We start from the raw sequence: 144,179 nt of genomic DNA, 5'->3' as shown, positions 1-144,179 counted from the left end.
AGGAGCAGAGGAAGGGGGTGCGGTAGAGCCGGGTTGCCCTGGGTGTCACCCCTGAGGGGGTGACAAAATGCCAGGTGGCACTCACCGCAAGGCCTGCATCATGCCTGAGCCACGCATCTCTCCTGGGAGTGACGCGATGGCTTGGGCACCTGTTGCCTCCCTCCCAGCTGTAGGGCGGCTGAGTGAAAGGACGCAGGCAGACTTCTCGGAGGCCCCACGGATTGTCCTGCCCCGGCTCGCCCCGGCCTGCAGGTGGCTGGCCCCGCCCCCACATGTGGCTGGCCCCGCCCCCACATGTGGCTGGCCCTGCCCCCACATGTGGCTGGCCCCGCCCCCACAGGTGGCTGGCCCCGCCCCCACAGGTGGCTGGCACCACCCCTGGGTGCAGGGCAAGCACACCACCCCAGACACCCAATCAGCTTGCTCCACTGCTGAATGTACAGTGGCACCTTTAGTTACGAGCTTAATTCATTCAGGAGATGTGTTCTTAACAAGAGGCGTGCTTTCACTAATGGGGCCTCTTGCTGCCGCTGTGTCGCCCACACATGATTTCCATTCTCATCCTGAGGCAAAGTTCTCAACTCGAGATAACACTTCCAGGTTAGTGGAGTTTGTAACCTGAAGCGTTTGTAACCTGAGGCATTTGTAACTTGAGGTACCACTGTACATGGTCAGCCCCCTACCCCCATACACATCTACACACTTTTCTCATGACAACCCTGTGACATATGCTAGGCTGAGAGGAAGTGAGTGACTCACCTAAGCTCACACATAGGTGGGAAGATATTTGAACCCTGGGCCTCATTAATCCTGGTCTAACTTTCTAACTGCTACACTGGCTCCAAAATTACATGCTGACCTCATACGTCTTACATTTTTGGTAAGCGTTGCCTTTAGTTGAAATTCTAACATTACTATGATGTATAATCTTGATTTAGGTGTTCAGCTACACTCATGAGGCAGGAGTGCAGGATTGTGCTTGCTGACCTTGCCCTCCCCATTGCACTAACACTTTTTGCACATTTGGGAGAATGCAGACCCTCCAAGTGTCCCTATTTTCCAGGGACGTCCCTGATTTAGAGAAGCCATCTTGGTTTCTGATTTGATCCTGGAATGCCTCACTTCTCCTTAAGATGTCCCTATTTTCATTGGAGAAATGTTGGAGGATATGAGTTATCCAACCCCTGAGCCATCTGAAGGCAAGTGTATAGGGAAGTTTTTTTTTTAATGTTTTATTATGTTTTTATATATGTTAGAAGCTGTCCAGAGTGGCTGGGGCAACCCAGTAAGATGTGTGGAGTATAAATAGTAAAATTATCATTATGGAATGGTCCAAAAGCTGAGCCCCATAGCACTCCCAGAGACAGCTTAATGCAGGACTCACAGTCAGTAGGATGTCATGCTGCATACATCCAAAGGCAGAAGCAACACTGGGGAGGGACATACAACGGGCGCCACAATGGGTGGGGCAAACATGCAAGGCCCTGCTCTGCTGGTTCACATGATGTTAATTCCATAAAACTGATTAGCTCAAATCAGGCTATGGTTAGTGGGATGACCTTCCAATCCTTTAGTACCGAGTAGGAGGTGGTAGTTTCATTTATCAGCAGCACCCTACTTTTTCCTCTTAAATTCTGAAAGATGCATATCCTATTATGCAAACAGCTTCGTCCAAGTGTCACTTGCTGTCTATATGAGATCACAGAAGGATGTCCAAGGAAATAGTAAAGCACACAAACTGGCGTGAAGTATCGAGATTTCATTAGGATGAAGGAAGTGGGAGAGAAAACAACTGCCAATAACATGTACCAAATCGCCTACCGTATTTGAGCAAGCTACTGAGAAACCAATGGAGGAGCTATTTAACTAACTCTGCATCACGAATTATAACCACGGAGTACCAGGAACACTAAACCACATTCCACACCACAATTGCAAAGGTTTGAAGTACCCCAAGTTCTTGAGAGGACAAAACACACATAAAAATAAAAATGCAATGTTTTGCTTAGAATATATGGCAACTTCATAACAAAAGTGCTGTCTGGGTCCGCAGGCTATGAGCTGTAAATCTAAATTGCCAGCTCCCCCCACTTAAAAAAAAAAAATGTGTGAAAAAGTTGACAGAAACGTTTGTAATACATTAATATGTAAAGCAGTTATTGCTATGACTAAATCCACTCATTCCATTGGTATTGCTTATGCAAGTAATTACATTCCGGTATCATGAAGGGAATAAAAAATGGCCATTAATGATTAGGCTGAAAGCATCTTAGGTTTAATACCAGCTGTGTCACATTCCCAGTATGTGACCTTAAGTCACCTGGTGTCCTTATGTCTCAATCAGTTTGCCCCCAAAGAAAGCAAAAACTGGGAACACACTGAAAACCAGATGTTCTATGTGAGTCTTGCTTCCTTGGGTAAATGATTCGTAAGCCATACAAATCATATGATTTGAAACCGTCTGTGAAAATGTATATTGTGAAGCATACACAAAATTCAATCCTTATTCTTCAGCGATTGGTTTATACTCTTTAAACACACAAATACATGCATGGGCTTGCTTGCACGCACACACAAACACACATACTGCACCAGCTGACAGGAATTATAAATGCATTACAGAAATGGAACAGCATTGTTTTCCATTTAAGGAACCAATTGGATATAAATAACCTCTTGCTGAAATCCTTTGACTGAAAGGAGAATCCTTCAGAACTGGGAAAATTAATGTTGCTTTCAACAAAAGAGCAAATAAAAAGTCACCATCAAAGGCAAATCTTAAGATTTAGTCATAAACTCTGTTGCATACAGTAATTAGTAACGAAGCTGATAGGCTAGGGTAGCATATGCAATAGATCGGAGCTTAAATCAAACACTACAAGTGAATAGCCCAAATGTCTGTTTTAAATCAGAGCTATGCTGCTTGGATTCATCTCTGTTCTTAAAACTGGAAGGACTGTTTTCTTCTAATAGTCCTGGCTTCTGCACATGTGCAATTTAAACACATGTGCTAGATAAGCATAGTTTAGGTTGCTGCATGTGGGACAAAAATACTTTCCAAATCATCATCGTATCCATTAAGTTACTATGGTAATTGAGAAGGCATAATTTTAAAAAGATTGATGGCTTGTGGAGAAATGCTGTATATGTGTCTGTTTATGCTGGTGTTTTGAAGGGGGGGGGGGAATAATCTGACTTCCGAGGCCTTGTGCTATTGCTTTGTTGCTGACTTGTTTCGTGCAACTGCTTGGTGTCAAGTTCTCAATAGCTTTGAAAATTTATTCGTTGGGGCCTGAATCAGGTAAATCCATCCTCATTGGTCTGGGTGAAAGTAGACTGTGTCTGGAGGTTCCCATCAGTTGGGAGTTAACTGTCACTGAGGGAGACAGTTGAGATTTGAACAGCTTAGGAGTTGGAGAGGGAGGGAAGGGTTCTGATGAAGGAAGGAGTCATGAGGAAAAGACCAGAGAGAAAAGATGAGGATAGAAAAGGAAGCCTGAATATTAATACCCATTGTGTTATTAGGAGCATCCCAAACTCTGAGGGCAGCCAGTGATGCCACAGAAGTGGGCCCCAGTGATGTCATGGGAAGAACCTCTTTCACCTCAGCTACCATGCCCTTTTGTGAAATTACAGGTGTTCCACAGACAACTGGCATCAGCAAAGCCTCCCCAGGCCTGGCAATTGTGGGCACCTCAGCACTGATTTGTTCATTGTTTATTTCTCAATGTACTGCTACAAAGCTGAGGTGTTTGTTCTTCCATTATCTGTCTTTGGGGGGAAAAGATAGAATGGACGCCACAGCTAAATGTATTTAGAAAGAAGTTGGTTTGTCTAAGTGCTGCAGTTCTCTTCACTACTTTCAGGGTTGGTCTTAAGAAAACCTCACTGACTTCAGACATGTCTTTGGGGGGGTCAGTACGCCTTAGAGCCGATGCCAATGACTGGGCTCAATAACTGGTACTGCCCCGACTGGGCTAGGTGACTGGAGCACTTCCAGAGACCTTCCACTCCTGGAAAGTAGGTCTAAGTGCACTGGACCCACAACTGTCCATTGTGAGCACCAAGCTCAGCAGAGTATGAACAACACGGAAGAAAGCTGTGAAGCATAACTTCTTTATTTTCTAATAGCTACTGCAAACTAGAACTAAAGAGCTACTGGCTTGCATGAGTGTTACAGCTCTCACTCAGCCATCTAATCTCTACATAGATCACACTCAGAGTCAGGCAGGAGTGGAAGAAGTGAAGAGCAGTTTCCGCACCCCCTCCTTTCTGAAAACATTATATCAGGAGATTCTCGCAATGGGAGGGGGTGAAAATATCCACAGGAGAGGAACCCAGAGACCCTAAGGGGGATAGCTAGCATCTGACAGCATCACCCAGGCAACTCCACCAGCTTCAGTTTCGTGACTTCATCCACTAATTTCAGCCTGCCAGCTTCCATGGGTTTCATCTATTCATGAATATCCGCCAGTTACCTTTTACACATCACATAGGCACACATAGGCACACCTTTTGACTTGACCACATTCAACGTCTCCCCTTCACACAGGCATACACCAGTCAACATCCATGAAGCATGCCAACGGACACATCCTCTCACTATTCATTCACATTCATGCCCCAGCTTCATCCCACAAATATCCACCGGCTTCTGTTGACCAGTTTCTGAAGAGGAATTTCAACTGACTTACCAGTACATCTGCAAACATCAGCCTGCTTCAGCCTTGAGGTATTCACCAATTTCTGAATGCGACCTCCGCCAGCTTCCATCCACCAGCATGAGCCAGCTTCTGCTACATCTGTTAGTAGACATCAGCCAGCTCCCATCCAGCTTACCTGCCTTCAAGCCACAATCCTACTCAGCAAGTGAACTTACTTTATTAGTTCTCCATAGCACCTGCAGCTGGATATTCGCCTCCTGCAGGTGGAAGAAGACTGGGAAATGCTGGATGTCATAGCTGCTGCCTGCTGTATCCACTCAGCTGCCATCTGCTTTTGTGACATCACAGGTAGTCTGTAGCCAATGGTAACAGCTTGGAAAGTTGTGGGTGCACTTCAACAGTGATTTATCTGTATGCTTGCTTATTATTAGAAATATTTATTATAGCAACCTTCCAGGGGCCACGTCAATGTTGGGTCAGAGGCAAAGGGAAGTAGAGCAACAAACGCAACTCTTATCTTTGTACAGTAGGCTCCTTTCCAGCTGTGCAAAATTCAGAGGTTTCTAAGCCCACCCCCACATCTCTCAATCCATTTAAGCAAGAAGCATCACCACAGTTCAAGGAAACATTCCAACAAGGAGAAAACCTTGAGGTGGGTGTAGAGCAATGCTGTTTAGGGGCATGGTACAAAGAATGTCCCAAAGACTAGTGGCCTGGAGCGCTGCATTTGGCCAACAGGCTAAGGTTCCCTAGAGTCGTCCAAGCAGCCAACAGTATGGCCAGAGGAGTTGGGGGAGGGGGCAGGGAAAGATTGTCCCCAGTAGCTGGACTGGATTATGAAAGTATTTGGCAGAGGTGGAGGTTTAGGGAATTTGGCTTGAGGTAAATGTCACATAGAGGCTGATGCCAGCAGCATCTCTAGAGTCTAGTGTTAGTGTCTAACAACTAAGTCTACAATACCAGCAGCTGGGTTTTTTTAAAAAAGCATTCTGAGCAATGGCGGATTTATGGTCTGTGGTTCCCTGTGTGCAACCCTTTTGAGGAGCCCTATTCCTTCACCAAAATAAACATGGCTACATCAAAATCAAGGGTTTATGAGGAGATGAGGATAATAATGCCACACGTCACCTCTGAGCAGTGTGAGATTCCAGGGGTTCCAGGCACTTACTCAGGGTTCAGTTTCCTTAGAATAAGGGACAGCAGAGACTGTGGTGTCTTTAGGCTATATGGTTTATTTACACATTTGTACAACCTGAGTCAAAGATGGAGCAGCTCACAGCATTAACACCCCAAAAGGTTGTGCTCTCCCATAGTCACAGCATTGGATCTTAGCAGAAATCAAGCATGGCTTTCTCCCAGCTTCTGCCTGCCTCCAGCTCTCACACACTTGCACTCACTATTATCCTTCTAACAGTCAGGGGACCCACCCATTTCCCCCTCTGGCACAGTGCAACCTCCTTTGTTATACTAAGAACAGTACATTGGGTCATTAACTCACCAATAAAATGCCTGGCAGCAAGAATTCTAATAGCTAGAAACTGGAAAGGAGATGTGATACTGATGAAATTGGAGTGGCAATCAAAACTATTAGAATTTGCAAAAATGGCAAAATAAAGGAATGGGACCTGTATAGAAAGTATTTCAGGGAGCATTGTAAGATTTTGAACTCGTTGGCAGGCCTGGAGTAACTTCTGTAGAAAACTAGGAAATTATAGTAACTTAAGAGAATAAAGATGTACAGTGGTACTTCGGGTTACATACGCTTCAGGTTACATATGCTTCAGGTTACACACTCCACTAACCCAGAAATAGTACCTCGGGTTAAGAACTTTGCTGCAGGATGAGAACAGAAATTGTGCTCCGGCAGCGCGGCAGCAGTGGGAGGCCCCATTAGCTAATGTAGTGCTTCAGGTTAAGAACAGTTTCAGGTTAAGAACGAACCTTCGGAACGAATTAAGAACTTAACCCGAGGTACCACTGTATTAGTATTGATAAAGAGAAGTGTGACAGCTCAAAAAATAATAAGGTATCTTGATGGGGTGATGGGAAGTTATTATAGAAGATATTTATTAGGAAATTATTATATTTACCGTAGATGTATTGTGTTAATGTGCTTTTATTTGTTCGTTGTTTGTTTGGTTTTTTGTTAGAAGTAATAAAGCAAAATTAATTAAAAAGAAAAAAGAAAATGCCTGGCTAGTTCAACAGTGGAATTGTTCCTTATATGTTAGCCCTTGCTGCATCCAGGACCCCAGGAATTAGAAGGGACTCAGGAATCATACAGATACCCCCAAACTCACAACAACATAGGAGAACTCCTGGGGCTGAGGTCCCTTCGTCCCCCCCCCCATAAAATATTTGAGGGGGTCCCCCAAAGTTGGTGGGCATTGCCATTCAAGTGGTGTGTGTGTGTGCTGCATCTTGTGATCGATTATGTGGGGTGGGGCTTACGTGCCCCCTTATTTTATTCAAGTAAAACAATAATGCTTCTGCCTTTGCACTGTGCTTCCCCACTCCACAATTCCCCACTCTACTATTCTGTAATTCTTCTGTGTCTCTTTGTGTGTGTTTCTGGCTATCCAGCTTCCTGGCAGGGTTTGCTGCAAAGCAAAGCACTCCACTGGCCCTCTCAAAGGCTCTAGCTGCTTGCCATTTTAATTTAAATCATGTCAACAAGGCAAGAGTGACAGCAATCACAGCCAGTCAGAAGCCACCTTTGGAACCAGTGAGGATGCTGGAATGGTGTGGGAGCCAGCTGAGGGAGCGCAGATGGTATTTGATAGGCTGGCTTTACTGCCACTCTTTCCTTGGGTAATGATTTACATTAAAATAGCCATCAGTTGGAGCACCGGAAGTCAGCATGGTCCTTCTGACATGCTGTTGCTTACTACCACCACTGCCACTGTCTCTCTGTTGTATTTGGCAGTCCTCTTAGCCGTGGGACCCCAAACCTGGTACTGACGTTCCTGTGCCACTCATAGCAGCAACTAGTAGGCATTTGAGGGACCACCAGAAATTGATCAATCCACTCCTGCCCATCTCTGGCTAAAATATTCCAGCCATGTGGGTTGCTGAACACCCATGGAGAAAGGAAACATGCCTCCCATTGGACAGCTACTACATAACTTGATACCACTTTGGTGTTATTTTAATGACAGGCAGTATGTAAATATTTAAGATAATAATAAAATAAAAAATCATGTGAAATGAAATAGCATGTGTGAAATCTAACATGAAAAACTTGGGCAATCTCATGTAAACAGGCATGCAAGTTTCTCCTTTTCCTACAGCTGGACGTTTCAAAAGGAATGTTCCATCAAAAATGTACATCATCTGGTGGAAAACAGAAACAGGCTTTTAGCAGCAGATATATAAACTTTGGCTAGTTGTGTAATAACTATCAAGTTAATTTTAACAAGTTAAATATGTGTACTTGTCCTTACTAGGACTTCTATTAAGTGTATTATTACTTTGTCTGTTTTTATTGGCAGGATTTTTTCTAGAAATGCACTGTGCATAAATATCTGAATGGTACTTCAGGCCAGCACTCCTGTTAAGTGTTCTTATATGTGACCATTAAGGCATTCACACATGTACACACCAAAGGTCTCACAAACATCCGCCATTGTGGTATAAAACCCTGCTTGTAGATTTTCAGTGCAATGCCAAGTATGTTGTTAGGAAATAGCTCTTTAGTCTGTGTGTGTGGACTGAGGTAGCAGACAGGGCCCAACCCCAGATGTTGTTGGGCCTCAACTATCATCAAGTCCAGCCGGCATGGCTGATAGTCAGTGCTGATGAGAGTTGAAGTCCAGCAAGTTCTGGAGGGCACTATGTTGGCTACTTCTGGTGTAGACCATAGTTTGAGGTTCTGAGTGGGAGGGCAGTGAGTAAATATACCTGAAAACTTCAAGCAGATTGCCCTCAGTCAAAAAGAGGAGCTTGGAAGTTTGAGCAGGTACAGTCTTTAGTGTTAGAAATGGATGTATCGTATATGAGAAATATATATTTGAGAAATCTAAGTTCATTGGATGTTAAGTTCTAAGAACTACAGTACTTGCTGAACTGGATGTGTGTGTGTGTGTGTGCGTGCGTGCGTGCATGCAACTATTTTAATTCAGCCTCTAAAGGGATGCCTATATATATAGGCATCCCCTTAGAGGCTGAATTAAAATAGTTATTGTTTGAAATAATACTGTGAAATAAGCAAAGGTCTGGATCTCCATTTTGAGAGTTTCGTGTTCCAAACGATTGAGATTAAGCATAATGGCCCCTGAAGAAACACAGCAGACCTGAAACCTGTTCAGCAATAACTGTGAGGGGTTGAGTCAATGTCTGCTGTTAGCTGATTACAGACATCTTGAAAGAATTGCTGGAGCAGCCCTTCTCGCAAGTCTGGAGTTAGCCTTCTGTCATTTGGGTGCTCCTTCACAATTGAGTTCAAGCGTACGAGAAAGCAGTTGATTGGAAGCTTCAAGGACCCGTGTGTAATCAAAAGCTTTGAACTCTTTGTAGTTTGTGGAGTTCCTTTACTCCTGGCTACAGAGACTATCATAATATATTACAATGACCTAAACCAGCATCTCGAGCAACAGCCGTGAGTGTAATCCATAAATTAGTTCATTAATTCACAGTAAAATGTTTTCAGGTTGTCTTTTAGGACAGAAAAAGAAAATGTTTCTGGAGGTTGGCAAAGGATAGGATTCCAGTGACATGCTATGTATGAATGCCTTAAACTTTTAACAAGTTTATATACCGGTATTTGTTCTTCTAGCAGTTCTATCAAGCTTTCTATTTGGTCTGTATTATGGGCAGAGATTATTCAAGAAATAAATTAAGCAAAAATATCTGAATCATACTTCAGGCCAAAAGCCTATTTCTTCTGTTCATTAGTTAATTTCAATTGACAGGCAGTAAGCCTTAGTTTCTTAAGCAAGGCACCAGTCGACCGAACTGGAGGAACTGGACCCAGGACCAAGGCACCTTCCTCTCAGTTATGTAATAAGTCAGGGGTTCATTCTCATGAAGGTCATGCCAAAGGAGTTCATATATTACCCAGGGCCTCTAAATGGTTCACTACATCCACCATCAGGAAAGCTAAGAGGTAAAGGTGCTGTGTGGCCTGAACCCCACTGCTGTTGAGGACTTCCCTGATTGTAGCAGGAAGGGAAAATGCATGTAGGAAGGCTGGCAGAAATCAAGTGACCTGGAAAGGCAAAACGGGCCTTATCTATAACAACTCCCTTGGGTTTAACTACATGGGATATTAAATGTGTAGCTTTGGTAGTATGTGTATCTCCCCCCCCCCCTTGTGTAAAGAACAGCTGCTGGGCTCCCCAGTCAGGACCTGGAGCTGGACCATGGGGAAGAGAGATTTAAGCTTTTCCTGTTGCTGTACAAAAAGATGAAACGAGAAGATCAAGAAAAAATTACAATAGTTTCAAACATTCACATCATTAAAATTCACTTAATGTGAACATTAAGATTCACAACAACCTTCTACACATCTGGGTCAGCTTGTCTAAGCAAGCCTGTTTGGAGAAGTCACTGAAAAGAATACAGCAAAGTCTTGATCTCAATAGGCAAGGAATTCCAAAGTGTAGGCACTGCCACACTAAACAATCAAGTTCTTACAAATGCCGAAGAGATATGTGGCACCTGTAGTACTGCCAATTCCCTGGGTCAGAGCTTATCATGATGCAAGATGAAGAGGTGAATGAACTATTGCTATTAGATGCCATAATAGTGTTAAGTTCACTGGATGGATAGGGGGACAGAGTTAACACTGTTTGCTGTAGGTCATAACTTTATTTCATGGTCAGTTTGTTCCTAGTAGCCGTTTTTAGACAGATAACAGTCAGTTAGAATAGATCTGTTGTGCAAGGCATGTGTGACAGAAATATCACTTGTCTAGCAAAGTTATGAATACTGTGTTTTAAATCATAATAATACATTTATTGCTATTGCTCTTAGGAACTGTGCTTAGTGGTAGGCTGCCCCTCGTACGTTTCAGTGGGAATATGCAGTGGTACCTCGGGTTACAAACACTTCGGGTTACAGTCTCCGCTAACCCAGAAATAGTACTGTATTTTTCGCCCTATAGGATGCACTTTTCCCCCTCCAAAAATGAAGGGGAAATGTGTGTGCGTCCTATGGGGCGAATGCAGGCTTTCGCTGAAGCCTGGAGAGCGAGGGGGGTCAGTGCGCACCGACCCCTCTCGCACTCCAGGCTTCAGGAAGCTATCCGCTAGCCGTGGGAGACACGGCTCTCCCACGGCTAGCGGAGAGCTTGCCGGCACCCAGAAGCTTGGGGCGCGCTGAGCTCAGCACGCCCCAAGCTTCGGGCTTTGCGCAGCGCTCTGCTAGCCGTGGGAGAGCCGCGCAAAGTCGCACGGCTCTCCCACGGCTAGCGGAGAGCTTGCCGGCACCCAGAAGCTTGGGGCCCGCTGAGCTCAGCACGCCCCAAGCTTCGGGCTTTGCGCAGCGCTCCACTAGCTGTGGGGTGCTTCCCCCGCCCCAGCCCTGCAGCTGGGGGGGGGGAAATAATTTTTTTTTCTTTATTCCCCCCCCCCAAAAAACTAGGTGCGTCCTATGGGTCGGTGCGTCCTATGGGGCGAAAAATACGGTACCTTGGGTTAAGAACTTTACCTCAGGATGAGAACAGAAATCGCGCACCAGCAGCAGCGTGAGGCCCCATTAGTAAAGTGGTACCTCGGGTTAAGAACGGTTTCAGGTTAAGAATGGACCTCCAGAACGAATTAAGTTCGTAACCAGAGGTACCACTGTATAGAGGTCTCTCTTTCTCTCTCTGAGGGGCTGGCTGAGGCACCACTTCTGGATAATTTATTGGCTTGCAGCTGTATTCCATTCACATGTGCAATGCGAGTTGGGAGGTCACAGAGAGTGCAGCCATAGCAACTTCCATGATCCTAAAGGTACATCAAGTGAGGAATCGTGGGATTAAGGAAAATTGCCACAGATGAGCTCCAGGCATTTGTAGCTCACCCAGATGTGTTGTCGTGATTGTTAAAAGGTTACTCTGAATTACAAAACTCAAGTCAACAATTTAAGAACACAAGTCTCCTCCGGGCCACTCTAATTCACTTGGAGTGAGTTTGTCTGGGATGGCAGGTATATTATTTACAAACTGAGGTTGCAACAAAATGTTCCAGAGATTAGTGTGTTTTTTCAGGTTATAGACAGCCAGCCAGCCAGCTATGTCCTCTTCTAGAAATATTCCTTTTGTTTCTCCTCCCTAGTTTTCTGTCCCTCACCAACAGATGTTCAGTGTTCAATGGCCACTAAACATGCACAGGCCTTATTGGGCTGTTTTGGGGTTGTATCCCCAAAGTGTACTGATACCTCTCCTCCTTGTTTTGACTACAGTCCTGTTGGCATTTGGCCTTTGAGCTTGCTGTTGAGGGGAGTGATGTCTTTCTTGCACATTTCATTCAGAAAAGAGCAGCTTAAATTGGGGTGACCAATATTACTCTATCCAGCGAATTCATCCAGAAAGCAGTAGGTGCTTTCAAACCATTCTCCTTGGAAACTATTTGGTCCACATACAGCCAGATCTGTCAGTTTCGGACCAGCGGAGTGAAACTGTATGAAACAAGTGCAGCATTCCATGTGAATGGCTTATCATGCACAGCAGCGCACACTTTGCATTTCAAGCAGTCATCATATGGGCTGCTTGCTTATCTATATCAATTTGGTTTACCACAGGGAAGGTTAGGCAATTTAAGGAATCTAACCTGGCTTCAGACTTGATTATGCTATTGATATCTCCTTCTAAGGAATAAAGTGCTGGTTTTCACTTTGGTACGATCCAGCAAAATTTAACGGAACTTTCCAATCCCATTAGTTTCTATGAAAGAGGTACACATGCTTAATTCTTCTACTGAGTAAACTCCATCAATGGGATTTTAAAATCTTTATGACACCCTGGACCATGCCTCATATTTAGTTTTCGTTGCCAGGAAAAATAATGTTGCTGCAATAGATTTGCCCAAGGAGATAAGCCCTCAGCTAGGGGGACTAGAATACGGTAAGTTTCCAACATTTGCATTGGGTTGATTGCGATCCTGTGGTGCTTGCTTTTTGTGTCTGCGTCTATGCAAGGTAATTAAAAATCTTTGGTGGCCGCTTCATTTAAAACGAAAGCAAATAAAAGCACAGCAAATAAAAGATAACAAAAAATTTGCGAGAGGGGGGTTCCCCTCCCTCCCTCCAGCACATGTGGCAGAAAAAGTCCATGCTGTCATAGTTTGACAGGTGTGTGCTCGGGCGCTGCTGAAAGGGCTCTTGCCCAGAGTTACTCATGAAATCTGAGAGTGTTTGTAAACAGTCTGTACTTTCTCAAAGGTGCCCTGGAGATTTGTTACAGGAAGTCAAATTGCTCAAATCTACCTAATTTGGCACGATACGTTGAAAGCACGCTTGAGTGGTCATAATTGCAGTGGGACTGACTTCATTTAGCAATCTCGGGCCGTACCTTTCCAATAACAACTGCAGGCGATATAAATTCAATCTCTTGTTTGTTTCTGAAAGTGATTAGCCTGAAAAATTTGGAATTTAAACACTCATAATTGCAAAGTGTTATTTACATTCAATTTTGATTAAGTTCAACAACAAGCAAAAATACCTTTCTTTTTTGAGGGGAGAACTCAAAGTTGAGGGGGTACTGAAGACAGTGAATATTTGATCAATGGAAGTTGTGATAATAATGAAATGAGAATTTACAAAGGCAGGGACCATTCTCCTCATGAATGTGTGAGCTTCCGAAAGACGGGATCCTACAATTTTTTTCAAAGCAACCTGCAAACATAGTGCAACACCAAGTAATGCTGTAGAAAGGATCACATTTTAGATATGAGGTCTGACTGAAATAACATGAAAGGCTGCTTCAAATGGCCCAGAAATAACTATTTGGTTTGAGGTAATCTCCAGCCTTAATCCATGTTTTGGGAAAGATGATCTAATTGAATGTTGCTTTTAACTCTGAACATGATTAACGTTGGTGGCGGTTTTGAATGAATGGCATTATGGAAGTATCTAAATATTTGTTTTAATTATATATTTAGTGACTGTTTATCTCTAGCCCCACCTTCCATCTCCATTTTTGATTTGTTTTTAATAGCAACAGTAGCAAATTGTTATGAATGGGGTTTCCGGAAGATATCTCTAGAAAAGGGATTTTGAAAACTATGAGTTAAGCATCATCAGTTTTTCTGTGTCCATATGATACTGAGAATTATTTGAGGGTCAGAGACTATGTCATGTGTGTGTATTTGTTGTTGTTTTTTGTTGTTGGGGAAAGTATTATATATATTCCAGTTATTTCTGTCTCCTCCTTCATCATTGGCAGATAAGTTTCTGTTCAAAAATAGACACTGTTCTATTCACTTCTATCCTATCCTTCAATACAGAAGCTGGAGTTGACACATTTGGTTTCCCCACTCCCCATTTGTCCTGACAACAGTCCTGTGAGGAATGTGAGGCTGCCTCTATGTTACTCAGTGAGCTTTACAGCTGATCAGGGATTTTAACCTGGATCTTCCTGCATTCTAACCACAACCCTTATCCTGGCTCTCATTCCAGTGCAAAAGTCTTCATGTTCCTCTTCAGCCTGCAATTCCCAGTGGGCAGACCCTACCATTAGAGAGAGTGAGGGGTTTGCCTCAGGTGGTGGATGCTGAGAGTGGGGTATCAATGAGCTGTTGGAGGGCAGAGGTGCATGTTAAGTGTAGTCTGTCCTGTGGTGTCCTCTAAGCTAGCTTGCTAGGTGTGGTGGAAGATATTGTCCCATCACCAGTGTTTGGGTAAGATTCAACTGCCCATTCAATCAGTTTCTGTATGTGGGATGGAGGAGGAGTTACAAAATAGATGATCCCAGAATCCACAGCTTGTTGCAAAAGTCCTTGAAGGAACTGGAGAGCAAAGCTGGTGTTCCACAGCTTAGAAACCAAAAACTGCATTGGCCTTGTTCCATGTCTCTCAGGTTGTTGTTGTTTAGTTGTTTAGTCGTGTCCGATTCTTTGTGACCCCATGGACCAGAGCACGCCAGGCACTCCTGTCTTCCACTGCCTCCCGCAGTTTGGTCAAACTCATGATGGTAGCTTCGAGAACACTGTCCACCAATCTCATCCTCTGTCGTCCCCTTCTCCTTGTGCCCTCCATCTTTCCCAACATCAGGGTCTTTTCCAGGGAGTCTTCTCTTCTCATGAGGTGGCCAAAGTATTGGAGCCTCAGCTTCACGATCTGTCCTTCCAGTGAGCACTCAGGGCTGATTTCCTTAAGAATGGATAGGTTTGATCTTCTTGCAGTCCATGGGACTCTCAAGAGTCTCCTCCAGCACCATAATTCAAAAGCATCAATTCTTCAGCGATCAGCCTTCTTTATGGTCCAGCTCTCACTTCCATACTTCACTACTGGAAAAACCATAGCTTTAACTATACAGACCTTTGTCAGCAAGGTGATGTCTCTGCTTTTTAAGATGCTGTCTAGGTTTGTCATTGCTGTTCTCCCAAGAAGCAGGTGTCTTTTAATTTCGTGACTGCTGTCGCCATCTGCAGTGATCATGGAGCCCAAGAAAGTAAAATCTCTCACTGCCTCCATTTCTTCCCCTTCTATTTGCTAGGAGTTTCTATTTGCCAGGAGTTATTTCCCCTTCTATTTGCCATGGAGTTTTCTTGGCAGGGATACTGCAGTGGCTTGCCAGTTGCTACTCCAGGTGGATCACGTTTAGTCAAAACTCTCCACTATGACCTGTCTGTCTTGGGTGGCCCTGCACAGCATAGCTCATAGCTTCTCTGAGTTATTCAAGCCCCTTCGCCACGGCAAGGCAGTGATCCATGAAAGAGGTCTCTCAGGTAGGCTAAGAATATATAGGCAAGGTTATCAATTGTCTATAGAAAGCTGCAGTAATTTCCTCTTTCCCCCTCCTCCACCCCTTGTGTGCTGTTATGGATGACAGAAGCAACTTTCCTACAGGACACTTACAAGCTGGATGAGTATGTAAAGCTAGAAACAGATGATTTAGTCAGCCAAAAATGTGCAGATGGAGGAGTCCCATTGTTCCTTCCATGATTGTAAGTGCACGACTGTCAGCAGTTACATTTTAGAATGGCTGAGCCCATTAAGGTGATGGCTTCTGTCATCATGCTTAGTTAGAAGCCTTATTTGACCACAGCTCACTTTCATATTCTGTCTGCAGCTCATTGTCAGCCTAGCACATTAATGGAAAGCATGCTGGGGACCAGGCTGAGATGGACTGTGAAGCTGAGATGGACTGTGATCACTGAAAAAGGTATGGTTGGAGGGCTGTTTTATTTTTAAGGGAAGTCCTTCAGTGCAGTGGTATGTGTGAAATCATTTAAAATGTATGAAAATGCAATTATGCACATGTTCATTCATTATTTAGACAACAATGCCTTTGGGAGGGGAATAGGACAGATACGCAGTTCTCAGATTACCAAAATAGTGATGATCCCACAGTTTAATCACATTAGATTCAAATACGAAGCCCAAATCTGAGATAATCTTAAAATCTGAGTTATTCCTGCAGATACCATAACACACACACACCAATTACAATAAAAACACCCAGTAACCAAATGCAAAGACTCGTAGTATGATAGGAAAATATAATAGATCAGCAGTATATGGATGAACACACCGTTATATCTCTATTTGTCGTCTGATATCAAGTAATGCATGGCTGAATTATATCAAGACTGGATAACTGCAATGCACTCTACATGGGACTAGATTTCAAGAGTCTTCATAAGCTGCAGTTGACCGAGAGTGCAGTGGCAAATTTATTAAGAAGTGATTGCCCATATCTATGGGAACATGTTGCATCTATTCTGCAATGTCAGCGGCACTGGTGGCCAATTTGCTTCTATGTCCCATAGTCTCCATATCAGGCATTGGGTCTTTTGACCCAAAATGCCCTCAATGGAAAATTCTGTAAAATTATCATTTTTTAAACAAAAAAAAAAACAAAAAAAAAAAAACTAAGCAGAGGACAGAAATTGTAGTCCTAATGAACAACCATTTTCGACTCACAAGAACACAAGCACAGATATCCTTTTCTCAGAATGTTTCCCCTGAGGATGATTTTATATAATCATTTATGACAGGAAAAGGTCACCCCCCTGGTAACTTTCTTGCCGTCACTCTTCCATTCCCTGTCATTCTCCCTTGATTTGTTTATTAAATTGTTCTTCCATGCATGATTAAATATAAATCTTGCCATGTGAGGTCATATTCGAATGGCCAGAGGTTATATTAACCACTATAAAAAGACAGGGGGAAGTCAGCATGTGTGATACAATTCTAAGAACCATGAGAGTAGTCCATATGCACATCAGATCTTTGAATGTGTCTTTTTCTCCTCCTTTAACCCACCCCAAAGTCACATAAAACCCTGTCGACATAGTAGAATAAACTTACAAATAGCATTCAATAAGATCATACGTCAGCTGGACAACTAGCCAACTCACCCAACCACAAAATCATTATAATTGTAGGCAGTGGCCGACCTACATTTTGAGTTAACCACTGTTATCTTCTTCAGTGGGGTTCTTCCATGACAGACCACCACAATATATATATATTTTAAAAACTAGCTACTACATTTCAGATTTTGATTAAAATTGCTCTACTGGATTATCTCATATGTCAAAGTCGCTGGTGTGAATAAATATTTCCTATGCCTTATGGTTTTCAAGTTATGTGGGGGAAGAAAATTAGGGAAATGTTATATACATGCATGAATAAGGTTGTTTCTGGGGCCCCTCTAGGATGATTAGGGACCCTGAAGCTTCCTAACTTTCACAGCAGATCCGCCCCTGATTGTAGGGCCTGTATCCAATACTGTTCCTCCGCTGATGAAAGGCTTCTGTGACCCAGCAGAGATTTCTGAGAGTGAAAGAGGGTGTGAGTTGCTTTTCACAAATTCCCCCCTTTCCCTCGAGCCCTGTACTCTACTTCCCATGTATTCCAAGGTTCCCCCAAACTACAGCAGATTTTGTGGGGGCTGCAACAGCGGGCTGCAGAGTGGAATCAGTAAAACCCCTCTCCCCTGTCTGTCCTGCTTAACAGAGTCTCCTCTCAATCAAAGGTCATTCCATGAGTGAAATTAATATAATCTGCTGTTTTTAAAGTTAGCTTTCATTTACTTTTGTATCAAATTACTCAGATAAGAGGTTGTTTGCATGTGGAGGAGACTGAACGACAATGCTCAGTGACTGTGGGATTCTGTGCAGTTGTTTACAGTGGTACCTCGGGTTACATACGCTTCAGGTTACAGACTCCGCTAACCCAGAAATATTACCTCGGGTTAAGAACTTTGCTTCAGGATGAGAACAGAAATCGTGCTCTGGCGGCGTGGCAGCAGCGGGAGGCCCCATTAGCTAAAGTGGTGCTTCAGGTTAAGAATAGTTTCAGGTTAAGAACAGACCTCCAGAACGAATTAAGTACTTAACCCGAGGTACCACTGTACCTTGTTTCTAAAATGTTGCATGCGTACCTTCGACTTCGTATTCGTATTCGCCAGAAATTTGATTATTCGTCTCAGAACTGATTCACTGCTGTCACACATTGGTTTTCGAACAGCTTAGTTCTTGAACTCTTTGGCTCCCGAATGCCGCAAACCCGGAAGTGAGTGTTCCGCTTTGCGAACTATTTTTTGGAAGCCAATCAGAAGCCGCACTTTGGTTTCCGAACGTTTTGGAAGTTGAACGGACTTCTGGAATGGATTCCATTCGACTTTCGGCGTAAGACTGTATATAATTTGGGGAAGGGCAGTAGGTCAGTGGTAGAGCACTTGTTTTGGGCATAGAAGATCCCAGGTTTGATCCCCAGCACCTCCAGGTTTAAATCTTGGCCAGCCAATGCTAGTCAGTATAGACAGTACTTAGCTGGACTGATTTTGTATACCTCTGAACACCAGTTTCTGGGAATTTTAAGTGGGGAAAATGCTCAAGTCCTGCTTGCAAGCTTCCCATAAGTTTCTGGCTGGCCACTGTGAGAGCAGGATGCTGGACTAGATGGGCCTAGATGCAACAGGAGTCTCCTTATGTTCTTATTATCCTTACTGCACAGGAATATTCATGGAATGCTACAACTTTAAACACAATGGGGTGATTGAGGGTTGCACTCAAGGTAATTTTGGGGGAATGTGTAATGACACCCATGACTTGTTCATTCTCATTCTGATTGCCATCTTTTGAACCAAGAAGAAACTTTTGTCTTGGTCAAACTGACCACTCAGATCTGAGTTTTAAGGTTTAAGTCACCTACACTACAGGTGTCCCTTTGGCAGTGCACCTGTTCTCTGCTTAAAGTGCTTAAGTCTGGATTATCTCCAGTGGTGGCCTTTGCACAGGAAGTTGATTAGATTGCCTCACAGTCCCTGCCTAATCTATGATTCTATGTTTGTTTGTTTGATTGACTGAAATATAATTCATTAATAGGATGTTCTCCCCCCATACAGGGGCTTCCTAACATCTTTGTTATCTTATCCCAGCTATATTTCACAAACATAGGTTTTGTTTCTCCTGTATTTTGTTGTTATAGTTTGGGAATGAGGAATCAGGGATATTATTCCAATTCCTATTCTGAGCCATTAGAAAGGTATGTATCAGCTACGACATTCTGAATCAGTCCAACCTCTTGTAAAGCCTGAGAATTAATAATGTGTGAAAGAGGAAAGAAAGTGCTGGATTTGGTCACCCCTTAAGCAGCTGAGGCATTTTTACTGAAATGGGGGGAGAAAATGAGTGTTTATGTTGTAGTCAGGTGTTTTTCGGTTCTCAACAAACCAGTCATTTTGGCCTGGAAAGTCCCTAAACCTGAATAAAAAAAATATGTTAGCAACCTATCAAGTAGCACTATAAACAATAAAGTGATTTTATGTTATCAAATACAAAGCAATAAAATGACAACATTCTACGTTCACCCCAACTTTTGAATTCACTATCCCCACCAAAAATCATTATCCCCAAGAAGTATGAACACATTTAAACCTAAATTAACAAGTGCCTGCCAACCACAGCGAAGGAGATTATGTTGCCTGACATTAATAGGGTGTGCTAGGCCCAAAACACCATAAAGGGAGAACATTAATTAGGTGTCAGAACAAGGGGATATGAAGTGGCAAGTTTGGAAGCTCCTAATAATGCCTATGCATGTTTTTGTACACTAATATATCCGGGTGTTACATCATTATTAGGGACATAAAATTATTCTGTAATTTACACCCCCATGGAAATGTATTTATTTAAGAAATTTATACGCTACCCTTTGTCAAAGGGCCACAAAGTGGTTTACAACATAGTAAATTAAAAAACATTTTAACATTCATGCATAACATAATATTAAAAAAATACAAATTTAACAGTTATACAGATACAATTCATAACAAGCAATTCATAATAAATAGCAGCATCAAATTATTCAATTCATTCATTCAGCCACTGATGCCTTCATCCAAAAGCCTGCTGAAAGGTTTTTCTTTGCTTATTTCCAAAAAGAAAACATTTTATTTTATTTTATTTGGATTTGTTTTCAGAATTTTTATACTTCATTGATTGTAAATAAAGCCTCTAAGTGCTTTAGAAAAACAAAGATGTGGCTGGACACACCTCAGTGGGGAGGTCATTCAGAGCCATCACTGAAAAGGCCAATTTGTGGTGTACGTGGTCTACTTTCAGCAGCCAGAAACATCATAGCCAGACACTGGAGAGACCTGTCAGCAGTAAGCATGGAGCAATGGTACCAAATAGTATGGGAAACAGCCTTACTAGCAAAATTAACCGATAAACTGAAACTGACACAGGGACAAATAGAAGAAGACGCTTTCACCCTGGTATGGCTCCCCTTTATCACATACACAGCCCAACAAGACAACAACAAGAATCCACCAACAGCATACAAATCAATATGGCTAACTGGATACAAAAACACCCACCTACTCCACTCACACATGAAAACAAAGACGACCACAGCCAACCACAACTGAATAACCACACTCTAGGCCAACCCCAACCTCTCTCATCACCAAAGGAGCACAAGTGAACAGCAGAGAACCTGCACAAGCAATGCTGACACAAAACCCCACATATATTAAGTAAAATAGAAACATCACCACCCGACCTCACCACCACTCTTTCTTTCCCCCTTTTCTTCCTATTGCATGTTCAGACCCAGAGATCTCTCCCCTAAATAAATTCACACATAACTCAAATTTTAGTTTTGGTTTTTGGCAGAATTTAGGCCACAACTTTATTGATTACAGAAGGTGAGTGGTTGCATAGGCTCTGATTTGACTAGCTCCCTGCACCCTTGCAGGCAGCGCTAACCCAGGGCACTAGCATAGGTCAGCCAAGGGTGAACACCTAGGTAGGCAAAAAGCCAGGAAAAGACTCTCTTCACCACCCAGATGCCCCACTGGACTCAGGCACAACCCCGTCTTGGGGCTTGACCAAACCACGTTAAGTCCCTGGATTCCTTTAATGGCTCTCCACATGGCTCCTCAGGATTTTTGCATTGGGTCACCAAATTCACCATCAGATCATATGTCTGTGACCACAGCATGAACCACAAAAATCATATATCCACTGTTTCGTTCAGAATATTTTTTTTCTTGTTTTCCTCCTCTAAAAACTAGGTGCGTCTTATGGAGCGAAAAATACGGTAAAACCCCAAAGCTGCAGCCGCAGCCAGGACACCAGCCGCTACAAGGAGAGCCGAGTAGGCAGAGATCAACAGGCAGCGACAAGCTCCGTAACTGGGAGCGCTCAGGGACTGGAGCCCCTGTGGGGCAAAGCCCTGCTAGAAAGAAGGGAAGGAAAAGGAAGGGGGGAAGAGGACAACCCAAAAAAGGGGAACAATAAAGAAAGCAGTAACAAAAAAGGGAATAAATAAACGAAAGAAATCACCAAGACGATCCGTCGAAGGTAAGTCTCTCGACTGTACAGAGGACACGCTGTTAGCTTGTTCTGATTGCATGAGCCGAAAGAGGAAGCTCTGGGTCACGTGCATGGGTATATATAGGTCCCTCAATCCATTTGGACTGTGCCCCATTGGCCAAATTGAACCCAACATCGAGGGACCTACCAATCGGGTATTGTGGCTAACCAATTCAACCCACCCACAACACAGGAGTCTCCAGGTCTTATCGCAACACGTGCCCTCTTTTAGGGAGGACACGATATGTCTCAACAAATGAAACCAATTTGTAAAAAATGTTATGGGGGGGGGGAATAAGAGAGAGAGACATTGCACATACTTTTGTAAATAAAGAAAATCTGTAATAAAAATACAATTTTAAAAAATAAAAAAAAATTACTCACACAAAAAAGGGCCCTTCAGAAGGAGGAGATTGGGAGAATGGAAAGAGGGATGAGATGGAAGTGAGCTGACAAGGGAGGTTGTGGTAAAAAAAAAAAAATATGCTTGCATACCACACTCTTCCAGACCTGTTCATTGAGCATTCATCCTGATTCGTCTGCAGGGAAATTGGACATTGACTTTACCTTACCTTTATCCTAAAGTAAGAAAAATGTCTCAAAGCATCTTATGAAGTTATTATCTTTCAGCTTCACACATCCTGGCCTTCAGTCCACAAAAGCTTTTCAGCATGTGATAGTACAAGGATCCTATAAGCTAGTGAGATTGCTGATGGCAGTGTTTAAGTGCTCTGCTCATTTAAGGATAGACATGGCACCTGTTGAACGCAGTGAGATTTTCAGTTTAGAGCAAACAAATCTGTATCTGAAAGTCTGGCTGCAAGCCTACGCACAGTTTGCTCTTTGGTTTGTGTTTTTCTGGAAACCAGGGTTGCCTCCAGACTGTCACTATTTTGCAAGAAGGATTCAATCTCTTACTGGAAATGTATGCAATTACTTTTTAACAACAAATCCACTTAAAAAGAAAACACTGAATGTTTTAGTTAGGAAAATGACTGGGAGTTGCACCGAGAAGTGTGTGATAATGATTGATTGACAGGAAGACATGTAAACAATTCAGGATCAATGTTTAAATGAAGATCAGACATTTCAAACCTCCCATGTGAGCTTTGAGTAAGCAGATCAGGGTGGTTGCTCAATAAACTGGTTTGTCTGGAGGAGCCTCAGCAGATAATTTACCCCACCTCTGCTGAGCAAAACAAGGTCTCTCCTCCCCACGTGAAGAGTGATGTGATTCCTTTAAACAGTCACCATGCTTCTTTATCTTGGAAAATGTTCAGATAGAGCCGCTCTGTCAGACAGAGTCGAGTAAGTGTATTAAGAGAAGTCGAGTGGAAGGTGAACATGTGAGAGCAATCCTGAGGCATGACAGAATGCAGACACACCGCCGTCCACTCAGGCACTTGTTACAAGCACATAAACACTTGCTGTTTCAAGATAGGAGGGAGAGGGTGCCACTGCAAACCGACTAAATCAGAGGTCCTCTGTGACTGTTATTTATCAACTCCTAATTAACTGTTAATTTGCTGGTCTTTGGGTTCAAGCACAGCTCTAATTTATTACAGGCTACAATGACAATGTCAAACCCAAGGGATACTCTATGGAGCACTTTAGCCAGGCACTCTTTTCATTACTTACTTGAAGAAATTCACATTCCTTGTTCAAGGAGAGAGACGACAAGCTTTATGTAAGCAAAGAAGACACATCACTCTTTGAACATGAATGGGGGGGGGGGAGGGACTCATGACTGAACTTCCTCCTGTTGTGACAGAATTCATATTGCTTTGCTGGAAACTAGGTCATCTGTAAATTTTGCAGATTCAAAGTTGAGGAATCTTTGGGAGGTACTTTTATTCAAAAAGCCATAAAACACCATTAGTAATTGTGCAAGAATCTGAAGGGCTGTAATCACCAGAAATGATGGAGATAATACATAAAGTCACATTTCTATAAGACAATTAAGCATGAGCACTAACCACCATAATCAGTTTGCAGTATAAGAGGAACATAAAAGCACAAGCGATATAGTCAGGAAAATTAATGCACTATTCCCCACAACTAAATGTACCCTAGTGCTTCTGTTCTTATTTCTAAAGTCCTTTTTGCACTTCAGTACCTGTTGCATTAAATGGGACGCGGGTGGCGCTGTGGGTAAAAACCTCAGCGCCTAGGGCTTGCCGATTGCATGGTCGGCGGTTCGAATCCCCGCGGCGGGGTGAGCTCCCGTCGTTCGGTCCCAGCTCCTGCCCACCTAGCAGTTCGAAAGCACCCCCGGGTGCAAGTAGATAAATAGGGACCGCTAACTGGCGGGAAGGTAAACGGCATTTCCGTGTGCTGCGCTGGTGCTGGCTCACCAGAGCAGCTTCGTCACACTGGCCACGTGACCCGGAAGTGTCTCCGGACAGCGCTGGCCCCCGGCCTCTTAAGTGAGATGGGCGCACAACCCTAGAGTCGGACATGACTGGCCCATACGGGCAGGGGTACCTTTACCTTTACCTTACCTGTTGCATTATGGAACTGCGGCTTTTTGACCAATATACCTCCATATTGGGTGGCGCTGTTGGTGAAACTACAGAGCCTAGGGCTTGCCAATCAAAAGGTCGGTGGTTCGAATCCCTGCGACGGGGTGAGCTCCCGTTGCTTGGTCCCTGCTCCTGCCAACCTAGCAGTTCGAAAGCATGTCAAAGTGCAAGTAGATAAATATGTACCACTCCAGCGAAAAGGTAAACGGCGTTTCCGTGCGCTGCTCTGGTTTGCCAGAAAGCGGCTTAGTCATGCTGGCCACGTGACCTGGAAGCTGTACGCCAGCTCCCTCGGCCAGTAAAGCGAGATGAGCGCCACAACCCCAGAGTCGTCCGTGACTGGACCTAACGGTCAGGGCTCCCTTTACCTTTACCTCCATGCTACACTAAATTTCAAATAGTAGAAAAGAACTGTATGCTGTTATATACATACCCCAAATTTCATCATACAAAATTGTAACACAAAACACTCATTATGTTCTGATTTAATGGGGTTGCAAAAGTTTTTTCCCCTGAAAACAATTAGCATGCAAATGAGCACTAGATTTTCAGGAGAAGAGCGAACTTTGAAGGATACCTGTGTTTCAGTTTGCATTTTGTTTTGAAAAGTGTGAATTAAGTAGGCTCACATTAAAATCTGAATCAATCTGAATTTATCTTCTATCTCTAGCTGCAGGCCTTAATGTGACAAATAAAGTGCTCCACAAATAAAACCCTAATGTTTAATAATTGCATTTCCTTTACCTAAAATAATGTTCCTTCCATTCTCCTGCCCTCCTTTCAATGTGTTTTAAAGAAAGCACTCCCAAGCTTCAAGCTGCTTATTTAGATTTACAGCCAAACTGGCACAACATTTTCTGGCAGGGCAGATGCAAGACAATGTATTCTTTTAGCTATCAAGAGGTCCTTCAGTAGCAGATTTAACCTAGTCAATTAAGTGTATAAAGAAATCACTGCTGCTGGATAAGGTAACTAAGTGTGTGGGGAGCAACTTGTGGTTACATTTAAAACATGCAATTTTTACTCTCTGTTTAAGTAAAGGAAACAATAATGGGGACCTTAATTGCAAAAAATTACCACTGTTCCTTTGAGTTTGACATGTGCTTAATGACAAGGCGGATGGAAACATTAAGGGTAATGCTGCTTGGCAGACAATTGGAGCTGATAATCACCCTCATAAAGCTATTGATAGTAATCTATGGACGTATTCTGCTAATTCCAAGCAGAAGTGGCTCATTGTGCAGAGTTAAGATGCTGCCTGCTGCAGCAAAACAATAAAGGATACAGCGTTCACATAGTTCTAAAGACTCCTTGAGGGATGATTACTTAAAGATGCAAAATGCTAGTTCAGTCATTACCACCACCACCAGAGGTGAACGCTTTTTTTGCAACATGCTGAGTTTCCATATGATAGCATAGTATTTGCTAGGGGCGCTTGTGCATGTCCACAACTTTGGTTAAAGATTTGAAAGCCAAGATTGCTCTGGTTGTCTGTGGCATGATCCCCACTTTCAAAGGGCTTTCCCTGCTGTGGCAAAGCGGGTTCTGCTCTTCTTCATTCCAGCAAGGGAAGCCTTTAAAAACGATGATCATGCTTGTGTTAACACTGCATGCACACTCCAGTCATGCCCACTGTCTTGTAGTATGCACTCAGCCACTGCTGCAGGTTGACCTCACTGGGGGAAAGGTTGCCCATCTCTGCAATAAGAACTTTTTCAGAGGGCCCAGCCAGGCAAGTGTCCTTGGTGAGTCCTGCCAGGACACTGGAACTCTGACTTTGAGGAACATTATGAGGACAGCACCCCATGTGCAACACAGATTGGCATGGACCCCACCATTTGTTCTCATTTTGCTTTTTTACTTCAAGACTCTTGTTGTTGGTTCTTAATATCTTGAGAGGTTGCCTATATATATACTTGTGGGTGGCCTGAACATCTGATCTGCTCTATTAATGGTCAAAGATCGCCATGAAATACTCAATATCTTATTACTTTGTGCTCAACTATCCTTCCTGAAAAGTCAATAGCTTTCATAGTTTTAATACTTTCGCACGCAGCATGGAGAATTGAAACTGAACAGAAAACAGCACTTTCCACTTAATTTGGTAATCTGTAACCTCCTAAGTGCTACATTACAGGAAAGGGGGAAACAATAATTTCACTAGTAAAACGTGACTTCTTTTCTAGGACAAACTAGGCTAAGGGGAACAGCAACACGGTGAAATTTCAATGGCCCAGAACCATGCTTGCTATATAAGGGAAGGCAAACTGGATTCCATCTAAGAAGGTATAGATTTCCATTCTGATCCAAATTAATCACATCATAGGTGACAACTCCCTGGGGCTCTGGGTGCCTGAGCACCCACAAAATCCCCCATGAAGGGGCCAGGCACCCACAAATTTTGGTGCCAGGGCCATGCATGGTGCATGGCACCCACAGCCCCGGGCACCCACAGTCACAAGGCCAAGTTGACACTCCTGAATCACACACAGCACTGTTTCCATGCCACTACAGTTTCACTTCCGGCAAAAATGAAGTTATTGGGCTCACTGCTCGCCACAGTGGAATTTTATGTAATCAGTTACATTATCACAACGTTATTCCACATCATGCATTTCAGTGCCAAGGAAATGTAATGCAAATGTGCGCGGGGGGGGGGGGGGGTGTCTCAACATTTGCAACTGAAAACAACAGCAGTTAAATACCAGTTGTATTGGCTGGATGTGGGAAGAACAAATGAATAGCAGAAGTTTCCACTCCAGTTTCCATCAGAATTCTCTGACATCCATGCCACACACGTGCACAAATGTGTTCACTTAGTATGAATCTATTCTGACTTTATTTATTTAGCAGAATTTATACACTGCTTAATCATCATAACATTTAAGCAGTTTAAATAAAACAATTTAAATTAAAATACTAGGGGGAAATCAGATGTTGAAAACAAAATTGACCCCAAATATTCAAAATTTGAATAAAATCAGGTTTTTTTAAAAAAGAAAATGTGTAATAAAATAAATGTACATGTCTGGACAGGCTTACCTAAACAAAACAATTTTTTAGCAGGTGCCAAAAATAACACATTGAAGGTTCCTGCCTAATATCAATAGTAAGGGAGCTCCAGTGTGTGGGTGACGCCACAATGAAGGACTTATTCCTTGCAAGCATGGAGCGAACATTATGTGGCATTTCCGATAGTGCTGGAGTTATGTGGGTCTTTGGGTCACTCCTTGGGGTGAGCAGGCCCTGCAAAATCTCTTCCAAATGTAAGTCATAAGTAATGGTTTAATGATCTCAAGGAAAACAATCTAGGCTTCTCATTTTAGTTTGGATTGGGTCCTAGACCTAGCATGCAGTGATGACACCACTACCTCACACCATGACTACAACTCAGGGTCTTCTGCCACTGTGCATTACTTACTGCCATGCCACCATCTGTTTTGTAAGCTTTTTCATAAACAAATAAGGTCCCCCAGCGAAAGACAGTTCCTGCTCCACTCCCCATTTTTAGCCCACTTGCTTTCAGGTAAGCACCTGAAGGCTCTGATTTTGTCTTAAAATGGGATTAAGTCCAAGGCTTCCCAGAAGTGTTGGCGTTGAGGAGGGATTTTGAAGGAATCGAGGTGGACCATCTAGGTATTTTGCAAAGGCACACAATGCACAGAGACCAGAAGAGAGGCAACGGGGAAGGTCATTAAGCAAGCAGGTGAATTTCAGGTGACTATGTGTAGTGCAATTGGAAGAATGTCACACGGGCAAGGTAATCTGGGTATTAACTTGTTTACTCCACCTGTTTGCTGAGATTTGTCCATAAAGAACTGCTTGAATCAGCATCTTGATCAAGAAACATCTATAAAATACCAAGGCAGAAGAGTTTCTGTTCCTACTTTTCCCTTTATGGGAAAAATCTCTGCTGATACTGCCAATTTCGCAAAGCCCCGAAGCACTCTATAGTTGTAATCTAGGTTGCAGGTTTGATCCCCGTATGGTACAGCTGCATATTCCTGCAATACAGAGGGTTGGACTAGATGATCCTTAGGGTCCCTTCCAATTCTACGATTCCATGATTCTAGGAATGCTTCCTATAAACATGAAAAATGAATACTTCCCTCAACACAGTTGTGTTAGAACAACACTTATGTGTTTGGTAGAAGTGTGAATTTCAAGGGTTTCATAATAAGGATAGATAACAAACAAGAATGTGAGATGTGGGTGGGTGTAATGTAAAAGCATTAAAAATCTTCCTCCAGTGATTACATTCTTTGCTTTTTTATTATACACAAAGGGTTGTATCTATAATGTTTTAAAGTAGTTATATGCACCATAGCCAAATATGATTCATTTGGCCATTGCATTAACATTTTAGTGCCGTTTTATCTAAGAGTTCATGGTATGTTTTTAAAACCCCAGCTTAATGGAAGCCAATCAATCATCACATTTTTCAAAGCACAAATTATTTTAAATTTTTGTACTACACGGAGATAATCACTGCAGAAAGATATGCATATCCTATTGTTTTGACTGATGTCATTCATTTTTCTTGAGGCTGACCCGTCTGATGGTTTAAGTGCTGAAGTTAAGCAGGCAAATGGATGTGTTTTTCTGGGGTGTTTCAACTACAGCTGCCTTTTTAGCTCTAAAAATGCCAAATGTCTGATAGCAATGTGCAGCTGCTGCTCCTCATAGGAACAAAATTAACTGGAGTGAGTACTGATAGCCTATGCTTGCTCCTTTTCATCATTTCTCCCATAAATGAAGACCCAACACATTTCCCCCAGAAATGTGAGTATGGGGTACAGTCCCAGACAGGAACGTAATAAGTTACCTTCTACCATGGCGGACTCTTGGACCATCTACATCTGTACAGACCACACTGACTGACAGTGGCTCTCCAGGGTTCAGACAGGGGAGATATCTAGGGCTACCTAGACAATTCAGGGTTTGAACCTGGAAGCTTCTACAAGCAAAGCAGATGCTCTACCAGAGTTGCATCCCTTCCCTGAAAAACTCATAGCTGTCAAGTGTCCCTTATTTGAAGGGACAGTCCCTTATTCCAGCGCCATGTCTCGCTGCTGTCCCTTATTGATGGATGTCCCTTAAATGTCCCTTAAATGATGTCCCTTAAATTTCAAAGGAAGCAGCTCCTTTCCCTCCCTCCCTGCCGGCCAGGGAGGAGGGAGGCTCCAATTGTGTTGCTTGGCTGCATTGCTGACCCAATAAGAAGTCTAAGAACGACTGGGGGGTGGAGCTTGCATGCCTTGTGTGTGGCTAGTTAATGCAAGCTGAGGGGTTTTTTTGAATGCTGGACACCATTTTGTTGCATGTGCTGCTGCAAACTTTGCAGTGCAAAGCCAGGCCGGGGAGCCATCTTAAGTTGAGGCTGCATAGGCCTTGTGGTGCATGGAATTCAGATTCTATTCAGTTGAACCTCTGGTTACAAAGTTGGTTGGACAGTGTTCTTGAAGCTACCAGCATGAGTTTGACCAGACTGCAGGAGGACAGGAAGACTGGAGTGCCTGGAACAGGTGAGGTTGCAGGTCCCTTATTTTGGCTACTGGTCCCTTATTTTCAAGGCTGCTGGTCCCTTATTTTCAAATCTGTAAGTTGACAGCTATGAAAACTAGAAAGTTCATTGGAAATGTTTACACGCACACACTTCTCTCCATCTTCCATCCTGGCAATCATGAGGCATTATGGCTGTCCAAGGGCACATCTGGACAGGGCAAAGCGCTTGAGAAGAGTGCGCAACAGATCTGAATAGAGGTGTGGTGTAGGGAGGGGGAGCGAAGTGGCAAGGGTCACCAGGGCTGAAGAGAAAGGTCTGGGAGGGGATGCACATTTGGTCCTCTGGGCCTGAACTTCCCCATTCCAGGCCTACTGGGGATTATCGTGGCCCTCTGATTCTGAATGTTTTAACAGTCATAAGAGTGAAAAGGCTTTCTCTGCTTTTAAGTTAGGCTGCTGAAAGGGGAGCTTGGCAAGAAGCCCAGAAATGGATTTTCATGAGGAGGAACTGTGAGCTCAGCTTAGATACATGGGCAGAAGATGCCCTCAGGGGAGGTCAAAAAGTTGAGTTGTCAAATGGTCAGCTTCACAATGGAGAGAAGGGCAAGTGGTGCCCATAACTGGGGGATTTGAAGAGGAACATATGTCCTTTAAAGGGTTGGCAGGTGATGGGGGAGAGGGCTGACCACTGACAGTGGTGGTGCTTGTATTTGGTTGGTTGGTTTCTGTTTATTTTTTCGACTACCCGAGGCAGTGACAGCAGTAGAGCTTTTCATAGTGGCTGCCATCTTTCTCCCTTGGAATGCCCTGGAATTGTGCTACATCCTATCATTTTGAGGAAGCTTCTGGGGATACAAAATGGCAACCCCAACTAGTCGTTACATTTGATCCCAGAAGGCCCCTTAGAACAACACAGTTCTTCATAATGAATCCTAGGGTCATGCTGGGGAGAGAAGATGGTGACTGGTGGCTGAAGGCTGTTGGAAAGAACTCTGGCACTGCCTCCCCACCAAAGTCAAGATCAGCCATCAATTCCACTGCTGTCCCACCATGATCAATAAACCTGAAGGAAAGGTGGGGTATGCATGAAAATTTTAAATTCTAAAAAAATAAGATAATAAATAAATAAATAACCCTCACAGAAATATTCCCAAAGATTAACCTCCGGAAAAGTGATTAAATGCTTTCCTGCATTTTCATTGCCTATAAATTGGGAGCCCAATTTTGGGGGGGTGGGGAGCTTTCTCCCATCACTAGCAATGTCCTGTTTCTTAATTCTGTTTCAATCTCTTAAACCACTGTTTTGCACTAGACTCCAGTTGGGACATGGGTGGTGCTGTGGTCTAAACCACTGAGCCTAGGGCTTGCTAACCGGAAGGCTGGCGGTTCGAATCCCCACGATGGGGTGAGCTCCCATTGTTCGGTCCCAGCTCCTGCCCTCCTAGCAGTTTGAAAGCATGTCAAAGTGCAAGTAGATAAATAGGTACCGCTCTGGCAGGAAGGTAAACGACGTTTCCGTGTGCTGCTCTGGTTTTGCCAGAAGCGGCTTAGTCATGCTGGCCACATGACCCGGAAGCTGTCAGTGGACAAACATCGGCTCCCTGGGCCTATAGAGCGAGATGAGCGCCCAACCCGAGTCCGCGACTGGACCTAATGGTGCAGGGTCACTTGACCTTTACCTTTTTACCAGTTGGTTGATTTCAGCATTCTAGTAAAAATGAAAAAGTAGATCCCGCAAGAATTAAAGTATGCCCACCCTGCTGTAATTGACATTCTACTTAGCAGGAAAATAATAAACAAACAAACAAATCAATCAATCAGAGGAGATAAACAGCTCTTCAATGTTTATTTTGGCTGGTAAGTCCTAGGCAGGACACTGCCAAACAAAGATACCCAAATTGTGGTACAGTAATGCAACATGTATTGAGAAAGGCATGGAAGGTTATACTTTCATTCTAGAATGTATTTTATTTTTAGGTCTATAGAGTTTTTGCATTGCATGTGTGGAGACAACTTCTGAATATTCAGCTGCCATCAGACGCACACTTCCCTGGGAATAAACCTAAACATTCATAGGATTGCACTGTATAAGTCACATTCCTTTACAGCAAGCTTAGTGTCCATTTTGCTCCAAACATATTAAAGAAGATGTGATTCCTCTTTTGGAGCGGGTGAGCTTCAGAAAATACAAAAAAAGGTTGACTAAGATAAATATGGAGTTTTTATATAATGGGGAAAAGTTCTGAATTTTAAAAAACCCAGTATCCCAGTTGGCCAGCATAAAATCCACACATCTGGAAGAAATAAAATGCAATCAAAAACTCATTCCACATCTTTATTCAAACACTATCCAACTTACTTCTTTGGACAACTTGATCAAAGTATCTTACAATCCTTATTGTATTTATATTCATAACATCCCTTTGAGGTGAAGTGTTGCAAATTTTTTGCCAGGCACAGATGGTAGTAGAAAAGACCAACTTCATTATCAAGGGGGTTTCTTCACAGGGAAGGGGGGATTTCATCTCCAAGTTGACGAACATTGGCTTGGATCCCATTTGAGTAAGCTATGGAAAAGGCGCATTTTGCCCATCCTTGGATGCCACCAGTGGACCAAATGTCCTTCTAATAAGGCCAACACCTGTCAAATTAAGAAAAGGGAACCTAAAAGGAGAATAATGGAACACTTATTTCAAACTGCAGGTCTCAAGGAAGGAATTGTTTCTAGTCACCTATTCTGTGAAATCAGCCCTCTTACGTCAAAGTTCCTTGGTTGAAGGAAGAAAGGAAAGCCAACTGGTTTATATCAGTTTCTATTTTTAACTATGTCTTGCATTCCCCTTTCTCCACAGAAGTCACTTTCCTGTGAGTGTCTATGGGTGGGGTATGGTTCAGTTTGAAACAGATCTAATGCTTGCAGGTACACATTCCACACATCCTCTGTCGCATAGATGCACTTATCATTTGCGTGTAGATGTCAGCGAGCAGTGGCTTATTAAAACATGCTGCTAACACTGTATATGAATAAGAACATAAGAAGAGCCTGCTGGATCAGGCCAATGGCTCATCCACGCCAGCATCCTGTTCTCACAGTGACCATTCAGATGCCTGTGTTCAACCCACAAACTGGATCCGAGCACAACAACACTCTCCTCTCCTGTGGTTTCCAGCAACTGGTATTCAGAAGCATTACTGCTTCCAGCCGTGGAGACAGAGGACAGCCATCACCTTTGATGTCCCTAGAATGGGATTACTCATGTGCTAAGCATGCTTATACATGATTGAGAGCACATGGGACTCTTATGTGGGAAAGCGCTTTGCCAGGGGTTGCCATCACATCTCTTGAAATGCACAGGGCCCAGTTGGGTGTGTTCTGAGCATGGAATTGGCCCCTGGCTCAGAGGAGAGGGAGGAAAGCTGAGGCCATCATGTGGATGAGCATATTGTTTGTTCATTTAAATGGACTGACCGTAGAAGAGCAGCTCCCACACTGCTATAGTAGCCTCCTCAGTTTGTGTGTGGCTGTTTTCAAGATGAGTAATCTAATGGGTGTCTGTTTAGCAGATCATATATATATGATCAGGCAGACTTGCTATGTTTTGTCAATCTGTCCAAATGAGACATAGTACCACTAGATGGCACTGCCTGTTGAAAAAGCAGCAAAGAGAATGTGAGGTTTCATTAATGTTATGATGCACCATCATCAAATTCTGTTGCTAATTCCTGACAGTTGTTGTCACTGAGTGTATGGGGTGGTGCAAATATTCTGCTGGTGCTTTATTTATAAAGTTCTAGTTTATAGAAGAGAACCAATAGATTAAATTGCAAGTAAAAGGGGGGGCAAGGAAAAGCCTGGAAACCATATAAACAGAAATAATCAGGGTGGCGCTATGGGTTAAACCACAGAGCCTAGGACTTGCCGATCAGAAGGTTGGCGGTTCAAATCCCCGTGACGGGATGAGCTCTGATTGCTCGGTCCCTGCTCCTGCCAACCTAGCAGTTCAAAAGCACATCAAAGTGCAAGTAGATAAATAGGTACCGCTCTGGCAGGAAGGTAAACGGCGTTTCTGTGCACTGCTCTGGTTCGCCAGAAGCAGCTTAGTCATGCTGGTCACATGACCCGGAAGCTGTACGCCGGCTCTCTCGGCCAATAAAGCGAGATGAGTGCCGCAACCCCAGAGTCGGTCACCTAATGGTCAGGGGTCCCTTTACCTTTACTTTAAGATGAAACAATTTGCATGAAATAGAAACATAAACTTGCTGAGTTTGAGGGGCCCTGAGAGTCATCTAGTCCAACCCCCTGCGACGCAGGAATCTCAACTAAAGCACCCAAGACGGCCATCCAGCCTCTGATTACAATCCTACAAGGAAGGTGAGTCCACCACCTTCGCAGTTTGTTTCACTGTTGAACAGCTCTTACCAGCAGAAAGGTCTTCCTGATGTTTAGTCAGAATCTTCCTTCTTGTACCTCCCTCAGAAGGTGGTGGACTCTCCTTCATTGGAGGTTTTTAAGCAGAGGTTAGATGGTCATCTGGTCAGACTAGATAACAGTTGGCATCCCTTCCAATGCTACAATTCTATGATTCTGTGATTGGTTTGAATCCTACCCTCCAGAGCAGGAGAAAACAAGCTTGCTCCAATTTCCATGTGACAGCCATTTAGATATTTGAAGATGGCTAACATATCTCTTCTCAGTATCATCTAATCCAGGCTAAACATACCCAACTTCCTCAACCATTCCTCATAAGGCTTGCTTCCCAGACCCCTTATCATCTCAGTCGTCGTTCCTCTGTAAATACATGTAATATATTTACAATGTGTTGTAGATATTAACATCTTCATTTTAGTCACAGCTACTGAAATATGCTCTTTGAAATATTATTTTCCAAACAATAAATGAATGAAATTTGTTCTGCTTAAGAAATAAGAGGGTTGGAAAGAATTGGACATACCTCTCAGAAATAAATGCAGAGTGTGTGTGTGAAAGCGTGCATAAAATCATGCTGGCTTCATGTGTGTGCGCATGCTCTGTTGAATCAGGAGCTGCATGTTCAAAAGAGTGCTGTGGGCATGGTGCCGATACAGACTGATGAACCCAGTGCTTGCAGCTTCGTGTACAGATTTTGACACTGGATCGGGAACTTTGTGTACAGCTTTCAAACGGGTGAATTGTCCCACCAAACTTCACCACTCTGATAATGGCCCATAGTCAGGTGTGTGCTGATGATACACAGAAGCTGATACCATTGCTTGCATGCAATTGTCTCTTAATGGGATCTTTGTCTTTTGCTTTTTATTAATCCTAGTATCACACCTGCAGCTTGAAATAATCATCCCATCCTTGAACCAGCCATCGGAATAGTTGAGGTGAGCCACACAACTACTTTTTAAACTCCCTGAGAGTGTGAACATAATGGTAGTTGACATATGACTAACATGAACGAAGTAGATTTGGAATAACGAAACCTCTCCATTAAATCTTTCATTATCTACGATCCCTCTCAGGTTTAGCGGGGTGTACAATATGGACTTGATTTTAAACTGCAATAGGCCCCATCCTTTGAAAGGGACTGGAAAAGTTCTTTTGTTTATGCAATCTTTCTTATTCTCTCCACCCCCCACCCCCCTTTGGTAAATGGCAATAAACATTCCCTGACTGCAGTCCTATAAAAATGTCATTGTAAATAAGCACATGTTTTGAGCTCTGTTTCTAGTCATTAACTCATTTGTACACACTGAGTAACACTTAATAAATGATTTTGCAAAAGGGTCTACAAAGCTGTGATTTCTTTAAAGCATTGCACCTTCCACCAAAGGGATTTTGTTTTTCAATTGCACTTTCTTCAGCAATGGGGGCATGTTTTTAAAAGTAGGACACAGTGGCAGGGGAAGGGGTTGTATGCGACTTGTACTGGCTCTGATGGGAGTTTTGTTGATGAGTTCCTAAATATCACTTTGAAAATGTATCCATGGGTGTCTTATAAACAAATTTGTGAGGGGACTGGCTTCCTTTTTTTGTCCACACACATAAAACCGCTTTTGAATTGAATGCAGGGCCAAAGGAGGTTAACAGAAAGACCTTTTAGTCCTCCACCAAAGCTGAAAATGAGCTATCAAAACAATTAACTCTGCTAATTAGTATTTGATTTGGTAATTATGCAGCTTCATAAATCTCAGGGAGCATTTGGTCATAGCAGTGCCCTTCCCCATCATGCACAAATAAATACCCAGTGCTTTATAATGGTAATAATTGATTTGGCTTTTAAATAAATAATGTTGTGACAAAGAATTTTGGGAATAAGCCAGAACACTAAATCACTATTTCAATTTTGAAAATCATGACAGCTTTAGTACAAACATTACGTCGTAAAGAGGTGCAATAGCATAATGCCCGGCATTCTGCCTTACTGCTTCGCTTAGGAAGGTGGTGATGAGAAGCAGTTTATTTGAAAAATGGTTTATTGAAGTAAGCTGGAGAGATAAAAAGAAAACAGGAAGAGACCGTAAACCTAATATTAATTCCATTACGAGAGATTTCCAAAATGTCTGCCATTATGGGACAGATTATGGCACCTTTCCTAATACATACAAGCCTGTGATCAATGGGAGTTTATACGAAGTGAGGTACTATTTCACAGACCTGAACCAGCTCCTCCTCAGCTGCTTTTCAGATTTGATTTTCCCACTTTTCTCTGTTAAGAAACCATCCATATATGCTAGAGAGATCCTAAAGGGGCATAAAGCAGCATTACACACACCAGCAACTAGGGATGAGGAAGAAAACTGATTTAATTTGCACTCTAATGCAAATCTAACTATTTTACACTCTCAGAAATGATGCATAAACTCAGATGCATCTCTACTTTCAAAATTCAGACATCTCCAAATTTTGCAATACAATTGCCACAAAAAATGTTTGTATGCATAAAAAAATCTATGTATAAGTCAAAATAACACAAAAAAGCATCATATTATACAAAAATACTTGCAAATATCTGTACACAAGGCAAGCTAGCATTAATAAAAGTGAATGTTAGGAGCAACATGCAGTAATATTTTGATGAATTTTCACGAGAACCATAGAATTGTAGGGTTGGAAAGGACTACGAAGGCCATTTAGTCCAACCCCATGCCATGCAGAAATGTGATTGAAGTGAACTTGATTGGGTAAATGAGAAACCAAGATGAAACAAAATTGAGAGATTTGTCAGCCCCTACTATTAGCATTTAATCACTGGGAGTGGGAAGGAGTTCAGTCCCTGTACTAGGAGACGGGAGAAGCTCAGAGAACAATGGAAGGGAAGGAGAAGGAAGGTGAGATTTTGGCGTTCTTCATGTTGGGAGAGGGATGATGAGTCAGACTGAGCAACTACTGTTAATGAGAGCAGGTGGGAGGGATGTGCTCTGGGTGTGTTCTTCTTGTAATTAAACTTACATAAAACTGATGGAGAGTCGTTGCTGCTTATCAGGCTGCTTGCTTGCCAGAGATCGTTATACCACCATCCTTGACCACTGGCCACGCTGGTGGGAGTTTAGAGTTCAACAAAGTCTGGGGAGGCACCAGGTTGGGAAGTCTGGCCTGTGAGGATTCCCTCTCTGTGCAGAAAACTGTGTGTGTGCATGGAAGGGAATGAATAGAGCACACTTTTTTAAAAAAAAAAATTACATTTCTCTTTTTTAAGTACAGTAAATCTTTCTGATGTAGTGGTAATGATCACAATCATGACCAGAAAGCCATGGTTGGTCCTATTGTGATTATTCTGGGTAAAAAGAAAATTAGGTGTGAAAAGTTCTGTGTTTTATTTTGTTTTACATTACGTGCTGGTCACCTAACCATAACTAAAGGAACTTTATTTTCACACCTATGAACTAAGCTCAAGGAAACTATGTAAGCATTTATGGTATTTCTAATTCCTGGAGTTATAATAAATGAAACTTCGTTGTTGAGAGAAGAGCATGAAGACAGGCATATAAATCTCAGTTTATGTATAGGATTATCCATGTGTGCCATTCAATGAGGGAATTGTCAAGACTGCTGCACCTTTAAAGTTATATATATATATATATATATATAATGAATGTGAAAGTAAGAATGTATGCCTGGCTTGTCAGCATGTAAGTAAAGGGTGCCTCAGGGTAACCTTTACTTAACCACTTTGCTTGGTCTCCATTGCTAATGTAGGGTGCTTTTTTTGCACTGAAACACAATACAGTACAGGTCTACTTTATGAACTGATTTCTTCTTCTTTTGGATGAAAGAAAACAATTTAGATATGGAGGAAGTATCACCATCTCAACTCCAGATTGAAAAGACCCTAGCATATATGCATGCTGAAACTTCATCTGGGTTTTCGCCTGTGTTGCTACACCAAAATGTTATCATCAAGATAAAAATGAACATATGATATCAATACTGTATATTGAAAGGAGTTGCCACCGAGACCATGTAACATGGGTCCTGAAAGACTTACATTGGCTCCCAATACATTTCTGAGCACAATTCAAAGTGTTGGTGCTGACCTTTAAAGCCCTAAATGACCTTGGCCCAGTATACCTGAAGGAGCGTCTCCACCCCCATCATTCAGCCCGGACACTGAGGTCCAGCTCCAAGGACCTTCTGGTGGTTCCCTCACTGTGAGAAGTGAGGTTACAGGGAACCAGACAGAGGGCCTTCTCAGTAGTGGCACCCACCCTGTGGAACGCCCTCCCATCAGATATCAAGGAAATAAACAACTATCTGACTTTTAGAAGACATCTGAAGGAAGCTCTGTTTAGGGAAGCATTTAATGCTTTTATTGTGTTTTTAATATTTTGTTTTGAGCCGCCCAGAGTGGCTGGGGAAATGGGTGGGGTATAAATAACAAAGTAATAATAATAATAATAATAATAATAATAATAATAATAATAATAAACTAGTAGCTTCCAGCTAATCTAGCATAGCATGAAGATTAATAAACCTCTCAGCCTAGATGAAGGCGCTTAAAATAGATCACCTTCCCTTCCCTGCCAGGTTGGCTCCAGAGTAGTCTCATAGACTTCTGCAACTGTCCTGGAAGCATCCAGTAGGTAACAGGGAATTTCCTCTTACACAGAGGAACCTATGTGATCACCTAAAAGACTGCCTCATCCAATATAACCCCCCTGGTGCTCTTCAGCCTGTCTCATCAAGAGGTCTGTTACACACACTGACAAAATCCAGGCACCTACCTTTTGAACGTCCTCTCGATACCCATCTCACCAGTGCTGTATCTATGGTCTTCTCGGTATCCATTAAAGACCTTCCTTTTGCAACAAGCCTTTTCAATGGAGATATCTACATTGGATTTGAAATTTATGTAATTCTCTCTCTATATATATATATGTAATTGTTTCAACTGTTTGTATAATTGCAATTGTTTTAGATGCATTTTTATTGTACTCTGAAATAGCTTCAAGATAACTTCATTACAGAAGCAATTCATAAATGAAATAAGTAAAATAACAATAGATCCCAGTCTGATGCACCCTGAATGCATGGATGGTGGTGAGGCAGGTCTGCTGTGCTCCCCACAACCACTCTCACACATTTTTCAATATGTGGGGAGCATCTCGGCTGGGGATGCTTAAGGAATTTATTATTCTGATAGGAACTGATCTGATCCACATCTCCTGGACTAATGTTTGTGTCATAATGCAGCTAAGCATTCCATGCTTCTCCAACTTTTGCAATATACTGTTGTTGTTGTTGTTTAGTTGTTTAGTCGTTTAGTCGTGTCCGACTCTTCGTGACCCCATGGACCAGAGCACGCCAGGCACTCCTGTCTTCCACTGCCTCCCGCAGTTTGGTCAGACTCATGCTGGTAGCTTCGAGAACACTGTCCAACCATCTCGTCCTCTGTCGTCCCCTTCTCCTTGTGCCCTCCATCTTTCCCAACATCAGGGTCTTTTCCAGGGAGTCTTCTCTTCTCATGAGGTGGCCAAAGTATTGGAGCCTCAGCTTCAGGATCTGTCCTTCCAGTGAGCACTCAGGGCTGATTTCCTTCAGAATGGAGAGGTTTGATCTTCTTGCAGTCCATGGGATTCTCAAGAGTCTCCTCCAGCACCATAATTCAAAAGCATCAATTCTTCGGCGATCAGCCTTCTTTATGGTCCAGCTCTCACTTCGATACATCACTACTGGGAAAACCATAGCTTTAACTATGCAGACCTTTGTGGGCAAGACTACTCAACTTTAAAAAAAAAAAATGCACCAGAGTGTATATTTAAAAAAAAAAATGAACATTTAAGCTTAGAATATATTTACAAAGGAATACTTTGAATGACAATAGAAGGAAATGGTTTGTAAGAAAACCTGTTTATGATTGTGATGCTGTTTTCAACGGTGCGTTTGTTCCTTCCAGAGATGAGCGAGACCTGTCTTGCCTCCGTTGTGTTTTGACTGTGATGTTGGGTGCCCAATCAGGCTACAAGGAACACATCAGTCACATAACAATCAGGGTTGTTAATCAGGGGCATCATGCTCCTCCAAAGCTATTCCAGCCGTAAGACTTCATAGAGTTTAGCGTAAACTTCCCATGCAGATGATCTTTCCTAGCTAGATAAACTCCTATTTGTAATGAACTCTGTTTCTATTTATATCAGCTAAGGGTGTTTATTAGAGACACAGAATGGCCACAGATGTTTGGCAATATTCAGTGCTGAATTCACTATGTAGGAAGTTAATAATCAGTTAAAATAGTGTGGTGACCATGCCATATTTACACATTCGGCTGAAAACTCAGTGCCTATATTATGCTAGATTTACCATTATTAGTGATGTAAAAATCAAGTCTGCTGCATGTAAGGGGTTGCTATGCTTTGAAAGCTTTCCATACCCACAAATTCAACACTATTCCAGGGATGTTAGTGGCCTTGCTTATGCAAAGGCTACTTGTTCGCGCCAAGCTCTTTAGTGGTGCAATATGGCAAATGTCCAGGGGGAATGTATTTGCAGCCAAGGCCATCAATGCTAGATTAAAACTTGGGTCTCCCGGGGCAAGAGCCTTGACTATATAAAACAACTATGCTCTGTGATTCCCAATGAAGTCTTTGAAAGAGGAAATATTCATTAAATGCAGCCAAACCCAAACATACTACTAGCAGGCACTTTCGAAGTGCATGAATCTAATTAGGCAGAACTCCACTTTAGTGCACCTGTAAAGGAAATATAATATGTGGACAAACATCTGAATCAGGCATTCAGATAATACAAGGAATGAATGGAAATCATCATTATTATTTATTAAATGTATATACCGCCCTTCATCAAGACATCCCAGGGCGGTTCACAGAATAAAATACAAGTAAATAGTTAAGGCAACATCAAAATAACCCCGCTTCCCACAGACACATTTAAAAGCTATAGGTGACAGCAGCCACGAAATTAAAAGACGCCTGCTTCTTGGGAGAAGGGCAATGACAGGCCTAGACAGCATCTTGAGAAGTAGAGACATCACCTTGCCAACAAAGGTCCGTATAGTTAAAGCCATGGTTTTCCCAGTAGTGATGTATGGAAGTGAGAGCTGGACCATAAAGAAGGCTGATCGCCGAAGAATTGATGCTTTTGAATTATGGTGCTGGAGAAGACTCTTGAGAGTCCCATGGACTGCAAGAAGATCAAACGCATCCATTCTTAAGGAAATCAGCCCTGAGTGCTCACTGGAAGGACAGATCGTGAAGCTGAGGCTCCAGTACTTTGGCCACCTCATGAGAAGAGAAGACTCCCTGGAGAAGACCCTGATGTTGGGAAAGATGGAGGGCACAAGGAGAAGGGGGCGACAGAGGACGAGATGGTTGGATAGTGTTTTCGAGGTTACCAGCATGAGTTTGACCAAACTGCGGGAAGTAGTGGAGGACAGAGGTGCCTGGCGTGCTCTGGTCCATGGGGTCACGAAGAGTCGGACACGACTAAACAACTAAACAACAACAACAACAAAGGCCAGGTTGAAGAGGAATGTTTTCGACTGGTGCCTAAAAATATATAATAAAGGCACCAGGTGAACCTCCATGGGGAGAGCTCTCCCCAAAGGGGGAGGGGCAACAGGATTAATCCCTTATGTACATTCATTGAACATCTGAATGGAAACCCTGTGCCTAGTGTATGCTCAGCACATGATCAAGATCCTGATCATATAGACAGAGCTCTTTGCGTCATCAGCTTGGAATCCCTTCAGGTGTTCTGTGAACATGTGCAGGTCGAAGGGTTGAGCTTGCTATCCTGCACTTCCCTATGTTCAACAATTGTACAGTCAGAACAGAGCTAAGGTTGTGGGACGTTGGCATTCTGCAGTTTCTTTCCTTTTTAGATTTCCTGAGGAAATTTGTATTGCATGCCCGCACGCCCCACGAGGAAACTGGCCTTACACCAGGTTAGGCTATTTGGCTACCTGGTCCAGAATTAGTAGACTGCTAGCAGTTCTTCATGGTCTCACTCAAGCCAAAGTCTTTCATTCCTGCTGTTGGATCCTTTTAACCGGAGGTGGCAAGACTGAACCCGGGACCTTCTGCATGGAAGGCCAGGATTTATCACTCAGCTCTAGCCTTTGCTCAAGTTGACATACCCAACCAAATGTAGGGGGGGGGGGACTAATTTCCTGGTCTGTTAACTGTCTGCCTCAGGAGTGGGGAAGCTGTGGCCTTCCCAGACATTCTTGGACTATGGCACACATCTTCCATGCCATAGATCATGGGGCCTCAAACTGAAGGGAGCTGAAGGCCTGCCATCTCTGGAGGGTCACTGCTTCCCCACCCCTGATTTATATGGTTCAACCCTAAGGATGTTTAGGCTGGTCTAGAAGTTTAGGAGAATGCATGGCACAGCCTTTATGTGATATTACTATCTGAATATGTGGAGTGCCAAGAATAAGAGAAAATAATGCAGACTTTGTCTAGCTCCCTGATCGTTAAGTACACTTAGACGTGACTGAAGAGGGTAGAAGACTATAGGGTTGAATTCAAGGAGATCATTCCCTCAGGGCAAACATTTCTGCTGCCAGATGGAATAGTGTCCCCTCTCCCAGGCACTGATATTTTTCCAGCAGATTTGGGGAGGGCATGAGAGGGTACAGGGGAAAAGCAGGGAGGAAAGTCCACTAGCACAACAACTTACTGGAATCTGTCCCATAGGCTTTTAAACAATTTTAAATGGTATAGAAATTGTGTGTGTATTTCTTGAGCAAGGTCATTGTGACCTATTTTCAGGAGGAAATGTATTTTTACACTCTCTCTTAAGCTTCTCTATTGAAGCTCTAGTGAAGCTGGGCAGAAAGTCAAACATCTGCCTTTGGGTGGGGAGAGGGGGTTATAGTGCTGTAATTTCTCATGCCCTGCTGCTACTAGCTGCTATGAAAAGATCAAGGAGCCTGTATTCTGAAGATGCCCTCCATACGAAACATTAATCAAGGTGGGTGGGTGAGGGAAAACAGCAAGCATTTGGACTCACCAATCATTTGACACCGCTAGCAATAAACAGCCCAGGCTACAGCTTTGGCTTCTGTAAATGGGTTCTTGTAAGGTTCTACACATTCTGGCGTACCACAGTCACCCTCTCATTCTGTGTTAATGGTAATTGCATGCATGAACCATTTTAATGGATCTGAAAGAATTTTAATAGGGGGTTACTATTAAAATACTGTGCTGCAATACTTAACGTTATGTTTTAATAGCCTTCCAAAATAAAACCATGCTGTATCAACACTGTCTCATGGGACAACATGGGAAACAAGGAACGTAAAATAATCCAAGTGGCTGTAAAGATTCTAAAGGAAAACAAGATCCATATTTTAACACAGCAACTTCAATTATACTATAAAACCTGCTATAGTAAAAGACAATCTCCTTTCTTTCTTTCTTTCTTTCTTTCTTTCTTTCTTTCTTTCTTTCTTCTTTTTTCTTTTTTCTTTGCAAATAATGGCTTTTTTCAAGATTACTTTTTATTTTTTTGTGAAAAGCTAACTTTTGAAATGCCTATGGCATGCTTCCCACCTTTACAATTCTGGAATAATCAATGCAGCCGGTGATAAAGTAAGTTGTCCTAGTGCAGAAAACATAGAAGTGGGTTATAATTAACTTGTTCCACTAATTTCAATGGTATTGGGCCTTTGGGTACAAACAATGGTTTGGTCCGAAGGACATATTGTTGAGGTACCTGCAGAACAACTAGGAAGTAGATTGAGGGAGGTTGGGAGAGGAATATGCACAAAGCCACCTTTGCCCCACTTTCATTCATAAAACCCTCTGCTGAACCCAAGCTCCATTCATTTTCTACCAGATTTTGACAGCAGCCTCAGATCTCCGTTATTCCCTGATCATTTGACTAAGCAACTGATCATTTGACTGATTCCCTGATCATTTGACGAAGCAACTGATCGGGTATATTGTACATTCCACCAGTGAAGAATGTGGAAAGAGCTTGGAAAACTGGGAGAGCTAAAGCTCAACTGACGTAAAACAGATCCCTGACACAGTGGTACCTTGGTTCTTGAACTTAATCCATTCCGGGAGTCTTTTCGACTCCCGAAACTGTTTGAAAACCAAGACGTGGCTTCTGATTGGCTGCAGGAGCTTCAAGGAAATTGTCAGGCTTCAGGGAATCTGATCCCTCCTCCAGTGGGGAGCCAAGGAGTAAATAACAAGAAGAGTTCTGGCCAAGTCTTTTATTCAATATTCACAGAGGGAGGTTGTGAAAAGTGCCTCTACATTGTAGCAATGGCGTTGCTCCGAGTAATCTCCTCCCCACTTTTACTCTCAGTCACCAGCAGCTCCACCCCTTATACGGTGGCTACGTAAGGCCCTTTGTCTGTTTGCTTTCTGCTCTCCCACTTTCACAGCCCTCCTGGTTCTAGGAGAAGGGGGGTCGGGAATGCTTTCTAATGATAACATGTCAGCCAGCTGTTCTGGCTCTGCTACTTCCCCCTCCTCCCCTTCCATTATCTCCCAGCTCTGTCCATCTTCTGTCTCAGAGTCATGACCTTCTGCAAACCACCATTGTAAATCTATACTGTCCCCCTCCTCTGGGGAAGGTTCAGGAGGAGTGGGGGGCGGTCTCCATCATTCCTCTTCAGTCCAGTCCCTACAGCAATACTGTAAAACAACCCAATGACAAAAATAGCAACATAACCTCCCATATCCGCCAACATTCCTCAGATGAAAATAGGGACATTTCTCACTCCCACCCCCAGCTCACCCCTCGTTTTTGTCCCTCCCCCCTTCCCGCAGAGCATTTCCACCACCACTACTCCAATGGGACACAGTACACAAGCCCTCCACCATCCTGAGAAAACCCCTTAATCCTGATTTGATTTTATTCTTTGGTAGATTTACAAAAAGGAAATCAGTTTTAGAAAGGGGCAAGATTAGACATGGATGCACAAAACATTTTATTAAAAACCCAAGACTCCTTGTTTTGTTTTCTCTTCTCTTCTCTTCTCTTCTCCCCCTTTCTTCCCATCCAGGGCGACCCTGCCTTCTGCCTGCACCTCAGGGTAAGGTTACCAAACGTCCCCGTTTCCTGGGAACAGTCCCCGGATTTACAAATCAGTCCCCATACAAAATCCATTGAAGTTGAAAGTGTCCCCAGATTCATTGAAAAAATTCTGGTAACCTTACATCAGGGCCAGCGTGTCACACGAGGCTGGGGCTTGTTGGTGGTAGCCTCTCCTCTTCACCCGCTCCCCAGCAGCCACTATGAGCTGTCCAAGGGAGGAAGCCAGCAATGGCGGTCATGGAGAAGCCATAGAGAGGCAATAGGTTGCTTCCATACTGCCACCACTGCTGCCGCCGCCACTCAGAACAAACACCGGCTCTCCCTCCTTCCCAAGCTTAGTGACAGCGGCACTGGTGGGGGAAACAGGGACATTCCAGGATCAAATCAGAAGGCCATCCCTTGGCATGTATGACCTCCTCATATTCATTTCATTTCTTTTATATTAATTGATTAATTCAGCCTGTGTTGCTAAACTAGCTGCGAAGCCGTTCCTAAAGGTTTTTCAACTGTTGTTTCACCTGACCAGATTAATACATTTTCCACTCACTGGTGTGAAATAACTCTATGACATGAGGTCAATGAGAAATCCCAAGTTGAGCATAAAGTTAAATATAAATTATTTGGAAGTTTGTTACACTGAAGTATGAAAACACATAATTCCATCAAGTGGTAAGGAATGGCTGTCAGAAAAAGGGAAACCCAACATGCACAGTGCAAATGAAACGGCCAGACTGCTTTTTTCAAGCTTGAAACATTACAGTAATCCTTTTAAGGACTTAAAAAAAAGGAGTAGATTAGGCTGAACTAACTGATGGTGTTTATCGTTGCTTTGCTTTGGGGTTTCAGGAAATCGTCTGGCAAAGCTGACATTTTACAAATGGGTTTCAGGTTAATCAACATCTATTTATGAGAAAGTTCTAAACCATTATTAATTCACTACAAATATGGCTCATTTTCTGTAGAACTCACCCTTAGTGTCTACCATCTGCTGAATTGTTGTAATCACATTTTTATAAAGTACCGTCATACTTCTTGGGATAAGAGAATTGTTAAGTACATTAGCAACATTTTAAATTCCACTCATGTAATGCTAGAATTTCCTGCTGCTCTCTGTGAAAGAAGACTAGGGAAAAGGCAGGTCCATATGTTTGTGACTTGAAAGCCAATTCAGCAATGCCTGACTTTTTAAAATGTGGTACGGTCTGTGGACATTTTGTTTTAATCTACGACCCTGACTGTAAATATTAAAATAAAAAATAAACACTAACACTCGCTTTCCCAAAGTACTTGAAAGTGCTTGATCTTCTAGCATGCATGCAGATGACATTCAAGCATAAACACAAAAGTTTCATTAAGTTCAGGGTTGCGATACACAGGAACTGAAGTGTTGTTTTAGGAAAGGCTAATCAAATATAAGTGTGTTCGCTCACACACACACACACACACACACCCATTTTAATTTGTGATACCCTGAAAAAACAAGCCTTAGGTTTTCAAATTACTCGATTTTATTGGAGCAATCTGCTGGTCCTTCGTTACAGAAGCAGAAACATGGAAACTAGCTATCCGTGATTATTCCTTTCAGCCTCTTCTTCTAGATCCTGAGGCTGCAATCCTGCACCCACTTACCAAGTAGTAAGCCCCATTGAACTCAGTGGGACTAACTCAGACGTGTAAAGCAGTGCCTAAGATCACTAACATAAACAAAGCAGAACCACGATCATCATAAAACAAATAAAATGATCAAAAAGGTTCAGAAGACTGAAATATGGAGCAATCATAAATCCCTGGAATGAATTGATTTTCCATGCCTGCAGAGAGACTTTGCCTGAATAATGTGGGTTTAAATAAATAAATAAATAAATAAAGATAGGAAAAGCTCTCAGAATTTCCACATACGGATTGCAGCATCATTAAAAATAAATTTGAAAATATCTGACATGTCACAGGTTCTTAGGCAGCAACTTTTGATGCTGTTGCTGTTTTTTAAAAGCAGCCGAATTCTGCCGAGAGATATTGTGCTACTTCAGTGTCACTTCTGTGGAGTAGTTTAGAATGAAGAACTGGCCACTTTGTCCACATCATAAGGAAACAGCCAATCGGTTTTGTGAGCTGCAGCACACAAATTGTTTGGCATGGGGAACCAGCCAATAAGTGGAATGATTGAAAGTGACAGCCTCTACCTAATAGCCTTAATGTGTGCATTGGCTCTCAGAATGACTGAAGAGCCTATTTATGTAGGAAGGGCCCCCCCCCCCCAGAAAATACATTTAAGCAAAAGAAATGTCTTCTGTTTCTTCCATAAATGTACCAAAATATTCTCCCATAGATTAAATAATGAGGCACGATATGAAAAATGTCAGAAATCTAAATATATGTTTTATGTAGTAATAACGTGAACCTCTCTTTGACCCCAGCATAGTACATTGCCATGCACTATGAAGGACATCAAGCCTTGCTTTTCTCAGTTCAGTAACAACAACAAAAGCACTATTAAGTACAGAGTTAAGGAACAAAGATTGGCCAACCATTGTACTGAGCGAATGAGAGTTTCTTAACCTGTGATGTTGGTGCACTGAATAGGCTTCTGTCCCCAGAAGGGGGAAAAAACCAGAGAGAATCCTGTAGATGCACAACTGAAATACTGTGGTCTCTTAAGCATGCATACAAAAAGCCATAGATGTTCCTGTGTGTTCTCTCAAACAGGTATGAAGGTAATATATATATATATATATATATAATTTGTTTGTTTGTTTTTAAACTCAGAAATGTGTCTCTGTTTTCAGATAGTGTGACAAAGACAGGGCTAGAAAGGAAGGTAGTACAGTTTGTACCATTTCAGTTGCAGAAAGAACAATTGGTGATTATGCGACGGAGGAGCATTACTGACAGGCTGCTGGTGGTGGCACATTCTTGAAATGTTTACAGGGCACAACATTAACGACAGCAATCTAAGAGCACATCCCTCTTTGAAATTTGATAAGGTTTGTCTGATGTTTGCAATGAGACTAGCTGATTGCTCAAAAGTGATCTCTTACCCTGCATGATATTTTTCCTAATATTACTGGCTAATATTCAAGACCAGTCCGGGTAGCGGTGGTGTGGCGGTTAAGGAGAGCCATTTGACCTTGTGCCTCAAAGGGTCCTCAGATTTAGACTGTTATTTATTTTATGAATTTTGGGTAAAATTGTAAGACACGCTCTCAGCTTAGAGCTGCAAGTTCAAGCAAAATAAGAGTTGTGATTTGTGAGGGGTTTTTTGTTAACTCGTACAGTGGTACCTCAGGTTACATACGCTTCAGGTTACAGACTCCAGTAACCCAGAAATATTACCTCGGGAGAACTTTGCTTCAGTATGAGAACAGAAATCGTGCAGCAGTGGCACGCCCCATTAGCTAAAGTGGTGCTTCAGGTTAAGAACAGTTTCAGGTTAAGAACAGACCTCCGGAACGAATTAAGTACTTAACCCGAGGTACCACTGTATAGTGTTTTTCATGCTTATCATCAATAATGGCACTGTATGAAAGTTCTTTCCTAGTGCGTTTGCCCAGAAAACAGCTAGAAAAGCCACTTTTAATTATTATTTTTTAAAATGACTTATGTTCCACTCTCCTCCTCCTCCTCTGCTTTATTTTGCTTTTATGTGTCATGGCTGCATTTATTACAACTGAGGCTTCAAAAGCCAGAACTGGCCTGGGCATCTCTAGCTTTTTATTACGATGTCCATGTCAGGTTTTGAATCTGGTCTCTTATATAACATTCATGCACGTTCTTTACACATACAACCTAGTCGTCTGAAAAAGGTTTTCCCCACCCCATTCTAAAAGCGGTTTCTTACATTTAAAACGGTAAGGTCAATGTTGTTACCAGCAGGTGCTGCTGGACTACACCTCCCATCATCCCTGATCACTGACCTCACTGACTGGGGCTGATGGGAGCTGGCATCCAAAACATCTGCCCCCCCCCCCAAGGGTTAGCCACCACTGTTCCTATTAGCATATCTATAGCCATTAGAAGAAGTAAAATAATTATCTCCAAAATGGTTCCATTCACATCTAAATAGCACAGCTGTCGTTTCATTTTCTCTGTTATCTCATGCGTGCGATGCTGACACATCAGGCCAGAGGGAGGGAGGGAAACTAGTGTGACTTGAGTTGATATTTACACAACCAACAGATGGTGAAGTCACCCCTCTTCAACAGTATTAGAGAGACTCAACAGAAAGCCTGAACATCTTGGATGGAAGAGTCCAACTAGGAAGGGAGGTTACAATTCTAATTATCTCCCATGATTGTCAGGCTATTCCTACCCCGACATTTACACCTGTGTTTGCTCATATGGACCTATTCGTTGACAGAGGTGCCTTAAAACCAGTATAGGTGTTAAAATTTCTGGGGGGAAACAATTAACTCATAAACTGTCAGCTCTACAAAAGGAGGTAAGCCTCCGTTCCATTTTGCTCACAAAGTTTGTCTTCACAGCTGCTCTTGGGGCTTTATCCTTTTGTTCGCCTAGAGTTCACCCTTCTGGGGAGAAGTTTTTATTTAACCCCCTTTTCAACACTCTTTTGTCACTTTTTCCTCTACACTAGTTCACCCACATGCCTCTGCCATTTGAAACAGTCCCCTCCCAATAGTCCACTGTTCGTTTAGCTTTTCAGGTTAGCAGGAAACTGATCTCGCATGGACTCCATGCCATTTTGCTGTAATTTGATTGTACAGTCGTACCTCGGGTTACATACGCTTCAGGTTGCAGACGCTTCAGATTACAGACTCCTCTAACCCATAAATAGTACCTTGGGTTAAGAACTTTGCTTCAGGATGAGAACAGAAACAGTGCTCTGGCGGCACGGCGGCAGCAGGAGGCCCCATCAGCTAAAGTAGTGCTTCAGGTTAAGAACAGTTTCAGGTTAAGAACGGACCTCCGGAACAAATTAAGTACTTAACCCAAGGTACCACTGTAGTGACAACTGATTTTAGCCAAGGCTGTAGCATCTGAATTCCACTTACAGAATGGGAAGAGAAGCATCCATTGCTTCAGTAGCTCTCATCCACACCATATTATGTTGTTATACTTCCTACATTTAGTATTAATGAAGACATACATGTCTTTGCACCTTCACACTGCACCATGGGTTTTGTAGTCTATGTCCGCTGCACAGAACATATGGTTCTCATAAAGGAACTTGAGGCAATTATCTTATAATTTTTACTATAGAACAATAATTCCTGATTAAAACACTATTTTTGTAACTTTTAAAAAAACATTTGTGCGCTATAGAGATTATTATTTTTTAATATTATTCTTTATTGATTAAAAATTTACATATCTATACAAACATGTACTATCTCTTTACATATGAAGAAAAAGAAAATTAGGTAGTAAATAGAAAATTTATAAAGTAATAAAAAAGGAAAAGAAAAAAATAAAGAAATAACAAAGATATGAAGTAAAAAAATCAAAAGAAGACACGACAAGACAAGACAACATTATTTACACAATAAAAGTGTTCATCAACACAATCCTTCCCATCCTTCTCATTATACTGTAATATAAACATTCTTTTTAACACAGATTTGTATTGTATAATATATATTCCTCTAATCGTTTTCTTTACAAATATCACATAGAGATTAGACTTTATAGAAATCTAATTAGCTAAAGAAAGAAAAAAAACACCTGTTGCCAATCAGAACATAAGGAGAACCTGTTGAATTAAGCCAATCCTCATCTGGTCCAGCATTCCGTTTTAACCAGATGCTTGCAGCACTCCTGTCATTCTCAGCATTCAGAAGTATACTGTCTCTGACTGTGGAGGCAGACATTTCACGGAATCATAGAGTTGCAGAGTTGGAAGGGATTCTGAGGATCAGCTTGTCCAACCCCCTGCAATGCAGATATATGCAGTTGCCCCATACAGGTACCAAACCCGCAACCTTGGCATTGTCACCACACTCTGACCAACAGAGCTGTCCAGGCTGGATAGAACATAGACATGGTAGCTAGTAGCCACCGATGACCTTGTCCTCCATGAAGTTGTTGAATCCTCTTTTAATGCCATTCAAATTGGGTCCCACCACAGCCTCTTGTGAGAGTAAGTTCTCTAGTCTAACTTTGCCCTATGTAAAGAAGTACTTTCTTTTATCTGTTCTGAATCTTCCAACATTCTCCTTTCTGTAAGCCTACCATGAACACCTTTGCCTGTCTTGGGTAACGTGCAAGTGTTGCTTATAATCAGTAGTATGGTTACATAGATGGAAAAGAAAGTACAAAGTGATTTACCACTAGGGTTATTATTATTGTTGTTATTATTATTATTATTATTATTATTATTATTATTATTATTATTATTATTTCTACCCCACCCAGTTGAGGTACCGGTAATTTTAATCTGCTTTAGTATTTTAACTTTTGTATGTTTTAAGGGACAGTTGTAAAATTCTATTGATTTTATTGTTTTATCTTCTTATAAACCACTTTGAGGTCTTTTGCAATCAAGCAGTGTATAAACAGGCTGAAAGGGGACTTTAGGTAGTCTGGCATTGAGGCTAGCTATACTGTTATTGCAGCTTTCTTAGTCAAAGGTCCAATTCTAAAGCATCTTCTATTTGAAGTGAAGATTGACAAGCTAGTGTCATAGCCTCCTGGGATGAAGTGCAAGATATTGGCAAGATTGACACCAAATTTCTGGCACCCGGTGCAGAAACTTCATGCTTTCTTAATATGCTGCAAAGCTCCAACTCCACCCAGTGAGTTGCTGTATGATTAATTCTAGGAAATAACAGTGCCAAACTGTACAATAAAGTTCTAGATTGAGTTTACTTTTCAACAGATACTAACCATTAACTTAAAAGGTCAAGTGGAACAAGATTTAAATCAATGATATTCAAACTTCTTGAGCACCACCCCACTAGACAGAAGAGAATAATTTTCTTAAGAACATATTCATTCTCACAACATCTCAACCCTAGTGGTAAATAATAATAATAATAATAATAATAATAATAATAATAATAATAATAATAATAATAATAATATTTAGAGTGTCCCAAAGTGCTGGAGCTGCCACACAAAATGACCGCATTCTGACAAATGGGGAATGGGTATTATGTGGCACCTGTAAGTAGTGCCAATTCTGTCGATCAATGGGCACATGTGGAATAATGCAATCTCATAAGTAGACTGGTGCTAAGTTGTTAAGGGCTTTATATACTAAATATGCATTACCCCCTTGTTCAGTGCAGCTGGCAAGAATCATTCTAAAGCATAAATATATCATACAGTTTCAAGGCCAGTGGCGTAGCGTGGGGGGTGCAGGGGGGGCCGGCCGCACCGGGCGCAACATCTGGGGTTAGGGCAAATCCATGGGTTAGGGGGCGCAAATCCACAGGTTAGGGGGCGCAAATCCACGGGTTAGGGGGCGCAAATTACTTGCCTTGCCCCGGGTGCTGACAACCCACGCTACGCCACTGTTCAAGGCTACAGCTCAGCACAGAATTATGTGTGAATGTGAAATCCTATTGATTTGAAGGGCACATAACTGTGTACTGTTGCCCAAGTTTATATATAAAATAAAGCAATGGAGAGATGGACAATAAAGCACTAATACTAATATAGAGCACTGTGACCAACACCTGCCACTAAATGCGGGGCTCTCAGTGTTGTGGCCCCTTTAATGTGGAATTGATGACCATCTGAGATAAGATTGTGCTCCAACAATCTACTCTTTCAGATCCATGCTTAAGACCTTTTTATCTACCCAAGCCTTTCTCATATAAATTTTAATTGATGTCCACTGAGCATCTTATAAGTCACTGTGAATTTGATTTTTGTTTTAAAACTAATATATTATTTCACATTTAATGTGCAAGTGTAATAAATAGGTGTAAATAATAATAATAATCTGCTTTACTGTTATTTTAATTGCATTATTTTTGATGTATAGTTTATCATTATTTCTGGTTTGCTATACACCACTCTGATATTTTATAATGTTAGTGGTTTATGCATCTTTTAAAAATAAGTAAATAAAATAAAACAGACTGGCAGCAAGCTGAATACTTCAGGACATAGGAGCCAACTCCAGGGGGCCGTGGGTGCTTGAGCACCCGTAATACTATTATTGTGGGGCCCAGGCACCCAAAAAGTCAGTGAGAAAAGCCAGCAGGCAGCAGCTGGGCTGCCTCTAAGAGAGAAGGAGTTCTGCTCCACCCTCTGCAGCCAGCAAGGCACCCTCTTCAGGTGGGGGGCTCGGATGTGAAGGCAGAGTCCCCCATGGAAAAGGGTGCCCCACTCGCTGTGGAGAGGAGCAAGATGAGGAACTGCCGTGTTGCAGCAGCAGTCACCCACAATCCTGAGGGTGACATGGCACCCCTGCCTCAGGGAATCAGTTCTGCTTTAAATCCAAATCATTATCAGAACGTCTCCATTTGAAGAATGAGGGGAATATATTTCTTTCAGACATTAAGAAGTCACCGAAGATCAAGCTGAAGTGTATAAATTGCATATAAAAATTGCCATCCTTTCCTACTTACTGTCTGGATTCTGGTTCCACTTTCATATAAAGTGAGGATGGGAAAGATTTATTTGTCACATGATAGGAAATTGGTAGTTTCAGTGACTGCATAACTGCTGACATTAAGGTGCCTGTTACTCTGCCCAGAATGCCACCTACCTCAGCTAAATGGTATCTTTATGAAATTAGCAGAATGTGGTTTTAACAAGGAGTAGAACGGGGGACGGGGAGAAATATGGACTTCAAATTTTGGATTATAATTGGAAAGCTAACCTTTGGAAAATATGTTGTGGCTGCAGCCATGAACTGCGCTTTGAAAAGACAACTTTAGGCACTAGAATAATTACTATATTGTGGAATTTATAAGAGAAGGTGGGTTTATTAGGTTTTTAACAGTGTATTTATGCATCACGAGGGCCTGAAATTAAAAAGCTCCAATGCTTTGCTTCTAGGCCATTCTTCATATGTACTCATTCACATAACTTTCTGTCTTCCAACAGTCAAACATTTAAATGTACATTCAATAAACTCAGAGGTTTTTTTGGTTTATTATATAGGCAGTTTCCGTAGGCATTTATGACAGGAACTGTAAATAGGATTGTTGGCTTGGGGGCATCTGAGCCAGCTGCCAGAGGACGGCCAGCTGTCAAAAGGGGGAAAGAGATTTTTATATATATACATACAGACTCTAAATGAACATTTAAACCGCAAATAGCAAACAAAATATTAATTTTTCATCTGCATGCATTGTATGTATGCATGAGTGCCCATGCAAAATCTTAAAATGGCTGCCCTCCTCCCGTCTCATTCTTGCCCAAGCCCAGTCAGCCCCTCCTAGCTCTCTGGGTCTCAATGCCTTCCATGTTGGGATGAGCACCCCAGTTAGCTGTTGGAAAAGAGGAGGGAGCCTGGACCAGTATTCTCAATCTAGCTCAAGCCAGGGAGCTGAGGGAGCTGAGGGAGATTCATGAGACTGGAGGCAGCAGGAGCAGGAGGAGGAGGACTGTTCTTGACTGCCAACAGTGAAAGAAGAAGAAGAAGAGTTTGGATTTGATATCCCGCCTTTCACTCCCTTTTAAGGAGTCTCAAAGCAGCTAACATTGTCCTTTCCCTTCCTCCCCCACAACAAACACTCTGTGAGACTTCAAAGAAGTGTGACTAGCCCAAGGTCACCCAGCAGCTGCATGTGGAGGAGCACGGAAGCGAACACGGTTCACCAGATTACGAGACTACTGCTCTTAACTACTACACCACACTGGCTCTCAGTGGAGGCCAGACAGGCATAGTTGAGAGACACCGGTGCACCAGTGGGTCACAGACACAATGGTGGGCAAGGTGTGGTCAGCACTGGTGACTGCCTTTTGTGTGTGTGCAAGAGAAAGTAAGCGCTGTCTGCTTCGAGTGTGCCCTGACTGTTCCAAGCCTCCTCTCGTGCTGCTTCCTCTCACGTCCTCTGTTCTTTGTCACTTCTCTGTCAATCTCATGCCCCTCTCATATCGTCTCTGCTTCCGGCTTTCTCTGCTCTTCTTCCTTTTTTATTCTCACCCACTTCCTCCACTTAGCTCTGGGCAATAGCCAATCCTCCTCCTTTAACTTTGTATCAGCCCTGAGAGATAGGCCAGGCTAAAGACATACCATAGGCTACTTTCAAATTGCCCTTTGAGAAACACTGTGTGTCATGGCTTCTGTCAGATAAGTTTGGGAGCTTTAGTTTGTTAAGGGCTGTTGTGAGGATGAAATAGGGAGGAAGAGAACCATGTAATGTATTGAATGAATGGATGGATGAACGAATGAAATAATGCATTTTATGGACAAAAGTATCTCCCATTGAAATGCGCAACTTGATTTGCAACTGAAGGCAATTGAAGGAATATTAATAAGTAGTGATAACAACAGTTCATATTTTGCCTTGTGCTTATCCTTTGCTCACAATAAAATCAAAACAACCCTTAGAAATTACTTGGGAACCAATGGCATGGTTTGTTTCATGATTAAATGGATAACCATCTCAGAATGCTAAGCGTAAGGACACCCATGTTCTCCATTTTATCCTGCCTGTTGCATTTCTAGTCCGTTATGTACAAAAGGCCTTCAGCCAAAGATCTGGATGTTTAAATCAAACCAGCATGTGAAACTCAAGCCGCTGTCCTCTCCACCACCTTCTTGGCCTTCGTGCCCCTTCTTCTGCAGACTTCAGCCCCACTGTCAAACCAAGCTTTCTGCTCTGTTTGATCCCACTCCACCAACAGCTCCAAACCTCCTACTGTCCTTGAGTGTTGTGTGTAACATCCACACACCTCCCCCTCCCCTTTCTTATTGTTCTCCCTTTGCCTTCCTGTGTTCTTTAGGTTGTAATACTTCAGAATAGGAATCTTCTAATTGTATTTGGTGTCTGAAACACTTCTATTTATTTGCATAATTTCTTCAGACTAACACCAGAAATAAAGGCGGGAAACTAGAGAAAGCAGAGTGTCTCGACTAGTCATTTTTGCCTATTTTGCTTAGGCATTGTGTTGGGGAGGAAGGCATGTGTGTGGACACCCCCCCCCCAAGCACAGTCTTACTCCCTCAACGCTAACATGCTCCACCATCAGCGGAAGAGGAGTAGGTTGGATACTGAAGGCCTCCCAAGACCACAGGTGGGCTGCGGGTTGTCCACATGTGCCTTAGTACAACAAGAACTTACAGATAGGCCAAAAATGTATGATGCTATAACAAGTTAGGAACTGATGAATCCTAACAGGAATGTGGTTTTTTGAGAGATCTCAGTCTCGTTTTGCGAAAATCAGATTGACAGATTATGGTTTGCTGCCATCCTACAGGATCAACCCCATGGTCCAGTAGGAAGTACTGTAGAAGTTGCAGCTAGTGCAGAATATGGCTGTACAATTGCAAGCGGGAGTGAGATCCTATCAGCATATTACACCCATATGCAGAATTTTGCACTGACTGCCGATGGGTTACTGAGCCTAGTTCAATGTTTTACTCTTGGAATATAAAGCCCTTCATGGCGTGGGACCAGTTGATTTGAGACATTGATTTGCCCCATTTGTAGCTGTTCAACCACTCTGATATGTAGAACTTGCACTTTTTCCAAGCCCCGTATAATTTTTGTTCCACATTTGTGCAGATTTGATATTTTAGTGTGGCTTTGGAATTCCCTGCCTAATGCTATTAGGCCTTCAGTATATTGTCTTATATGGGATGCGGGTGGCGCTGTGGTCTAAACCACAGAGCCTAGGGCTTGCCGATCGAATCCCCACGACGGGATGAGCTCCCATTGTTTGGTCCCAGCTCCTGCCACCTAGCAGTTCAAAAGCACATCAAGTGCAAGCAGATAAGTAGGTACCGCTCTGGCGGGAAGGTAAATGGTGTTTCCGTGCGCTGCTCTGGTTCGCCAGAAGCGGCTTAGTCATGCTGGCCACGTGACCCAGAAGCTGTCTGTGGACAAACGCTGACTCCCTCAGCCAATAAAGCGAGATGAGCTCCGAAACCCCAGAGTCATTGGCAACTGGACCTAACGGTCAGGGTTACCTTTACCTTTATATTGTCTTATACAGTACATTGTTTCATTTCTGCAAGCCTATCCAGAGATATAATTTAGTTATTTATAATTTTTTAATAGTTTTGCTGATCTTGTGTTTTATTGATAATTTTATCATGAACAGTGCTTAGAGGTTTGTTTGTTTTTTATGTGGTCATTTGTTTTTTGAAGGAAGGAAGGAAGGAAGGAAGGAAGGAAGGAAGGAAGGAATAACAGCTTGCCACTTTTTGAAATCAGTGAAGTCACATTACTCTGCTCCTAAAAAACTTAAGAGGCAGCAACTAACTAACTCCACCACCAGCAGAATGTGCCAACCGCCTCTTCATAAATCATCCGCGCTCAGTTTCTGGATTATTAATTTCTTCAGACTAACACCAGAAATAAAGGAGGGAAACTAGAGAAAGCAGAGTGTCTCAACTAGTCATTTTTGCCTATTTTGCTTAGGTGTCATGTGCAGCAATATTGGCAGAATGTATTATTTTGGCAAGATGCTTTTGCAGTGACAGCAGTAATAGAGGCAATATGTTTTGTTTTTATGTTGACAGCTTTTATGCAAATCAGAAACTCATAGGGATTAAATGGATCCAGTATGTGGATAGAAACTGTTTGGGCCAATGAGTCCTAGGGGTGTGTTTCCTTCTCTTCCACCCCCGTACAAAAAATGATTATGCCTTACATTTCCATAAAGATTGGCTAAAAACAATATAGAGTGGTACCTCGGGTTACAGGCACTTCAGGTTACAGACTCTGCTAACCCAGAAATAGTACCTTGGGTTAAGAACTTTGCTTTAGGATGAGAACAGAAATCGTGCAGCAGCGGTGCAGCAGCAGCGGGAGGCCCCATTAGCTAAAGTGGTACCTCAGGTTAAGAACAGTTTCAGGTTAAGAACAGACCTCCAGAACGAATTAAGTTCTTAACCCGAGGTACCACTGTACTCAAGATGGGGGGGGGGGGGAATCAGCCATCACAAATGGGGATCTAAAAATGCCTGAATCCTAAAGTAACGTGATCTCACACAGAAACATTACTTGCTTCAGTAAAAAAAATCTTGCATCCCTTTTAAACTTGGCCATTTTCAAAAAGTAATATAACCCCTTTTCAAAGAGGCAGTTGCCAAATGCAATTATTGTGAATGTTTGAAAAGTTCAGAAGAACATTATGCATAGAAATTTAATTTGAGAAGCATTAGAAATTCTAACATCAGGAAAGTTTGATCATAACCGAAAACCAATTTGTGACCATGTCCAGCTCATTTATGGATGTTTTGTGATCCTTGAAATGAAAAGTTTTCTTTGGCGCTAATGGAATCTGATCGGTGCCAGTAGAGTTGCAATTTGGTGTGCCAAAAACTTTTAGAGAGCCCTACATTTTATTAGATATTGCAGGGGGGAAACCAAGGAAGATTCTAATCTAGATATTCACACAATCTATTTGCAATTATACTTTAAACTCTTTCAGTCCAGATTTATATAGGCAAATGCACAGGACCCTTGATTTCAGCATCTACACCAGGCACAGGCAAACTCCGGCCCTCCAGATGTTTGGGATTACAATTCCCATCATCCCTGATCACTGGTCCTGTTAGCTAGGGATGATGGGAACTGTAGTCCCAAACATCTGGAGGGCCGGAGTTTGCCTATGCCTGATCTACACTCTTACATAGAAGCCCAGAAGAAATGGCGGGGGGGGGGGACTACACACAAGGAAATGTGTTTTGAATTAAGCAAGTGGGGGACCCACAATACCACAGAGTGCAGGTATTGAATCCCCAGTTGTGCCAGGTACTGCCCAGCTTGAGAAGAGTGGCGGTGGCAGATCTCACCTAGCCTGACTCCATAAAGACAACTGCAGAAGGAAATGCCACCGCTGCCACTCTCCCTGTCCACCCAAGGCCACCCAATTTGAGGAGGAAAACTGCGTGAGTTATCTCAAGACAGGCACAACTCCACAAAGACAGCTCCAGCAAGAGCCATTAGCACTGAGGCCTTCCACTTTAGAAGCATCCTAGTTTAAGCACAGGAGCTGACAGTGGCTTCAGGGAAGCAGAGGGTTGTGCAGTGCCAGATTTACATATAAGCTAAACAAGTTATAGCTTAGGGCCCCACTCTCTTGGGGGGGGGCAAAAAATTAAAGAATAAAAATTGGATGTACATTTCCAAAATATAAGATAAAAAAACAAATAAAATAAAACCTACATACAGTAACAGTGTTTTGTATTGTGTAGGCTCTTATGATGCTAGCCTGCTCCCTAAAATATCACTGGTTTGCTCCTTTCTATATATAGGGTGCCCACATTCTGCATGGACTGGTTGCATGGAAACATGTGCAAATGGCTTTAGACACCTATTAGGGCCATAAATTACCATATAGCATATATTCAACACAAAACACACACAAAAGCGACAATTTGTTGTTGACAAAGGACAGCGGGACATATAAAGGGTCCCATTGCCTTCAGTAGCTTAGGGCCTCATCAAACCTAAATCCGGCCCTGGGGTTGTGAATGAGTTTCCTGCACCCAAAGCCAAAGGAAGCTCAGTGCGTAAAGATGCTACATTCATCCTCTGAACTCCAAATGCTCAAGTCTCCTTGATGTCATCAGAGCTGAAAAGGGGTGTGCTTGCTCCCTCTCCTCAGCGATTCTCTCAAATCCACGGCAGAGGTTTCTGGTAGGAGAACCTAAAGAGGGACTAACATTGCACATCTGCTGCCCTACTTCCCAACTGCTTTTGTGGATTTGGCCAGTACACAGACTTGTGAGGCAGGTGTGATTCAGTGCTGATGAAAAGTATTGAGGGCCATGTGTTGAATTCAAAACATACTGTCCCATTTCAACCCTTTTGGGAGAAATTTTCATACATGAAGGCAACATGAAGTTTAAGCAGAATATTAATACGACAGAGAACATTATATAAGAACACAGCATAGACAAAAATACAATAGTGGTGGGATAGAAACATTTCAAATGATTCTTGCTATTCTGAACAGAAGAAAAGTCAAGATGAGGAAAGGTGTTTTTACCCTAAAATCTCTCGGCATTGGCCCTCATATTTATATACTGAATTTTCATGAGTCTGCAAGTTAAAGAAGGTTCTTTGAACATCAGTTTCTTATCAGTGAATTATTTAGCTTGCAGGTTATATATTTTCCCCATTTTTATGTCAGTATTTCCAAACAATGTTTCCACAAACATGACTCTGGATCGTACATCATATTTAAGTTTCCTACCTTTGATCCCAGTGTCTTTCATGTTTATTCATTCCAGCATCATAAGCAAAAATGGGATTTTTATTAGCTAACTAGCTTTTCCAGTGAACTCTGTCCTTATAAAAGCGAGCGCTTTCTTTTCCAAGAGATAGGGGGGATGCTGCAGAGTGCAGGCACAGGTGTGCCAAAGCCTAATCTTGTTTGTCACTAACTTCAAAACGCTGAGTTGAGAGAAGAAAATCTAACTCGGAACAGAGACGTTACCTCTGTCACAAGAATGAATCAAGCTGAAAATGAGACTGAATCTGACTCCTGCTTTCATCTTTTCTCTTAATATCCTCTGTGAGATATAGGCAACAATCAATATGGCATAAGGTAAAAATTATTAGGGCAGCAGGTGGCACAGAGTACAATAATCTCAATAAGTTCATGAACATACATTTTAGATTTCTAGGTTCAGTCTGTCCCTGTATTGGATTTGAAATTGTTTTTACATACGAAATTGTTTTTTAATCGTTTGTATATATGGAATTGTTTTTATATGTGGAATTGTTTTTTAACTGTTTTTACTCTTTTGTTTGCTCATGTTTTTACTATGAAATCATTTCAAGATATTTTGTGGGAAGTGATTCATAAATGTAAACAAACAAACAAGGTGATAAGATACCGAAATAAGAATACATTCAGCAAGAATGCTACAGCTTTGGGAACAAGGATGATATTGCATCTATTTTCTCTAAAATAAATTTGTGTGTGTTTGTGTGTGTGGCATTTATATGCTGCCTTTCTGAATAAAAATGACTTTAAAGTGGCTTACATGTACAAGAGTACAAAAAGTGTAACAAAATAGCTTCACAAAGATTCCCAACAACTGAATAACAACTTCTCTTTTTGGCAATTATTTTTATTGATTTTCCATAATTTTTAACAAATTGTCACCAAATTAATACAAATTCAATATAAATTTAAAAGCTGACATCCCATCCCCCCAGACATCCTTTCTATTTTCCTCCCTCTGTTACTGCTCCCAGTATAATAACTTTTCCAACGATCATTGGAGTAACAACTTCTCTATCACAGAATTCATAAGATCATTGGTAAAAAGATCCCCACAGCAGAACAACATTGCCTGTTTCAACCTTGTGGAAATACTGGAGTGTGGTAGATTTCCAGATGTCAACACACAAGGCCTTCCAGAGGTGTGGGGGGAGCACCACAGAAACAGCCTTCTTTCATGTTTCTGCCAATATATAGATTGCAAACAACTGAGTCAGTCATAGAAACACACAACAGGCATGTTTTATAAAAACCTTACATTGCTAAATGTGCAGAAAGAGTTTGTACCAGAAACGATAAACATTTAATTCCAGCAGCGGGTGGCATGGCGGGGCAGTGGCGCTCACCTGATGTCCAGCCAATCACATCACTGCTGCTTACAGGAAGCTAGAGGGAGAGTGGGAGGTAGCTGTGGGTTGGGCGTGATGCAAACACTCCTGTGGAAGCACTGGATTGGCTCCTCTGGTGTGCTTGCATTTCAGCAACCTCACCACCATCTTGCCCCTCAGCCTCCCAGTAAGCAGCAGCGATATGATCAAGAGGAGGTTAGGAGAGTGTTGTCACCCCACCAACCCCTGCTGCTTAATTCACACAAGTAAATCAAAACACATATCCCATATACAAAACACACAGTAGTATTCATAACAGAGAAATATGTCAGCAAAGAAAACACAGGGCTCCTATTCATTCTTCTTTATTGGTAAGTTGAAAATTTCTCCACCACTGGGGGCAACGCTTCTGTTTCATGTAATCGAGAAACAGACCTCATTCTAAGAGCTTCAGTTGAGGGATCCAAACGCTTCACAATAGATATTTTTCTCATAGGCTTGAGCAGTGGCGGAGCTTCATGCTTCAGCACTGGGGGGTAGAGAGCAGGCAGGGGCAGGGCTGGCGCATGTCCTGGGGGCGGGGCACGCCACCCTCAGGGGCGTGGTCACGTCCTAGGGGCGGGGCACACCGCCTGCAGGGGCGTAGCACCCAGTGCAGGCGGGGGGGTGCAGCCGCGATGGCACCTTACCAGGATCGCGCTGCTCTGGGCAGTGCGCTCCCCCCGCACTACTCTTCCTCCACCAGTGGGCCTGAGCATGAGGCTTCAGTTAAGATCTGAACCAGACCAAATTTAGAAGTGCCCCCTTCGTTCAAATGGAAATGGCATTGTGATAGCTTAGTACTGGAGGAACAGTGATTTGTGTCCATTATACAGCTTCCTGGGTGAATTAGCCCCTCTAGAGCAACACACACTCCTTCGTGTGCCTCCTCCTTGAGAGGTCAGGAAGGTGGCAATGCAAGAACGGTCCTTCTCTGCAGTGGCTCCCCGTCTGTGGAATGCTCTCCCCAGGGGAGTTCGCCTGGCGCCTTCATTTTACACCTTTAGGCGCCAGGCAAAAATGTTCCTTTTTAAACAGACCTTTGATTGAATTGATCAACACCCTATACCAGGGGTCAGCAAGGTTTATCTTGCCTGGGCAGGATTGGTCCCGCGGAGATCCCTCCATGGGCCAGATGGTACGCGCTCCCATGAGTCCCTGCACTGCGCTGTGCCGGTAGCTTGGCTCAGGGGCCGGTCAAACAACCTCCACGGGCCACTTCCGGCCCATGGGTCTTAGGTTGGTGACGCCTGCCCAATTCCCTTTAAAATGTGGCTCTTGGGGGGGGGGGCACTATTGGATTATTGTTTTTATTTTTATTTTATATATTGTCATCTTTTTTGTGAACCGCCCTTAGACCTCCGGGTATAGGGCGGTATATAGATTCAATAAATGAAATGAATGAAATATGAGGGGAAAGTATGTGGGTTTCTGAGTGATCTGGCATTTCACGCTGCTGGCGCTTACCAGTTCATGTTGAGAGCTCTTGGGTGTGTGGAAGGGCAAGGCTTAAGCTATTGCAAGGTATGCTATCGTAGCAGCTCCATTGGATGCATGAACTAGCGCTGTGGTTCTTTTAACAACACAAAGGGGTAGAAGTCTCCAGGTTTAATCCCTACCATATCCAGGGCTGGGAGAAACCCCTGAAATCCCACAGAAGCTGCTGCCAGTCAGTGCAGGAAGTTCTGAACTAGATGCACCAATAAGTCTGATTCACAAGAAGGCAGTTTCCTGCATTTTCGCAGGTCTGAATGGGCCAAACTATTCTTTAGTGGATGATAACCAGTCTGGAGTTTTGACAAAGCTCTGTCTTTGGTTTAAAATTCAAAGCTAAACTTCCTGTCTAGATTAAACGGAGGAGTGAGATTTCTTGATATGGTCTGGGAACTCATTGTGGATAAGCAATAAATGCATTATCCCTGCCTGTGCTGGAATGTCAGATGGTTATATTTATCCTGTGTTTTCTGAATGAACCTACTGGGATTCTACAGAAGAGCTGGTTATAGAGTGGAAGGCATAGACTGAAGACTTAAGGTAGATACCTGTGAGGAGGCAATTGGATCTGGGAACTGGTCAGTGTAATAGTTGACAGTTTTTAATAACATGTATCTGGACAAAAAGATCAATTTGCCATTTTTATTAATCCTTAGAATTGGAGCAGGATTAGCATCTCTCTCTCTCTCTCTCTCTCTCTCTCTCTCTCTCTCTCTCTCTCTCTCTCTCTCATTTTCTCTTTCTTTTCTTCCAGCTGTGGTTTCCCAGTCTCCCACCCCCAAGTATTATACAGTGGTACCTCGGGTTAAGTACTTAATTCATTCTGGAGGTCCGTTCATAACCTGAAACTGTTCTTAGCCTGAAGCACCACTTTAGCTAATGGGGCCTCCTGCTGCCGCCGGGCCGCCGGAGCACGATTTCTGTTCTCATCCTGAAGCAAAGTTCTTAACCCAAGGTACTATTTCTGGGTTAGCGGAGTCTGTAACCTGAAGCGTATGTAACCTGAAGCGTATGTAACCTGAGGTACCACTGTAAACACAAATTGCTGCAGGTCAGAAGCACAAATGCAAATGCTGTTCAGCACTGTGGCTATTGCCTTAATTGCACATTGCTCAGCACTTGTGAGAAAATATCTATAGGAAATATCCATTTATATGTATGCACAGCCGTAACTCACTATTCCCGTGAAGCAATATAAAATGTTCAGTTTTGTTCCAATCTCTTAGTGAAAAGAAGAAGCCCACTGAGTTAGAAATTGGATTCAGTCTGCCTTTGAATACCAGTTACTGGGGTTCACAACTGGGGAGAGAGCTGTTGCTCTTGGGTTCTGCTTGCAGGATTCTGGGAGAGATCTGGTTGGCCAATGTGAAAACAGAATGCTGGATTAGATGGGCCTTTGGCCTCATCCAGGAGGTCTCCTCTTATGTTAGGAGCCACCTTCAAATTATCAGCTGCCAGTTTAATAATTGCTAGCTGTTTTAAAAAAGAAACAGAAATTTTAAAGTACCTTGATCGCTTTTTCGTTTCATGGTCACCTGAGAATTTCCCCACTGCTTCTCTCCACACTTGATCAGTGCCTGTTAAAAATAATATAGAATGACTGGAGAAAGTGCAGATCACCTAGCTCAAAGATATTTGGAAGGAGTGTCACAACAGAAGGAACAAGAACTTTCTCAAAATCTTTAAGAAGATTTGAGCAAGAGAGCGCAATGTGCAACAAATATGCACTTCCATTGGCTATAATCTGGCTTTCATTTACAATGCCTTTTTACAGTACTTTTATGGGAAATGCAACTCCTTTTCTACTGTGCGTTATGAATCCTCCTTTCTCTGGCTTCACCCCTTCCCCTTTCTCTTTTAACCTGATGCTGTGCTCTGATCCTTTCCGTCTGGTACCCAGAAATGGTCTAGTAGAGACCGTGCCTTCTCAGCACATGGCTGACATGAAAAGAAAGAGTCGGAACAATAAAAGGTCCAGTGCCAGATATTTGGAGTTTCCCCTTCCCCTTCATTTCCTCTGCATCATAAAATGCAGCTTACAGTAGCAATAACCAAATTATTCCCAGCATGCAAAAGATGGAAGCTTGTGAGCAGTATGCAGGCATCTTACAAAGCAAGCCTTGGCTTCATTTCCCCCTTTCTATAATTATTCCCCCCTTTCTATAATAATAATAATAATAATAATAATAATAATAATGGCAACTAATAATAATAATAATAATAATAATAATAATAATAATAATAATAATAATAGGCTGGCAAGCTTTAATTGGTTCAATTGGCAGTTGAACCACAAATTAACTTTATTTAATTGTTTGTTTGGTAGTGGCCAGTTTTTTCAGATGAAACTTGTTTTCATCAGTAGTGCTAAGAGTTAATGGCGTATACATTTTTAAGAGGTCATTTTTATTATTGTGCACTACTGCAATGGGGAATAAAAAAAGAAAATACTCAGGGAGAAATTCTTTTTTTATCATTTTTTATTTGATTTTACAAATGCAAATTTACAATGCCAAATACATATGCATAAAAAGAGATTTCTCTGAATCTTGCAACTTTCCCCCCTCCCCTCCATGGGTCCTATTCTCAACATTTCCAACTGCATATTATTTCATAATCTATGTTTTGTATCCATCCATATTGTCCATAGTATTTGTTACATTGCAAGTGAGATTAAAATCCTGCTAATGTTTTCATCTGCTTACAGTCGTCTCCTAAATAAATTATAAACTTTTCCCATTCTTTCTTGAATTTCTTATCTTCTTGCTCTCTGAGTTTCCCGGTCAGTTTTGCCACTTCAGCATAGACTAACAGTTTAGCTTGCCATTCCTCTCTGGTAGGGACTCTTCCTTCTTTCCCTCTCTGGGCTAGTAGCATCCGTGCTGCTGTTGTCACATACATAAAGAGTCCTTTCTGTTCCTTTGTAATATCGGTACCTATAATTCTTAATCCAAAGGCTTCTGGGGGTTTTCCCCAAAGTTTTTTTAAAACATTTTTTCCCATTCATTATATATCATTTCCCAAAAAAACCTTTATTACCTTAGATGACTACCACATATGATAAAAGGTACCTAGGGAGGAATTCAACTTAGCACTAAGGAGATTGTTCAGCTTGCCAGGCAGAGTGATCTCCTACCCCCACCCCATATGTACACTGTTCTGGGAATTCTCCCAACACCCACCCCACCCCAATTTTGGAGGCAAAGGGAGTGAAAAGTCTTGTTGCGCCAGTTGACATCTGCTAGTGGTACTTGTTAGCTGAATCTGTCCCCTAACATGTAGTTGTTTTACTCAGAACAGACCTATTGAAACCAATGAATCTAACGTGGTCATGTTCATTATTTTCAGCAGGTCTATTCTGAGTAAAAAATAAATAAATTGTTGAAAACCACCCAATATCTTTCCCCTCCTCCTCATTTAATTCATTTTGTCTATTTAATTCTAAAGTTGCATACTGTCTTTTGTATCTTCCAAAAGGCACCCACAGCAGCTTCTAATGTGCTATTTTTTAAATAAATGAATTGACTTTAACTGGTTGGAAGCCCTGCTGTTAACTCAAAGTCCGGCCAACGCATTAAGAGAAGCAGGCACCACACTCTTTAAAATACAGTTCAGTGTTCTGAAATTTGATGGTGAAAACAAACCATAACTAGCAAATGTTCTTTCTCAAATTGGCATTTTATTGAAGATTATAATGCACATAACCATTTTCCCTCTCTCCCTTTTCCCTCTGATTTCCTCATGATTTAACCTGTAGTGCTTATCAGTGAATGTTCAAATGCCACAAAAATATTAATGGAATTTTAAAATAAATCTCGGTCCTGCCAATTCCATGTTGATCTGCTCATGGACATCGCATGAGGACAGTACAGCTAATTAGTTCACATCCTCTCAATTGCTGCCACCCTACAGTTCTTAATACTGTACATCATTTTCATTGTCTTAGTATAAGGAAAAGGTTTGTAAGAGGTTCTGTTCGTCATCAGAATTTTTTATTTTTTTTAACCAGCGATTACAGTATTGTGCTGGCAATAGGCCACGAGTCTTTTTCACACCATCTGTGTTGGTAGCATTTGGGGGCAGGGGAATTAACCAGTCATACATTCTTTTCTGAAACGGTAATCCTAAAGCTATATTCTAAAGAGCTGAGCAGATCTGAAATTAAACAGAAGCAGGCAAGCTGAAGGAATATTGACCAGTATTAGCTTCTTCTTTGAAGTGAAATTTCTGTAAAGTTTTTTTGGAGAGAGAAAAAAGGAGGGGAGAATTCTGATAATTATTAAACTCACCAACTGCATTTAAGTTTAGACAAGAGAATTTCTTTTCAGTACTAAACTACTCCTATTTGTTAAATGTCCCCTTTCCTTTTTGCATACTATATTTGCTAAATTTTCCCATTGATATTCTTCTTGGTTCCAAATTATATTTAAAGTAAAAACAAAACAAAACAATTTCCTCAGACCAGAAACTAGGTCCCTTTTTAGAAGCCATTTCAAAGGTCAATGGCTCAAATAGTTCCTATTAAAGGTGGGGAGTGCTCATTGGCCTCAACTGCAGCATTTTAATCTAATGGTTTTCCCCCAGAAATAATTTCTCAGCACTTATATACCTTTATCATTTTAGTCTCATGAATCCCATGGATTTAGAGTGCAATAGTAAAGGTAAAGGTACCCCTGCCCGTACGGGCCAGTCTTGACAGACTCTAGGGTTGTGCGCCCATCTCACTCAAGAGGCCGAGGGCCAGCGCTGTCCGAAGACACTTCTGGGTCACGTGGCCAGCGTGACAAAGCTGCATCTGGCGAGCCAGCACAGCACACGGAAACGCCGTTTACCTTCCCGCTTTGTAAGCGGTCCCTATTTATCTACTTGCACCCGGGGGTGCTTTCGAACTGCTAGGTTGGCAGGCGCTGGGACCGAGCAACGGGAGCGCACTCCGCCGCGGGGATTCGAACCGCCAACCTTTCGATCGGCAAGCCCTAGGCGCTGAGGCTTTTACCCACAGCGCCACCCGCGTCCCCTTTAGAGTGCAATATTACCCCCCAAATGCCGGTGCTGCAGGAAGAAGGGAGTAGAATGGCACATGGCTGCCTCTCTCCTGCCTTCTGCTGGTGAGGAGGAACACGATTGGCCTAGTGGGGCTGGCTCTTAATCTGGAATAGGGAACCTGGTGTCCTCCAGATGTTGCTGAAATACAGATTCTGTCAAGTGGTTGAGGATGATGGAATTAGGTGGCGCTGTGGGTTAAACCACAGAGCCTAGGAATTGCCGATCAGAAGGTCGGCGGTTCGAATCCCCGTGACTGGGTGAACTCCTGTTGCTCGGTCCCTTCTCCTGCCAACTTAGCAGTTTGAAAGCACGTCAAAGTGCAAGTAGATAAATAGGTACCGCTCCGGCGGGAAGGTAAAAGGCGTTTCCGTGTGCTGCTCTGGCTCGCCAGAAGTGGCTTAGTCATGCTGGCCACATGACCAGGAAGCTGTACGCTGGCTCCCTCAGCCAATAAAGCGAGATGAGCGCCGCAACCCCGGTCGGTCATGACTGGACCTAATGGTCAGGGGTCCCTTTACCTTTACCTAACATTGGGGGGGGGCAAGTTGTCCATCTCATCTCCAAGCAGTCAGTGTGCTTTGCTTAAACTGTTGTTTGCTTTCATGCATTTTTTCCCCTTAGCATGTTATTGGCTCTGGCCCCCAACGTGTTCTGCCAACATTCTGCAAATGAGGGAACGGCATGGGCTATAAAATAAGTCCCAGACACAAGTGGTTTAAGTTTCTCCATAACTGTATTTACTTTTGGGGGGGTGGGAATGCAAATATGTAAATATGGAAAGTTAAATATGGACACAAGACAAATTTTGCACCTGATATTTAATTGCCTTTAAAAAAAACCCAAACACCAGCCCTATGTCAATGTAAGGGCCTCCCTGGCTATTATTATAAAGGAGATAAATTATGGCTGAATTATAATCTGCAAAAGTCTGAGCCTTTAATTGCTCTTCACTGGCCTTATTGCCTTTAGGTACAAGAGAATGCAGAGCAGTTGCTCCATAGAAAATCACTCTTGCCTTTCTGTTCCTGCTTTATTTTGGTTTCAAGTGACAGACACTACTAATTTGGAGAAGGCGTGACCCCAAGGCCTTTTTTTTTCTCCCTTGGGGAGCTCCAATCAGTCAGATTTCTCTTGGCCTCCTTTGCTACTAGTGCATTTCAACTGGTTTCCCTAAATTTTTCTGCTAATTCCCATTTCCTTCATAATCACAGGCTTTTATGTGACTTGCTGGCCAAGCGATTTTCAGGGGAGCTATAATTGCTGTAGGTCTTAAGCATTAACCCTGCCAGGTGTCACTGCATGGACTGCTTGTTCATTTGATTAATGATACCAGAGGAAAAAAATTGTTTTTTAATTGGCAGTCGTGTTTTTCTTCTTGTTCTCTGTTCACACACACATCCAAACCTCAAGTGCTCCTGAAACAGCCAGAAAGTCTACAGCAGCCTTAGTTGTGGCATTTCTCCAGGATAGAAACACCTGAAATAGAGCAAGCAAGGAAAGGAAACTTAGGTAAAACGCACAGTTCTCTTCGCATGGTGCTTCAATGCCCAGATCAGCTGGTGTACATCAGAACCCTCTGGCAAGCAACTGCATGCAACCCTAAATGTCATCAACTAGCAAAAATATTTTGGTCTTTGCAATTATCCATATTGCTTCGATTTGCCATCAGATGTATATTTTCCAATCCTAAATGCACTGAGCACCAGCTATGCTAAAGGCTGCAATACTATACCTAGGAGTCCGTCCTATTGAACTTAGTGGAACTTACTTCAAAGGAAATGTGCATAGAATCAGGTTGCCAGCCCCACTGCAGTTCCAAGTGTGAAGTGCTCAGGTCTATTAACATCAGGGAGATTTAAGGGTGCTTAACTTTTTCTAGACTGTACCTGCGGGGCACAACCTGGTCAATCGAAGTCCCTTTGATTTCTGTCTTGCTTTAGAACACAGTTATTACAAATGGCTTAGTTTGTGGGTTGCATATAGTGTATCTGACCTCCACAGTCCATCTGGACAAAGTATTCAGACCACACTGGCCTCACCCATGATTGATGGTTATGGTGCTGGCATTAGCTGAATGATTTGAGGTGGAGAATCAGTCCCCACTTGTGCTATGGTCCCAATTCAAATCATCTTCCCAACAGCTTTAGTTTAGTTTAGTTTAGTTTAGTTTAGTTTAGTTTAAAGAAATGACTTGGGAAATTTCAATCATGGAGCTTCCTTGAAACATCCATTTTCTCCCTTCGTCCAGTGCTGAAACTACTGCATCCATACTCATTAACATTAATGTAATATTTTAAACAGAAAGGTGGGTATAAACCTTAGTAAGCAATGTTTAAGCAGATTCATGTTGTATCTGTAGCCCACCTGGGTGGATAGGTTCTAGAAAGGTTGTAAAATATACACAACTCTTCCGTTTCCTGAAGATCTTATTTCTGCCTTCAGTCCAGCTATAAATCTTTGCTTGATCCCATTGCAGTGGCTCGGAATGAGACATTACTCATTAATAATAGGCCTACATTTTATGTATTCCAGTCCTGTAGCTGAGATAAATGTTGATCATAGAGTATTTCACATTCAGTAATCTTGAGCATGTATTATTTTATTGTTTTTAATGTAATTTTGAAAGAACGGGAAACATGAAAAGCAAAATAAAAACACAAACCCTCTCTAAGGCCAAGTTGTGCAACGGAAACCCCAGAAAAAAAGTAAATTCAGAGTCAAAGCAAACACATCGCCCTTAATCTGCTCTTGTGGCTACTTGTTGAATTCCATTGCATTTTAGAATATAATTGAGGGTTTTATTTAGGCTACTGTTTAATCTTTAGGAAAATCTTTGGGAACATGTTTTTAAAAAATCAACATTTTAGAGGAATAACATATTGAAAACTTTAAGACTTTGGTTCTTTTCGACATATTGTTCTAGTTTAGTTATTTACCATTAGCTGAACAATAAAGTAACTTCAAGAATAATACACCTTCAGAATAAGCGTAGTCCAAAGCAACCTACACTAAATGTGTCCAGGCCCAGCCTTCATTAAAATATTAGGTGGAATCTGACGTTTTCTACCCATCACTGTGCTACTACAGAGCAATGTAGGCTGTGCCTTCTTAGGTAAAGGACAAGAGGATGAAAACCAGTACCACTTCAGATGAAATGACATTTCTCTGCCTCTGAATGGAGGACAAGGGCATGGTTCCTGTTAAATGGTCTTCATGGAACCATTAACCTTCCATAATGGCTGGTAGGTTTTGCTTTCTCTGAAGGCCTATGACTCTGAGACAGATAAAAGGCTGAACTACTTGGTGGCTCTGTTTTCTGAACAAACTCAGTGTAGCCCATTCTAGCAGACAGGGCATGTGGTCAGTGGACCAGGGGAACTAGGCTAGTCCCCTCAATGTTCCTGGAAAGTCAGAGTATTCTGGTGTTCTGGCCTGGTACCTTCTCAAAGCCTAGGAAGCTTCTGCCCTGCTTAGGGAGGGAGGCACAAAGTTCCATCAGGGTCCAAGAGCCCTCTCACCACCTTCCTGTAGCCCACTCAGCTTTGGGAAGGAGACATCAGGGCTACAGCTTCCTGTCAGAGGTCTGGCACCTCCTTCCCAAAGTCCAGGAAGCTTCTGCCTAGCTTACAGAGGGAGGTACGGTGCTCACGCACGGGACATTGTCCTCCACATTGCCCATGTGAGCTGGAGCTTCCCCTACGAAAAATTTCACTGCCCACCACTACTGGCATAATTCAAACTGATGTGACTGTTTTGCACTGGGGACTTCTGTATTTTCATACAGCTGTTTGTTGGGCTATTGTTGCTATTGGGCTATTGTTGTTGACATATTTTTATCTCATTATTCAGTAATGCTAGGGATCCCCCAAGGACATTTTACACTTGGCAAACTAGAAAGAATCAAACCAGAATCCATTGCACTATCACACACCATGATTGCAATGCTAAATTTCAGTACAGCATCAGCAAGCTTATAATGGTAAGGGCTTTCCCCCCTATTTAAATTTGCAGTGCATGATGGAGTAAGTGGAATTTGGCTTTGAGTGCCTATTATTTACAGAGCAGTAAGAGAAGATTATAGTGGAAATTGAAATTTGCTTTTAACTGCAGGGATTTGACTGCCCATGATTGTTCCTTTGTCCGAAATATATCATTGTTTTATGTTGCCTGTTGAGTTCATTAAACGTATGATAAACTAAGGCAAAACTACACGTGAAGAAGATCCATTCTGTGGATTCTGTGATAACAAGAATGCAAAGTTTGCACCAAATGGGACAGAGTTAGATTGAGACACAGAAAACCGCGGTAAGTGATCTCCTGTTTTTAAACTGTCCAAATACTCACAATAACAAAGTGCTAGATGAGTGCTGAAGGGACAGATGTCATTTCAGTGAAGCATATAATAATTTTAGTTGACATTTTGAAACATTCCATGGAAAGGCATTTGAAATGTAATATGGGGATGTCAATAAAAAATATGCTCTTAATACATTGCAGATTATATGTGATCATCAGTTTAAGACTACCATTCCACAAGCAAGCTAATTCAAGTAGACGTTTCGGCTGTCTGTACTGTTTGCATCGCCATTCTTTCAAATGCAAACTCCAAATTTCCTTTTTAATCAGATATGCATAGAGGGGGAATGGTTTTAATTTTTCAAACTCTATTGCAAATGCACTTAAACATTTTACCATTAAAGGGACAGAATTTACATTTGCTTTGTCTGTTTTTAACATTGTATCTGTTATGAATCATGTTCGTTTTTAAAGCTCATTTAACTTGGCTTATAGTTTACTTTTCTCTTTTAAAAGAGAATGCACGCATCATTTGGCGCTACAATCCCAACCGCTATTAGTAATAATAAAGTAGTGTAGGATCCATCATAATTCCCTCATGTAAATGCATTTTTTCACAGGCAAATTGCAAACGGGAACTCCTCAGCAAGTATCAAATCTCACAGCCATTAAGAATCTCGTGGGTTTCTTTAGCAATTATTTTTAAAAACCTTCTTGAACCTTATATGTAATTAGTTTAAAAGTTATGATATTAAGCCAGAGTTATTCTGCAGGTGCCAAGACTCAAAGATGACAATGCTCAGACCTCTATGAATTCTTCATGAATGAAAGGCTAAATTTCTGCAAAAGGAAAATGGATTGGCCAGAAAATAGGGGTGCAAAGGAAAAGGACACATATGCTTGCTTTTCAGTGTTATAGCTATGAATGGTGAAGAAATTCAATTCAGTTCACAATTAATGGTGAACCTACTTTATTTTCACTTACTGAATCTGCACTTTCTGAAATAATTCAAAAACTGACCCGAGGGACACCTTCAAAATTGGCACTTCTCCATATACTATGGACCATTTTTGTTTTGCAAAAAAATGCATACATTAAGGGGAAATCTGCATAAAATATTAACATGAAAATAGCATGCAAAAATGCATTGTATTAGTGGAAATTGCTTGCATTAGTCAAAACCGCATTAAAAAATGGGTTTGTTAGGAGCAATTCATACTAAAATGCTGGTGATCTGTCATGATAATTTGGGGTAGGGGTTGCAAATCATTGCAGAAATGTCTTAAATTTAAGACTGAAAAAATAGGAATTGAGAAAACCAAAGTTGACAGATCTATCAATGCTTGAGTTGTAGCTGACGGATTTGCTTTGCAGAGATAACTGCTAGAAATGAGGAAGAAGCAATGCAACATAACAAAAAGGGGGGAATTCTCTAGGAATTCCAGAGCTCTAGCCAAATGAATAAGAGCACCTCAACATTAAAGATACAGCCTTCATCAAGTTATCTTCAACTGAGTATGCATTGAATATTTGGGGGTGGGGATTGTTGATTGTGTTCACAGTTAGAACCTGCCACTTACTAACATTGTCATTGTTGCCATGACTGTGTATAAATTGTCTAGAAAATATGAAATAGCTCCAATGATTGGATCATCTTCTTCTTCTTCTTCTTCTTCTTCTTCTTCTTCTTCCACACAGAAATCAATATTTCAAGGTGAAATGATGTAAATTAACTGTTTACCCTATTAATATGCAAAGCTTTTGGGACAATGAAGGAACTGGATGTTATGTGTAATTGATGGCTATTTTAACTACAGGGGTGTACACTTTATTCCCAGATGCCAGGACCTGGAGACTGTCACATTTTGGAAATTGGATCTGAACCACTGCTTGTTGAAATACATTCTTATCTATGAACCAATCTTTATGCTTACAGGGGCATGAAATTGGTCTAGTAATATATTGTAGTCTTGCAGGGGTAATTTAAAATGCATTATTAAACAAGTAGTAACTTTGTCAGGGCTCAAGGCTTAAATTTTGAAAGTTATAAATTGGAACTTCTTTCTTCCTTTTTTTAGACCACATGGGAATTGAAATTTCAAGTCAAAGAGGATGTAAGTCGAAACTAACATAAACAGCTGGACTTGTTAATATACAATGCATTCTGGACCATGAAAGGACTGGCTGCTATGAGTAGTTCTCTTTTAGGGATGGAAGTTTTGCTCATTGAAAGAGAGTTGCTACAGCTTCTTCCTATGGTATCTCCCCAAGAACAGACATATTCATAAAGCTCTTGCTTTATGAATTGAGCCAGTCTCTCTCCCTCTCTCTCTCTCTCTCTCTCTCTCTCTCTCTCTCTCTGTGTGTGTGTGTGTGTGTATGTGTCTCCCCCACCCCCCATCAATCTAATCAACCTCACAGGACTGTTGTGAGCATAAACTGGGAGTGTGGTGAAGATAGGTAAGGATCTATGTATGCCACCTTAAACTTCTTAGAAGAAAGATAAAAAAGGTAAAGGGACCCCTGACCATTAGGTCCAGTTGTGACCGACTCTGGGGTTGCGGTGCTCATCTCATTTTATTGGCCGAGGGAGCCGGCATACAGCTTCCGGGTCATGTGGCCAGCATGACTAAGCCACTTCTGGCAAACCAGAGCAGCGCATGGAAACGACGTTTACCTTCCCGCCAGAGTGGTACCTATTTATCTACTTGCACTTTGACGTGCTTTCGAACTGCTAGGTTGGCAGGAAAGATAGAATGTACTAAATAAATATTCCAACCTCTAGCTGAGCAACACCAACAAGGCATCTATGAATCATTGGTTTACTGAACATGACATTCTATCCCAAGCTGGACAAAATATATCCCTAAGTACTGCTTATAAACAATTTACAAAGAGTTGTGATACCACTGAAGGTATTCAGGTGTCTATACAGTGTCCATGGATTTATGTTGTTGTTGTTGTTGTTGTTGTTGTTGTTGTTGTTGTTGTCAGCATAATTTAAAGGAAAATCTAGCTGCTAAAATATCCCATTTGGATCTGGTTAATTCTTATGTCAGGTTGTTGGTTATATTATTTGTTCAAGTGTCAAGTTGGAACATTTTTCACTTTATGAGTACAGGTAACCAATGGGGAAAAAAATATTCCTTTTGAGTTTATCCTTGATGTTTAGTCACTTCAGTCATATTGTGCCTATACCTTCTTTTAAAAAAAAGTAACTAAGAGGTCCATTGCAAAATGTGGATGGCAGTCGTAGTCTCATAGAGGAAATGCTGATCATGTTTTCCACAGTATAATGACAGTTGTCATATGTATGCCTGGAACTTTCAAATCGACCCAGATCAGTTTTACTCCCAGCTGGAATTGTACTTACCTGGTGATAAGCCTCCCCTTTGACTTCATTTGATGGATCTATCACATTTTGATAGATTGTTTGATTGAAAACATTTTATCTTGCTTCTCCTAAGATTAAATGGTTCACAAAAATAATTAAAACCAGCGTCACAATTGCAATCTTTTAAAAACACACCTAATCATATTAATGCTATACATAATCAGACAGAGAATACGACTGACTACGTGAGTCACATCTTGTCCTCGTCTCTTTTTTTAAGGCAGGGGAGTAGAAAAAAAGTGAAATATGCAAAATACTCTAGGTTCAATTCCTAGCACGTCTTTTTAAAGGATCTCAGGTAGTTGAGCTGGGAAATATGTCTGACTGATACTCTCAAAAGCTACTTTACCATGATTAAATAATACTGCCATCAATGGGCTATTGGCCTAGCTCAGAAAAAGCATAAATCTGCTCCTTATATAAACCTCTGTTCACTCTGTCTTCAAAACATGTGTTTTCAATTTTTCAGCTTCCATAATTTCTGATTCTGTGCACACATCAATATATAGCCACAAGTAATAATAAGGATTCAAGCCAAATCATAATAAATATTCCATATTTTGCCTTTTTGAGATGCTGGTGATTTTGCATGAATAAAATATTTAATGTAATGCACAAGTGTTTTGTAGTGCTTTATTTTCAGATGGGAGACAAAATATTGATATGGCCAGCCTGCCACAGACAAGCTTCTGTTGACTGTGATGATAGAAGGCTATCCAGGAAGCTGAAATCTGGCTGCTCTGTGGTTAGTGGCAACAGCCATATTAAAGTGATCATCACAGGCAGGCCTCACAAACCTCGTAATTTCATCTTCTCTCATTGCATTATGTCAATGTCAAAAGCCTATGTTTACTTGGGCAATAGGGCCCTCCATCAATATTGATAGATACCACAATGTTAAGACGACTTATTGTGGACAGGAACTATTGGAGATGAATGAACAGCACTTGAGAATTTTGAGGAATTATTCCTGAAAGAGTTGCTTCCTTTTTCTAGCAAAATTTCTGTATCTTTTTACAGCTGCATGAAATGAAGTGAATCAGGAATTCAATAGCCACAGCTTTATCTATCACGGGAACTCCAATTAGGCATAAGGTTTCATCTGTTGAATATCTGACCACGATAAAAAAATGGTTGAAGGCATGGTCCCCTTTCCAGAAGTAATTTGGCAACCATATAAAACATTTTTGCATGGTCCAATGGTTATATCAGAAGACCCCTGAAGATAATCTATGGGCAGTTGTTAACCCAAGTGAAAGGCAATGTCACTTTGTATATGTGAGATAGAGTGACTTAGCAATTACCTTTTGAAAGGGAATTTTATGGTGTTAATTTCACTTTTTAGTTCAATCTAGATAAACACATCCTGGAGTTAGTCAAGGAAACATTACCTGCCAGCGCATTTATACTGGCTGAACAGAATGCTCTCTGATTTCAATAGTCACTTCAAAATAACACAGTTGATGCGTATGAACAGATCACCAACACAATACTCACCTTAAACACCTGACTTCTTGAACTGGTGGTTGACTCTCCTCCACCCCCACTCCACACACTGACTGCCTCTTCTTTTCACTGGCATTTTCCTCCTCCAATTACTGTCTTAGGTCTTTTTGGTCCAAGAAAATGTCCACAAAGGAGTCAAACTAAATTTGACCCTCTATTTAATCAGCTTCCATTATTTTTGGCTTACAACAAGGGGCGGGGCTGCCCTGAGACTGTACAGTATGTTAGCAAGGTAAAAAAGAGGTATGGGTTACCCCTGCGCCTTTAACAGTTGTCTGGCAGAGCACATTTCTGTGGATGCTCTTCTGGTCATCTATTAAAGGTTCATGAGTCCTGTTGTCCTTTTCACCTCACCACCCTACCATAGGGCATAGTGGATGTGGTGCCACACATTCTTTATATTTAAAGGGCCTCCTCCTCTCTATACCTTAAGGCTACTTACCAGCTTTCCCTGAGATTGTGGGATTGTGCTGAAATGGAAGTTTTGAATAGCACCTAGAAAGTTTTGAATCCTGGTTGAATAGGGAAATTTAAGTATGCTGCACAACACGTATCTGGTGGCATCAACTAGCCTTTGGAAAACAAAGTAGGTGGAGACAATACTCCTGCTTGGATGGCATAAGACCAGCTGGGTCTTTCTGGGCTCTGCGTAACTGGCACACCTGGGATGGGAAGATATCTTCCTTCAAGCATCAAAGTCAGGGATGCCAACAAGATTTCTTGGGGCTGTTGAACTGCATGTGGATTGAGCCCCCATAATAGACCACCCCACCCTCTTCATCTGTTGGCAAGAACTTCTAGTAGTGTACATATATTAACCAAGCCTAGCCTCCCACATAGAGCTGTTGCAAATAGAAAAGAGATGGGGGATATTGTTCACAACCTTCAGCTCCTGGAAGGAAAAGCAAAATACAAATCTACAATGTCATTTACCGATCATGTAGATAAAAATTAACAGACAGAAAGCTAGAAAAGCAACCCCCCTTGCTTCAGCTTTAATGTTTCATAGCTCTGATATTTACAGTGAAATACCAAAGCAAACAAAAAAAAGTTTGCCAATAAAAATAAAAAACAACTAGCAAAAAATACTTGGGAGCGGGGAGGGCACTCATCTGCATGGCCTCCATCCTGCCAGGGTTTAAACTCAATTTAATGGTCCTCATCCAGCCCACCATTGTGCCCAGATACTGGTCCAGAGCCTACTTGGCCACTCCTATGTCTGATGTTATAGAGAAATAGAGCTGTGTTTCACAAGCATATGTGATTACAATTTGCTCCGTATCGCTAAAGCCCACTCCCAATGGCTTCGCATACGCGTGAAATAGAATTGTTGTCACATAGCCATTTCTAATTTGTCATCACACTAGATGCATTGTCCTTGACTGACTGGATCATGTGGACAGCAGTGAGAAGAATGAAAAATATATGTAAACAAGTTATCCTAACCAGTGTGGGAACACACTCTGAACAGGGCAGCACTGAAACACTACAGAGCCAATCAAATGAGCTATGCACTATCATCACTGAAAGCAAGCACAGCAAACTCAGGAAACATTGTCCTCATTCTGAATGGGTAACCCCTTTCAACCCCTTTCAGACCACACCCTGGAAAATCATCAACAGGTGAACACTTGTCAATGCTGCTGAAAATAGCTGTGAAAAGCACCTCCCCTTCATTTAGTTCTGTAACGCTCCGACTGCCAAACCACATGGGTTGGATTTCTTGGTTGCAGCCATGATGCCCAAGTAATGTCTCAGCTGGGCCTGTGTCTGTGAGGATCTGATGGAAACTGGGAAGCAGTGGATATGATTAGCCAGAAGGTAGATTTAAGCTGACATTTGAAAATGAGGGAACTTCCAAGAATCCAAATATTTTAGCATTACAACAAGCTAAGAGTAGCAAGCTCTTTTGCCTCTGACACATCTGTCAGCAGCATTTCAACCTAAGATAATCTGCCTTATGGGGAAGTAGAGTATTTTCTGGTTCTTTCTACCTGTCTCTCAATGATCTCTGTTTCTGTGCATGAAGAAAGACATTCACCACCCAGTTACAGAAGCTTTAATCCGAGAGACATAAATTAGGACTCATAGAACTGGTTCCATGCACATAACTATGAGTAGATTGTAGCCTGTGTGAATTAGGGGCAAATATGTTTTAAGGTGTGTTCAGGTGTCCATATGTGGTCCTATATATCCTACTGAATTTGCTGCCAATACACTTGGTTTCTTTTCAATTTCATCTTTGTTTTGGGTAGTTCTGTACCCAATGGGATTAAACTACTACTGGTACATTTAAAAACTAAAAAATTCAGTCCTGTGTTATCTGATGTTACCATTACTTTTCATGCTTTGCATGCCTTAGTGACAGCTGGCAACCAGAATTTTAAATAGTCAATAGTCCAATAAAACCAAATGTATTCAGTTGACATGGGAACATGTTCAACACTTTAGATTCCAGTTCAGTGAGATGAACACTGCTAAGTGGGAGTGAAATGCATAAATGGCATTACCAGTGAGTGTGTTTGCTGGCTGCATGGCTGTCTGTTAGCTTAAGCATTCCAATATAGTATAATAAACTGGTCCATCTTCTCAGTGCTGGAGACCAACACACTATCCTTCTAGAAATTATTAAGGTACAAGTTCCCCTAACCTGTAGGGGACTAGAACCTAATCTGTGTGGTTTTGGGATGGCTCATTTCTGACCTGGGGGCCTGGATCAGATTTTTCTTCCCAGCCCAACATCTGTCCCCAAGATGATAAATAAAATAGACATTGTGCTGCTGGTATGGGTGAAGAAGTTTAAAACTCTCCACCTTGCCCAGCTCCCCAATGGGAATGCAGATCACCCCCTCCTTGGCCATCAGAAATATCATTTTGTGAGGGAGGAGGACTGATAATGTCTCCCAAACTTATTGGTACTCGTGTGTGTGTGTGTGTGTGTGTGTGTGTGTGTGTGTGATAATTGCTTTCCCTTCCTTAATGATTTCTTTAAACAGCAAAAATGTTTGACTAAACCAGGATTGGTTTAAGGAATAAATCCCAATTTGTGGACCATCCAATCGCCCATGGTACAGTTCACAACTTTCTCTCCTCTGAGACATCAGATATATCAGGACAGCTTCATAGAACAGTTCAATTTGAAAAGCACAGGGCAAGAAAAATGACCGTAGCAGGCAAAAAAACCCTGTGGAAATAAATGAGAATGTTTTTACATTTAGGCGTACAGCAGCTTATGTAGAGGACAGGGCCGGATTTAGGTTTGATGAGGTCCTAAACTACTGGAGGTAATGGGGCCCTTTATATGTCCAGCTCTCCTTTGTCAACAACAAATTGTCACTGTTTTTTGTGTGTTGAATATATGCTATATGGTAATGTATGGACCTAATAGGTATCTAAAGCCATTTGCACATAAAATATGTATTTTATCAAATTGTTGAAAAGTCCCTGCAGAATGCAAACTCCATTCAGGATGTAAGCACCCTATATATAGAAATGAGCAAACCAGTGATATTTTACGGAGCAGGCTAGCAGGCAGGGCCCATTACTTACATCATAGGAGCCTACACAATACAAAACACTGTTGCTGTATGTAGGTTTTATCTTATATTTTGGAAATGTACATCCAGGGGTTTTTTTCTTTAATTTTTTTGGGGGGCCCCAAGAGAGTGGGGCCCTAAGCTATCGCTTGTTTAGCTTTTTTGTAAATCCAGCACTGGTAGAAGATTTGAGGTTTCATTTCCTTTTGTCATCCAAGAGTCCAGAAAGGCTGCATGAAATCCTTCTTCTTTTTTCCTCCTTTCACAGCTTCAGTTTAGGGAACCAAGAACATTTCTCTGTAGCCATTTGTGCAGAGCATCCCTTCTCTCTTGTACCACACAAAAAATCAATCATGTTTGTAGATGGAGCATTATTGGATATCATCTCCAGACTATCCATGTGCTGTGGGAAAGATTTGAGTGCATCCTAGAAATGCAGGTTTGTGCAATTCATAGAATAATAGAATCTTATAGTTGGAACAACATGAGTCTCTTTGCCTCACTTTGATAGGGTCGGCTGATTGATTAACATGGTAAAATCAAATTTTGTCTGCCAGTGGCTGGGCTTGGGAACTTTATTTGCCCAGGGGTCACGTAAACCACATGGCCAGAGGCAAAAACTGGGCAGGGCAACATATGTGACTTAGTAGGCTACATTCAAGCCATACAAAGTTCAAAGATGTCTACACGCCCATCTCCAGCCATGCAAGTAAGGAGCATTATCTTGGTTCAAGGGCACATTCCAACCAGGCAGAAGCACCCAAGGAGGGGGTGGAGCAGACCCAGGTGCATCATGGGGAAATGAGTGACCTGGAGAGAGACCTGAAGGCCAGACAGGAGGCCTAGAGGGCTGCATTTGTCTCCCTGGCCTGGGGTTTCCAACCCCTAGTCTATGAGGAAGGGGAAACTGAAGCACTATGGGTAAGTACTGTCAACAAGCTCACATTGAACAAGCCCTCAGGTATGGTGGACTACAACTCCCATCATCCCTGACCATTAGCCCTGCTGGCTGGGGCTGGCTGGCACCCCATTTGGTTATCCCAGGCGTATAACAGCAGAGCAGGAGGTCCTCTCCTACAAGAATCACCTAATTCTTCTCTGAGAGAGGAAGCGCTCAGGAAGAGGAGAAACAGGACAAGCTGGGATATGCCCCCAATGCTTTCAAGCAAGCTCTGGTGGAATGCAGAAAAGAAAGCCAAAAAGGAAGAGATGAAAGTTAAAGAGTTTAAGGCAACAGTACAGTTCAAGTCAGCCTGTGTTATTTTCTTTTTAGCCATGGCTGATAGACACAGCATGACTAAATAGCTAAATATGAGGCTAATTAAAAACAAACACTTCGCTTAAAAATGTATTATTGACCAAAAATATTATTTTCTCAGGAGCTTGTTACACGAGCATTACCGGCTTGATTGGGCATTATTAGCATGTCAATCACTTTTAGGCTATTTGTATAACCTTGTGCCTGGTTTTTTATTGCAATATATACAGATTAAAAAAGTAGATACACACAGTACATAGCTCAGGAATTTGTAATCTCTATTGTCAGTATATTTTTGTTACAATTGTAGCGATGAAGATTTGAGGGAAAGGCTCTGTCCTTCACGGGTCTAGAAATACAAGTATTTCTTCCCTAGTGCTCCATCTCGTGCATGCATACCCTTGACTGTTTCACGTTCCATAAAGAGGACCCAGATAGAATCACCTGATTTACTCTTCAATATTTCTTCTGATGTTCATCCTGGTTCTATACAGCAATGAAGCCAATTCATGTGATGTGAGCCCCGAAGAAGCAGAGCTTGAATCCTCTTCATTCACCGCTGGTCAAAACCAGCCTTCCTGTTTGGATCCAGATTCAGATTAATGAACAACCATTCCTGGTGGCCCACCTGTAAAACTCCATCTCTTTTTCTCAGTTCCTTGATGAGAATATTGGTCCCTGTCTTGGTAGCTTCTTGTTTTGACTACAGCTGCCTCCCTGCTCTCTCCTTCCAGTGTTCCACATGCAGAGAAGGAAGAAGAATGAGATGGTATTCACTGTCCCAAATATATTTGTAGTCCTCTCTTTCATTCTGGACACTCCATATGCCTGGACAGATGCCTGGAAGCATTCCAAGGGCAACTCTTACCTGAGTTTCCTTTCCTTTGGAAGGAGAGTTCCAAAGATTTGTGACCTATCACTGACATTTAAGATGCATTATGTAGCAAAATGGGATGCAGGTGGTGCTGTGGGTTAAACCACAGAGCCTAGGGCTTGCCGAGCAGAAGGTCGGCGGTTCGAATCCCCGTGACCAGGTGAGCTCCCGTTGCTCGGTCCCTGCTCCTGCCAACCTAGCAGTTCGAAAGCACATCAAAGTACAAGTAGATAAATAGGTAGCACTCCGGCAGGAAGGTAAACAGCATTTCCGTGTGCTGCTCTGGTTCACCAGAAGCGGCTTAGTCATACTGGCCACATGACCCGGAAGCTGTACGCTGGCTCCCTTGGCCAATAAAGCGAGATGAGCACCACAACCCCAGAGTCGGTCATGACTGGACCTAATAGTCAGGGGTCCCTTTACCTTTACCTTTATGTAGCAAAAGAAGACGAATTTATTGAGGGAGGGGAGAGAGTGTGTTCCATTATGCTGCATTTTATGATTCTGTTGTTAGATTTCTAGGAAATGAAAAGGTTATATGAAAAGTCATCTGGTAATGAGATTTCTAAAAGAATCTAGAAGCTTTGAACAAGTGGCACTGCTTGTAGCAGTAGTTCGCTGTGGGAGTAATGTTTGGGACTAGAACGCTGCACTTGATAGCCTTTGTTTCATTGGAAATAAAATAAATTCCACACGTTTAATGCATCTCAAAGATAATCTTATTGTGGTTAGTCCTGGAACTCCTTCTTCTTGTGTTCATAAACCTAATACAGGGAAAGATGAATGCGACACTTCAGTTCAATACATGACAATAAAAAAGGGAGAATTCTGATGTAATACTTGAGACACATCATAAGATTAAAGTAGCAAGCAGACACAGCAAAGACCTTTACACCACTTAATTATCATTTAAAGGTCATTCTAAGTGGTTTTATGGGCTTTGTGGGCTGATTTTCATTCCCAGTGATGCCATAAAAGAGCCAAAGGAGGAGGGAGGGAGCAAGCGAGCAAATCTGCTTTAACATTTATAATCTTTGGACATCAAAGCAAAAACAGCAATGAGGAACACAGCTCTCCGTATGAAAAGGCATAGCTTGAGATTTGTTTAGATCTCATTATATTAAATTTACATGCAGATGTGTTTCATAAGAGTATGTGCACCAGCCAAGTAATATTTATGGCATCCCAGTGAAATGGCTAAACATCTCACATAACACAAGGGTATGGCAAGTTAAGAAATATAAATATTGTAACTTCAGGAATTTAAGCAAACTGATTGTAACATGCCAGCCTTCAGTAATACAACAGGAGCGTAACATCTACAGTGCATTCTAATTACAGATGTCATGTGCATAAGAAATGTACTTTTTAAATTGTACATGCAGTTCTTTTCTCTTCCCCCCAAACCCCCAGATTGGAACTTCCTTACTTTCCTATGAAATGAGGTCAGCGTCTTCACAGAAAGGCACAAAGCAACTGTTGGGATTAACCCCTTCCTTCAGATCTTCAGTGACTACAAATCCCTAATGGATAGTCTGTCCATGCTTGGCTGTATCCAGAGACCTGTGAGCCGGGTTCCACTAATGCAATGGCGAGGGGCATTGTGCACCCAGATGTACTGTTTAAAATTCAGGCTTGGCAATCAATTGCAGGAGACATGCAACTTGTTGGGGAACGGTGAACTAGGCGAGGGAAGATTAGAGATTAAAGGCCCAGGTCTTGATTTGAGAGCTGTGGGTTAAAGCAAAGGCTTTCCAAATATGAATAAAACTGCAAGAACCAAACATGGCAAAATTCAAGCAGTGTAATGGGGGTAAGAAGTGTCAGTGCAGATTTTCACCAATCAACAGATTTTTAGGGTGCATTCTGCACAATTCAGACGCAAGAGCAAATAATTAATTCACCTACATTGTTGATGAGTTAAACTTTTCCCCCATCTTTGTCTCCAGTTAATTTGGGGGGATCTACAGGGTAATCACGTCATTCTAATCTAAACAGGGATGAAATATTACACATTTACAGGGAAAGACCATAAGGGTTTGGATTGTTGTTTTTTTAAAAAAAGACCTTTTCAGATGTAATTTGCTTCAACTGAACCATGTACAGAAAAACAATGCATCACAATATGTCATCTGAAACTCTTCTTTAGAATCTTACAGGACATTGCAGGAAGAAAACTGGTCTGAAGCACCTGCGGTTTTCATGACTTTGGTAGGTCCAAGGAGAAAGAGAGAGAGAGAGAGAGAGAGTTAAAGTTATTGTTATTGTTATTGGTGTTCTGTTGTGAGCCACCCAGAATAGCTAGGGAAACCCAGCCAGATGGGGAGGGTATAAATAATAAATTACTACTACTACTGTTGTTGTTGTTGTTGGTAAATACTATTAACTGGGCTTTTTAAAAAAAATTAACATTTTATTCCTGTTGATGTTATGCAGGTTTGCTATCTTTTCCAAAAAAAATCTAAATTGTGTACCATGATGTTACCCAGAGCTAACATCAAGAGCCACAGTATGGCTTGCATAGGAGCCAACTCCTAGGGACCGTGGGGGCTTTGAGCCCCACAATAAAATATTTAAAGTTGATGGGCATTCCCATTCAAATGGTGTGTGCGCACTGCGTCATGTGATTGGTTATGTGAGGCAAGGCTTACCTGGGCCCCCTCAATATTTTATTCAAGTTGGCACCCCTGATGTCTTAAACTAGGCAAGTCTCCAACTGTGTGGCATCTGGATGAAGGCTTACCTGAGAACCTAATGGAGTTCATGAAGCAGTCTATACAGAACACAGTTTCTGCATAAATAATGTGCATGTGCACTTTTTAAAAAATCACAGCTGTTTGATGTGGGAAAGGGGGAGGGCTTAGTTAGGATCCAGTCCTCCCCACTCTCACTATTGGCCATCCACCTTGGTGTCTGAGATTTTGCCAAGTCTATTCACACCCATTTAAGACCATCTTCCACAGCCTTCAAGGTTAAAAGTGCATTTCACATGGCAAACTAAGATTCTCAGACTGCTGAATTCGACTGGCAGAACCAGTTTTTGCACTTGTGCAATGACTTATCCACATACTTAGACTCCTTGACTCTGCAAAGGTGGTGGAGAGGGTCATGGCAGGGCAACTGATATGGATTTTCTAGACATACTTCATTCTGTGTTCAGGCCTGATCACAGGACCAGATTGGCCATGGACACATTGAACAACCTTTATGCAGAGGAGGAGACATGAAACCTGCTGCTACTTCTCAATCTCTAGATTTTTATTTTCATTGCAAGTAACTAAAACTAAATTTAAAACCTGCTTTCTAGCCACAGCAAGAAACCACCCTGCACAGAAGACCTCACTCTGAAGGTCCCTCACACACACACACACACACACACACACACACACCACCCGTTGCCCTTTATCAGAGTCAGTAAGGCAGGGAAGGGTGGAGGAAGCAGCAGATAAATTGCCAGTGCAGTGGAAAGAAAGAAAACAACTTTCCTCTAAAAGTGAGGGAGAAAAGAAATGGGGACGGCAGAGGGAAGGGGGAAGAAGAGGATGGGGCCACAGCAGAACCTGTACTTTGTATAGTAAAGGTAAAGGTACCCCTGCCCATACGGGCCAGTCTTGCCAGACTCTAGGGTTGTGCGCCCATCTCACTCAAGAGGCCGGGAGCCAGCGCTGTCCGCAGACACTTCCGGGTCACGTGGTCAGCGTGACAAGCTGCATCTGGCGAGCCAGAGCAGCACACGGAAAGCCGTTTACCTTCCCGCTAGTAAGCGGTCCCTATTTATCTACTTGCACTCGCATGCTTTCGAACTGCTAGGTTGGCAGGCGCTGGGACCGAACAACGGGAGCGCACCCCGCCGCGGGGATTCGAACCGCCGACCTTGCGATCGGCAAGTCCTAGGTGCTGAGGCTTTAACCCACAGCGCCACCCGCGTCCCCGTACTTTGTATATGGTTGTGTAAAAAAAAAAAAAAATGTGCAAGATCTGGGAAAAGTGGATAGAGTGAGGTTCAATTTGAGTAGAACTTGAAATTGAATGTTGGAAGACTGAGGACGGACAAATGGAAATACTTCTTCACATATTACATCTCTGAACTATGGAATTTGTTACCACAAGATATAGTAAAGGCCGCCAACTTGGATAGCTTTAAAAGGGGGTTAGAGAAATCGGGGGGGGGGGTTAAGTTGTCAGTCGCTGCTAGCTATGATAGCCTGGGTATGACCTCCAGTATCAGAGACTGCACTGGTTGCTCAAGAGACCCAGTGGGGAGGGTGCTCTGGTACTCACGTCCTGCTTTCAGAGTTCCCAGAGGCACGCATGATGGGCCTTTGGTCTGATCCAATAGAGTTCTTCTTTCATTCTGATGACTGTAGAATCACAATGTACAAACACAGTCATTCGTCCTTACATCACTATTGCAATACACTGCTAGAGTAAGGTTACCAGACGTCCCCGTTTCCTGGGGACGTCTTTTGTCCCCTGACAAAATCCATTGAAGTTGCAAAGTGTCCCCGGATTCCTTGAAAAAAATCTGGTAACCTTACGCTAGAGGCTGCTCTCTTCATTTGCCAATGCTGCCTATGCCCCACCTACACCCCAAAGCCATCGCCCCTTCTTCTCTCCCCTCCCTTCTGCCCTTAGACCTCGCCAAACCTCTACAGCTGTCCAGGGCTGCCTGTTTCTTTGCTCGCTGGCTGGGCTGCCCACTGGTCTCTGTCTTATTTTTCCTCAACCTCTGATGGTGCTGTGATGGCCTGGCGGTTCAGAGAGCCCAGTTTGTTACCATGCTGTAGTTTGCAGCCACAAGAACGGCAGCATGATGTCATACTTACCTTTTTATTATCTGTATACGTATTCTTGGTGGGTTCAATTTAATGCATTAAAAAAAAAAGATTCACCATCTTCCCAAGTTATTGTCAGACTTAATGGGATGCAAATGATGCTCTGCCATGGATGCATCCTATTGCAGATTGTCTTCCTGGTGCCCTCCAAGGGGTATTTAAGTGGTGAAGCAGCCAGACAACTACTTCACAGTTAGCCAAGGCTGGCTGCAACAAAAGGGAGATGTTGCTACAGATGGAAAATAAGTCCCAGATGTGGTTGTGTGAATTAGCTCTAAGCATACTGTAATCCTGCCAAGTATGCAATTACTAAAGGGTCAAAGGAAAACAATGGACAAATTATTTTCTCTAATTTTTTTTTAGCTGTGTTACTAAGCCTATCTTGTAAGAAATCAACACGGTATCCCCCCCCCCCAAGGCTTGTAATTATTAAATTAGTTAACCTTTTCCCAGGTTCAGAACTGATAAGATGTGCATGTAATGGTACAGCTACTGCCTTTTAGGTGCAGCTTCACAACATCTTCATGAAGAAAAAAGAAACACGCAGAAAGCATTGCAACTCAATGTTTAGTCATCATGCCTCCCCTCAACTCTGTGCTGCCATGGGGTGGTTTCTCCACTGCAGCACTGGGCTGCATGTAAAATGTCAGCAATTCCACCTGGTTAGGGCTCTTCCTGCATCCTCTGTGCTCCTGACTTCTATGAGCTCATCCAGATGCCTTGGTCCCCCCCCCCCCCAGCATTCAGCTTGATTTGCTTGCACATAGCTCATGCAGCAGTTAGGCTATGGCCAGTGTTCCCAGAGCATTTGTTCTTACAGTGGTGCCTCGCAAGACGAAAAGAATCCGTTCCGCGATTCTCTTCGTCTAGCGGTTTTTTCGTCTTGCGAAGCAACCCCATTAGCGTCTAAGCGGATTAGCGCTATTAGCGATTTAGCAGCTTAGCGGCTATTAAAGGCTTAGCGGCTAAGCTGTTAAAAGGCTATTAACGGCTTAGCGCCTTTGAAAAAGGGGGGGAAGCGGGGGGGAAATGGCGAGACTCGTAAGACGTTTTTGTCTTGCGAAGCAAGCCCATAGGGAAATTCGTCTTGCGAAGCACCTCCGCAACGGAAAACCCTTTCGTCTTGCGGGTTTTTCATCTTGCGAGGCATTCGTCTTGCAGGGCACCACTGTATTTCTTTACACGGTGGTTATAGGACAAAGAACATCCACCCTGATTTGTTTGTGTCTTCTTGTTAATCATTTATTTAATTCTGAAAACCTAATGTATCCCTCCCTCAAAATGCTGACAGTCTGGAGGCACCCTATGACATTTGGGTAAGACAAATGTTTTATGATGCACCTGGTTACTGTCTGCTATGGCTGGGTAGGAAGAAAGTGAGAGCGCTAAGCCACTCTCTTTTTAAGAGACAAAATGAAAGCTGGTTCATGAGACTGAGGCTGGATCTAGACACATCAAAAAAGCGTTTCAGGAAAATGCATTGTAAACCACATAACGGGAAAACACATTGGTGAAAGATGGAGCTCTACAGCGCCATCTGGTGTCACAGTGTGATGACACATTTAAAACACTTTTTCTCTACTAAAGTAGCTGGATCCTGAATATATGTGCAGCCCTTTTAATAAATGACCATGCCTTTGGAAAACCAGTTGTCTAACAGGACTATAGATCACTGCTAAGCTCAAAATGAACAGTATTTTCTTTTGCGCATTACCATTCTGGGTTCAGGGGAGATGTGGCTTGTCCAGATGACCAATTTGCCACAAGCAGTTAATGCACATGTTGAGTTTTAAAAGCCCAGCTTTTGTCTTGTGTAACTCAAGCTTGGGATTATGTGTATCTGGTACAAACCATCAGTTCTTCTTGATTACCTAAGACAGAGTTTCGCAATCTGTTTTCTAAACATATAACAATTCCTGGCGGATCTCCACTGCCCTAGAACTTCGAAATGAATTTAGAGTTTAGCACGCTTAAGAAGCCCATCAAAATCAGCAGCCTCAATTCAGCAGACAGCTGTGGTTTCATGTGATGAATAAATCTGGAATCCTGCATCTCAGCTCTCTGGTAGCAGGGAAGGGGTAGTTGGGGAAACTGAATGCCAGTGCCTTGCTGCTGCATCCCATCAGTTGATTAGGATTCCGCCTTTGCCTTGTCTGATTCGGACAAAATTGCTCAATTCTGTACAGTGGTACCTTGGTTCACAAATGCCTTGGTACTGAAATGCCTTGGTTCCTGGAAGTAAGTGTTCCAGTTTGGGGGCATTTTTCGGAAGCCAGACGTCCGATGCAGCTGTCGGCTATTGTTTCCGGGGCACCTGCACCAACCAGAAGCTGTGTCTTGGTTTTCGAATGTTTCAGAAGTCAAACGGTCAAAGTTTGGCGCTTTTGTTTTTATTATTTATTTTGCGTTTTTGTTTTTGAGGCTTTTTTGGTTAATTTGTTTTTGTGACTGTGTGGAACCCAGTTCAGCTACTGATTGATTGATTGTGTGACTGTGGAAATGGATAAAAGCCAATCCAAACAATGACTATCGTAAGTGCAGGTAAGAAAAAAAATTAATTTTAATTTTTATCATCTACAATACCGTCTTATTTATTTTATAATACAGTACATTGATTATTGCTTTCATTTTATGGATCAATGGTCTCGCTAGATAGTAAAATTCATGTTCAATTGCTGTTTTAGGGGTTGTTTTTAAAAGTCTGGAATGGATTAATCCATTTTGCGTTACCTTCTATGGGAAAATGTGTCTTGGTTTTACAATGCTTTGGTTTTGGAATGGACTTCCAGAACAGATTAAGTTTGAGAACCAAGGTATCACTGTATGGAAATGTGAGTGCCTTGTCTCAAAAACAAATCTTAGGATGCTTCAAAGGGAGAGTTACACAGTGATGTTCTTTGTGCAACATCCCAAAGGAAATCTCCCCAATTTTGCCTGTGGGAATTTCACTGTGGGTGAGGCGAGCATCTTGAGGACCCTATTCAGGTGTTACACATCAATTGCAAATGGGATATACAAGTCACTCATAATTCTCTGTCAACTCACCACTTCTGCATGATCTCTCCTGCCTCAATCTTTGTGTAGTACTTTGCTAAGAGTTTATTAGGGCTAGGTAGAATTCAGGGAAATAAATGACTACTGTTTTTTTCATCTCCTAGAATAGGAATAACAAGCATGGTTTGGTTATTATTTTAAGTACTAGTAGTTGTTGTTTTTAAATCACAGTGACCATATTTAGTCTGTATTGGGGGGGGGGGGAGATACAGAAAACCAAATCCTAGCCACAGACAGCTTGGCCAAAAATCCTCTGAGCATCCCATGTGAATTATGTGCTACTTGACCGGCATGGGGTCTGCCAAAAGTATACTTTCATGCACTCATATAAAATTACAAGAAAAATAATTGTAATTTGTAGTCAGAATTGGATTATTATCACCACATGATGAAATGCATTCTTGGTCACCAGAGAGGGTGGTCTTGGTTAGAAAATATTTAGTATGGTTTTGCAAAAAGAAAAGAAAAAAGCAAGGAAACATTCTGAAACGCTTAGCCAGACCCGTTTCCGGATACTTGAGTCTTATACCTACATTCTTTCCTTAATGGCAGGATGTGGCAGCGCAATCTAGTCAGATGGCACTCAGAGAATGGGTCAAGACCTCACATTCAACTTGAGAATGGGCTGTGAAGGCTGTACAGTGGCATTTATCAAGCTGGCACGATCCAGCCTGGCTCTGGCTGGGGCCAATGGGACTTGGAATCCAAAACACCCAGAGGACACCAGGTTGGCGAGAACTCCTGTTCATGTTTGGATGAGCCGGGGGGGAGGGCTAGTCTTGGGTTATAAGTCTGCCCCCCTCCTCTTTAAAACGATATTTGCTCCTTGAGCAAATGTAGTTAGGATGACACAGGAGTATTATTTAGTGTGTGTGTTTGAAACTGGTTAGATGAAGCTGCCATTCCCTGAGCTGACTAGGTCTCCTTCTTTTATTTTGCATGGTCTGCAGCAAAGGAAAACCAGCGGAGCGTAAAATGCAAATCAACAACCATTAATTTTAGTACAGCAGTTAAGTGACAGTCCTAGTGAAGTCACCCTTTTCAACACCTTGCATCCTGCTGTAATTTATATGACACTGAATAGCCCCGCAAGAGTGGGCTCCTACGGGGAAATTCAAATCAAGGGATCATTAAGAGGCATGGCAATTTAATACCTGGTGGTGGTTTTCTAAATACAGTGGTACCTCTGGTTACGAACTTAATTCGTTCTGGAGGTCCGTTCTTAACCTGAAACCGTTCTTAACCTGAGGTACCACTTTAGCTAATGGGGCCTCCTGCTGCCGTCGCAGTGCGATTTCTGTTCTCATCCTGAGGTAAAGTTCTTAACCCAAGGTATTACTTCCTGGTTAGAGGAGTCTGTAACCCGAAGTGTTTGTAACCCGAGGTACCACTGTAGTAATAATAATACACACATCTAACAAAAGTAGTTGCCCTGTGACTGTACAGTTCCTCGCTGGCAATTTAAGGTGGAAAAGTAGACATGTTCATTATGCTATCATTCTTTAAGATCAACAAGGGCATGACAAAGCTGCCATGAGCCACGATAACGGCAGATGCTTGCTGAAAGCTTACACAATAGGTCAGAGGATTTATGAGTTTGATCATTTGAACGCTGACCCGGCTCTTCATTTAAAAACCCAAATAGGAAGTAGAAAATCCCGACCGATATTTCTAGGAGGTGACAGAGGATGTGGAAAACACCTGCAGTGCATCACAGTGTTTACACTGCAGTGGGGAAGGTCAGCGTTGCTTGCTGTTTGGGCCTCCCCAGCTGAGACAGCCAATAATAACAAGCAAGTGGCCTGATTGCCATCGCTTTTTCTAGGACAACAAACATAACAGACTTGAATGAGTAGAGAGACACTTTGAAGTTGCAGAGGGTCGCACACAACCTAAATGGCATCTGAAACGCATTCTTTGTTGACAAATAAGTTAATAAAAGCATATGGGGGGTTCCCCCTCCCTCCATTCCCCCCTCTTTTCTTCATCCTGTTTATGAAAGTAAGCTAGAAATCCTCAATACGAGAACTGGAATTGTAGCTAGCTTGTTCATAGTTTTTGAGGCAGGCCAGTCAAAAGACTTTGGGCATGTAACTATACTTCAAAATGTACATAAACATGCAAGAGAAATAGAAAAACCATGGTGGGGGTTCATATTCCCGCCATTTTGAATATGACCCACTAAATCCAACAAAAAGCTACTGCAGTACATCTAAAAGATATTTAGGGTGGAATTCAATGTAGCCCTAAGGAGATTGTTCCGTCAGTGCAAGCATTTCCACTTGCCCAATAGAAGGACCTCCCCTGTTCTGGGGGTTCACCCACTGCTTGCACTGGCTACTGTTAGAGGAACAGGTTAGCTGAATCCTGCCTTTATGGCCGAGCATTTTAAGAACAGCGAACTTCATCTCTGCTCATTGTATTCAGATTTGTTTGATGTGGAGCAGAGTTTGACACTTCATACAGCAAACACCAAACACACATACTCTCCCCCTGTCCCTGGTTACCCTGTGTGCCTTCTATCCATTAGAACAGCCATTCTCTAAAGATACACCTCAGGTGGGAAGTAGCGTTGGCAGCAACATTATACCATGAAGAACCCTACACATGGCATGTGCCTGGTGCTGGAGTCAACACACATTCTTTCCCAGTTAACCTATTCATTCCCTCCCCCTGCTGCTTCCCTAAATGTTATTTTTTTGTAAGCTTGGATCTGTACATTTGCACTCTGTAAGCCAGACTTACCTAGCCAGGTGCTCTCCAGATGTTGTGCTCAATAACTCTCTTCATTGCCGACCATTGGGCATGCTGGCTGGAGAAGATGGGAGCTGGAGTCTTCTGAAGAGCACCAGACTGTGGAATATGATAATAATTTATTATTTATACCCAGCCCATCGGATATAAAAGGACTGATTTGAACCTTTATTTACAGTGCAAAGCACCATACACATACAGACTTGTTTTTCTCTTCAACTTAAAATGGTAACCACGATTCTAAGCTTGCTTATAGTTTTTCCAGCAGAAAGAAAACTGTGTTGATAACTGAGGTAAAAGGATAATATGTTTTCCTTTCTCATATTTTAGGACAGAAAACTCTTTATAGTTACACAGCAGTTCATTTAAAAAAAAATCCAAGTTGATGTTAGTTAATTTAGTTAATTCAGTTGACGTTCCTAATTAGTGTGCGTGAAAGAAGAAATTATACCAACCACAAAAAATGTAAATTAATGTGGTTTTAGCCTGATAGGATATGACTCCGTTGTATATAAACCTGCTGCAAAGAAAGAAGGAATGGAGACTGAGATGTAACACTAAATATTTCCCTTATGGAGGCTGCGAAGAAAGTTCATTCAAGGTTCAAAACAACATTAGTCTGTGGACAGCTGATCTCCCCAGTACAAACCCGCAGTAATTTATATGGAAGATGTTCATAGCATGAATCATTGCCTCACTTAGCTGAACAAAGAAGGTGGGTGGGTGTTGTGTTCATGCATACAGCTCAATGCACTTAATTATGTTTCTCTCTCAGTTTGATTCTACATATTCATATACATTCACATATACGTTGAACAGCATATAAGGGGAAAGGTTGGCATGGCATGTGGCATCAGAGCCGGTGTCAGGAGACATTTGCAGAGGGCTACAGCCTCTGGTCAAACTAGGTTTGCAGATTCGCTAACATTACAGTACATTACACCTTTCCTAGTAAAGGTAAAGGGACCCCTGACCATTAGGTCCGGTTGTGGCCGACTCTGGGGTTGCGGCGCTCATCTCACTTTATTGGCCAAGATCATGTGGTCATGTGGCCAGCATGACTAATCCACTTCTGGCGAACCAGAGCAGCGCACGGAAACACCGTTTACCTTCCCGCCAGAGTGGTACCTATTTATCTACTTGCACTTTGACGTGCTTTCGAACTGCTAGGTTGGCAGGAGACTGCTAGGTTGGCAGGAGTTTCTTTCCTAGAAAAGCCAAAACAAGCTCCTAGAGGCTACCATAGATGTGTATACATATTTGGCTCTGCCTCAGTCAGTCTGGAATCCACACCCACACACCCCTCTGCATCATGCTATGGCTCTGACAGAAGGTAAGCCAGAACGTCGTGCATAAGACCTTGCTATGGTATTTGAGGCCACAGAGAAATTTGCCTTCAGAAAAATTGGGCCTGTCTGGGGGTTTTGCCTACCTCATAGCAATTGTCACAGCTTGGTTGTGGATAAGGCTTTGGGTTGAATCCTTAGTCAGGATGGATAGCAGGTGAAGTTGGGAGCCCCACCTGCTACTCCAAGGGGTTCCCATTAAAGGGGTCGAAGGACAGGTGCCTCTGTCCAGATGCCAAGACAGGGCCTGATGGGCCATAGCACCACCATCCCAAATGGTAATCTTGGAGGGGATGTGTATCATAGAGCAATCTTTAACCTTGGATTAACCCTGCCAAAGTAACCAACCAATAGATGGGCAGGATGAATCAGGATACACATCCAATGCCTACACCAAAACCTACTGACATCTGTAATCAAAAAAGTTGTCTGTTTAATCCCAAAATGATTGTCCCATGATTTTTGCATCTTCCTATCCTTGGCCCCCGCCACTCACAGTTTCACTGCACCTGGGTCCACAATCCAAGGATCTAACAACAAAAGGGCTCTGAAACATACAAACCAGTCCAGTTGTGGACGACTCTGGGGTTGCGGAGCTCATCTCGCTTTATTGGCCAAGGGAGCCGGCATACAGTATGTGGTCAGCATGACTAAGCCGCTTCTGGCAAACCAGAACAGCGCATGGAAACGCTGTTTACCTTCCCACCGAAGCGGTACCTATTTATCTACTTGCACTTTGACATGCTTTCAAACTGCTAGGTTGGCAGGAGCAGGGACCAAACAACAGAAGCTCATCCCGTAATGGGAATTTGAATCACCGACCTTCTGATCGGCAAGCCCTAAGCTCTGTGGTTTAACCCACAGTGCCACCCGCGTCCCGATAGATAGACAGACAGATAGATAGACAGATAGATAGATAGATAGATAGATAGATAGATAGATAGATAGATGATAGATAGATAGATAGATGATAGATAGATTCAAATACAATACTATAAAACACTAAAAATAATAATCCGTATGATCTGGTGATCAACCAATGGGAAATACCCAAAGGAAAAGAGTCCTCGTAGATGGGGGGGGGGCAAGAAAGAGAAAGAAGGCATTCTCATCCACACAATGCTTAAAGCAAGATTTGGCCTAATGCCGCACCAGGGAAAGGGGATTTCCACTGTTCCGCTGAAATATTTAGCTGGATACAGCCATGTAGTATCCGTGATCCTAAGCATGTTTAGTCAGAAGTAAGTCTGCACTCAGCAAGCAAGCTAAAAATTAAAGCCCTACTTCCTCTATGCATGACAATTATCCTCTTTTTTCATCATAGGATTTTTAAGATTCTGCAACCCACAGAACTGGAAAAGGCATGCTTTAGCTATAAATTATATATGCTAAACCTTCTTTGGTGGTCATAATCTTCCACTCAAATGAAAAATATGATGTTTCTGGCCTAAAATTAAGCAAGAAATAAAGTTTCAGAATGCTAAAGGGTAAAAAGGGTTCACACAAACATTGAGGGGAAGGCTGGAAGTGCTGCCTATTGAGCTTTAAATACTGAAATCAAGCACACAGAGGTGTATTAGCTGGCAGGATTCTTAACACGGGTCTGTAAAAGAAATTTCCCTAGGCTAAGGGAAGAGAAGGAGCAACATAGGCTCTGGGGTGCAAAGAGGGCTGTGCTAACCTCTTACATAGGCTGTAAGTGGAAGGCATTATCAGAATTATGGCAGAGAGCTGCTTGCCTTCATAAGGGGAAACTTATGCTAGGAAGATCTTAGGAAGATCTTGAGCACATCATATGTAAGCAAATCAACACAGGTCACCTCCACATCATCAAATGTTCATGTTCCTGGTCGTGTTTGCTTTGGCTGTAGAGGCTATATAAACATTTCAGAGAAACTGCCAGGTACTTCAAATTGGATTATGAATTATTATTACTGCATGATTGCCACCACAATAGGAAAGAACTGCTTAAACAACAAGCATGATAAATCATTCCTTAATATGTTTTTCCCCTGACTCTTTAAAAAAGCAGCATTGCTAAGTTGCATTTCAACTTTTAAATTTTGGTATTTTATCCTTTGCATTTTTCTTTCTTTCATTCTTTCTTTCTTTGTTTTTTCACCTTACGATCATTTGCCCAGGAAAGATGACAACAACAACAGCAGCAGCAGCAGCAGCAGCAGCAGCAGCAGCAGCATTACATTTCAGAGAGCAGTGGTCATCCCAAATGCTAACAATGAGGGGAACCTAGGAGGCACTGAGGCCCAGATTGTGATACTGGAATAACAAGCCAAAGGACACATAGGCCCCGTTATTCCTGTTCTTCATTCCAGTGTATAAGGGCTATACAGGAGTTGGACTCTCTGTGCTATGAACAGGGCAGTGTAATAAGAAAAGCAATAATTCATAGTAGGAACAGAAGCTGCCGCCTTATGAGCTACGTAGATGGACCCAGGGTCTCCCTCTGTATCTACACTGACAGCAGCTCTTCAGGATTTCTGACAGGGTTCTCTCCCAGGCCTACCTGAAGATGTCAGGGATTGAACCTGGGACCTTCTGCATGCAAAGCAGATGCTCGACCACTGAGCAATGGTATTCAATTGCCCACTCAAACGTTTTCAAATTTGCTTATCAGATCAGAACAAAGGAGGACATAGAACTGGAGCATCCAATGTGGCTGCCACAAGAAGGCCAATAACACTATGGGGCAAGATCTTGCCAGAACTCATGAAATGGTATTTGCATCCATCATATACCGTCTGCATCCATCATAAAGGTAAAGGGTAAAGGGACCCCTGACCATTAGGTCCAGTCGTGACCGACTCTGGGGTTGTGGTGCTCATCTCGCTTTATTGGCCGAGGGAGCTGGCGTACAGCTTCCGGGTCATGTGGCCAGCATGACTAAGCCGTTTCTGGCGAATCAAAGCAGCACATGGAAACGCTGTTTGCCTTCCCGCCAGAGTGGTACCTATTTATCTACTTGCACTTTTGACGTGCTTTCGAACTGCTAGGTTGGCAAGAGCAGGGACCAAGCAATGGGAGCTCACCCTATCACGGGGATTCAAACTGCCGACGTTCTGATCGGTAAGTCCTAGGCTCTGTGGTTTAACCCACAGCGCCACCCACGTACCCAGCATCCATTATATACCTCGGTTTAAGAACAGTTTGGTTTAAGAACATTTTGGTATACAAACTCCGCAAAACCGGAAATAGTATCTTGGTTTGAGAGCTTCACCTCAGTCTAAGAATGGAATCCGAACAGTGGAAGGGCACCAGCAGTGGTAGACCTCATTAGGGAAAGCACACCTCAATTTAAGAACAGTTTTGGTTTAAGAACAGACTTCCAGAACGGATTAAGTTCTAAACCGAGGTACCACTGTACTGAGTTTCCTCATCCCTGCTCTGCATTCCTAGTGGTCTTTTGTATGCAGAAAGTCCTAGGTTTAAGCCCTGGTGTCTCCAGGTAAGGCTGGGAGAAGCTGTCATCTGAATCCTTGGAGAGCCACTGCCAGAAAGTGCTACCCATACTGAGGTAGATGGACCAACGGCCTGATTTGATATAAGGCAGCTTCCTAGGATTCTAATTATCAAACTCAAACCACCATGTGATGGGGATGAACCACATGAGGATGGCTTGCTAACATTTTGATCAGGACAGGGCTCACTGATTTGTTTACTGACGTGGTTATTTCCCAAGACCCACCCAACCTTTGAGGGTAGCCTCACTTTGATGGTCTGGTCCAAGGAGCCAAAACAAGAGACATCCTTGGTAGGCAATGCTGCTACCAAAACCTGCACTGCCAGTAGACCTGCCACTGCCGCCTCCTTCTCCTCTCTCTGCATGAGAAGCATGAAAACTAAAGAAGAACCCCACTGGATAAGTCCAGTGGCCAACCAGACGTGTATGGGAAGCCCACAAGGAGGACCTGAGCTCAACAGCACTCTGCCCACCTGTGATTCCCAACAACAGGCATTCAGGGACAGACTGTCATTGACTGTGGAAGTAGGACATACATCAAGGTATCCCACATGCTATCTACCAGCCACTGACAGGCTTATCCTCTGTGAATTTGATGGGTCTTCTTCTAAAGCCATCCAAGTTGGTGGCCGTGTAGGGATGTACATGCGCAAAGAAAGCCAACCAATTTAGAACTTTCCCAGACAATATTTTTATGGCACTTGAGATCTGCAGCCCAATTACACTTCAAGCCAGGATCAGCCATAACCACAAATTACCGACACTGACAGATGAAGAAGCATTATTTGTTGCTTCTTAGCACTGCAGACGTACTGGATTTAGTACCACTTTATGACTTCTTGTAGCTGTAATGCTTTTCTGTGTGTACAACATGCTTAAGGACATCCCAGGGTAGCAGCTTAAAAACATTTGATTTTTCAAATGCCTGTAGCTTTCAAATGACTTTTGGGAAACGGCAATAAAAAATATTTTACTTGGTACTGTCATCTTGAAAAATGATGTGACTTTTGGGTAAACATCAGCATGCCATAAAAAGGGGTTTCTCGCATCAGTTTTAAAAGGCTGGGTAAAGAGCCCAGAAACAGCTAGATTTGAAAGCACAAGTAGCAGGTCATTAATTATGCACCTCGCTTTTTGTGTGTGCCACTTTAAAAAGCAAGATATATATTTTAGGCAATCGCACATGAAGATAAGGCAATTGCACGTTTTATTAAAGTACTTAAAAAGTTGTTTATAATTAACATGCAATAAAATAAATGTATAATGAAATAAAATGTTTATTGAAGTATTTAAAAGTTTTTTTGTGGTGGTGATAAAAGTAGCTGTACAAAATGTATGTTAATTTCCTTGTTATATCTGTGTATATATGGCAGGCAGGGGGGCAAATCAAAGCTGTACACTTAGCTATTAACTCTGCTTTTACTCTATAATGTCTGCACAATTCCCAAATCTACTGTAGGGGGTTGGGGGAAAACCCAGAAGAGGTTTAGATAATGCGGGGAGGAGAGGAGAACATTTCATCACACAAGGAAAAATTGTCCTCGCGCTACATTGAATGTGACCCTACATCTTAACATTACATCAGCAGAAGGTCACTCATTATCATTTGGAGCCTAATGGACAGATCCCCAGGGTTTCCCAAACTTGGGTCTCCAGCTGTTTTTGGACTACAGTTCCCATCATTCCTGACCACTGGTCCTGCTAACCAGGAATGGTGGGAGTTGTAGTCCTAAAACAGCTGGAGACCCAAGTTTGGGAACCCTTGGGAAGCTAAGTGCAGCCTCAGTGATCATAAGAAATGTATGTGCTCTGTAATGGTGTTCATAAAACAATGAAAGGAACAAGATAAGTATGGCAAGCAACAGTTCTAGACATTTCTCAGTTCTTATTGGTAAATGTTGGTATTTACCAGTTAGTGCTAACACCAGTGGCTCTCAAATTTTTCTATTTCAAACAATATTTATTCATTCATTTGCAGCATCTTTACACCACCTATAATAATACATTGTCTGGATGGTGTATCAGAAATAATTACTCTACAATTTATGGGGCTAGGTCCACAGTGCTCCTTCTGCTCCCTCTGCACGAAGGGAAGAGTCGGTTTTTGGCACTTCACCCCCTTACAGCCCCTGTGCCTCTTCCTGCACTGTTTCAGAGCGTTCCCAAATCCTCTGGAGCAGCTTTGTAAGGAGCCAAGGGTATCTTGTGCCAATATCCTTCTAGAAACTGATCAGAATGATCTGCCAACAGAAGGCTCTGTCAATCAATAAATTAAAAACACTCTGGTTATGAAACGTTTACAAATGTTTAACTCAATTGGAAGGATGCAATTCCACATGAGACTAGGTATTATTGAAGAACTTTTACCATAGGTACTGTTCTTCGCAGATAAAAAACAAAACTCCAGCCACTTACAAGAGTGTTGCTGAATCTCAAGTCATTTAGGTAAATGATACTGCATGCTTCGATTATTCAGTTTGTCTTCTCTGAAATTTGGCTTAAGATGATAAATGTGCCACCTACTTTTTTAGTTTGTCAATTATATAGTTTGATCTCATCCTCTGAAGTGCTTTCTGTCTCCAGATAGAATTTTATACCAGTACTTAGTAAGATAAATGCTTCTCTGGCTGAAAAAGCAGGGAAGACATGGAGTAGCATGCACCAGTTCTATGAAGGGACACCTGTCTTTATTTGCAAAGTATACCTTTGCTCATTTCTCTGACTAACTCATTTTCCTCACCTTTTTAGCTCACCCCTACTCTTAAATTTAAATAAAATATGGGTCATTATAACAGTTGGTGCACACTATACGTCAAGCAACGGGCTCATTTAAAGCATGTGATCTACAAAGTTTTCCATTTCATCAAATCACGCTAACAAAATTCTACAATCTAGTTGGTTTTTTTAAGCTGAGAAGAAAAAAGCCAGAGAAACATTTGCTTTGGCACCAGCCGCTTTCAGATTTTTCCATTTGGAACAATGATAAATGACTTAAGCTTGATCATTTTTCTGAACCTGGATTTTTATTTTTTTGTTTAACATTTATTTACAGTTTCTATAAACACTAACACCTATAAAACATGGTTTACTGTTTGATTGCCTGGTGAACAAGCAGGCCTTAAATACATAAATTATGAGAACCTAGTTAATGAGTGACATGACGGACATGAAGTTTTATTTACCATTGGCATGAGCCTTCATATAAAATTAGTGGCATAAGAAAGCCAGGTTTTGTGAATGCACATAGTCATACCTATTCACGGCCTTTTTTTCCTTTTTTTTTTTTTTAAAGGCTTGACATAAGACTGTGGCCTATGTGTAATTTCATTGCCTGGAGCAAGGTTAGGGGAAAGCTGCTCCATCTGGCAATTTCCCTTTGACTGGCACATAGTTAAACAATGATGCAGTTTGACAAATTTCAAACCCAGCTTATGAAAAAATAACATAAACACAATAGTCACTCTGAGTAGATTGTCCACCTGTGCAAGCGGGCATGAAGTGTTAAGTAAAGGCTGCTGGTAATGAATAAAGATGCACTGCATAGCCGGATTAGGTCGTTCCAAATGTAAATCACTGTCAGATAAAGCACTCGTGTTTACATGGAGCATTAATATTTTGATCAGTGTGTTTAAGAAAATTAGCTTCTTAATGCAGATGTTCTCATCTGGACCTTCACACCCGGAGCATCAAGCCAACTCCTTTTGCCATCAGTTATGTCAACATCTCATAAATCTTCAGCGGCTTTAACTCCTATTCTAAACAAAGCTTTGTTGTAAAACTTGGAGGCGTGTTTCCTCCAAGCTTCATTTTTTGGCAAATTTCTTGTTATTTTGTTGAAAATCTGACACATTAATATCCAATTAACCATCTCTGAGTATCTTACTGACAAGGATCCCAGCCGTGATCCGATGTGGGTTTTTTTATTGTGAGAACCCCCTGCCCCCCACCCTGCCAGCTGTGTGCATTATGTGAACAAGTAGTCTTTATAATCTCTGTTCCTGTCAGAAGACACTAACAATAACAGCTTTACATTCAACAGAAATTCGGGCTTGTGCTTTAACAGCTATGTACTTTGGCTCCAGTCCTAAGCATGCTTACTCATGAGTAGGGGTGGGCGGATCTGACCATTTCCGTTTCTCTCAGTTCCTTGCTTCTCCATTCTTCAGTTCTCCATATTTAAACATCAGTTTTCATTATTATTATTATTTTTTAAAGTCCTTCTGAAAATTCATCAGAAATTCAGTGCAAATCTTTCGTGACATCCACATTTTTCTATGCTATTTTGGCCAATAGAGACATTTTTGCCAAGCAATTTCCTTTAATATGTTGCATTTTTGTATGCTATTTTAACAAATGTGTGTATTCCAGGCACACTTTCCTCCTTTTCTTACACATTACTAGGACGGGGAACTGCATTGCAAAATTCATAGAAGTGCAAATTTCAAAGAATGGCTATGTTTTGGTTTGCCCTGTTCTAGATTGACTAGAACCCTGACCAGGAGCATTCCAGGATGTGGAGACACCAGAATGTTTTGTTGCAGATTCCCCAGTTGTTAATTTTAAAGCTGTGTACCTTGTAAAGCTGCTATCCAGTTTGAGTGAAACAATGTATGATATTAAATGCATGATTTAATTTAATAGTGGGTTTTAGAACAAAATACGAACATATGGGAGCAGGATTTAGACAATGCTGGGCAGGCGTGCTTAATTCTTTGCTTTTGCCACAATCCTAATGCACAATCCTAATGCTGAGTCTGGTATAACAACGTTTTGGTCATGATTACGGATGGGTGGGAAAGGCTTAAACTCTCTCCCTCCCTCTCTGCCTGCCATGGTACCCATCATCTTCAGCACCCTCCATGTTGGTTGTTTACACTAGGAAATGGGCAAATTAAATGCAAGAACACACTGAATGTCGGCTCTATTTTGGCTGTTACCAAAGTAGTTTGCAGGTTTTCTCTGAGAACGGTGCAATCTGATATCCATAACCAACTTCTATGTTCAAGCCAAAGCCTTTACAGATAAATCAACAACTGTGTCCTATTGGGTTGTTAATTGACAATAGTTTATTTTGTAACTGTCTCATTGGCTTTCAGCATTCCCAGCGAATAAAAGGAGCAGCAGCAGAGTGAAAAGCATCTGTCAATAAAGTATTATTTCAAGGTCCATAAAAACGCCAGCGGCCAGTATTAACATGGTTATGGCTCACATAGCTCTGTCATCACAACCAGGAACAACTTCTCTTGCCAGAGCATAGCACAAAAACCTGTCTGCCTAGCATGTTATCCTTGAGGCATGCGATGTCAAAAGGAGGAAGGAGGAAGATAAGTGTCTCGGTGAATGTGATGGGGTAGAAAAAATAAAGTGACAATGTGGAAAGCTGGACAAGTTCAAATCCAAAATCCACAAGGACTTTCAATACTTTTATAAGCCTATTCAACTAAGCCTTTCAGGCTATCACGTGCATCTGTACAGACATCAGGATATTTAGGCATTAGTTCCAACTACAGCTCCAGGGGCTCTCTGACGGCCTCCTCCTGACATTTTCCCAAGCTGAAGGGGAGGCTAGACATGCAGTATGAGTTTCTGCTTGAGTGGGTTAAGTGAAGAAAGGCAACATACATGTAAAAATAGCATGAAAAGCGTAATAGCAATTACTTCCAAGAGGCAGGCCAGAGTCTGGCACTAGGTATTCATTCTCACATACTTGAAACAGTAGACCAAGGAGTCTCCCCAGACGTATCTATGGGTAGGCACTCCAACTCACCATTGCAAGAAAGGAGCTTGAAGGAGGACAGATATCATAAGCATAGCTTGGAGGATTTAGTACCACTCCATACTTTCACACTAGGAAACCTGTGAGTTAAACAACTATATAATTTTCCGTAGACATCTGAAGGCAGCCCTGTTTCGAGAAGCTTTTAATGGTTGTTGTTGTTGTGGCTGGGGCAATCCAGTCAGATGGACGAGGTATAAGGAATTATTAGTAGTATTATTATTAAGCTAATCAAGCTTACCACCTGGATCCAGGTATTGATTCCAGCAGCTCCAGCACATTTCATTAGGGTGTCCACCCAGGGATTTTATTTTTTTTACAGTGGTACCTCTGGTTAAGAACTTAATTCGTTCTGGAGGTCCGTTCATTAGAGCACGATTTCTGGTCTCATCCTGAAGCAAAGTTCTTAACCCGAGGTACTATTTCTGGGTTAGCGGAGTCTGTAACCTGAAGCATCTGTAACCCGAGGTACCACTGTATTTATTTCAATAAAGGAAGAAGGGGGGAATTACAAGACAAACAAAGATAAGGAATAGGTACAGAGGCAAAAAGGTAACAAACAACCATTACAAGAGTGGTCAAGAAGCCAAAACAGGAGATTTTCCCTGCAGAGTAGAAGACCCATGCCAAGCTGGCCAGAGGCAAGGCAGATCTGGAGGGTCAAGGGTGGAATGACTCTGACTCCTCCTTATTTTCACACTACAAAAGCAGCCTCTCACCTCCATGGATCTCTTGCCACAAAAAGTAGCCAGCAGAGCTCAGATGGAGACAGAGCCATGAGACAGAGACAACTGCAGGCAGAAGAAAAAGGCTGGAATGAATCTGAACCTTCTGCCTGTGGAGAAGGTAGTCCTTCTTTCTGCTTCTGGAACTCGGGAGTACTCCTTGATCTAACAATGTCACTGGAAGCCCAAGTGGTGTAAGTGGCAAGAAGTACCTATTTCCAACTATAAAAGTTTCTTGATCCAGGATAGGTTTGCCACAGTCATCCATGCTCTGGAAATCTACTACTTTGGAAATATCCCATGCAGTGATTGTCCACTCTGTGTGGTGCTACACTTGAAGATTGTTCAGAAGTTGCAACTAGTACAGAATGTGCTGCCCACCCCTGAATATTGAGCAGCTGGTTGCCTATATGTTATTAAGTCCAATTCAAGGTGCCAATATTAACCTATAAAGTGTTAAAACAACTTAGTGCCCAGATACCTGAAGCACAACATTTCCCAAGACCAGCATGCCCATCTATTCAGACATGCAGCGGAGGCCCTTCTTAAAACCCCACCATTGGGTGAATCACATTCATGTAGTGACATGGGACAGGGTCTTCTCTGCAGTGGCCCTCATTTATAGAATTCCCCTTTTTTAGATATGACTGCCATCACTGTTCATTAATCTACATCCACCCAGGCCTTTGTAAAGGGGTTAAGTGGCTGTGAAATTATGGCTCCACCCTATTGTTATGACTGTATTTGAGGCCTCAACTGTCCCCCACCCACTTCTTATTTTCTTGATGTTGTTTTAATGATATTTGAGGTTTTATTGTCAGATACCTGGAGATCATGAGAGTCTGACTAAAAACTGAATAAATAATAAATATTATTATATTCTGAAAAACACCTGCTACATGAATACTCTTAATCTTTTTGAACCACTTGTAGAAAGAATTCCACTGGCTTGACTCATGTCTGTGATTTAGAATAAACCAAAAGTAATAATATTAATATAATGGTTTCCAACCATATCATAAGAGGAGCACTGCTGGAGGTGTGGAACAGATGTAAAAACTTAGTAGAAAAGGACACCCCATGGTGGCTGTCACCTATTGATATTCTAGTAATTAAAAAATTAAATATGGAAGGCAAAAGGTGGACGTATGCTGATCTCCTGAAAAGAACAGACAAAGGTTGGGAAGTCAGACCTTATGAGGAATTAAAGGATAAACTAACGGGGTGGATGCAATACCACCAAATTAACGCCGTTTGGAGGGAACACAAAAAAGTCGGAATGAGTAAGAATAAATCCAAGTTCCAGCTAGAAATAATAGAGGGGAAATCTAAACTGCTAACTAAAATGTATAACCAACTATTAGACTGGGATACAATGGATGAGGAAATCAAAGAAGTAATGGTTAAGTGGGCCATAGACCTAGGACACCCTATAGAATATGAAAGGTGGACAAAACTCTGGAATAAAGATATGAAATTTTCAGCTTGTGTCAGACTTCGGGAAAACATGGAAAAGATGATGTACCGATGGTACATCACACCAACGAAATTAGCTAAAATGTATAAAACCGGGGAGAAGACTTGCTGGAAATGCAAGAGGAAGGAGGGAGACTTCTTCCATATGTGGTGGTCCTGCGAAGAAGTTAAAAGATTTTGGGGGTTGGTCTACGATGAGTTGAAAAAGATCCTAAAGTATAACTTTCCCAAAAAGCCCGAGGCATTCCTCTTAGGAATGGTGGGGGAAGAAATCAAAAAAGACGACCAAACCCTCTTTCAATATGCAACAGTATCCGCAAGGATACTGTTAGCACAGAATTGGAGAACAGCCAACGTTCCAATGATTAGTGAATGGCAAACTAAACTAATTGAATATATGGATACAGCAATAATGACACAGAAGATCAGGCAACAGAAGAATACCAAATTTATTAACGATTGGAATAAATTTCTCTCATACATGGAACGGACCTTGGGAAATGACAAAATCACAGTAGGCATAATATAAAAATCGCGAGGTGAGAACAATGATTAGATAAAGACACTGCTGAACGTAATATTGAGTTACCGCTCGCTCGAGGTGGTGGGAAGTCAACAATGTTATAGATTTGTACAATGTTTGAGTGTATAGTCAGTAAGGAATCCAATTGTGTTTTTGTATATTCTGTTTTCCTTTAGGTTTTCATGTTTTTCTTTTTTTCTTTTATGGATGATGTATATATGTTTTTAACTGCTGGAATATAATAAAGGTATTTTTAAAATTTAAAAAAATATATATATATAATGGAGTTACACTACATTCACTACAGAGCTAAAGCCCAGAAAACCATCCATTTTGAGGGGTGGGGAATTGTTCACCTGCCAAACATTATTTCAAAAGGTGCATTAGATCCTGTCTGTGTAAATTTTAAATAACTTTTTACGGAAGGCTATATAGTGACATAAAAACTTGTTGATATATACCTTTCATGTCTGTACAGACTTATGAGCCGTTTTTATTGCAACCTTAAATCAGGGCGAACCGATAGCTGTCCCCATAAATAATTCTTACTTATAATTCAATCTTATGAATTGAGACCCGATGAATAAAGAATAAGCAATAAAATATTGTGTAAACATCTGTGCCATTAAAAGATTGGCTTTAGGAACATCCAGTCCAGTTTGCTCTGTCTGCTGGAATAGCAACTAATATTAAAAGGTCAGCATAAACAGTAAGAAGTGTTACGTTTTAAAACACAATGCAACTCAGGCCCTTTCATTTTCCTGTATTCTTTGAACATCAGCTAGGTTTTTCCTATGAAAAGACATTTGTGATTGTGTGTATTGGGAGAGGCATCACCAAAAGATTCATTTGAATGCTACATTTTGAATTTCTTTAATTATTGAACTTTATATGTAACAGGTTGCAGGCAAACTGCACATACTGAAATTAGTTCACTGTATGTATATTTCTATTCTTATCTAAAAGTCTCTATTGATCACTGTTAAATGTACCTAGTGTGTGGGAATGAAACAATACAGTACTTAGACAATAGATCAAATTCAGCTATTGTACACCCTCCAGCATTTCTTCAATGAAAACAGGGACGTCCCATTCCACAATAATAATTTTATTAACCCATATTACTGGGTTGCCCCAGCCACTCTGGGCAGTTTCCAATGTATATAAAAACATAATAAAACATTAATATATACTTGCCTACAGGATTGCCTTCAGACGGCTTGGGGGTTGGATAACTCCATACCCTCCAACATTTCTCCAATGAAAATATGGACATCCTAATGAAAAGTGGAACATTCCAAGATCAGATCAGAAACCGGGACAGCTTCTCTGATTCAAGGACGTCCCTGGAAAATTGGGACACTTGGAGGGTCTGCTATTGTAACTAAATCCCAGTGGTGAGAGGGAAGTGTAAAACTGTTGTGTGCATACACTTGTTCAAATAGACAGCAAGGGAAGATAATAAGTGAAGGATCTATTGTAGCACAAGGGAATTAGAAATTATCTGCACTATGGTAAAATGCCCTCGAGGATCTTCTACAAGGCCCTGGCCTCTGGGGATTATTAGGCAAGTCACTCAGCATGTCCAGTTGTCCCAGGCTTCCTTTGATATCCCTCCTGCTGCCCCCATCAACTGAGTCACTAGGCTTCTCCCTCTATATGCTTAACTGTGCATAGCAAAGCTAGCATGTATTACCCCTAGAATTGACACAGACCAGAGTTCATTCATTAATTTAAGTAATAAGGAAATATACTTATTTATGGAAAACAACCATCTGAACAAGTAGTTGTTTAGTAAAGTCATAGTTGGCACACAAGATGTCTGCTGAATTTTTATTGACAGGGTATTCCAGAGGACTGGGCCAATGACACTAAAGGCTTGGTATCTTGTTATTGCCCAGTGAGGAACACCAATTCAGGGAACGACCAGCAACAACACTCCTGTAGATTATCTCAGTGATTAAGCTGGGATAATAAGGGTACCTGAGGTACCCTGGAGCGAAGTTGTTCGGGGCTTTGCAAATGAATAAAAGATAATTAATTAATTAAATTGCCTAATAAATTAATGAATTGCCTCCTCAGCTGCTCTCTGCTGTGTCATGCAGGAAATACAGGTGTGTTACTTCCTCACATACAAAGTGAGCCAACAGCAGCTAGCTTGAGGAGCTTCATTTAGAATTCTTTTAGATTGACAAAATGGTGTGGTGGGGAAAGGGTTAAATGCAGCCAGACTGTGCTGTTTCGCCAACCAAATTAGCACCCCTCCACACTCCAGTCTTATTTAAGAGTACGATATATAGTAATAATAGTAGTAGTAAAAAGAGTTGATAGATGAGTCATGGATCTCCCAGTATAACAAGCAGCCTGGCCCCTAGCTTCTATACCACTGCATTATGTTTAAGATTACAGTTTCATAAATGAAAATTTGATTCATTTGATAGATCAGTATTTGGACCTGCAAAATCCTTAAACATTTTGTTTAATGAAAGCATTTTTTTTTTTAGTTCTTTAAGCCTTCAATATTCTAGCAGTAAAGTGGTTATATGAAAATACTACAAGCTGGCTTTCTTCCATTTCCATACCATCATGATAATTGGCAGGGTCGAAATTGTATATTTTCATAAGTGATTAGATTGTTGTTTGGATTCAGACTGAGCTAAGCAGCGGTACAGATGATTAGTAATTATGGAAATGTTTACTAGTTCTAATTGTAGTGACCCAGATATCCTCTTAAAGCGATTGAGAATCCACCCACAGAATAGTTAATGCCATGGTTGGGTTGCCCCTAAATAAGTCTGATTTAACTTTGGTTCTTACTCTCAATATTATCTGATGTCCTTTCATGGTTTCCCCTTTTTTCTTTTTTTAACGTATTCTTTAAAATGCTTTTTCTCCACCCAAATTGTTTTGCCTGTAGTGGAGTTTTGTTTTGTTTTTTAACAAGAGTAGTCTGAGAAAATGAAATTAATACTTTGCTCACATCTGGTCATTAGTGGCTTACCTGATGCCCATGCACTACACTCTCCTAGCCAATCAATGTCACCCGGTGCTCAGCCTGACAGTACGACCAAAGGTCACAAACATTTCCCAATAGCTTAACACTCTTAACTGAGCCTGCCAGGATTGTCAGACAGCTGAATGGACTGGGTAGTTGACTTCAGACCACTGATAGACAGCAAAAGCCAACTGCTATAATGAACCATACCTTTGAATATATTGCCTAGGCTTAGGATTGCTTAGAATTGTGGATAGTGAGGTAATGCAGGGACAATCTTTACAGAAACTTGTTCAGATGGAAAGGGGCTCAAAGTAGGGTGTTCCTGGTGTGCTTTGTTTGAGCAGCCAATCATAAACAAGCAAATAAGAACACAAGAAAAGTCCTGGTGGATCAGACCAAAGGCCTGTCTAGTTCAGCATTGTGTTCTCACAGTGGCCAACTAGATACCTAGAGGAAGTTCAGAAGCAACAAGCTTCTTCCACTTACGATCTGCAACAACTGGTACCCAAGACACACAGTCTCAGATGCTGGAGGTAATACGGTAGCCATTGATAGCTTTATCTTCCATGAATTTTGTCTGATCTCTTTTTAAAACCATGCAGGTTGTCAGCCGCCACTGCATCTTGTGATAGGAAATTCAGTAGTTTAGCTGTGTCCTGTGTGAAGAAGAAGCAGAGTCAAGAAGACAGCACAGCTCTCCATGCAACGTTCCTGTAAGTAAAGGTTGAATTGTAGGTGGGTTCCCATGAGGCAAGACACAGTGATAACAGCAAGAACCTTTATTGAGCTATCAGAACTGGACAACAGGGGCAAAGCAACTGCTTATATACATTTCTGAAGGCCTGGGTCATCCCCACTCCCAACGTGATTGGCTGTCTAAACTTCCAAGCTGCGAATCGTAACTCAGAGTTGAAGGGCCAATGGCAGAGGCCCAAATCCTGAAATGTTCTGTGATTGGATACCATGTAGCGAATCAGAGCACAGGGGCTCAGAATCCTTAGTCCAGACTCAAGTTCAGTCAAACACAGACCACTGAATACTTAACAAAGGTCCTGGGGGATTCTAAAATGGTTGTGTTGCAAGGAGCAAATGCTCTCAGAACTAATTGTTGCTTAATTTACGCTCTACTCTTAGCTGGTGTGGCTGTGTTTCTATCAGCGCAGCAATCCCCCAGTCTTCTGAGCTGCTATCTCATTCTTCTGGAGGAGGAACTAAATTTGATCCTCGCCTGTTTAGGCCAACCTAAACTGCTCTGTGGTAGGCCTCTGTTATTTCACCACAGCAACAACACCTAGATCAGGCATAGGCAAACTCCGGCCCTCCAGATGTTTGGGACTACAATTTCCATCATCCCTAGCTAACAGGACCAGTGCTCAGGGATGATGGGAATTGTAGTCTGGAGGGCCAGAGTTTGCCTATGCCTGACCTAGCTCAATAATCCCTCCACTCATAATACAGAAATGCTACCAAGAACCTAGCAAAATCCCTAGCCCTCACCCTGTTGACATTCCAAAGGAGTGGGAAAACCCATTTTATATAACAACCTTCAGGGATACCTTCCTGTAATAAACACCTTCAACAGTGCCTTACCTCTTCATCCTTTGCACTTTTATAAGCATTGCTGCAGCAACCATCATCTTGCAGGTATCTGCAGATGCAGGGTATTAGGCTGTGACCTAGCCACACACTTCAGTAAACCCAAAGGCAACAGCTGACATGAACATGCTCATGTGCTCTGGAGTTCTATCTGCAAAAACTGACCACAGGTCAGCTATGTAAAGGGAATTCTAGAGAGCATATGCACAGCTTTTGAGGTTCAAAGCAGATTCCAAAAGTGAGAGAGTTGTTGTTGTTGTTGCTAATATATTTCTTCTTTCTTTAATTGCTATTTAAAGACCAAGTGAGTCCCATCTTAGTACCTCTTTAGCCATTCATTCATTTATTTACTTGCCTAGTAAAACTCCATTGTTCATCAAGCCCTAGTCAAAGAGATGGAAAATTTAAACCTTTCCAGCTCCTGAAGGAAAAGTTCCTTCCAACAGCTGTCTTGCTTTATGAAAGCATGAAGTCAGTACATCCAATCTTATGCTATCAATCACGCAGGCTGACATTTCCTGCAAACTGTGTCCACAAGACAAACGGGGAAAGGGAACCTAAAAGGAACAACAAATTGCCAAAAAGCAGATGGAATTATGTGCTGGTGTTTATATTTGGCTGTTCAAATGAGCCCAGACTAAATGCCTTCTTCTGCAGAATTATAGCACTAAGCACTCATTTGCGCCATTGCTGAAAAACACCTGACACTGGTATTAAGAAATATTGGGTTTAATTGCAGTCCATTAAAATGTGGAAACGTCTTCAATGGAGGATTAATGATTTAAGTGAACTGTCGGCTTGCAGAGTATTTTTAGGCCCTCCTATACAGATGCAAACATCCTCTCCCGTCCTCCCTGCCTCCCTCTTTTCTATGAACTCTTGCTAGAAAGGTCTGCCACATGTTTTTCATCTCCCAGTTCTAGGTTAGTAGCATTTAAAAATGACTTCAACATCAGGTTTCTATGATTTGTGTCTTTCAGATGAGTGTTTGTGTGCATAAAAGTTGTTAAATTATTGCTTGGACTTTGCTCAAAACAATTCTAACCTCCCCTTAAGAGAGCAGTATTTTTGAAGAAGTATCAAGCTGGAAATTCACTGGGTTTTCATTGTCATGGGTTTGTTTTTGTTTTTTATAGAAACAATCTCTGAACTACATGGGATTTATTGAGTGCCCAAACTTGCCTCTGCTGTATGGCAACTAGATTAAATGATAAGGGAGCCCACGGCTGAACCAGCTCCATATCGGCTTCTAGACAATTGAATAGCTCTATAAAACATAAGTGGCTGGAGTCCAACATGTCTCCATGTACGCTGTGATCTCTAACATAATTCAAGAATTCTTTTTTTAAAAAAACCAGTGCCGCAAGTACATTTTCATATAATGAATAGATGGAATTTCCTTATTCTCTGAGAAGAACATTCTATAAGTGGAGACTACCACTAAGAAGGCTCTCTTCACACTTGCCATCCACTGTGACTTATTCAACAGGATATACCTGAAGGAGCGTCTCCATCCCCATCATTCAGCCCGGACCCTGAGGTCCAGCTCTGAGGGCCTTCTGGTGGTTCCCTCCCTGTGAGAAGTGAGGTTACAGGGAGCCAGGCAGAGGGCCTTCTTGGTAGTGGCGCCTGCCCTGTGGAACACCCTCCCATCAGATGTCAAGGAAATAAACAACTATCTGACTTTCAGAAGACATCTGAAGGCAGCCCTGTTTAGGAAAGTTTTTAATGATGGATGTTTTATCGTGTTCTTAATATTCTGTTGGGAGCCACCCAGAGTGGCTGGGGAAACTCAGCCAGATGGGCAGGGTATAAATAAATTATTATTATTATTACCCATACAAGAGACTCCCAGAAGTGACCTTCATGTATGGCCAGGCTGCACTTCTAAAATACAGCACAATTTAAAGACTTACATTCTTCCAAAAAGTTTAAACCAACTTTTAAGCATTTGAACTAATTGTAAATCAAGCATGTGTGTTTCGTGGGAGGGCATCTTGCCTAGGGACCCAGGCAATGAAAATGTGCAACACTAGTACATGTGTGGGTGTACTAGCTGTGCATTTTGTAGCTTGTGCAATGCAGCTTATAATCCTCCATGCAGGATGCTTATTTTGCCATGCAGAGATGTCACTAGCTCCGGATTGCTTCTAGCGACAAAGATAAAAAATTCTATAATCTAATGTTTATAGTCAGGAGGAGATTGTTTATTTATCTAAAACATTTCCCCCAGCTCTCCAGCCAAAAAAAAAAAGTTCCCACAGCAGCAAACCCAAAGGTAAGAATTGGAAACAATGGGAGGGGAAAGGGAGGGAGAGGTGAGAAAGGTGTTGAAATTTCCTTCCCATTTGGGAGGGTGACAGAGAACCACAAGACTCAGAATCCTCCAGCTCATTCAGCTGCTTCCCAGAATGCCTCTTTCAGCCCTTGCAACAACGGAAAGCTTATACACCGCTTTATTGTAAGAAAAAACTCAAAGTGGTTTACAGAAGGATAAAACAATAAAATCATCCCTTAAAAATTTACAACTTAAACTACAAAGAAAGATAAAACCACCACAGAATAGACTACTAAAACAAATAGACTAACATTCCTATTACTTTCTAAACATCTGGGTATGTTTTTCTAGATAAGAAAGTCTTCACAAAGTGACGTAAAGAATACAGTAAAGGCACCTATCTCTTATCAATGCAGAGAGTTCCGAAGTGTCGGTGTTGCCACACTGAACGATCGAGTTCTTACAGATGTGGTGCAGGTATTATGTGGCCCCTGTAAAAGTGCCAGTTACACAGATGGAAGCAGTCGAGTTGGCACATTTGGGACAAGGCGATCTTGCAGGTCAACTGGTTCCAAGTTTGTTATGGTCTTTATATACTAACTGTAACACTTTGAACTTGGCTCAGAAGCTGATCAGCAACCTGTGCAGATCTTTGAGCCCAGGTGTTATATGCTGACAAGGCCTCACTCCTGTCAGCAATTGCGCTGCAGCAATCTGCACCAACTGCAGCTTCTGGATCAAGTGCAAGGGAAGCCCCATGTAGAGTGTATTGCAGTAATCCTGTCTTGAAGTTATCAACGCAGGCAGTGGTGGATCATTTCTTGCTGGCGCCTAGGGCAGGTGCGCCAGGGCTCGCATGCGCCATGACGTGGGGGGGCTGGCAGGGAGCCTTATGGAATGCACCCCCTCAAAAACTGCACCCAGGGTGACGGCCATTCCAGCCCTGCCTGTGCTACACCTCTGAAAGCATGAACTACCGTATTTTTTGCTCTATAAGACTCACCTTTTCCCTCCTAAAAAGTAAGGGGAAATGTGTATGCGTCTTATGGAGCAAATGCAGGCTGCGCAGCTATCCCAGAAGCCAGAACAGCAAGAGGGATTGCCGCTTTCACTGCGCAGCGATCCCTCTTGCTGTTCTGGCTTCTGAGATTCAGAATATTTTTTTCTTGTTTTCCTCCTCCAAAAACTAGGTGCGTCTTGTGGTCTGGTGCGTCTTATAGAGCGAAAAATACGGTACTTGAAGTCAGGGGTGGAGCAAGGTGGGTGCAGTCTGCCCTGGGCGTCACCTCTGAGGGGGGCAACAAAATGCTGTGCGGTACTCAACATTTGTGAGAGACGCTGTTGCTTTGGCTTCCCACTGCCAAAACAATCCGCCTGCCAGCTCCCCCTCAGCTGTAGGGCGGCAGGCAACTCTGGCTGCACAAAAAAAGTTCAGCAATTTTCGATCCCCAACAAAAGCTCAACAACTCTGGTTCCCCCCTCCCCAAAAACCATTTTTGCAGGCAAAAAAATTAAATTCAATGTGGGGGGATTGACGAGAAATTTTCCACACCGGGTAGCACCTGACCTTGCTACGCCACTGCTTGAAGTAACCAATGCATGAAACTACTTTCCCAGTCCAGGAATGGCCATTGCTGATGAACTGGTCAAAGCTGGTAAAAGCCACTTCTAACCACTGAGGCTACCTGTGCCTCCAGTAACAGAGCTGGATCCAGAAACAACCACCAACTGTGAACCTGCTCCTTTCAAGGGGGGAGCAACTCAATCCAGGACAGGCAATTGGCCAATTTCTCAGACACAGGAACTACTTGCCCTCAAGGCCTCTGTCTTGCCAGGATTGAAACAGCTTGCTCTCTGACACCTACTCTATGGTCTTTGGGATGCCCTCTGAGGAACCATGTGATTATCCTCTAAGTTAAATATGTTGTGCATATTTGATAAAATGGAAGTCAAAGAGGCTTCATTTAAAGCAACATTTTTTTAAAGGCGGCATGGGGCTAATGAAATAAATGCTGTAATTAAATACCTTCTACGATGTATGGCCCTTATGTGATGAAGCCCAGGGTTCCTGACCAAAATTATTTGTGTAAAATCATGTTAAGTTAATCATGTAAAATTTGTTAGTCTCCAGGGTCTAGTGATCCATGTACAGCAGAAAAACAAGAAGGTTAAAAATAAGATTGACAAGGAAACAAAGCTTCTAACTTCTAGCTATATCTTACAAATTTACGGGAGCTACTTTTGACTTCATTTCAGATACAGATAAAGATAAAGATATATATCAGAAACTCTCTTTGCTCATCTGAGGGATCTCATTAACATTTCCCTGAGGCCAGTTTTAGCTTTCATACTAATTATTTGCTTTAAGAACCTACTTGTATGTCTATAAAATACTACACAGGGCATACAAATCTGGGCTCATAGAACCTGTGCAGCCAGCTATTTTTCATAACATGTACATTAAGTAGGAAATGCTTTTCAACAGACACATTGTCAAGCAGGTCAGCAGGTTTATTTTTAACTTTTCATTATAGGAAAGTATGCTCCCCATTGACCAGTCCCATTTTTTATCTTAATGAACTACAGTCTTTATTTTATTTTATTATTTTTTAAAAAAACAACAACTTGCGTATCAGCACATTCACTACAAGCTGTACCTTTGTACTGTTTTATTGTTGTTAGCCGCCCTGAGCCCGGCTTCAGCTTTAATAATAATAATTTTATTTTATTATTATTATTATTATTATTATTATTATTATTAAGGGCTTGAGCAGATCTATTTCCTCTATTGCCCGATCATCCATTTTCTGTTCTCCCTGCTCCCTCATCTAACAACCTAACATTCCATGTCCCAACTGCTCTCAGCCATAGACTCAAACCCAAGGTCTACTGGGATGAGCAAATTAGGATTCAGTGGATCTCTGGCTCAGTCAGCCTATTCCAGCTATGCCAGCAAAAGCCCTCACCATGGCTCAGCTAGAGATTCATTAGCATAACCACCTCATCCCAGCTCAGCCATGGCTTGGTGTGGATGTGAGATATATGCCCATGTTCTATACCAGGCTTCCTCAACCTCTGCCCTCCAGATGTTTTGGGCCTACAACTCCCATGATCCCTAGCTAGCAGGACCAGTGGTCAGGGATGATGGGAATTGTAGTCTCAAAACATCTGGAGGGCCAAGGTTGAGGAAGCCTGTTCTATACCAGCCTAGGGATTGGACATGTGGGGAAATCATGGCTGTGTGCTCTATGGAGATCCCTTACCTATGGGTGATGCACACATAATGGGAGAGGTTGTGACCTTAAAAAGGTAAAGGTACCCCTGCCCGTACGGGCCAGTCTTGACAGACTCTAGGGTTGTGCACCCATCTCACTCAAGAGGCCGGGGGCCAGCGCTGTCCGGAGACACTTCCGGGTCACGTGGCCAGCGTGACGAAGCTGCTCTGGCGAGCCAGCGCAGTACATGGAAACACCATTTATCTTCCCGCTGGTATGCGGTCCCTATTTATCTACTTGCACCTGGGGGTGCTTTCGAACTGCTAGGTTGGCAGGCGCTGGGACCAAACGACGGGAGCGCACCCCGCCGCGGGGATTCGAACCGCCGACCATACGATCAGCAAGCCCTAGGCACTGAGGCTTTTACCCACAGTGCCACCCGCATCCCCTTATTGTGACCTTATTGCTTTGAATAATAAAAAGAATTAATTTGCTACTGCACTTCACCAATTCAATCAGTAACGTATTGACATGAGGAAGGCACCTGCTGTGAACTTTTTCTTTATGCAAATATACTCAAATATGTACAATTTACATATGTTTTAATATGTAGTTTTTATTTTCCAATGTATATATTTAACCGCTGGTTTTATTTCTATTTTGACATTTGTTTAGGTCAACCAGCTTTTAACCTATGACTTTTGCCAGTAATTTTAATGCATATTTTATGTAAACCGTTTAGAGATTTTTACAATTAAGTGTTACACAAATTCTGTTAAGTAAATAAAAATAGAAAACTTAGTATACATTAAACCTAAATTTCAGACTGTCTATAAAATCAAATTTCACCAAAAAAAAAAGTCACATCAAAGCCCTCCTTCAAAATCCAGGATGGTATACATAACAATCAAGCTAGACGAAAAATCATCAGCAACAACAGTTCTTCAGTTGAGTCCCAAATAACACACAAACCCCAAAATAGCTAAAAACCACTTTCTGTACCAGATGTAAGTATAGCTATTAGCCATTAAATATTTCATTCCACTTATGCAAAGAACCTAATTTGATAAGATCTTGCTCAGGGTTTGGAGGGTTGCCGTTCTCAGAAATTTCTGCCAATCTAAATGCTGTGGAATCTCAACAGTAAAATATATATGTTCCATAAACACACAGATTTACTATTTAAACGTTGTTTTTTCTCCGGCATAAAATAGAAGTGCAACCTGATGCCTGGAAGTCTTAGGTGGCACGATAATTACATTACAATTACTCAGTGTAAGCCTAATTACCTTGTTGATTGTAGTGAAACACTGTAATGGTATGATGGCTAAACACTATAATGACTTGTAAGTTAAACTGCATAGTAATTGCTGTGCTGACTTTGAGAGAGGCATTAAGAGTGGTAATAGGAGGCCTAGAGAGTGATCTACTCCCTTTTTGGGGGTTCAGGTCACAGTTCTTGAGCTTTTTTTTTTTTAGGAAGGCCCATTTTGGGGGGGTTCGGGTCAAGGTTGTTGAGTTTTTTCAGGGAAGAGGTAAAATGTTGAGCTTTTTTTAGGGGAGCCACAGTTGTTCAGCTTATTTGGGGGGAGCCAATGATCTACCAGTGATCTACCACAGATGTCCAGTGATCTACTGGTAGATCACAATCTACTTGTTGGACATGCCTGCCCTAGTTAAATGATTAACTTCAGCAGATTGACTCATTTGCTATCCTGCTATTAATTGGCTGAAACTGGGCTCAGAATTAAATATATTTTACGGAGACTGCATGCCAGGAACGGAGCCTATTCTTTTTAAAACTTCAGCACCATAACTACTGAGCATGGCCAAAAGAGTCTGTCTAAAGAATATTGTGACCAGACTGTAACATTTGCAGTTAAAATGAGAAACCTGAGTCTTCTTTTAATTGACTCCATTAACAACATGATTCCAGCAGAGCTTAAGTGTTATTTAGAATGTCCTCCCCAGTCAATGACCACGATTATAACAATGATGTTATCGTTGAACTTAACGTGTTTTATTTGGACTCTGTCTTACATTTAAGGTTGTTAATGTTGACATGGGAATTTGGGCTCAGCAAAGCAATTCACAAAGGATTCAGTCTGTTTAGCAGGCCAGCCTTACATATGGATTTAATTTAACAGGAAGTATCTACAAAACATGGGCAGAAGATACTCAAGTTATTATTGTTACAATTTAGGAAGGCATCTATCTTACTTGAATCCAGCATAAGCCTATGTATGCAGTGAACTTTAGGATTACAGCTGAGGTGAGATAAGACGCAGTCATTCTGGGGGAAAATGGCAGAATCTATTTTGCTATTTAATAACTTAAGCTTATACATGGGGTGCAAAATTTAAGTGAGCTGGAGAATAAAGTTGTCCCCCTAAAGGTGTCTGGGGACAGCAATCATAATTTTTGGGGGGAGAAATATTACTTTTTGCTTTTATAGACATCAATTCTACAGACTTTGGTTACTGGTACCAATCACCAGCTACAAGTGTTTCCCATTCTAGAGCTTATCCCAGGTAGGGGAAAAAGTTGGCTTTAAAATATGGTTTATTGGTTATTTTGATTGATTATTTCATTTCTATACCACTTAATATATTTAAATTATCTCTAGGTGGTATACAGATAAGAAAAGCAACAATGGACAAAAAAATACAGTTACATATAAAAATGCTACATTAATACAAATATATAAAAATCAGTATCATTCCCCCCCCCCCTTCTAGCACACCCTCCCTCTCAGCCTCAGTGTTCTATCCCAGGATCTGATAAACTCAGCTAACCCACAAAAGTCTCACAATGCGAAAAGTTCCACTGAAGTCCTAGAGTTTGGGCTCCTGATCCAACACATTTCTGCACTGTAGCCTTCCTGCCACACTAGCACATGTATTGCAATGTTCATCTGGTACCATAATGAGAACATCCCACACAGCACTTGATTGCTGGAAGAAAAAATTCTAAGAAAGGGGACTAAACGAGCTTGCGTGCAGATGGAGAAATTTAAAACACAATCCTAAACATGTCTACTCAAAAGAAAGCCCCACTGAGTTCAACTCCAACCATGTGGATACGACATTCAAACACACTTCCCAGTTCTCTGGGGTCACATCATGGAGAAGCAGCTCAACTGTGTAAACATAGTCTACTGTAGTGGACACCAAGCAAATCAGCATCTCTTTTGTGAGATTATCTGATTTTCCCCATCATTTCTTCTTACAGCCTAGGCACAATGTAACATCATTCCATTATATTTAGAAGTGTTTTGCACTGTTAAGAAATTCTATAGAACTGGTTTTATTTTGCTGAATACTTTTTCCATAATGTTTTTATTATGAAGAAAAACTTGTTTAAATGATATAGCAAAGTGTGTGGGTGTTGGTATATAGTGAAATGTATGTAAATAATAGAACAATGTTAATCCAATCAGATGCTTAGGTTGGGATTATATGCATATCTACTTGAGAGTAAATAAGCTCTAGTTAAGTCAATTTAAAACAGTAAGTTCCCTGCCTCTGATCCACAAATTAAAGGCTGCTAAGAATCCACTTTTCATTTGTAGCTACATCCCTTAATTAATTAATTAATTATTAATTATCATTTAATATATCATTTATATCATTTAATATATCATTTATATCATTTAAACAAGTTTTTCTTCATAATTAATTAATGCATCTTCATAATTAATTAATGCATCTAGAAAAACCCCTTACTTTAATTTGCCTGCCAGCAAATTAACTTTTTAGCTCCCTCTGCTGGATCTCTGTATATTCAGAGTTCATTTTTCATTGTAAGGAGCTCTCTGAAGCCTTAGCAACAAATCTAGAAAGAATAATTTCGGAGCCTGAATAGCAAATAGCAAGCAACACTTTTATATAGGATGGAAGGGTGTCTTAATTAATTGAGTTTTCAGCAGAAACGTAGATGCCAGAGTCTAAAATTTCAAACAATGCAAAATTATTATTTCCAGCACAGTCCTATCTATATCTGCTCGGTAGTAGATAATGCCCACTCCAACAGGGCTTGCTCTTCTGTGTATTGGATTGCAGCCTCAGAGTTCCTGTGCCCGGGCGGCATGACATCTGATAACCACAGAGAGCATGATTCTGACTTTGTTCAGCGCAAGATACTGTATACAGGGCTACAAGGGAGTGTGAATTTCGCATGTCAGCTTGCAAAAGTGCTCACAATGTGACGGTACTTTTTCAGAAGAGGTGGTTATTCTAGGATTCATGGTAAGAGAAAAGGTCTTCAAAAGAAGCACAGAGCAACTGCTGTATATAAACACAGGATGGAAAAGGTTATTCTGTTGTTGCCAACTGTCTTAATACACTAGCCTAAATGATTAATGTTGATAATTCCTCTCCAGCGGACTCATTAAATCTGGACTTATTTTTATTACAGGCCTTTGACATTTCCTACTTTCTTAATATCAGAGGTAATGACAGTGGTGTGATTATATACTTATTCCTTTCCACCTTCAAGCAGTTTTCTTTGGCAACAGTTACCTTTTTCTCTCTTTTTCCCCCCTTACTGAAAACTTGCACACGGGGACTCATTCTTTCCTGAAAACTGTTAAAGCTCCATTAGCAAAACTAAATGGCAGTTGTTTTTTAGATGAATGCACAACAGCCCCCTTACTTCACACAACCTTCAGGGATAAAAGATTAAAATAGTAAAGGCACCATAAGAAAGACATTTACATAGAAGTATAATTTATAACGAGGGTTGTTGTTTTTTATCTACTTAAAAAAAGGAAGGGGGGGAAACCCTGTCAAAAAATGTCCAAGCTAAACAAAGGAGAAATTACAGAATGGATCTGGAGCTCAGCCTTGAAGAATAAGGTTTCAGTCTAATTGAGATCATACGCCGCATGTGCAGTTTTGGCACATAAGCCATATTAATCAGAAACTCTTTAATCGTGGATAATTTCTCCTGTGTGTGCCAGATTGGGCATTCTGCTGCCGGGCCGGCTTTTGAGTCTATTTAAGAGAGCACCTTTGACTTCATAAACACCCGCTTACAAAATTGGGGTCAACTTCCTTCTAGGAAGGCATGCTGGGCTGGCTTTGCAGAAACTTTCCCTAATGATTAAATTGCATCTCAGATGGAAATCTACAAACTGCAGATTCCATTGGAGTGACTCTTCCTCATGATTGCAATTTGCTTTGAAAGTAGTCCTTGGGCTTGGAGCGCCCAGAGATGGAGCTGTGTTCGGAAGATGATCCCACACTGCTGCCGTGTCAATTTTACAGTGATTGAACTGAGCATCGTTCAAACTACCGTTGTTACATTTCTGCAGAAAGAAAGAAAAAACCCTGGCGACTAGGGATAAATCAGACACAAGATGTGTTTTGTCTGCTGAAGTTTCTTTCAGGTTTTATGAGACTGTAGTGACATACCAGAGAAGTTATGTCTCAGAAGCACAGTTGGAAGGGACCATGAAGATCATCTAGTCCAATGTCCCGCAGGAATCATTTGCCCAATGTGGGGACCCTGAGATTAAGTCTCAAGCTCTACCAAGTGAGCTATCCCACCCGTTTAGGCAGGTCTCTGTCCCCGGTCTTGTCATTTACAAATCCATAAATGAATTTTAGTGAGAGAGGGGGAAATGTGAATTAGAGGGCAGGAAAATGTGGAGAAGTGGAAGGATTCAAAAAAAGTCTGTGCTTTGTTAAGACCACTTTTTCTGTACTTGATTTTTAAATTTTATTTTCTTGCTTGCCTCCCAGTTTGCTAAACAGATGTTTGCCTGTTCTGTGGGCTTTCAGACAAGCCTTTTTGCCTTGTGCCTGTTAAAGTTTGAAGTACGGTAGTTTGTGGCCATTTTTCTCTGAACTACTCCTTTGGGGCTGCCACTTTAGCTCATGAACAATTTTCAGCAAACTGAGCTTTTGCAGCATGTGTGTGTGTGTGTGTGTGTGTGTGTGTGTATTCTTTGTTTTGTATCTTTACCTATTCAGCATCAGGATTTCATTTTATTTGTTTTACTTTTCCATTTTCCTCTGGAATCTTCTGGATCCTAATCTTTGGATCCTAAATTCACCTCTCAGCTTTCACATGAGCCCAGAAACCCCTGTACCTTTGAATTTCTCTTTGGATAGGTAGGTATATATTTTTTCTCTTTTCTTAATATTTAGGATAGGCTGCTATGTAATTGCAATGTAGCAAAGCCTTTAAGTAGTTTGGGCTGGTGGAAGTTCTGGGAGGCAAATTGAAGTAGAAATAATTGCTAACTTCATATGCCATAAGTTTTGCTTGTAATAATTGTATTTAATGCCTCAATATTTTCTTCCAGAGTTAAATTTATATGCTAGTTAATTTTTCCATATAATCAGTTATTTTGTACCTTGCATATTTCCCCTTTCTCAAGATTCATTTATGCTAATATTTTTCATTAAACTGAAATGCATTCACTGCTTTTCTGCTAATATATTTGCAATAAATATTGTAATCTAAGTTCAGCCTCTGGGCATATCTGGTCACAGCCATTTTACCCATTTTTAATGTTTTTCTATGGAATCACAGGCCATATTTTTTTCTTCCATTTGTTAAAAAGAATGAAGAAGAGGAGGAGGATGTTTCTCATGTCAGAAACTAAGGCCAACCGCAGTTTTCCAGAATATGATTCAAACAGAATGAAATTTTGGAGGAATCTTCTGTGGGCAGAAGAGAATATGATACATTTTGGCTTGCTAAATGATAGGGGGTTCATAAATGCATTTATTTTAGCTACTTTGCATCATAAGGCATGATTCAGTTTTAACTCCAGTCAATGGATGGGCTCTCACTAGATTAGAATCCAGTAGCACATGCATATATGGCTCTGTGATATATTTACAGTGGTACCTCAGGTTAAGTACTTAATTCGTTCCGGAGGTCCGTACTTAACCTGAAACTGTTCTTAACCTGAGCACCACTTTAGCTAATGGGGCCTCCTGCTGCTGCCGTGCCGCCGGAGCCCGATTTCTGTTCTTATCCTGAAGCAAAGTTCTTAACCTGAAGCACTATTTCTGGGTTAGTGGAGTGTGTAACCTGAAGCATATGTAACCTGAAGCATATGTAACCCGAGGCACCACTGGATATTTATAAGGCATTCAGAGCATTTTAAAACTGTGTGAAAGGTTTTGCATAGCTACCATCTTTTTTGGAGAACCAAGTAAGAATGAGACTGAAGCCTGTCTCTTTCATCTGTAGGTTCTGTTTCTTGGTCACAGTAGAGGGTGACACAATGGGAACTGACATGTTATATATAATAGGTGCCTTTTAAGCTCCAAATGGCTTTGGGCCTGTACACCTGAAGAAATCCACCTGTATACTACAATCTTAGGAGGCCTCTTCCAGGTGGCCCTGCCACCTGAGGAAAGGTGAATAGTAATGGGGGGGAAAGCCCCATTTCCCCCCAGAAAAGTAGCTATGACCCCAACTCTGAGGTGTGTGTGTGTGTGTATTTGATACCAGATAAATCCCCTTTTATTATCCCAGATGTTTTCATTCTTAATTCATTGCGTGCCTTTATATGCTGTGTCCTGGTTTTGTTGTGGTTTTTTCATGAATTTTATTTTGTAATTTTATTTGCAAGATGCCCTAGAAATATTTCTATCAAAGTGAATCATATACTTCTTTACAACTAAAAATACAACAAAATTGCCTCCGAGGGTTGCCACTTCTTTTTTCAGCTGCCTTCGCTCCTGCGCCTTGAACGCTGGGCCAATTTACCATCCATTTATCTCCATGCCAGGAAAACATTTCACCTGCTAAATTTATGTTCTCAGGCTGCCGTTGAAACACAGGAATGAGGCCAGTAAAATAACAGCAGGAACCCTTCTCTCCTACACGTGCATCATGGATTACAATAGGTGATTCATATTTCATTAAACTGAATCCCTGCGCATTTATTTTTTTTAAATCGGGATCAGGATCAAGTTCAAAGTATGGACAGAATTCAAAGGCATGGGCTTGTCTGGATTTTTTCATACTATCTAGCTCCTCTTGCCTAGCCTGTGTTTTCTCCCATCCAAGAGGGCACCATACAGAGCCCTTGAAATAGATGTGGTTAGGCTTGTCTTCAAAAATAACAATTTAGTTTAATGACGATTCCCTACATTGTAAGCCAACTGTACTGAAAAGCCAAAAAACTTTTTTATTTATTTATTTCAAAAGCTGGGTATGTTTGCAAAATTTCAACCAGATATCACATCACTTATGAAATGCAGCCCACTTTAAAGGAAGAAAGCAGTTAAAAGCACCACAAGTATTGTGCCGGCCGCACAGACGATACATGTTATAATCAAATGTAAAGGAAATGACTACTTCATCACACATAACAATTTTCACTCTGGTATATAAGTTGCATCAGAGGTTGGGTTTGCTATTTGGTTTCGTGTTTATTCCACCGCCTGCTTAAAGACTGTATTTAGGGGAACACTATTAAATTTAAACCTACATAGCCAGTGTGGCAGAGTGGTTAGAAGAGTGTTGGACTAGGACCCAGGGAGAGCCAGGTTCAAATCATCACTTAGTCATGAAGCTCCCTGGGTGTCCCCCGGACCAAACACTATCTCTTACCAGAACTACCTCACAGAGTTCTGAAAGATAAAGAGTGGCTGGGGGCAAACCATGAGTTATCTTCAATGTAGTACCATGTAACACTTTGCACAAAGAAACGACTTCTACTTGTGCAAGAGGGCTTTCCCCCATCTCCTTCCTCAAGAGTGCCGTTTTCAACTCAGGGGTCCTCCTAGCAGAACGCTGTGCAAGGACACCGTCCACTGCTGCAGTGGGTTCTCCCACCCCCCACCCCCATCCTCCCACTGCACTCCCATGCTCACCCCCAAATTGGCTTGAAGAACGTCCAAATCAGTGTGCAGAAGGAGGAGAGGGGAGATCATCTCATCAGGCAAGCAGAAATGACTGCAAAGACAGGGTGATCTCCTCAGCGGTATGTTGAATTGCTCCTTTTCTTCTGGGGTACAAGTTTTGGGGATGGCGTGGGGCACATATGGGGGGAGGAGAGGGTGGAGAGTGCCATTGCACAAGCCAAAGTTGTTTCGCTTGTGCAGGTTTTTTTAGCTAAATACAGCCCAGTGTATGTTCCTTAGATGTTCTTGGAGGAAAGGTGAGGCATACAATAATTCGAATTAAAAAATACATATGAACAACAATCCATGATAGAATTAAACACACCTAAACCCATTGAAATCAATAGTTTAAGCGTCTCTAAGTATGTGATGGATTATGGCACTGATTATATAGCTATCTGTAGAATTCACAACAAATGGTTCCTTGACAGCTGCTATATAGCTTACATCCCCAATCCAAAGCATATGTAGAAAGTAAGTCCCATGGAAATTTGCGGGGGTGAGGCATTGACATCTTAATATAATGGAGTAAAAAGTACCAATACAGATTTAGGTGGGAATGCCATTTTTCAATGTTTCCCTAGATGTAAAAAGCTCTCTACCAGAAGAAATCTAGCAGAGCAGAAAAAGGTTCTGCAAGTTTTCTACCTGATGCAAACATTTACATGGTGAAGCAATAAGAAGAAATATATTTATAGGTCTCCTATCTTATTTCTATAAATCAATGTGGATTGGTGTATCAGGCAATACCAGGCCAGATTCTTGAACTGGATAGAGGAGTGTTAATATCCAGATATATTTAGGTGATCCTACTCTGGGATATTCTGTATAGGAAAACTCATCATGTTGGTGTAATCTGAGTGCCTGAGTGAAAAGGAAGAATAAAAACTACAGGCTGAGGCAAAGAGAAAGAGACACTGAAAGAAATGCAGAGAGAACATCAGGTGAGTTTGGGGGAGGGAGTTCTGTAAGCAACAAGCACTAGGGGGTGCTTCCCTCACTGATGCAGGACAGTGATTCAGGATGATTGTTGAAGTATTGAAAACATAAATACTTTAAGCTGCATCTCTAGCTATGCTCAACCTGCATATCTGTAAATAAACTCAAATGTTGTTAGTGCAGGAGAAAAATAGGTATAAAATAGAATTCCTGGATACCAAGATCCAAGTTTTGAGGAAGTACCAGTATAAAAATCACAAAACATGCAGTAAAGTAAAACATGGAAATTTAGGCTGTTAGACCATTAAAATATGTGCCCTTTAAAGTGAGTTCCAAATCTTCCTCTTCACACATTTGATGAGTTAAAAAAGGTTTACTTAGGAACTCTCAAAAGGTCAGATCCATGTGCTTTCCCATGCAGCAAAGGCTGCACAGACAGTAAAACTTGGCTTAGTTACAAAGTGGTTCCTAAATTATTGGTATAGGAACAAATCATTTAAATTATTGGTATAAGGTAAAGGGACCCCTGACCATTAGGTCCAGTCATGACCGACTCTGGGGTTGCACGCTCATCTCGCTTTATTGGCCGAGGAAGCCGGCGTACAGCTTCCGGGTCATGTGGCCAGCATGACTAAGCCACTTCTGGCGAACCAGAGCAGCACACAGAAACGCCATTTACCTTCCCGCTGGAGTGGTACCTATTTATCTCCTTGCACTTTGACGTGCTTTCAAACTGCTAGGTTGGCAGGAGCAGGGACCAGGCAACGGGAGCTCACCCTGTCGTGGGGATTCGAACCGCCGACCTTCTGATCAGCAAGTCCTAGGCTCTGTGGTTTAACTCACAGCGCCACCCGCGTATAGTAACCAATAAAAGCCATGTAGACCTTCTCACACATTGAACTCTCCAGCTGACTGAAAGAAGAACAAAGGCTTGATTACGTAGTCCCTCCCAAGGTGAGCTAAGACTGGCAGGATAGCTTACTCTATGGTATTAGCCCCTACATGCATTGCTAAGACTTAAGCATGTTGATTATCCCACAAATATTACAAAAGATCAGTAATTCCCCGGTGGCATCTTTCATCACAGTAAGTGTTGCACCTCTGAAATGTTTCACTGACCACACTAAAAATTGTAACAATATTTCCCACCTGCCATCTGAAATTACACCTTCCATTCTGTCACCTCACTCTGCTGTATAGATATAGCCTTTGTTCCAATCAAATAGGATTGGCAGGAAACTTTAAATTGGGCTCATTCACTGACCAGTTAAACTTGTCCTGGTTTTAACAGAATTACTTCTTCATAAGTGATGATGTTTTCCATAATGCTAATTGCATTTACATGAGAGTAAGCTACTAATTCAGTAGAAATTATTGTCAAATAAGGATGAAAAGGACAATATTAAACCTTACCTTTTCTTGGTCAGTCACAGCTTCTGGTTTGTTTGTTGTTGCTTTTAACCAACATTTCTATTCCCCTTTAGTATCTCAAAAAGGAACCTTTCTCAGAGTTTCAGTACTATGCAAACTTATTTAACAAATTATCAAATCATCAGTTGTAAAGCAGATTATTAGCCAACTAAACAAATTTCCATTGGTTAACAGCCTTAATCTAAAGTCAACAAACTTGATCCTAAGTCATGTGTTATGCTAGACTTTAACTAGGATCCCAGTTGCTCAGCACCCTCTGGGAATATGCCCAATAATATCACTGACATATTAATGGGCTTGTACAACCTCAGGGCTAGTCATACATTAAAAAACAATTACAGTTTTAACATACTTTTGAATACAGGAGAAATAATGTCTCAATAGATCAAGGTATGGCAGACTTAAGAGAACTTGACTGTATTTAACTTGGAGCAATTTGCAACTTTACAGAGTGGATGCTTATTATGAAAAATAATTATGTTGCACTCCCTTTTCCAGTGACATCAAGCAACCACAGCTATGCAGTGTCCCAACATCCAATGCACACTGTAGCCCTTATTGCCAGGGGAAATATTGTTCATAGTAACAGAGACCAACAGAATTCCTTCATCTCATCACCGTGGCTTTCTGGCACAGGAACAAGCAGCAGAGATCCTGTGACTGATGCAAATTATTTGCTCGTTAGGCAGTTGTAGTTTAAACGTAAAGTTCACATCCTCTGAGCACAATCATTTTATACAGGTTAAGGGAGCTAACAAAAAGTTTGATTCCTTAAGGCATTTCCTGCATAAAAGGGGAAATAGAATATGAGAGAGAGGAGCTTCAAATTTGGTATCATTGAAAAGGCAAATTATTTGAGAGAGCGGGGAGGGGGAAGTTAAGCTATATTTTTATTCTACAAACATCCTTGGGAAAACATCAGGCTTTTCAACATACAGTATTGATTTTGGAGGCCATTCAACAATGTGTGTGTGTGTGTGTGTGTGTAGTATAATATAATATAATAACAAAACATTTCCTCTTCAGTTTTCCTTAGCAATTGTATATTTTAGGTGGCAAAAAAAGAGATCTGCTATACATGACATTTAGAGAGAGAACCATTTAGTGTGTATTTTCATGATTAAGGTACTATTATAGAATAAATCTGCTGCTGGAGAGGTGGTAGGTGTTACTGCAGAGCTTAAGCCAGGAGGCCAAGGATCAGCCATAGAGCACTTCCAGGCTGTTGCTATTTTGAGGTAGAATTCAGTCACATTCTGGCAAATTCAAGCTGCACAATTAAAAGTGTTTTGTCACTCTTGCACAACAAACCCCCTCCCACCTCCCAAACTGGACTTTTTGCAATATGCAAAGTGATGAGGAAATGCACAGAAATGTGTGGGTTAAGAATTGCTTGAAACAAGATCATACAACCTCACCACACACAAATCAGAATGAATGTTCAATAAATAGCTGCTGCCATCTGACATCCCTGCAAATCAGGGTGAAAATTCAATAAAGAAGTTGCCTGGAAGCGACCATTTTCTCCCTGCTATGTGTGCTTGTACCAGGGATGCTAGCCAAAGAAGGTAAATGCAAGCCAGCTCAGTTGAGCTCAATGGGACTTGCTTTTAATGAGACATATTTCTAACTAGATCCCTTGTAAGCATGCAAACAACCTATAATCCTCCAGGTTTGAAATGTCATGTGATATGAGACAGCCAATGCAGTGCTACTACAGAGTTGAAATACTCTTAAACCTCTTGACTGATTCTAAACATCAGAATTCCAACTAAACACCAGGAAGAACTTTCTGACAGCAAAAGCTGTTCAACAGTGGAACAGACTCCCTCGGGGGGGGGGGTGGATTCTCCTTCATAGGAGGTTTTTAAGCAGAAGCTGGATGGCCATCTGCCTTGGATACTTTAGCTAAGATTCCTACATTGCAGGAGGTTGGACTAGATGACCCTTGGTGTCCCTTCCAACTCCACAATTCTATGATTCTACGTATTCCTATTTGCTTTCTTGCAACCAAAATCAGTTATCCTAACCTCTACAATTATCCTAACATACTATAGGGGTGAAATCATAGACTGAGGTGAGCTTAGGCATACAACACTGAATATTTCTTGAAGAAAACAGAAGTTCAGATCTCTTTCATCTCATAATAAATTAACATATATTACTATAATAAAAATGTTGTTATCTCTGAAGATTGGCGTTCACAATTTCATAACATTCAATGGCTAATTCAAGTAACTGACCCAAGCAAAGACGTGTACTAAAACATTCTGTAAATCCCTTTATTTCACAATAACATTTTTGAAAAAGATATTTCTGGTTCTTGTACAGGCCACAAGTCCCATTTCTCCAAATCAGCGAGGAACAATAACCTCAGCATTTTCTAAAATTGAGACTTTTTTACTCTCAAAACATGCCACTGGATTCTATATGAGATATGCTAAGCATAATTTTTGTATTTTGAATTCTGGGTTTAAAGTAGAATGTGAGCTGAAATGTTACAAAACTGCCAAGTTTTCTCTCTTCCAGGAAGAGTAATGAAAAATAAATATTCCTTTTCACTTTCTACAACATATGAATAAAGAGTATGTATTCATTATATTTCTGGATATTTCTCAAGACTGTTTCAGATATCAGATCATATGACGCTATAAAGTGTCTTCTACCTCTGCCGACAATCATAAACAAGAAACAAGCTTGCACATCAGCAAGGTCCATGCTTGCCAAATGGTTCTAGATTGCTCTGAAACTGATCCAAAAATGTTAGACTTTTCCTATAGTCTACATATCTATCAAGAAATACCATTAATGAAAAACAGTTACTGTCCAATAAACAAATTTTCTGTAAGAGCATAACACTGAATGTTTCAGAGATGGGAAAGCCTCTTATAGTTTGGGTACATTAGATGTAAAGCATTCATCTGTAAAGGGGGCAGTCGGGTGGGAAGATGGCTTCTCTCTCATGGTTGCCAAATACACTCTCGGTTGTATATGCACTGATAGCTTGCTTCATGCAACCTTTTGGTAGTTCTAGTCATAGAAGAGCCTAACTGAAGCTAAGTGGATAGAAACAATTATTTCTGAATACCCCAAATCCAACTAACCAACTATTCTTGACAACAATCAGACAAGAAATATGCAAAATAACTAAGCAAATATTAGAAGTCACCTCAGAACTGGCCCTAATAAACATCTTCCAAGATAATAATGCCCACTCACATCATAAAGAGCTCGTAACCCACCTACTCTCAGCAGCCAGAAACATTATAGCCAGACACTGGAGAGACCTGTCAGGAGTAAGCATGGGTCATTGGTATCAAATCGTACTGTATGGGAAACAGCCTTATTAGGAAAACTAACCAATAAACTGAAACTGACATGGGGACAAATAGAAGACGACACCTTCACCCCGGGATGGCTCCCCTTTATCACATACACAGCCCAACAAGATAATGACAAGAATCCACCAACAGTCTCTGAATCAATATGGCTAACCTGATACAAAAACACCCACCCACTCACACATGAAAACAAAGACTGCCACAGCCAACCACAAACAAACAACCACCCCCTAGGCCAACCCCAACCTCTCTCACCACCAAAGCAACACAAGCGAATAGTAAAGAGAACCTGCACAAGCGACGCTGACACAAAAACCCACACATACATTAAGTAAAATAGAAACATCACCACCCGACCCTAGCCCCACTCACCATGCCCCCCTCCACCTCTTCCCCCCTTTTCTTTCTAATGTCTCAACACATGAAACTGATCTGTAGAAAATGTAACTTGAAAAAAGAGACATTGCACATACTTTTGTAAACCAATAAATCTTCAATAAAAAAATATGTTCTTTAAAAAAAGAAACAATTATCTCAGATTCTTCTGGCTCTTCAAATCCAGTCTTTCATTTTCCCAGACAGTTGCCGTTCTCACAATAGCTTTGGCCCACCAAAGGTGGCCCAGGTCAAGCAGCTGGTCTCTTTCCACATCTAGCATCCCCATCAAGTCTACTGGGTACCAGCCACCACTGGGTGGTCCTATTTTTACAGTGTAGGACAGGGGTCAGCAAACTTTTTCAGCAGGGGGCCGGTCCACTGTCCCTCAGACCTTGTGGGGGGTCGGACTATATTTTTTTGGGGGGTAGTGCAAGAGCACCATGAGCCCCAGTGGCTTCTTACCAGTGTCTTGCGAGCAGCAGGGGCTGGCGGCGGGACGATGAGAGGCGCATTAAAGGGCTCCAGAGAGGGGCTGCTTTAAATGGCGGCCGCTTGAACGCTGCTGCTGCTGCTGGCACCAACAAAGCCCAGCCCCCTTCCTCCTCTAGGCAGGGCAGGGAGAAGCCAGGAGGAGGGAGGGAGGGAGGAGGAGGCGGCGGTGCCGTGTGAGGGAGAGAGAGGGAGAGGGAAAGATCGCACATGCCGGTGATCCACGTGGGGATTCCCAGACCGTCCGTGGGCCGGATCCAGAAGGCAATTGGGCCTGATTCAGCCCATGGACCTTAGCTTGCCGACCTATGGTGTAGGACCTGAGGATGAGGGACAGTAATTGGCTCAAAAAGTGCCATTATGTTTATGTAAAAACAAGGATGTGGTGCCAGGTCCAAGAAGGGCTAGAGATTGCTTTACAATGAACCAGTTCTTGTTCACAATACTTTGGCTAGAGACACATTCTGAGATGCATCGAAAGATGTCAGGACTAGACTGTAAACCCCAAACCCTGATCTTGGTTTGGCTGGAAGATCTGAACTACAAACAAACTCCACACAAAAGCTAAATCAAAGCAGTCTGGGACAGTTTGGTTTCTGATTTCAAACCCTTACGTCCTCAAGTCCTTGGATCTGGAAGTTTTGGTGTGTGGTTTGGGCCTTTCCCCCATAAATTACCTCCTCTTGGCAATGCTAGCTTTTGCTTACCGAGTTCACAGCGATATATCAAAAGAGCATTTACTCATTGTCTTTTTTAAAATAGGAAGCTTACAGACATTAAAATACTTTTGGAAATCAAATGGAAGCTGCAGTTCTGATCAAGAGTGGGTTACAAATAAACACGTATATTATATGACCAAGCTGTATGGTTCCCTAAAAGAGAATATTGATATCCGGAAAGAGAACAGTAGCATTTATGCCATTTCAAAGCAGCCCCAAATATCTGATAGACTGACTCCTTCCCTACAGACTCCTTTCAGTATTGCAAATAAAGAATTACTTTTTAAATTATTATTTGTTAGTTTGGTTTGTCAAGCTGAAGCCATTACAAATGATAAAATACATAAAGCAGAATAAAAACAGAATAAAATGCATTACACATCTAAAATAATTATTAAAATCAGACATACTGCCCGATAAGAGTTTGTTCCCCTGAAGAATTTAACTTATATATCCCACAAACATTTCTGCTCGAGTCCCTGCAAATAGGCACAATTTGGCTTGGTCAAATTCTTACAACCCCAATTCTTATGTTATTATGTGATATTCATCTTGAGAGCAGAGAGCTTCTTGTAAGATAGAAATAGAAAGGAAGGACAGAGATGCTCCAAATTAGTGATGGGAAATCTGTGGCACTCCAGTTATTACTGGGCTCCAACTCCCACCAGCCCCAACCAGTATAACCATTGGCCATGAATGATTGACAGATGACCAACAACCAGATGACCATAGGTTCACCATTCCTGTTCAAAATAAATATATTTCATAAGCATGAGATATTTCATGCACAGTATGAAAAAGAGAGTATGCTGCTGAACCTTAAAGAAAGATGTAGAAGACAATATTGTATTTGGGACATGTATGGCTGGTAAAACTCCCTTCTTCATAACTATGAAATGCAGCGAAGCAGAGACCCTTCTTGGCCATTCCTCCTTCTAGTGCAGTACTTCTATATTCTACATTTCCACAAGATCAGGATGTCAGATGATTGTAAATGGCAAATCCATGTAGCAGTTATGTAAGGAGAAACGCTTCCAGAAATCCAACAGCAAAAACAATTGCCCTAAGCAAGGAGCATTCTGTTATCTTGGCTATTTTCTTCCATGTCTAGTATTTTGCACACAAATTGCAAAGTCTTAAACTAGAAAAAAAATATTTTTCCTACCTATTGCAAATTAGTACTTAATTTGGCTCTTATGGGATACTTCAAGATGTTTTATTACCACAATTGTTAATTGCTCCGGCTAGAGAACAACATTCTCTTTCCAGTGCATCCTAATTTCCAATTGCCCCAAGAACCTTGAGTAAGTGCCATATTTCTCCTCGTTTCCACAAAGTCTAATCATTACTGTGCATACAAAGCTGGGATTGTTTGGTAGGCCAGCTTATTTCATTTCACTTTGCCAGAGCCAAGCTAAACACCAGTTTTATTCACACAAAGTTGAAATAGTGGCACCAATGAATGAGGAAGAAAAATAGTTTCACTCACTTGGTTTTACACTTTGCATGAGGTTTACATATTCGCAGCTCTCCGTGTGCTTTGCTGCAATTTTGCTTTCAATTCGACAGTCTGGATTGCATTTGAAATGAAAAATGTCAACCTTCTAAAGAAAATGTCTGAGTTTGAGCAACAGGAGAACAGGTTTTAAAATCATTTGGTTAATGGGTTTGAGAAACGCAGCACCCTTGTGGGTTCCTCTGAACGCAGAGCTGCTCTGAAAACCTGCTAGGATGCCCCAGGTCATATAGAGTACAGATAGAAAGTGGAAAGTCACTAAGTTGGATTCACTGGCCCTTAAGACTTTTTCCTAGACTTGCTCCTGCAGCTGAAACAGCAGATGAGACAAAGGGAACAGCTGAGAGAAATGAAACCATAACCAGCAGCCATCCAATGGCCATGGAGAGGTTTTATTTATTTATTCATTGCATTTATATACCACACCTCCAAGGAGCTCCTGGTGGTGTAAATGGTTCTCTCCCTCCACATTTAATCCCCACAACAGCCCCCTGAGGTAGGTTAGACTGAGAGGCAGTGACTGGCCCAAGGTCACCAGGTGAGCTTCGTGACCAAGTGGGGACTGAACTGTGCTCTCCCAGGTCCTAGTTTAACACTCTAACCACTACACCACACTGACAGAAGAGCCACAGGCAGAAGAATGGTCATCACCTGACTCTCCGTAGCCACTACCAAGTATGAGTGACACCCACTTAAAGTATGGAAGAAAATTAAAACCCAAAGAGTGGAAGGACTATATCACACAGAAGAAGCAATAAATTAGCCTGGTTCCTGCCTCTCCACTGGAAACATCCAGGGATATTTTCATTTAATACTTACTGGTGGAGATAATAAAATATACACGACCCCTTTAAGGGAAACAGCTGTGACCCAGGAGAGGTGTGGTCTGACTGGAATAAGTTATTACTACTCTCTGCAGGGCTCCCAGACCTCATCAAAAATAGTGTTTACCATTCACTCAGCTGGTGGTGAGTTTCTATGTGGACAGCAGATGATCATACAGTAAGTAACACAGTCAGCCTGGGTTTCCTGATGGTAGTGTGAGCAGGACCTGCCCACTCATGAGGCAAAGTGAGGTGACTGCCTCAGGTGGCAGGATCTACAGGGGAAGCAGATCCAACCTCCAAGGAATGCAGCTGCAGTGCACCCCTTGGAGGCTGGATCTTCCACTTCCTCAGCGCCCCACTATACTAGCTGCCTTACCAACACCCTCTCAGTGACCATTGTTGGTCTCCTATTTGATATTGATCTTTAGTCCCTCCTGCCTTGCTCCTGATGCAGATCTTCGCTCCCCTCTTCCCTGGTAGAGGCAGGGCACCATTTTGTGGTTCACCTCAGGTGCTAAAATGTATTGGGCCGGCCCTGCATGTGAAAAACTAAAAAGGGAGGTGTTCTTCTTCAGTTTCTCTCTGGATGATGAAGTTAAACAGAGCAACTAGTCCCTGGGACCCGACTTACTTCTCCCAGACTGAAGGGTTTGGAACAATACCAGTCCAACCTGAAGCATAGCCAATATGGCGCACACAGAAGAACCTTGACAAGGGCCAGTTCTTCATAAAGTATTGCTGCACCATTCAGACATTTATGTGATCCTCTGTCCCACCATAGTACCACTGGAAATTGATGGCTTCACCCTGCTACATGGCAAAGTCAGTCCTCCTTGGAGAACTTGGTGTCTTGGGATGTATGGTGTACATCCTCTTGCTGTATCTGAAACCTTCTTGACTGTTCAACAGTATTCCCTACTCTGGCATCCCTATTTTTCTGGTGCTGGGCTTCTCAAAGAAGTGGCTCCTGTCTTTTTCTTCCATGTTTTCTTAAATATTCTCCACGTTTATAAGGTGTAGTTGGTTTTTTAAAAAAATGAAATCTAAACCTCGGGATTCCAGCAAGAGTCTTCATAAGAAAAACACTTTGGGGATTATGTGCGGCTTATTTCTTCCCACCACTCATGCAATCTAAACACCAATTAATAACTCTGCTTTCCAGGTTCATTTATTTAATAGTTTATGGGGAAAGGCAGAAATATTATATAGTGAATTTTACCCCAGAGATCTCCATGCTTACAAGCCTCGCCTCCTTATGCAGCTGCGTAGTATTTTGCCTCAGAATGGGACCATAGGTGCAGGATCCTGGGGGCTATGGCACTTTGTCCCATCCCCCCGGTGCTTTTGTTGAGGGAGGCATGCCCTCTCAATGTTCAGAGGGCATTTGGCTTTGCCCCCAGCTCCTTGTGACATTGCATTTGCAACATCAGGACGTCACATCAGGCCCTCTCAATCATCTTGAGAAGTTGGCACCTCTGAATGGGACTCTTACAGAATTGGCATCTTCTTGCCAGGCTGATGAGATCTAAAGCTACCACCCTTAACTGGAACCTCGCCCTGACCAAATACAGTTTTTACAACAGAATTTGACCCTTTCTATATCTTATATATTTATATTTATTGTCCTGCTTTGTCCTTGACCATATTCAACACTTAACCATATTTTCTGGAGGTCAGTTGACTGGGTCACAAGAGGGTTCTGTGGGTTCCTTGACTACTTTCTGCACCATATGTTCCTCCTATAGGCTCACTATCTGTATGACTGCATTACCAGTACTTGGAACATTTAGTTTTAAAAGAAAATAACTCCAGTTTCGGTTCACCCACACCAAAAATGAATTATTTCCCATTCTAGTTCACCTGTTCCAGAAAGGAATTGGTTCCTATTCAAGTTCTTTCCATCCAAAAAGGAACTAATTGCTTTCCAGTTCAATTCACAATTCATTCACCTGGTCCTCAGCATGTTTTTTTTCAGCTTTCAGAATTTTACAATCTGCTCTGCTGAAGTATAAAATATATTTAAGAAGAAAGAAGACATCAAAACAAAACACACAGTGTAATGTTAACAATAGTTTTATTTATTTTTCACAACAAGTATGATATTTAAGCTTTAACAGCAGCATCAATTTTCAGATGGGTAAAAATGGTAAATGCAGTGGCCACAATCAAACACAGAGTTAAGTTCAATTAAACTTCTTTGTATATATGTAAATTGTTAAATTAAAATGGAATGGAATTTTTAAAAATCAAGTTCCACCGCAAAAGGAGTTTAGTTCACATGCTGTTCACGTGGAAATTATAAGAACTACTTGCAGGTGTAATTCATACATTTATAATTAATCCAGGGAATTAGTTAATCTGAGTTAGTTCATTCTAATCACTGTGCATTACACATAGTGGGGAGTAGGTTGAATTCCATTCCCAATCAAAGTCAGCTCATAAATGGAAATGATTGCCATATTTACAAATACTACTAAAATGCAGCAAAACAGATTTCCTTTGGACTCCTTGAAATAAAATGCAACTCATTTCCACTGACATATAGACATTTGTATTGCCACTGAACCATTTCTGTAGCTGGAGGGATATTTATTTATCAAGCATGTCAGAAATGATATTTAAAGGAAAGATTTGTTTCCATAAATAGTGATCATCTTGATGTTTTAATAGCCCCATGAAACATTCTTTAAATTGGAGTATGGAGAAACTGTGGAAAGATGGTTGTGATTTGTATCATTTCAAAAAGCAAATCATTCTTCAGCAAATAACGGTTACTTATAAGTGCCAACCCATCGTCTGAAATGGATGAAAGAGATTTATTTGAATTAATATGTTTTCATTCAGGCCCTGGAAGAACAAGGCTCGTATGCATAAATGTTTCAATGGATGCTTCTTCAGCAAAATGCTGAAACCACATGTTTCCCTTTAAATTGTGTGACCAAAATTCAGTGTGTAATGTTGCTCGCCACCTGGGAGAACAAATTTTTATTTGATGCCTGCAGTGGCATACTACAAACTCTTGCAGAGGCCTATTCTTGCTTTTTCCACACGGTCAAGTTCTTTCATACTCCAGATAGGAAGTTGAACTCTAGAACTGGATGAAGAGGGTATATGATACCTTTGTGATTCTGATTGTGTGTTCATCCATCCATTTACTTCTCATGAACTATGTTGCTGGTACAAGTGGTCTTGGTTTATCAGGTCTAGCTTACCATGCTTATACCCAGTATTTGCAGTGCTTATTGGGTCTCCTTTTTTATTTTGGTAAGTTTTTGAAGGATCCCTCCCTCAAATCATTATGAGTAGCTCACAGAAAGTACTATTTGGTTCTATTCATTCCTTGGATAGCCCCTTCTCCCCACTGCTGCTCTTTGTTAGGATAATATTGACATGACCCACCAGTGCTGGATTTACATATAAGCTAAACAAACTATAGCTTAGGGCCCCACTCTCTTGGGGCCCCCAAAACATTTAAAGGAAAAGAAACTGGATGTACATTTCCAAAATATAAGATAAAAAATAAAACCTACATACAGCAACAGTGTTTTGTGCTGTGTAGGCTCCTATTTGTTATGTGCAAATGCTTTAGATACCTATTAGGTCCATAAATTACCATATAGTATATATTCAACAAACAAAAATAACAGTGACAATTTGCTGCTGACAAAGGACAGCTGGACATATAAAGGGCCCCATTACCTTCAGTAGCTTAGGACCTCATCAAACCTAAATCTGGTCCTGTGACCCACTAATAACTCCCCACATGCAGAATTAAATTTGACGAAATGGCATTCTGTGTGAGTTTACTATTTTCTGACTTACTTATTTATACCTCACTTTCCACTTAAAATAACATTCAAGCAGCTTACAAAAATTAAGACAACACAAAAATAAATATATATAAAAGCAGCTGCCTAAAAACTCATCAAACAATTGCAGTAGCATTCACATCGTCTTATATTTAAGGTATTTATCAAATGCTGGGGTCAGGCTTGGGGAGGGGAGGTATCTAAAAAATACTGCCTTCAACTCACCTTTTCCCGCCACTTCTTGTTTTGCCATTGCAGCCATCTTCCTGCCAGCAATTATGCAGCTCCTCTCAGTGGCCGCCAGCCATTTTGTTTTTGTCTAGAAGTTCCTTCAGAATTGTTATGTGAGGCAGTGGTCGGGGGGGGGTGTAGCCGCCATGAGAGAATTGCTGCTGTCAATAGATCTGGTCAAATTTCATCTCCACCCCACCCCCCAAATTGTTAACCATTTTCACCATCTGTGAATGGGAAAACGAAATTGGTGGGTGCATTTCAGCTCAGCGTTAGCATGAGTGAACGCAGCAGACGATTCCTGGTGCTTAAAGCACAGTAATGATAGTATCAGGCAACTTTTCCTGAGGAGAAAATTCCACAGCAGAGACTCCATCACTAAAACATCCCTCTCACTGATTGCTACCACCACCTGTTCCCACCACAAACCCATCATCAGTCTAGTATTCTTTCCTCGAAGAAAAAGGGGCTGTCCTGGAACTTCCTAGCATTTAGGGAAGTAAGAAACACAAAATAAAGGATTTGATGTTCATGAAACATTCAGTCTGAAAGATCAGTAGCAATTTTTCCCGCTCCATACTAAAACATTTCAAAATCAGACATCCAGGCAGAAAGAGGGTCAGCCTCTGCCTTCATCTGAAATGGCAACTTAAACAAATATCAGGTAACTTTGTTGTATATAAAGGCACACAGGAAGCAGAGGAGGGCAGCCCAGAACAGCTGACCCAACCTCCCAGTTGCACTTTTGCCACAAGAAAAGGTTAAAAACCATACCCACTTGGCTGTTATACAAATAACTTTGTTTCAACACAGTGTGTAGGTGAATAAAAGAGACTGTGTATGCATGGGAAAAATAAATGTGATGTTAATTATTAATTTTGACAAGTCTATATTTCTTCATATATATTTTTCAGGGCTAAAGTTTCAGGAGGGAGGAGGAGGAGAAACCTTGAAGCTGAATGAGTCCCACTTGTGGCTTGGACTCTCACTGCTCAGCATACAATAAAATGGGTTGTGTTATGAAAATAGGTTGTGACAGACCATGGTGAAACCATGGTGAGTGTGGTCTCGTTTGTGTAATAAAGGGGTTTGCAAATGTGGTATTAAAACGGGGAATCTACAAATGCAAAATAAGCTAGGGAGGATATAATCTGAAGGTTTCTGTATGTTAACTAGCTTCAAAGGCACACAAGACATTTTCAGCTGGTACACCAGTTGTGGTAAAAGTGTGATAGAATGTCATGAGGTTTGCCATTCAAGATGAAACCCATGGTTTATTTTTGACAACCACAAACCTTTTTGTAAAAACCAGCATGAAACACACACAAATGCTGCTTCATTCTGTGTCTCCTTCCCTTGGGGAAGAGCATTTGAGGACCCAACTCGATGCCTAGATCTCTCATCTCTTTAAATGTTGGCAAACAGCAGCTGAAGGAGGGCCCAGTCTGGACCAGGACTGTGCCACTGAGGAATTTACTCTTTCCACATGCACCATTTTTTGATTGAAAAACATCCCCCTGATATTTGGCCTTATTAGGGGGAAAGGATGTTACACAAAATGGTAGGCAGAGGATGTGATGGGGGACAAGTTCTGCAGCAATTCCTCTCCCCTCCCCACATGCTTTCAGGGTCAGAGGAGGGGGGTCAGGGTCAGAGCTTCACTCTCAGAAGGGGTCTCAAATTTAGGCACTTGTTGATTTAGGGGCATATGATAAGTCCATCAGAACAAAATGTGACACACATCTTAGAGCTGCGCATTCAAGCAAATAAGATCATTAGGGATCATTAGGAAAGGGGTGGTAAATATAATTCCCAGTATCTAATTCTCTTATCTATGGTGCTTGGAATACTGTGTGCCGTTCTGGTTCCTCATCTCAAGAAGGATATGGTAGAGCTGGGAAAAGTTCAGAAAAGGGCAACCAAAAATAATTGGAGTGGAGCAACTCACTTCCTATCCACATTCTCCACTCGTCACTCATATTTGCCTGACCACAGAAAACAACGCACCTTTAAAGCTTTTGCAACCTATTAGTTTATCATCAAAACACACTCTTTCTGGTATCTCAACTATGGGAAGCTTTAAAGCAGGCAGCACTTGTAAGTAGATTAGTAAATACAAAGGACAAGGTGAAGTTTTGCACAAATTCTCTTGAATGGACTGATACATAACTACTGAAGTGGGCCCTTGTTTATCCAGTTGTGTGTCATCCTAATTTCTTCTATAGTAGCTGAAAAGCATTGTATATCCTTGGGAGATTCACACAGTCTGAACTCAAAGCTTACAGACTCATTAGAAACATTTTAAACTGAACCAAGAAATGTTTGAAGTCATTTTGTGGCCAGTATCTTCTTATGATAGTTAGATCTGTGGGTTTTTCAGCTTAATCCCTCAAATCCCTGCTACCCCAGAAAAGTCATCTGCCATATATGCACCAACTTTTCTATGCCCTACCACAGCTTCCCACAAATCCCAGTTATCTTTTATAGAAAGGAATTTGTCGTGAGTGTGTGCGTGTGCATTCTATTAAGGGCAACTGCCAATTAAAAAAAATAAATTGTAGTTAGCGAGAATCCCTAACAAAATTATTAATTAGAATTTGATTTCTCTCCCCACACACACATTTTTGATCCTAGTAATAACATAGTCCCAGTCCCATCTGTGAAAAATATATTATAAATGAACTAAACGCATGTTCATCTTTCCTGAACAATGCAACATTCTTCTGATGTTTTCAATCATGCTTCAAACATGGTGAGGGGGTGGGGAAGGCTGCTCACTCCATAAAATAAGCATGATTTTCTCTTTAAATATATTACATAAAGAAAGAGAAAAATGAAATCACAGGGGCCTGTGTGGTATGCATTAAGTGACTCATATTCAATTGAATTACATCCCACACATGAGGAAAAATGGTCTCCACTTGTACATATGAGCCACAGCTCACAATATTGCATATACAGCTTCAGATGGTAGATAAATGTGTTATCCATTACCATGACATATAGTGCTGTTGCCATAGCATCATATGGACTGCGACTCTCTCCTTACAGTGTGGTGGCTTTTCGGTCTTTATGACATTGTGTATTTTATTGTTTGTTAAAAGTGTTGCATTTTAGTGCCTTTTGCATCTTTTAAATTTGTGTGACTCCCCTTGGGACTATTTTTGTGTAAGTTGCCTGCTGAATTAAATTAAAGAAATAATAAAATGCAATAATATCACCTCTGCTCCCTGTCTGGCATCCTGGTGGCTTGTGTTCTTTTGCTTCACTGCTTCAATTCCACTTCTCAGTTTATTATTTTGGTTCCTCAGTTCCTGGAAACTTTGTCTGAGGAACGCCCTCAGAATGGTGGGATTGAGTAAGGAAGAACCGAGATCGAACCCTTCCACTTGGTGGTGCTTGGCCACTCTTCAGAATTCCCAGCTCCCTCTCCAGGTTCTAAATCAGTACCCATTAACAGGTGGGCTGCAGATGGCACAGCAGTTAAGTGCAGCTCCTTGTGTACACCTTATACAGGTGTTTCATTTTGTTCTGCAGTTGTGCGGCCGGAAATCCAATACTGGAAAGAGCATCTCATTCTCTTTGAAAGTGAGGAGAAGGTTTGCTGATGCTCTTCTCATTTATCTCTTTCTCTCCCCTCTTCAGTTCTACTTGCAGCCTGCTCTGTAGGAAAAGCTTGGTCTTTATTAAAAAATGGGCAAGGTGCACAAGACATAAAATCCAAATTAAAATAGGAAGAATGGACAACTGTGGAAGTTCCACATCCTTTCTTAAATGTGGTCAACCTCTCTGGAATTGGCACAAGAGTGATGATATCCAGTGATTTGTCTCCAGGGAAAGTAGGAAAGCTAGGTGATGGTTAGAAGAGTCTCATCCAGGTTCCTCCTCTAGCCAAAGGGATAGGCTGCAGTTCAAGTGAAGTGGCAAAAGACAGGAAGCTGAGTTTACCCCCTCTAAGCATCTTAGGGTGCCAAGCTGGTGTGGGAGCCCTGGACTTTGGCATGTTTGGCGAGTTTGCGTGTTTGAGCTGTGTCATCACCTCTGTATATTTATAAATAAATGCAAGTCTTACCAAATGCTAATCAAATTCCGGTGGTCTCCTTCTGAAGGAAACCAAACCAGGCTGCACCCCTGGATCTTCCCATCACGGGGAAAAACAGGGAGTGAGCCAACATAACAAGACTTACTCCTTGCTATGCAAAGATGTGAATGACACAATCAAAGAAGTGCCAGGAAGTCACAATCCAACAAAGACATCTCTTTCTTTACAATGCACCTAGTTCTTTTGCTACCCATGCATGGCTGCT

This window comes from Podarcis muralis, chromosome 2 (assembly GCF_964188315.1).
Source record: "Podarcis muralis chromosome 2, rPodMur119.hap1.1, whole genome shotgun sequence".
NCBI lineage: Eukaryota > Metazoa > Chordata > Lepidosauria > Squamata > Lacertidae > Podarcis > Podarcis muralis.
This window is presented reverse-complemented; position numbering follows the sequence as displayed.